Raw genomic sequence first — 144179 nt, forward strand, 5'->3', positions numbered from 1 at the left:
CTTATATCCCAAAAACTCCAAGGAATTATAATCAAAACCACAGTGCCAGACCGCCTTTTCATTAAGACTTAAAAAAAAAACCCAAAAATCAGTACATTTTTTTCTATTAAAACATGTTCGTGAAAGTCTTCATTTTAGTTTTACAGAAATAGAATTAAAGTCAGAAAAATTTTGTAAATGGAATGAAATGATACTCCTTTATCTGAACAACTAATATGGAATTTTGAAGTAAAGGGAACAAACTACTATCAACAGTGACATGGATTGTTTAATTAATATTTGGGGGGTTTTCTGTTTCTTTTGGGTGTTGATTGTTTTGGTTTTGGGTGGTTTTTTAACAAGTCCTGGAAATAGGCTTAACAAATTTTGAACTCTACTGAAAAAACTAAGGTTAAGCTTCAAATTTATCTAAAAACTATTAGCAACAGTAAAAAACATGTAGGGATTTGGTAATCTTAGAGTAGTTCCAACTAAACTATGATTTCTTAGAGAATCTGCAATGATTCCTAGTCCTACTTCGTAATACAGCAGAAGATGGCAAGTTATAGGCAAGCTGGAGTAGCTGTTATCAGCTGCTGAGTCAACCATGCGCCTGATATTACATTATTACAACACCAAAAGAAAAAAATCAGTGTTGCAGATAAGTTAGGGAAGAAAATAAAAACAGATTAAGTTCTTCAATTTTATTTTATCCTGGAGATGGACCCAGGTGCAGAGCCTATTGACTGTCAATAATTGAACAATTTGAGAACACAAATTATGTACAATTCTGCCCAATTCCTACACCCATCAGATGTAATCAGGCATACTTAGAGGGATGTTTATCCCATTCAAATGAGATATGGATTTCTACTATAATGTTGCATTGAGTCACTCTTCTTTCGTCTTTCACAACAGTTCTTTAAATTCTTCTAAATTTTGATTTCATGTAGTTCTGAGTTTTCTGTAATGACTTAGTGAAACCAAATCGTAATCCCAGGCAGAAGAAGCCCATCAGTACAATTGCCTTCCATGTTCATTCAAGGCATTGGTGTTCCTGATTAGACTCTACACAGTGGGCTAATATCACTTCTCACACACTGGCCTTCAAACTACACATAGCAGACCTCCCAGGTGTCAAAGAGCGGATTATAAATGCTCCTTCTTAAAACAAGAAGAAAAGTGGTAAGTCATGTGAAAACTTCTTTTGTCTTCTCTTTCTTCATCTTCACTCCCCTCTACTTGATAGACCATTAATAAGGTAGTTTTGTTTTATTTTTTCCTTGTGAAAAGCAGCTGGGTCTCCACTCTGGAGCTCATAGTCCTACTCCACTGGACAAAGATAGAAACATAGAAAGAAAAGTGTTTCCCCACAGAGCCCTTCTCTGCCACAGGACTCATCAACTCCTACCCAAGGAGATAATTTCAAGAAGGGAAATAAGTTTAATTTAGCCTCTAAGCTTTTTCTTTCCTCATTTCTCTGATGAGATGTTCAATTCACTCCATTTTGTTGTCAGATTTGTGACATAGAGACCTGTCTCTGAGCAATGAGTCCAAAGCCAATATCTCATTTCACATAATCCACTAAGCAGTCATCGCATGGCAATGTTTTCCAGTCACTATGGGTGCAACGGCTGTAAGCTTTCATCTATAAATTCTTTTTTAGTTGCTCATTTCTGTCAAGCTGGTCTAATCTACTTACACCTGGCACATTAATTCTTATCTTTTCCTTGCAACATTGTAATTATATGTTATTTCCAGCAATAATTAATTCTCTCTCAGGCGGGTTTTTTATAGCTTATAAGTCAAAGTGGGCTGCACCATACTAAATAATTAATTCAGACTGTGTTTTATGTCATGACATATACACAGGCCCCCGGGTGTAATGGTTAGAGAATTCTTTTGAGAAGAAAGTCCTTGGCTTCCAGGGGTTGTACAGACCAGAAAGCACCAATTATAATGGTTATTTCTCTCAACCCAACAGTAAGTGTGTTCAGTTCTTTGTACCAACAATCTATTTATGGCAGTTATTTCCAGAAACTCTTGCTATAGTATTAACCTACAAGAACATGCAGCTGCAGACCATATGAATAACTCCAAACAGTACGTAAGTCCCTTCAGAAAAGCCTGTAACAGTTCACATATTTACCTATAACCGCCTTTACTTTTTTGGCTTCTTAATTGTAGAGAAAAGGGATGTTCATGTGAAAAAAATGTGATGTGAAATTGTAGCTATGAGGTATTGACAAGCTATGCACATAGAAAACTCAATCATTAAGTAAAAGTCAATAGCTAGATATGCTATCTTACCTAGAGGAAGTGTAATCTCAAATACCTCACCACTCCAGAAACACAGTAAAGAAGAAAATTAAGAAAAAAAAATAGAGTACTTTAAAACTAGCTGGGAAAACAGATTAGGTAACAGAAGCCTGAAAGTTGCAGTAAGCCTAAATGGATTTACTGGAATCCAATAAGATAATGTTTGAAAAGCGAAAGAACTCTATTAATAGGAAAAAGTATAATTACCAATCATGAGCTATAAAGAATGCAAATATATTAAACACAGAATTATAACACACACCTCCTTATCAGGGGAAGGATTGCAACTGTACAAGGAAGACAAAGATCAGAGAATAATATTATATAGAAAATATGAATAGTAGCAATTTAAATTGCTTGTGTATAATGAAGCATCAAAAGAGAACATGTTTAAGGAATATTATTTCCAGATATCTTAAAGCAATAGATTTCAAATTTGCTTGCAAATTTTTGTGCTCTCTCAGCTACTGGTGTGAGCAGTGGCAGTATAAATACTGGGTCCTAATTTCCCATACAAAGCCTTTGAGTTCTCACTCCAGCAACAGTACATTACCCAGTAGTGCCACATGTCCCATCATCACAGGATCATTCAAAGAGTCAGAGAAAGTTCTGTAAATTTACTCCTTTGGGATCATGTGTTCAGCAAGGAAGAGCAATCCAGAGCAAAGTACTATTTAATTTTACTGATAGGAAAAAACCTCTACTATAAACTATTATGCAAATAGTAAAGGGTTCAAAAACATATATATCCTATTGAAAGACCTAAATAACCTGGGCAAAACCTTGAACAAAATTAACCATAATGTTTTTTTCTTTTAGGTAATACTTTGTCTTATTGGTCTGTCTTATTTTCTGATTCCAGCAGCTTGATAGAAACTTATGATATCAATGGGACTTTAGGTCTTTTCTGAAGGATAATTGTGTGGTATGACATCTCCCTTTCTTTTTGTATGAAAGAAATACAGTTATGAAGCTGAATTAGTAGCAGACCAGTGTGATTCACACAAAGACGATCAACTAAAATGTAGTAAGGTCCTTCATTCAGCAGTTGCTACCGCTAACTCTGTGTTTGGCGCTTTTAAGTGTATGATGATCCAAGCTAAGGCTTTTCTCTGCATCTGTTTTGAAAATAGAAGAGGTTCATGTAAAGGCAATCCCAAATCTGTGTTCCTTAAATAACATCCATGGAGCAGATCTGGCAGTTAAAACCTGAACATCGTATTTGAGAAGGGACTGATGGTTACAGTGCTTTTCCTTTATTTGGCAGGGGAGGCAGAGAGCGAGCTTTGTCTTCTGGCACAATCCAGGACTACTGGACTACTGGACCACTGGACCACAACACAATAGCTGCTGCTCCCCACAGAATAATACAGAGTGAAAGGGAAGATAAGAGTATTTCAGACTGCTTTAAAGTACCTGCACCTAATTCGAATCTCGTTGCAGGAGGAAGGTGCCAGCCAATGGAAGGGAACTGTGTGGAGCCAAGGATATATTTTTCAGTAATGAGGTAAGGGTAGGAGTGCTCTGTGAATGTAATCAGTCATAATGACAGGTTGTCTGTGCACACCATACCAAGGAAAATGCCTTGAGTTTTCAAATTTCATAAGGAAACGTCATGTCCTGCAGTTACCAAGACATTCCTTCACTAGTTCTATTTGCATGATAAAGTTTCAGCCATCAGACATCTATGAGCACCACAAGCATGTTAACAGATTGACAATTAATAATAACCTTCAGCAACATGGCTATAAGGTGGCCTGGAGTAGTCCTGCAGCCCCTCAGTATGAAAAGCACTGGCAATATTTTACTTTAAAGCTGCAGTAGATGTGTGAGAGTTAAACAGTTTGAAAATATTAATCATTTCTGCAGCATACCAGTAATGAAAAAGTGCATGACACACTTTTTTTCTACTGTAGTTCTCAAATAGGGTTTGGAGGATAGGGTTTTACTCTATGTTTTCTCAGGAAAATGACTGGATATCTTGGTCCTAACTGTTGAAATATTTTTTTTTTCATGGTTGAGTTAAAATTTAAAGGGTTATGTTCAGTTAAGAAAAAGGAAAGCCTTTGGATATAAAGAAAAAGCCATATACTTTTCACCTTCTAAATGATAGAATTCTTAAGAACTGGCAAAAAGCCAAAACTATGTCAATTTCTTGTCTAAATATGAAAGTTTCTTGACTGCTTCATTATGCATAATTTTTTACATCCCATGAGGGTCCTGTGCCTATAAAGAACACACTTGCTGTCTTCTTTCCCTCACAAGAGGAAGGTAAGTGCAGTTTCTCAAAAAGACTCACTAAGAAGCAAGCTGAAATTTCTTGCATTTTGCAAGCTGACTCGCAAGGTCATTAGTGCTGTTATAGCTGTTTGTTCATTGTGTTATTTATACCATGGCATCTGACCACATTACAAGCATTAAAATAAAATATCTGTCCATAAGGTAGCTATAATTGTCATCTTTCTATTAACCACCTCTACTTATCATACAGGAAGAAGAAAGCTGCAGCATTTTGGCCTGGCCCTGCTGATCTGAAGGGGCAGGGTGAGACTCATCTCATTTGCTGAGCAGTAAAAAGCCTCTGCCATAAAAAACACCCATAAGTGAAGTCCTTGAAATTCCAAACATTCAGTCAAAAATTTAAATCTGAGGATATCTTTTTTGAGCTGGGCTGTGATCATGGTTACAGTTAGTCCTTGAGGCACAGGTATATATGACATGAGCTTAGCAGAGAAGTGGGCTGAGTATGTGCTGTGGGTTGAGTATGCACTGTCCTTAAGGCAACTTAAGGGTCCTGGACACTATTAATTAAAATTTACAGAAAATGTTTATAAATTACAAAATAGTAAGGTTGTCTTAAAATTTCCCAGGTAGAGAAGTTAGCAAATGGCAGATTTATCAATGTCTTTGAAACACAATATCCATCCTATGAAATGCATGGAGAAGGAAAGAAAATAAGTAAAAAAAAAAAAAAAATCAAAAATTCTAGTGAAGACACTATTATAATGCACATATAGGTTAGTCAAAATAAGGTCCATCTAGAAACCATAACATAGGCATTTTCTAATTTTTGAGGGCAAAGCTCTGAATCCCATTTTTTTTGCTGTCTTAATTCATATCAACTTTTGTAGTTTTACGTGTTTAGATGCAAAACTAACCTTGCTTGAAACCCATTTTCAAGGTGTTGTCTTCTGATATAAAAATAAAACAGAGAAATTTCACCTGCACTTTTAAAACAGTAGCATGGAAATGAAAAATAATTTTCCTAAATGTCAAGATTTCCAAATTTGATTGGGAATATGTTGCACATACATTTTATTTCTGTCTTATTGCAACTATCTGATTTGTTAGTGATATAGATTAGGAGAGTTGAAAGGCAAAAAATATAGCAAGTTCCTTTTATTTTGATGTCTCCAAAGCAGAAAGACAGCCTAGCACTGAATACTGCAGATTCTTCCCATTTTAAGTGTTGCTTGACTTGGTCCTTGTGTGCTGTCATGCATACCCCATTCTGAAGTGTGTCAATGTAAATAAAAATAATTCTACGTTAGAAAAAATGGAGAGGAGTTAAGATTATTCACTCTGTCAGCATGATGCACCTGGCTAAATACAAATGCCTACAATGAAGATATTCACATCAATGACTCCAGTGAATATACTCCTCTCCTACCTGATTGAGAAAAATTGCGCCACCAGAGCTCAGCCAATTTCATCCTTTTGTTGGAAAGGAGATAAAATAAATTTAAAAGAAAAGACTCTAGAAGTGGCTATTTCTCTTATTCCTCTTCACCAGCTAAAGAAGGAGTCTAGACAGCCATTTCAATGTAGATGTCTGCTTTGTAGGTACCTTAAGTTAAGTGAGATGAATCCTACCCCAAGTGGATGTCAACCTTTCCTGTATTTTCACTGTGTTAATTAAGAGCTGGAATGCAGGCTTTATTCATCATACACCAAATGTTCTGGTTTATCTGTCATCATCTGGACTAGTGGAGACTTTTCAACATGACTGTTTACTCTTAGCAATTTGTCTCCGTCACTTAAATTCTATTGTTTCATTCTGCTTCCAGAAGTAATTCAACAGTTTTTCACATAAAGGAATAAAACAAAATATAATTCCTAAATTTTAAGACAATATGATTATCTTGAAGACTATTTTTCTGAATACTTAAATCATTGACTAAATGTGCATTTAACAAGAGATTGTGGGTACAGTTTTTCAATAAACTTTGCATGGCACTGGGAACCCCTGCTTTGGCTGCAGTGGCACAAAACATGGAGCAAAACAACTAAATGTGCTGTGTGAACTTTATAAATAAAAATGAAATGAGTTTAAAGTTTTCCCATTAAAACTTAATTGCAACCTCTGCAGTTTATAGGAATATTTGTCTGGTTTCTTTCAGGAATGGTTCTCTTAAATGGTTCTTACCTGACTTCAAAGCAAATACTGGTAGCCACTGTGGAGCAAGAAATGTGCTAGAGAAAAGGGACATGGTAAATACAGGGAGCTGCATTGATCAGATCAGACTGATTTTCTGGTGAAGAAGTGTAAATATTTAACCCTCATGCACTGAATGAAGAAGAGATTCCACAGTATCCACAAACAGGTTTCAGTTCGAGTAGTTTCCACAGCTTTACTGGTGTCTTCAATACTGACTGTACAAACATGACTATTTTAATACATTCAGTCCAGGGATTTAATCCAAGAAATCTGGATCAAAGATAATTAAGTACCTCTATAAAGGCTCTGGTCTTGGAGGCCCTTGCAGCAACATGGATATTCCCTTGCAGAAGCCTGATTTTCATCAGCCCACCAGCCTAAAGGAGCAATACAGAGACCAAGAGACAAAGGTACACATTATAGACTGGAAGTAGAAGTGCATTCAGAAATGCTGCCTCAGTTAGAGGTGCCTTTCCTCGAATTGGCAATGTTGCCACCAGTCAAACGACATTATACGGTTGATCTATCCAGATGTGACATGCCATTGTAACAAACCTTCAGCCCAGGATACAGATACTGTTTTCTGAAAATTGTGATTATAATAGTTCAAAACAAAAGGACTTTTTAAAAGTTTTTAAACCCATTTACCAAGTGTCAGAGCCCATGAAATAGAATAATACAGGGTGCTCAAGTTAAGATGCTGTAGCAGAAATACAGGAAAAACCTCGGTAATTTCCCATTACCTGTTAGTATCAAATATTGAAATCTGGTTGCTCTGCTTGAATCACAATAAAGCACTTTTTTCCCCTGTAAGAAGCAACAGGATCTTAACCAACTTCATTATTTCCTCTTCTCTGCTGTTTTATTTTTTATATTATTAACTAGTGCATTACTGAAATCTGATATTTCATACCCACACGCAAGCTTAAGAAATAAGTCTGCCAGATTTTCATCATTAGAGCTTTAAAAGTATTAATGCTTTTAAACCTTGCATCCTACTGGATTTTCTTTTCTACTTGTCTTTCTATGACTTCTATTATAGTTGTTTTAATACGTGAGAAAATTCAGGTATAACAAAGTAAGTCATCCCAAATTAGCTGACTATCTTTTGCACAGGCTAAAAAAAAATTTAGCACTCTGCTTTCCTACTGCAAGATCTTTATTCTCTAGAGTATTCAACTGCTCATTTCCCTTTCTGTTAAATTTTGAGAAGTGTTGAAACTGCTTGAAACATTTACCCCTCTGGTCCTTCTAAAAGTCTTATCTATGTCAATAAGGAGATTCAGCCACTTTGTAGGTACATGAGAGGGTACTTGAAAGGGGCCTTCTTGCAGCAATACATGTTATTTAGGTGTCTGTACCTTCTTATCTCTTATTTTAAAAAACTCTGGTCTCATAAGAATATCCTGACAGGAAATAATTGTCTGTCCCAGAAAGCCCAATGACTGGCTCCCTCTTCATCTTGCCTGTTGAAATCTGCAGAAAACTTGTCTATAAACTTTGGAGAGACAGGTAAGATAAGAGAATTTGAGGGACTTGAACTTCCTTACATATATGTCTGTAAATACACAAGGATCCAGACCAGTGTCTCACCAGATAAAAAAATAGTGTGAGACACGAGTGTAAAATCAAACTGAAAACAGTTTTCTTGTCTTGGGTTCATGCTTTCTTGGGGAGTACAAGCTCCCCAAGTTCCTCATCTGAGATGCACATAGGGGTGAGACTCAACACATTTTCCAAATTACCTTTCAGTAAGGGAGTTGAAGGAAATTCTGCCTGATCAGGAAGACTTCTTTGTGACTTTATGTACTTCCAGAATTAGACAGCTGCAGAGTGATGAGTGTTGAATTTGATTTAAACTGATGGAATATTCAGGTATGTGCCAAAGTCCTCCAGAGATGGAATAAGCACTGCAATTCTCCCATGAGGACTTTGCATACTAAAAGAGATGATTTTCTACAGGACTGAGAATGGGAGGCAGGGGAAGACGACTTTTGGTCTGCGAAGAAATTGTCGTGGGGTGCTTAAGGGACTGTGGGAAGCTTCAAAACCTCTTATGGGGCATACAGGCAAAGGACAAAAGGTGGGCAAGTGAGATGTCTTCACCACGAACCTCATGCCTCAGGGATTCAGTTCAGGCATGAGCAGCTGGAGAGCACTGGGGTTTGGGAGTCACTTGCCACTTAGGGAGGCCCACACTGTGTGTGTCTATATCCCACCAGCAGAATTCAACCCTCATTGGCTGAAGAAGATGAGCAGGATGGGGCACTATGAGTGCTGAGCGCCATCATGAGTGTGGCAGTGGATACTCTCTTTCCTCTCTGTGTTGACATGTGTGGCCCATCTTGTTTATATTTTCTGTAGGTGTGTGTACGTGTCCCTCTCTACTTGCGCTACCTGGGGACATGGAACTGTAGAAACCCTGCAACTATCAGGCCAGGAAGGAGGAATGCCCCTGGGGCACATAGCTACCTGATGAAACTGCCTCTAAGAGCCCCACTTGGGCATCCAGAGCCACTAGAGCTGCCAAAGGATATATATCCATCCAGATAAGCAGGGAGAAAGCAGAAAGGATACTCTAGAGCATTTCACATGGCAGCAGATGGGCAGATGGGTAGACTGAGACTCAGATGTTTGAAGAACCTGAATCCTACAGTAGCATTAGATAAAGTTAATCAGAAACCTTGTCATTATGAGTATTAATTGATTTCTGTCTCTTTCAGTTCACTTGCTATGTGTTTACTTGCCCAAAGGAAATCTGATCTCCTTACATGAGAACACAGATCACCATCGTTATTCTTCCCCAAACAACTGCTACCTTAGTACTATATTTCACACAGGAGTGGGTGTTTTTCAGAAAAGGTGCTTTTAACCTTCCCCACAGAGTGCAGCTACTGGGAATACCTGGGGAAGGCAGAAGTGGCAAAATGCTTGCTCAGCACTCAGGACAAGCAAAGTTGTGTCCGGCTCATTTGCTTTTACAATAATTCATTGTGCTACAACAATCTATTCTTTTTAACCTTTTAACTCCTAAATTTATTTTTTTTTAAATGAGACTATATGGCAAAAGGTCATTAAATAGAAGGTCTAATTAAAAAAAACATGACTTTCGCACTCTTTCTCCAGCTGTGATCCAAAAAGAGGCACCAGCCCTTTCTTCACAAATCTTGGCAGTGGGATCTGCTAATCCTTTCACTCAGCAGCAAGACGTCATCTGGTTCCCCAGGGATTTAGCTACCAAAGTTCTTTCCCTTCTTCTGGCTTTTTGCCCCAGTCCCCGCTCTGTCCTTTGAGCTCAGTATTTAGGCAACTGTAAAGCCCAGGTAACACAATAATAAACACCATGAGAAAGACAGGCGAGTTCCACTGAGGGTTGTGAACATATGAAATGACAATGAACCCACTGATCTGGTGAAGCTTTGTTTAATTTGCGTAAGGGAAATGTTGATACAAAAGGAGAGATGACTTGTTGTCCAGTTGCTTGCTCTTAATTTCATTCAATGTAATGATTCTCCTCTCGTGTGCATTGTTTCTTACTGTCCAAATGCCAGTAGTATGAATTAGATGCTTGGTTTATTATTTTTTCCTTTCTTTAATTCAAACAAAGTAAATAAGTATTTTTCTTACATTTTTAGCCGTGACTATGCTTTTGATCCATTTTTAGACTTCCTCTGAACCCTGTCTTTCTCAGCACTATCCATTAGCCAAAGTTTAACATTCTGGAACTTCCAGTCTGACTTGAAAGTTGTATGTTAAATTATGCAGCTGAATTCCATCAGTCAATTTCTCCTTTGCTGTCAACACATCAGCTACATTTTTTACTGTCTGAACCAGCTCATCCCATATAACAGGCTGCAAAAACATCAGAGGGAAAAAAAGAATCAACACAGGACAATACTTCCTAATCAGGCCTACATTAAAAAGAGAAAGACACAAGGATTGCTTTGTATTTCTCTTTTCTTTTGCAAAAACAAAATTTAAAAAAGAAATGTCTTTTGCATATCAGATAAGCCAGAAATTGCTTTATTTAACTTCTGAAAGACTGGGATCATTCAGAGCAAAATTCTGCTGTGAATAAAAAATATGCAAAGCTGCCTGTAGCGGTGTGGTACAGGTTATCTGACCTATCAACTTCATAAAATGAAAGCTAATGAAGTCATGGCAGAAAAAGCCAACTGTTACACATCAAACAATTGTGGAGTCTTTGCAGAAAATGATTGTAAATTGCATGTTAGTATATAGATGATAGTTGTGGATAGCTATGTACTTTTATAATATGCTAAAGATATTGCTACTGCAATTTTTTTCTAGACTAGGTCTACAAGATCTACTATTCATGTAATCTTAATGGTAGCTAAAGTGGGAATAAAATCTTTATGAAAACCACTATGGTTAGCTCACTTTAAGATAGGAATTCAATCAGCAGCCCACTGGAATTACTTATGTTTTGACTAAGGTATTTGGCTCCTTTTATTGAACATTCAGCTTTCAATGCATGCATCCCATGGATATAAAATGATGGATCTTGTTGGATTTTAAACCAGCGGCACTTTATATCATTAATAAATATTCATTTTCCCTCTATCCCTCTAGTGGTATTTCATCATCAATCATGGCTGAAATCACAGCTGTGAGAGCTGTTTATGCTTTACTGTTCCCCTCTACATGATTTGGCAGATACTTGTGAAATTATTGGAGTGTGGAAGTAAAGGAGGGTTGGATAGGAGGGAAGATGGGTATGCTTAAAAAAAATATAATCTTTTTGTTCGTATTTATTCCTGGAGAAGTACTGTTTTGTTTTGCCTTCCAAAGTACACATAAATCACTCCATTGGTCTCAACTGTCCTGTGAAAATAAAAATGATCCCAAACTGCTCAAGAATTACTCAGGGACTATTCAGTGTTCAATATGTCAGAGAAGCAAAGACAGACGCTCAGGAAGAGGAAGATTACAATCAATGAAGAAAAATCAATAGCGTGTAGAAGTTATCCTGCTGCCAGCATTGTCAGGAAAAGGTTTCTCCATTCCCCAGTCTCATTACATGTAGAAGATTATTAGAAACTGAGCAGCCAAAGTGAAGCTGTAATCATCTCCCCTTTGCTTTTTTTATGTTCTTACTGTAAATCAACATTTCACTTTGACTTAATAAACAAAACAACCTGTTCTTCTACCAATGTAGCATTTTATATATTTGCTTTACCTGCCACTGTAAACAAAAAGAGATGAGAATAAAAGTCCTTCTTTAAGGCTTTAAAGTACAGGTTGGAGAAAGCCGAACAATGACTGGAGGAGCCATTGGCTGTTTTGTTTATTTGGTTTTTATTTTTCCATCTGTGATTTTTTCTGTCCCTCTGCCCAAACTAGTGGATCCTGGCTGCTAAGCTCTGCTTGCTAATGAGGTGGTCATTTCTTGATTCTCCCCTGAAAATCAATTAAAAAGCCAATGAGATCACTGGATTTTATAGAAAAATATTTGTGTGACCTCGGGGAAATATGTATGCTTTATTGTATAAACTGATAGAAAGAAATAACTGCAGAGCCAGTGACAGTATCTCTTTGGCCATGATTCAAAAAAAGTTTCCTTGCTTCGGAAAATTATTTAAAATATGCCAAATGAAGTAGTTGAAAGCATGAGAGATAAATAGTTAAATGTCTTACTAAATTAGGACCTGTACAAATAGCAAAATAAAATTCATGTATAATAGTTTATACCTTAATATATTGTACATTTTAATAAAATATATGCACAAACAGTGACATATAGCAGACAGCCTACAGAAAAAACCTCATCTTCAGAAATATGTGTCAAGATTAATTCCATAACCCTTCACTTCCCAAGACCCTCTAAATTATGGTGACAACTGTTAGCAAACACAGATGTCCAAACTCATAAACTTTACATTTCTATGTGCTAGGACTGCTTGTGCATGCAGGTGTTCGTTTCATCTACGAAAAAGCCAACTCTATGTACAAAATAAGAGCAATTTTTTTCAGACAACATTCAGTAGAATTATTTCAAAATGCCATCCTATCCTCATCACCATCTTCATCATCAAGTCTGTTTCTGAACATAGTGCATCACATGTTGGTGGGAGTTAACATGAGATGAGTCAGTCTATAATATTTACGTTTAAGAGAGGGCTGCTGTATAGTCAAAAACGTTAAACCAGGTATTTTTAAGTTAAATCACCAATTGCTTGATTATGAGACATTGTTTAAGTGCTTGACTTTGTTTTTCCCAGGTTTGGGACTTTTTTTTTTTTTAGACACCATTTATGTTAGAATATTTTGTGATTAACTAAACTGAGCAATATATGATATTGGTTTCTTGGTTACTGCTGTGATTGGGTTTGGAGTATCCATCAACACTATAGGAAGTACCTGCAAATACCTGAGAGGACCTTGGTCCTTTCCCTGAAGAACATAGTCTGATTCATTTACCTTTATAAATGTCATCAGGAACTCCAGGGGAATGATACAAAAGAGTTATCCTTTATGTGTCTAATCTAGAACCAATGAAAAGGTAGAGCTAATCCACAAAAACCTCTCCAAGTTCCAATGAGAATGTCTGATGCAACTCTCAGAGCTAATAACGAGCATGTGGTGAATGCTGAACCTGGAACATGAAACAGGGGTTCAGTTCAGCTTCTATGGCAATGAAAAAATCAATTCTTTCCAAGGAGGAAATCATAAATAATGCTAAATTTCACTTTCCCACATGATCTTTCAAGTTACGTATTAAGCAATTTGTCACTTTTGAGAGCTCTGGTAGCCAAAAAGTTAATTCTTCAGAAGTGAAACTCTCCAGCAGTTCTTGAAGTAATTGACTGGAATCTGGAAGTGAGAGATTTTTCTTGCCTGGTAAAGGTACCCCTTAAGTTAAAAGAGAAAATATCAAACACAGTACTTTAGGTCCAAATACTAATGTCTGTTTTTATAAAAGTCTCCGAAATATAATGCCATAATATCTTATCTTTATTCCTAAATTCTCTTTTACTCCTAAAAAAACCCTAAAATTAATAAACTGAGTTCTGTCTCACATCACCAGAAACTTAGTTAAAAGGTGTTTCTACATGTAAATTACCAAAAATCAAACAGTCGAGTCCAGTTTTACTATGGAAGTGGTATGTACCAAACAGGTAAAGAAATTGTAAAATTGTAGCTTCCATGAAGAACTGTTAATTATGCATGTCAGATTGATTTTAACGATATAGCCCACTCCTTTCAGGGGCTGCCATCAGTTATCTTTTCTAGCCCTTTTTCAACCCTTCTCATATGGATGTCACTTTGCAGTCAGTGAAGAGACATAGGCAGAAATTTTCTACAGTCTTTTTTAGATGTCCATTCAGGATTAAAGGAATTATGTCCTCAGTTCTAGTAAGATGTTTTGTCCACATCTCTACTGATTTCAGAGGCAGCAATTGACAGTTGTCAGTGTTTACATGTACTAAGATAAATCCAAATCTTAATGTTATTTATTTCCTAAATTGACCAGATAGAATCTGGCCAGAACTAAAGACTCTTAAATTATTTATAATAAAACCTTAAGACATTTGAACTAATTTTTCCTAATGTTGGTTAAAATTTAAATTCTATTAGCTAAAAATATATCTTTTCCTGTTTTATTTCTGTCTGATCAACTAATAAAACAATGTACAGAGGAAAACTTTCAAATTTTCTACTAAGAGCTATGGATCAAATGTATATCTACTGAATTTCAATGCAAATTGTATATTACCTCATTTAATTAAATGTAGTGGACATTGCACTCTTGGCCCCAGCTATGAAAAAATAAATGTGTATATATTTATATGACCAAATCACATCATTTTCTCATTTGAAGAAAATTATGCAAAATTTTTTATCCAGTGATAGATTTTAAAGAGCATTTAAAAGCACTGGCATGCAATGTGCAGGATTCTTGAAAGAAATTCGGATACCTGCTCCAACTAAAATCAATGGGAGTTAAATATTTACAAGATTTTAAAAATTGTATCAGAGATCTGTCTGAATCCATAGATTCTTCAAAAGGCTAGTCCTTTGTAAAATACTGCTGATTTATCCGGACAAGGCAGTGCCTTGTCCCATATACAAATAGATAACTCTCTTACCTTCAAATGTTATTTTCCATTCCTTTCCTCATAATTGGTCCATTTATCTATTTTGAGAACACCTCAAAATATGTCCATTCAGAACCCCGCACAGGGAAAATGTTTGCCCTTCAATTTACTGTATATTCACACTAAAAATATAAAATATTTCTGATATGCTCTTTGTGTAATTGCTGTCTAGAATCAAGTGTTGCAGTAGAAAAGTCCCTGTTCGTTAGCAGAAAATGTTACACACACATACACATGCACACACATACACACACCTCATTTAAGCATATTAGCAGTAAAGTTAAATCAGGTAAATATCTACAAGCTGTACAGGATTTAAGCCAAACTGAAGATGTGTGTTTCTTGAAATTATGCAGCTTTTAAACCATCTCCTGGGCATTATTTTCATGAATAAAATTTTGAAGAAATGTATATAAGTCACATCTTTCATGAAAACAATTGCTTTTTATTGCTTCTGCCTTAAATATAATAAAGAACTAGAATATATTGAAAAGGAGAAGTCACATAATAAGAAAAACAATTTGCAGTATTTTTAGACTTGATTTTGGTTTTATTTTCAGAATGGACAATTACAGTTAAAAGAATTCTCCATGACATGCATGAATATCATAAATATTGACAAGTTATTTTAGTTTTAAACTAGTAGAATGCTCCATAGAGAAAATTTAAATTATAATTGCATGTGCATTATTTAAGAAATTATTTTTAAAATCTATTGAAACTGACTCAATTGCAGCTTCAACACTGTTAGTGTCATGTTTTTTTTAAATGAGTCCCGGGATGGAAGCGTTACATGAAAGGATTTCCAAGTGATGGGCTGTTTAAATTTCAGTCCAAGCACTGCTACATGACCTTCCTCTGCCGTATTACAGAGTTCAAACACAGTCTTGGACATTGTTGCTCATTGATACTTTTAAAGTTAGGAAAACTTTACTGTTTCTATTTTACAGCTGCATGGAAACTCAGGTTCTGAAACGCTTGCACTTGATCCTAATTGAGATTAATTATGAAGCCACTGCAGAAAATGAAGCAGTTGCTTGACATGCTCTTGTTCCTCTTGGCTCCCTAGCAGGAGGATTGCCACATCTCAATCCAGCTGCAGTTCTCCAGCTATCATCTCCATCATCCTTTACACAACTACTACAACTGCTATTCTCCAATAATTAATGTAACTGAGGCAAAGCCTTTTGGCTGGTTGCTAAATAAAGCAAGGACAACAGAAATCGGAGACAAAAAAGGATACCCTGACGGTTGTGTTCTTGAGAATAAAAAGAAGACTCCCTGTATTGAAGGACATATTGTAAATTTTTCTAGTTCTTTATAGTATTTCCTCCTTCAGACTAATTTTATTTCTGCCTTATCTTGATTCATCTTTGGACAGTTCCTTCAAACATGTTCTCTATTATAACAGGGGAATGGTTTCACTGGCACATAAGGAATATCTATCATTGCATGCATTCAAATTATTTTCTTTTATGATGATGATATCTCATGGTTCCTTCTAATAATTTTACAGTTATGGAGCACGAACTTAATAAACACATCAAGACACTAAGGTACAACAGCTCATGGCCCTCTTCGTTACTCTGAAGAGAAGATGACAGCATGCTGATTAGTGTCAGAACACTGTTCAATTCTTCAGCTCCTTCAATATGTTAATAATGTTCCATAGTGAAATGTGCTCAAAGGTATCACTACTTATGCAACTGCATGAGTACCTTTCTCCCAGGTACTCTACCAGTTCTCTCAGGGAACTACTTCTAGATCACTGCAAAAGGTCTCAGTAATGTATTAATTGATACCTTATTAAGACAGAGGGGCCCTCTGGTGGTCTAGTGGTTAGGATGCGGCGCTTTCACCGCCGCGGCCCGGGTTCGATTCCCGGTCAGAGTAGTCCCCCGGGCAGATGGAGCTCGTTAGCCCTGTAAGGCCATCCATCTAAGAGAAGGTCACTCTAAACAAATCTACGTCCTGAGGACCTCACTGCCACCGTCCAAGCTTGCTCGGCCCCGGCAGATGAACCTTAGGATTAAAGGGTGGGCTCAGCTCAGCGCACACTGTGTCTCACCTAAAAAATCCACTGCGCAGGCTCGAAGGGTAAAGACCTTTCCAAATCTTCATTCGCAAAGACTGGCCATACAATTAAGACAGAAGAAGATGGAACTCTGATGGTTTCAAACTCTGTGTCCAAAATCTATGGAAGAGGATAAAATATTTTTTGCAAAACCATTTGTAGCTGATGATCATTTCTGAAGAGTAGAGTGGACTGATTTAATGTAGCACAGATTGTCTGGTTAAAATACATCTTTCTTAAAGCAGATACCTGTATTCCCCCAGAGCTTTTCTTTTAAAGTTTACCACCATTACTATATAAATGAGTCATACAAAAATTAAGCTGTTGTAAAAGTATCATAATTTTAATGACAGTTCCCTACTTCTGGAATTCAAAGTAAGCTATATGATGTGAAATTGTATCACAATTTTGGCTTAAAGATTTTGAGTGAGCTCTGCTGATATCTCAACATGAGTGAAGGCAAAACAGCTCAATGATCTATAGCTTTCTTATTATATTCTACTGAATATAATTTAAAGTTTTCAACAATAGTGAAGAATATAAATGTTGGGCCATATTTGCAATAACTAAGTAGGCTGAAAATAATTGTGTTACTGCTATTGCAATTAATTATCTACATCTGTTCATGTTTCCACCAACGCCACCCGCTATTGTTCCCATTATGATTCTGTCACTGTCTGACACTGAAAGCTTTCCATGACATAATACGAGGAGTGGTATTTTCCTTGTTCCTTACTACTTCATGCTATCACAGTAGGAAAATATTTATGGAACATAGAAGAAAAAAATCTTTTAAAATAAAATAGTACAACATTGATTATTTCCTGGATCTTCAGGGGTTTTAGGGGTTTTTTGGTGGGTTTTTTTGTTTGTTGGTTTGTTTTTTATTGGAGTAATATTTTACACTTCTTCATAAGAAGTGCATAAAGTCATAATTTAAACATTTTTCAGAACAAAAGAAAATGCATATTTGAAAGAGAAAATGCATATTTGAAAGGGAAATTATGTGAGTATAACTGAAAACAAGAATAGTGGAAGAATTAAAATGCACAACATGATTAGGAATATAAATTCTGAAGAATTACCTGAATTAATCACATTAAGTATAATAAATTAAAAAAAAAAAAACAAAAAACTAAAACCAACCAAACAAAAACATTAAATCCCAGAAGGCTGTAAGAAAGAATATTATTCAAATTAAAACCAGGAAAGCAGGAAAGACCAAAGGGTAAATTTACTCTCTACTTCAGTTTTCCTTTCTTTTTGCTGCTAATGACCATGAAAAATGTAACTTCCTAGAAAATGGATTGTCATCTCACCAAGAGCAATTTTGGGATTCCTATCATTCTTTTTCAGAATTTCACAAAATGTAGGAACAACTCTAATGCGAATTAAAGGTATTTTGGTAATCTAAACATATTGCAGGGAAAAGTAATGTGCATTTCTTGCATATCTGTATCCATTTCTAATATCCATGATACCATTAGACAACTCTACATCTTCTGCTACACGGTATTTCTCAGTTTCCTTACAACTGAAAATTCTAAAAGATGTGGTTTCATTTATTTAATTATGTTACTACTTATTTTATTAAGTATTATCTTGTTTCTATTTTTCACGAACTGTCCAATAAGTGGGGGAGAGGATTTTAAAAGCTACTCAATGTAGCTGTGGTAGATTATGTCAGTTGCTGTTCCCTTATCCACCTACACTGTAAGCCTGTTGCAGAAGATCCTGTGCCTTAGTGTGGTTTCCTGAAGGATCTACCTCATGATCTTGCCTTTTCCCTTTTTAAAAATAGGGTGAACTCAGAGGGAACACTGCTACATGAACGTCCTTATTATTTCAAAAACTCAGGGTAGTATGGCCCAATAAATTGGAAGGTAGAACAATGCAATAGGCAAAAAAAGAAAGATGGAAAAATATGGCAAAGTTCTTCAGGAAGTAAAACAGTATTTAGACAAGGAGTATGGATTAAATAAAGCACCTGTGTGGGTAGTTAACAGTTGAAGAGATGAAAGATCTGGGATTTTTAACCAATAGATACAGAAAACTGGTGGATTCCAAAGAACAAAGTCTGGAATGTTTGTCTTACTTGTCTGGTTTATTTGCTGCTTCTACTCTCTGCAGCCCATGTGCTTTGCTGTCTCATAAAATCCTCTCATGCACTTAAATAAACTGTACTTTATTGTCCTGCAACAGACACTTGGGCTGATGCTATTACTCCAAATGAAATCAATGACAGAGCTACCATCAGCTCGATGGGAAGAGAACTTATCCCACTCCCATAAAGCACGGTGAAAGAATTAGCACTGAGTCTGATCAATGCCTTTCCAAATCAGAACTTAGTGCAACACTCAATAAGTTTCCTGACTTGAGCAGGTCGCTAAGTGCAGCTTCTTTTTCACTCGCAGGAGTAATAACTGGGCATTTCAGTGGCCTCTTTCCCATATAAGGTCTTGCCATTATACATTTTTGTTCCCTTTACTATCTTGCAGGGTAACTTTTTCTCAGCTGAAGAGAGGTATTTTTCACCACTGAAAATACCCTGAGAAGCTAAATAGAAAATAAACTTAATCTTCATTATAGGAAGTACTGCTGTGCCAACAAGAAAAGATTTTTCAATGAAGATATGATTCCAAATAAATCCTCAAGGAACATGCTGAACAGCAAAAGAGAGTCTGACCTTATGATGAGTGGTCAAAGACAAAAGTGACATTCAGGCAATTCCTAGCATTTTACAGTAATTTTGATTTGCTACTACTCCAAAGAAAAAAGGAAGATCAATACTGAGCAGGTAATCTCACCCAATAGCAAAATAGACCCTTTTGAACTTTTGGAAAACTGACTTACTCCATAAGCAGAAGGACTAGAAGAATTTAATATTAGGAGGATTTAACTGATTTTCTTACACTTATTTAATGCATGCATTGCTTTGTACCAGGTACACTGTGTAAATAGCCACTTATCTAGGTAGAATTCTAAATAAATTAATATTTAATTTTATTTAAAATATTTATTGAATAATTGAATTCTTCGTGAACAAAAACACAGCGTATGAGCTCTATATAGAACTATGGAAGAAAATGGGTCCCTTTAGTCCTGAAAATATATTTGTTCATCCATCCATTTTTACACATCAAATTCAAGGGTACCTCTGCTGTACAGAAGTGAGTGGTATGTGGAATGAATGTTTCTTGTTCCTTTCTTATTCCATTTCTGTGGTTATTTCACACTTTTAAAATATTAATAAGTAGCGCAGAAATTTGGGAGTGGCACTGTATATAATACAATTTTTCTTAAATTTCTGAACCTTCAGAAGTTCCTTCCACTTCCATTTAAACTCCCTGTTTATCATCCTCCTTTTCAAATAATCAGACATCCAAACAAAATCATCCATCTTTATTTGGCAGAGATTTAATAATCTGATTGAAAACAAAGAAATGGTAGACTGAAGTTGTTAACATGGCAGATGACGCTCTACTCATAAGAGATTTATTTCTGTAGCTTTTAGCTATCGTCAACATAAAAACTCACTCGTATCTTCATACACACACACACAAAAGCATGGAAAAACATGTGGGAACTAGTATTTCTGGAGTTTCTAATTTGAGAATTCCCATTTGTTTACTGAGCTACTTTAAATAGATTAATTGAGTGGTTTAGTATTTATTAGTAGTATTTATATGTGTATAATAGTGCTAAGCTGTCCTACAAGCATCATTTCATACCTGCATTGGGCTTCCAACAAGTATAAAATCTCTCCAGCAATTATAAAAGTCTGTATTAATAAAAATGCTAAAGAATTATAAATGTCAGAGATCAATATTTTTTCCCACCTGCAGATGTTTTATAAAATATGGTATTCCTACAGGATTCAGTAGCATTCTTCTACCTTCCTTTTGAGAGAACCAATGCATATATTTTTTTAAAGTCCAGTTTAATACAACAAATTCAATTTGGTAAAAATACTGACTTTTTCACCTGAAGATTTCAAGTTAGAAGGGCTGTTTAGCTTTTTTATTTGACAAATTTTTAACTGACTGATTTTTGTTAAGTGAGTTCAGAAAAGTAAGTAATTTCAAAATTTCTTACAGAAGATAATTCCACTGTTCAAATAGTTCAAAAGAAGTCAGGTTGATAAGCTTATATAAGTTAATGGCTTATGTAAAAGTCAAGTTTAACTTAAAAGTGCAATATCATCTCTTTGCATTAGCATTACCTTGTCAAAAAGTAGTAAATCTGTGTATGTATGACTCTGTAAGCACAGTATAGAGTTACAGATTTAATATTTCCTTCCTTTAGCCAGCTTTATACTGACTTCAGTGCTTAAAAGCTTATCTGTTTGGCTTTACTGAAGTTGCTTCTGTATTGCATACATCTGAAGTAGCAATAAAAATCAATCCTGTCCTCTCAGAAAAGGGTAAGAATCACTGAGAGACTAAACTAAGGTTTATTGTTCATCATTAGAACCCTGTGTCCAGATTCACAAACCAGAATATCTAAAGTTTACCCACATGCCTTCACACTTTGTGACTTTCTGCTGATTAGATTCTCCAGCTTTATTCCACTTCCACAGTAGCATCACCGAGATCAAATGACAACAGAGGTGGACTCAAGATATCAATCAGATCTCTCCTCGCATCCCAGCAGCTGTAAGTGTCATGCTGTAATCAAACCGAGCGACACCACAAAGCAATTCCAGCTGCAGACTTTGCCCACAGCACTAATGAGAGAGCTTTCAAGAGAAAAAAGTGCACAAGGATTGTTTTTTCGTCAGGTAGGTGACGGACACAGGATGCAGGACTTGGTTTCTTTAGGCCTGACTCCATCCTGAATACACTGAGCAGTTTGAAATGTACCAGTGGGGTTTTTTATTTCTCTGTCTCTGTTTGGAAAGTTCCGTTGCATGGCAATTCCAATGCTGAGAAGTCCAGAGCAGAGGAAAATAGTCAGTGGATTTATTTACATGTCAGTACCCCCAAAATACCTCTCCAGCTCACAGATTTCTCAGAGCAGCAGTGTTGTGTCTGATCTGGAAACAAACCAAAAGTTACAGTATTTTTCTCTTTTTATAGGAGATGATTCATCATAGCTGTCCAATTGTTTTTTCAGCTAGAACTGAAATTCATTATGGTTGGGTTTGTGTTTTTTTGGCTCACAGCGCTTTGTAAGGGGACATCAATATATTGAATACGTAAACACTGAAGAACATTGATGTATTTGGTCCTTTTTATCTTCATTCTACCGATATAGGTGACTGCCCAAATTCTTGTAGTCTGAAAAGGTCCTGTTGTGCTTTCAGTGTCCAAAAATAGTATGAAAGAAGGAATGGAAGTGATAAAATTACACAAAAATATCATTGTGGCAACAGTAATTCCTTTCTGCTCCTGTCCAAGCCTAAGGTGAAACAGGAGCCATGACAGGCTGGAGCTCACAGGTTATGGCTGAGCCAATCCAAGTTAGATCTCTTGTGCCAGTAGGCAAAAATGAAAATTATTTTCAGAATTGTTGCTCGGTGCTAACTCAAAACCCGCAAAAAAATGGAAATACACGTGATTCAGAGTTTGTATTCTCATATAGCTCAGCAGACTCAGGCAGACACAGAGAATGGTCTGAACAATATATTCAATTTTTATCAAAAAACAAAAATGCTACATTTGACTCAAAACTGTCAAATTTTTTGCCTTGATCTGGATACCTTGGAAAGTCTTTTTACTTCGACCTCCTCATTCCATTAGAGGACTCTATATGTTGTCTTTGCTTCAGAAGAGAAAACATGGAAATACCATGATTTCTCACAAACTGGAAATTCTGAGTTTCAAACTACTGCATAACTGCTGTCTTAAAAAAGGGTAGGGAACACAACACTACCTGAACGTTATGTCAGAAACATATAATCATATAACTAAGATGAGAAATTTTAAATCTCCAATTTTGTTTTAGTTTAGTTTTGTTCTTCATTTTGATCTTGTGTTGTTGTTTTTTTGTCGTTTCTTTTTAAATTGAGGCACTACTCAGGAGTGTTTTCAAAACCAGTGTTGGGAAAAAAATGTTAGGGAGTAGTTATTACAAAGGATTGCTGTCTTCAGGCAGGATTAAAGATGTCATTGCCCTTGTAACAAGAGTGTACTCTCAGTGTCCTGGCCAAATGCCAATTTGAGAAATTGCATTCTGCCTATCTAAATTTTCTCAGCAGTTGGAATGGATATCATATTAAGCAATATCATACACTGCTAGGGATCTGGTAAATAACTTCATCCTTTTCGGGTTTGGAAAGCAATGCTCAGTGTTCCTCATAGTGCCAGCAACTGACTTTTAGGGCTGCTGGAGATAAAGGGGAATGAAATACACTGAACTCATCCCAGGAAAGGTTCACATTTGCAGGATCAGGCCCCTGAAGCAATTATTTTTTTGTGCCAGTGAAGACTGCATGTCATCTTACACAGAGGAAGTTAAATGGTTCTTGTTAACATCAGGCTTTTGTATATACAACTACAGCAAAAACTACAGAGCACTCTGTGGGTCCTCTGTCCTTAGGTCATTAGGGCCCACTAACCAGCAAAAGAAATCAGCAATTTAAACAGCAGTCTTTGCTGGATGATCAACTGGTTGATACCCATAGCAAATGGGAGTTGTATGAACAGAATGTTATGCCCATGGAAGAGTGTGTGCATCACTAACCCATGACATGGAACAGTGTACCACTGACTTGGAATTAATTTGCAGAAATATCAATCAGATGTCACCGTAGTGTTGCATATATATCCATTTAGTATTCAGTCCTCTGTAGCTCATGCACACACATACACACATAAAGACACTGTCTATTTTTCATCCTTATGATTCATGTAAAATCAGTTAATTCCTTTCTTTAGAAAAAAGCACATTGAAATGGTAAAGAGTCAAAATAAAGTTCCTTTCAAGAGATTTTTCATCTCTAAATGCAGGCACCTAAAAGATGCTACACAGGTGGAGACACTGAAGGAATAAAAGAGACTTTTACTGACTTCTTTGGGGTCAAATGAGGGAATTAGTCACCAAACACACTGAGGATATCTGGTGGAAAAAACGGTGACCTTGTGGGAAGGTCTGATGCCTCCACGTGGATTCCTGGGTGCTGGATCACCTGTTAATGTCTGTCAGTATCCATATTTACAGGTTAAGACTGTGTAATTTAGCACATGGTCACAAAACCAAAGAGAGGTCCTTTGGTGACTTTTCAGAGAATCCCTTGCTATGTTTGCCACTGCTCTGTAACTTTACACAGTCCCTTTCTGCCCGTCATTTGCTGACCTGGATCCAACACAATTCCTTGTGCCTTCTTAGGAGCTATCCCAAATCTGTGCATTCTGTCTAAGAGAGGACAGAAACCAAATTCCCTGACCACATTCTGCTCTGTCATACCACAGGTTTATCCATCACCTCCATGTAAGACTGCAGAAGACCTGACATTTTCCAGTTCCTGTAGGGATGGGACGGATTTCATCTCACCTGACTACAGACACCAAATAGATGGATGTTTAATACCTGCCCGTTGTTCTGGACTACTTTACAGTAGGAAACAGTAAGGAAGAAGAAACCCACTGAATAAATGATACCACTTTAATCACAATGCACAAAAAAGGAGTGAGATGGAAAAATAAATTTACAGTCTCGATGTACTTTTAAAAAGTTGAAAAACTGTCATTTTTATTCAGAATCAAACCAAAAGTTTGAAATTTTACATAAACTGAAACATCCATAGGAGGTCAATTTGTAGAAAACTGAAATAGTTTATGCTAATATTAAAGTGAAATAGATTTATTTTTAAAGAGTATTCTAAATTGAAAGATACAGTACAAGAAACTAATTAAGCCAAAGATAGTAAACCAAAGAAAAATAAACATCTCATTTAAAATATTTAGAAAGGTGGGGAAAAACCATCAAGTATTCAAATGTTTTTAAAAGTGACATCCTTTCTTTTAAAATAGTATTTAAATTAAATTCAGTGAAGTTTGATCTTGAATTATTCTCCTACAGGGAGATAGTGTTAGTTCAATAGTTTTCAAATTTACTTTCTCCATTTTAGAAATTATTCAATGAATTCTTACACCTAAATATGGACAGATGTCATGATGTAAGATGACATGATAAGAAAACATGATTTATCAATTTAGACTTTTGTACATCTTGCTGATATGATAAAAATCTTATATTTTATGTCACATTAGTACCATTTCCAGTAGAAGGATGGCATGTTGAGCTTGCAACCAAATAAGAGTAGTGTAACTTCAATAGCTCAAAAAGCACAGAGGAAAGCTTAGGTCTGGGAAGAAAATGAGGAAAGAATATTTGTAACCCGAGATGGTATTTAACATTGAATTGACAACCTTCACCCTCTTGCAGTATACTGTTACAGATGCAATAAAACAGAGCTTCGCACCTAATCTCAAGGAATCTGGAGAATCAGAAAATTAATGAATAGTTTTAAGAGAAATGAAAAAGGACAGAAACATATAATACTCTGAAGCAGAAGCTCTCAGTGCACGGCTGCTACGTATATGAAATGGAGCTTGCTCTCTTGCCTCAGATTGGGTTTTAGGAAGATGAAATGTGATATCCTAGTTTCTCCTAGTGGGCAGAAAAGTAATTTAAAATAAAAACACAAATCCTGTGCTAACATACGTGGATACATGTGAGTGATAGTCACCCGAACTAAACCTGACTTTCTGAGATCAGTAAAACACTTCATTGACGCCGTTAGAATATTTCTCAGGTTGAAATCTTTATATAGCCAGTTTCAATAAAAAAAGTGTTAACCATGATTTTCTGATAAACTTTATTGCATAACTTTATGAATTCTTGGTGTGCATAATTCTTTATTGGCTGTTCACAGTCTACTCAATCATGAAGATTTTCCCGTGCTGTCAGAAGCCAAATGCTGAAGTTCATGGAAGAGATTTGCTCAGCATGCGGACAATGAGTATGAGACTGTAAATCAGAAACTATATACCACAATAGGCCAGATAAGAAAGAAAATCTCTACTCTCTATGGCAAAAATGGACCCAAAAATTAGTAATTTCAGTGCCAAAAATGCAGTAGATGAAAATCAGAAATAATAGCAATTAATGTTTAGTTATCTTATGCATATTTGAGACCACTGGAAGTGATAGAGTTCAGAAGACATATCCCCAAAAGCATGCATAATAATCCCAAGAGAATCTTCTGAATTTTAGAAATAAAACCCCAACTTCAAAAATTCAATTCTATTTCATAATAGTTTCCCCACCCACCAGGAACTTGAATCCTGAAAGTGTATGGCATTAAAAGGATATAAAAGATTTTTAGTTCAGTGACTGCTCTCCTTTCATCTTTGTTATTCCACTCATGGCTGGAGGGACTGGATAACAGAGTGGACCAACCCTATCGAAACAAGTAAGTTTCAGTCATTAAAAACAGCAGCCACATATTTGCCAAATACAAATGCTTTGCAGCATGTGAGATAGAATTAGTCATTCACGCAGGAAAGTGTGAGGTTAAATAATTGCTATATTATAATATATAGGTCTTCACTGTGGCATGACAGCCTATGTGGAGTCTCAACCACACAGAAGGACTAATTAAGAAGGCAGATGAAGACTGGTGTAAGCAAAATTTGTAATAAAGACTTCACTTTTTTCCCACTCTTCCCATTGCCAATGGAAAAGAAAAAAAACATCACAGTATGGTCCACATTAGCCCATACGTGCATGTTAAAAGAAAATTCACTCCCATTACTGCATGGCAGGTGTGCATCCATGGCTACATGTTGGGATTTGAGCACTCGCTGTTAATTATATAATTCTCATCCCACAGCTGTGTGGAGCTGTCTAATCAAGATTTCATCCACAAAGTGAAATATTCACCCCTGTAGAAAAAGCTGGAACACAGACCATAGAACAAAAGTACCCTACTTACACCTTCAGAATTTATATTCAATATTTGTATTATTACCACATCATTATGTGCCTATTCTGTAGTCAGTGTAATTTGTGGTCTTGTATCTGCATTTTTTCCGCACCAAGCTCAACCATTTGAGATGTATGCTCAAATAAAGGAAAGTTTTTTCTCTGAAGAACACTATATCTAGGATTCTTTTCACTTAACTTTCAAGGTTTTTAAAAGTTAAGGATCTAGGGTGGGATTTATTGCTTCATGTCATCTAGACAATAAAAAGTAGGTAAAACCAATCTCTTCTTAAGAATGCCCATTTCTCTTTAATGGTGATTTATGGACCCTGGAGTGACCAGCTCAGATGAACATGTCTGGTACTGGAGATGACTGAGGTTGAGGTGACAATGAATGTAAGGCTGTCTCCTATCAACAGTAAAGACAAATACCTGCAGATAATAATTCCCCCTATTTTGGACTCCACTCAGGATGGCATGAGAAAATTATCTTACAAGTACCCTATTTCTGTCCATTATTCATTGAAAGAGCTTAACTAAATACTCCAGAGTAGACAGTAAATTTTCACACAGAGTTCAATTTACTTGTTTAAACAAGAACATTCAAAGACATTTGAATCCTTCAGCAGTATCTGAGACGTCTACACGGAGACATCTATCCTATCCTGGCAGACAGAATACAGGACTTGTAGGAGATCTGTGTAGATGTGGAAATGCAGCTGGAATTCAGGAGAAGGATCTTTAGGTGTCTCAACTACCACTAGGTGCCCATGTTTAAGGGACAGGCTGCACAGGCAAGTGGCTGAGTCACCAACCCTGGAGCTGTTTAGCACACATCTAGATATGGCACTTAGGATATTTTAGGAGTGGACTTGACAGTGTAAGGTTTAGAGTAGGACTCAGTGATCTTAAAGCACTCAGTTACAAAGTCTTTCTTAAGGTAAAACTCATTTAAAGAATTGCAATCTGAAACTTGCATGCAAGCCAGTAAAATATTTCCACTGGTATTAAAAATGTGGTCTATTTTTATGATGTTTAACCTGCCAAAAGTATGATCGTAAAGGCTAGAACAACAAATACAGCTAGGTAATGAACCTATCTGATGAAAAGAATCTGGAAAGGCAGGACCCTCTGTTTTGTTTATGTCCAGTCCTGTCCAGATTGTTTCTAGGTTTGGGAGTAATCATCCAGGTGGCTCCTTGTAGATCAGCGAGAATGGTATGGAAAGTTCTATGTGCTCCACCCTGCATATTCCTGTTCCCAGTTGCCTACCTGCACAGTTATTTCATGATGCTGGGTTATTTCTCTTCTATCTCCTAGCAGAACTTTCTCTGCAGGCTTGCTCTTTTTTTTTTTCCATCTGGTGTCTGGGCAAAAGGAAGAGTTTTGGAACTACTGCAGTCTGCAAAAGGCTCTATCACATAGCATCCAACATTAAAAGAATTTTCAAAGGACAAAATAAGATCTCGAAAATGGGATATATAATGATAAGCCTCAAAAGGTATTCTAAGAAAAAATACTTAGGAAAAGGTATCATTTACTAGGTACAGTTCTACTCATCTGAAGACAATGAGGCTGTATCACCTATTTTTCTCTGAAGATCTTGACACCTTCAATTAATCTTCAGTTGTTCACTAGGTGAATCTGAGATACACTAAGCCACACTTAAGCAAAGCCACTTACACATATGGGCATAAAAGGACAAAAACTCTTCTAAGAGCCTTTTACTTTCAGCTAGTCACTCTCACCTCCCATTGATTGGTAACTGAGGGCTTTCAACAACCTAAACGAGTTCAAAAGCTTTAAAATGTTTCAGGCCTTTTCAAGGTAAAATGTCACATCTATTTATCATTAAAAGAAGAAAATTTTAGCTGTTGGTGAGATCAATCCCCTGACAACAGCTGGAACTCAGGAAGCAGAAAAAAAAAAGACCTTGGTAAACAAGAGAGATAAACTATAAATACAAGGTACATTAATATGAACAAATAAATAAGGCCAAAATACATTTATCTCAAGAAAAGACAACTGAGTAACCTTAAGAAGCATATTTGGCTCATTTTGTCTTCTTGTATTTCATTAAAATTTAAAATCTTTATAAAAATGTAAAATATGAATATAAAATATTACATCTTATAAAAAATGAAGCAAAAAGGAGTATATCCAGGCGGGTCAGTCTTGACACTGAATGTAACTTATTAAAACTCTCATAAACATTGCCTGTCTTGTTAGAATCTTTGATTATTTTGTTCATTATAATACTGTATTAGTGATTAATCTTAGCAACTATTTAACAAATAGATACTGAAAATTGAGAAAACGGTGTATCTGATTAAATTGGGTTCTGTTCCATATAAATTTGATTAAATTAATGAACAGATATACATAGTGTACACATAACAAAGACATTTCTTATTTACAGATGGACTGAATACATTCATACTCAAAAATCTTTTTTTCAAGAATCAGAAGATTTTTTTCTCTAGCTACCTGTGGTGGGTTGACCCTGGCTGTATGCCAGGTGCCCACCAAAGCTGTTCTCTCCCTGCCCTCCTCAGCTGGACAGGCCAGAGAAAATATAATGAAAGTGACTCGAGATAAGGACGGGGAGAGAAGATCCCTCACCAGTGCCCATCATGGGCAAAGCAGAATCTGTTGGGAGAAATTAGTTTAATTTACCACCAATCAAATCAGAGTAGGGCAATGAGAAATGAAGCTATATCTTATCTTCCCCGTATCTCTTCCTTCTTCCAAGACTCAACTTCACTCCCAGTTTTCTCCCCCTATTTCCCCTAGAGGCACAGGGGCATGGGAAACAGAGCTGTGGTCAGTTCATCACATGTTATGTCTGCCACTCCTTCCTCCAGAGGGGGAGGACTTCTCACACTCTTCTTCTGCCCTGGTGTGGGTCCCTCCCACAGGAGACAGTCCTTCAAGAATAGACTGCTCCAGTGTGGGTCCTCCACAGGGTCACAAGTTCTGCCAGCAAACCTGCTCCAGTGTGGGTCCTCCACAGGGTCACAAGTTCTGCCAGCAAACCTGCTCCAGCGTGGACTCCTCTCTCCATGGACCCACAGGTCCTGCCAGGAGCCTACTCCAGCACAGGCTTCCCACAGAGTCACAGCCTCCTTCAGGCATCCCCCTCCATGGGCTTCTCTGTGGGCCGCAGGTGGATATTTGCTCCCCTGTGGACCTCCATGGGCATCTCATGGGAATCTCAGCTCCTGTGACTGGAACACCTCCTTCTCTTCTTCACTGACCTGGGTGTCTACAGGGCTGTTTCTCCCACACATTCACACTCCTCTCTCTTCTGGCTGCAATTGCTCCTGTGCAATAACTTTTTTCTCTTCTTAAACCTGTTATCCCAAATGGACTACTACTGTCACTGATGGGCTTGGCCTTGGTCAATGACGTCCCTCTTGGAGCTGGCTGGCATTGGCTCTGTTGGACATGGGGGAAGCTTTCAGCAGCTTCTCACAGAGGCCACCTTATATCCTCTCCGCTATCAAAATCTTGCCCGGAAAACCAACACATTGCCAAATTAACACTCCTTTAACTTCATCAAAACAGAGCAATCATGAACTAATTATGAATTAACAATATTATAAATTTCAATTTATGTATTTCAGAAATATGTTTCATGAAAGAAGATGAAGGCGAGTGTCATTGTTATGTAGAGAACAGCAAAACGTGAGGCTGTGGACCCTCTCTATTAGCAACTGTATTTCTAAAAATTCTAAAATATTCCCTTTTGTTTGATTGTCAGAAATATTCTTGCCAATAACCTTTTATGTTTGGTCAGATTGTATATTTTTAACCCTGAGAAAAATTAATTTGTGGAAATATTCAGCATATTTGTGTATATAATGATAGCATACAGATCTGTAAGATGCTCTAAAGGAAGCTGGTAAATATGAGGAAGGTCCAGGTACATCTCAGACTGATCCTGAAGAGATTAGACACTTGGTGTCCCAGCAATGTCACCACTTTTAAGCCAGGATCAAATATACCTGAAAGGTAGAAAGTTCAGGGTATATTAGTCTGCAAAAATCGCTTATGCTTCCCAAGAAATCCCAGATTTCCTCACTGTCAGGTCTGGAGGGTCTTAAATCACTGTAAAGTCATGTAAAGTCATTCAGGTTGTATCCATGACTTATTTTAACACATTTGCACTCCACCTATTTCACACAGTTATTATAAAGTTAACTTAAAAGTTCTAATGAGATTCCTGGAAAATGTTGTGTGATGTACAGTATTTCCAAGCTCCTACACTGTATAAGCATAGTTATCAGGATACTTTGGTGAGAATAATGGTACAATTAGTACTCTGCTTGAGGAAATAGAGAGTTTCCAAGAGTTTGTGTTTTTCCCTGTCACCCTTTTATTGAGACAAAAGCAGAAGACAAAATACTGGTGCTCAAACCTGCAGCAATTCAAACTCCATAGTAGCAAAGATAAGCAAATGAAATGCAATTGGACACATTTTTTTCATTCCTTACTAAAGGAGGGGAAATTTTTTTTAACACAATTATTTTATACCACTAAAAATTTTTTGTGCCAAAACAGAATCTCAGCCTTGCTCAGCAGTGCAGATCCGGTGGAAGACTTCCAGAAAGTTTTCAAGAGTCAGACATTGTAAATTCAACACATTTGAGCCAAGACTGTGGCAGTGAGAGTTCCTCAAAAACAGTGCAGTGCATCTCTGCCAAATGCCAGAAACTCATGTCTAGGGAGGAAAAAGGGGAGAGCAACAGCGGCAATTACTGTATGCCAGCACTCGACTTGCTATTGTGCCCAGGATTGTGGAGGAAAACTTTGGAAGCCTGAGTTTTGGATCAAGAGGAAGGCTGGAAGGTAGACAGCAGGGTTAGTCCTGGCTTGGGCTCCCGCAGTTCAAGAAGACTGTAAAAAACTAGAGAAAGTCTGTGCAGGGCTGACAAGTAGTTAGGACTTTATGGTACTTACAGGAAGAAGTTGGTGACATGGGCTTGTTAAGCCTTATGAGGAGGAGGGCAAGGCTTGTAAATGGTCTTGCCCTCTGAATCCATTTCTGATTTCTGCATAAGGTCTCAAGCAAGTTACAGAAGAAAGGAACACCCACAGAACGTTAACAGGATATTACCCTGAGCTCACAGCCTGCCCAGGGTAATCAGCCTAAGCCAATTTTTGATCAAAATTTTCAAATCAGTATTTTTAAGAAGTAACATCCAAAGTCATATTTTCAGAAGAAAAAAGGGGGTCTTTTTGGGTACCATTTGCCATCATCTTCCTTTGCTGATGGACTGTGTGCTTCTGAATACCAGGACACTACAGATTTATGTACTTCAAACTTTGAGAAATATGTTTTACAAAGTTCCTAGAAGATACTTGCAATCACTAAAAGAGCTGGGAGGGGTTTGCTCCCCCAATTAAGTACATTCTATAAGCATATATGTATTCTGCCTCCCTTACCCTTTGCAGACTATCTATTTGCTCATCATTATTTTTTTATTAGGACATTTTGGTGTTTATCACAAAAAGGGCAGTGTGATAAGCACAGGACACACATTCTGCTTAAGCATTATGTAGATTCAAGTAGCTTCAGCAATTCAGGATATGACAGTATTACCAGTATTCCAATTTATTACATAATGAAGAGTCAATATTTGAGAGTGACACTCAAAATTTGCAGATGTTACCTGTGGACAACAGTGACAAAGCAAAGATACTGTCTGCAAGACAACCACAAAAATGTGCCGCTTTTTTAATCCAACTAGTTTAAGACTCAATTTTGCAGCTGACTCATCATCAGCATCTGTGCATTTCTCTTGGGGCACATTATTGTAAAGAAATATCAGTGTGAATATGTGCTTCAGATTCACCAAACAACTCTAGCATTCAAGTATCTTATTTAAAACCCAAGAGTCAGCCCGCAGTGAATTTGAGTTTAGGAATCTTCACTAACTTTTATTACACATTTGAAGAAACATGTGGCTGGTGAGAAAAGAAGAAAATTGATGTAAGGTCAATTAATCATTTAGAGAATATACACAAGATTGCATCTTTTATTGTGGTGCACAAAGTTCAAAGCTTCATTTTTTTTTATAAGTCTTCTCTTCAGGTATATTTTGTTCTGACCAAATTGATAAAGTGAAGTAGTGACATTACATTATTTGCATTGTTTTATTTACAGTTCCAGATACAAAGATTCTTTCAAGGATATGACTTGTGAAACTATTCATCATCCTTTAAAACCTAAAAATATTTCTTGTTGGGACTTGCAATGAAAGTGAAAAAGACCATCTTCTACCCAAAGTAGAGAAAATTTGGCCATCCAATTTTAAAAAGTTCTACTGTCAATAACAGCCCAGAATATTGGCTTGTTGAGATTCCTCTGCCCAAAGTGTGTATGCTTTTTATGAGAGTTTGCTCAGCCATTAAAAAAAAACAACAAAACACATGCTCAGCCATTAAAAAAAAAAATCCCACTCCCCAGAACAAGGGAGAGTGATTTTTAATAAAATATCCATTAAAGCTCTTAAAGAGAAGACAGCCAATGCAAAAAAAACCAACCAACCAAACAAACAAACAAACAAACAAGCAGGTGCAATGCTGGTCCTCAGGAGAATGAGCAGATAAACCCACAGAAGTAGCTAATGTGTATCCGATGAAGATAAGTGTCTGCCTGTGAAAGAAAAGCAAAGTGATTTGTATCAGGGCATCATTGTGAGAATCTGAGCATTAGATGTAAAAGGGAGAAGAAACAGTCTTGCTTAGCCTTTTTCTCTTGTTTCTGGCAAGATAAAAATTAGATTGGTGAATCAAACTTTCCAGTCACTATAAACAGAAATCACTTCACCTGAATTTATCTACCTGGAAGTTAAGTGACCAATTTAAAGTAGCTATTTGTTTCCTTTCCAGGTCAATAGGGCAAGATAGGCAGTACCAGAGAATTACTCTCTTGTCCTTAACAAAGTGCTAAGGTAGGATAAATCTGGAGAACCATGTCTAGTGGCGGTCTGAAAAATAAAAGCTAAACACGATCCCAGTATGGGGGAACTGGAATAGTTTATTGAACACGAGAACACGATTTTAAAGGTATCTGAGGTTGGACATGTTAATGAAGGGGACGAGTTATGTTAATTATGGAATTACACAAGTTTTTACTGCAATTTCTAAATAGTTAATTTTTCTTCTAGTAGGATTACATGGGGGATAGAGGAATTACAGGGGTTTAGACATGGTCTGATACAATCATCTCAAAAGTCTTTTCTGATTTCTGCTGGAGCCAGGCTTGATCCATAAGGTAGAACTTTAACAGGTCTTGTGAGAAGGGTCCAGCTCCTTCAGATCACGAGGTTTTTGTCAGCCCTTGTTTTCCTTTGCTGAAAGCTGGGTTTGGGCTCCCACAATGTCTTCCCCTTTTAAGCAAACAATCCAGAAGAGTAGTGTAGACTACACCATTTTAGATGATTCATATTAACTTGAAAAGACAAGCAAACCGTAGAGAGGCCACAAAACACATGCAATAACACCTACCCAAAATTCTCCTGGCCTCCAGTGATTTGGAGCTCAGAGAACTCATGAGACAGAGACGGTGCTTTTGTATTTAGTTGCTCACAATGTATTACTTTTCCATGAAGGTGGGTATGACAAACACTGCTGTGGGTTCACACAAGGGAAAGCACCACTTCCTCCTAGGTATTACTAGGAAAGATACCCACCAGATATGTCTTTTTTGCTTCTTTCCTTCTTGTGATATTAAAAACTTCGAAGCCTGTGTTTAGCCTGACTGCAACCCACTCCATTTCACAGATCTAAAGGCATGTCGTTCAGTAGTATAAAAGTACAGGTGCAAGTAATTTATTCTTATTTTTTTTTCTGATAAGACAAAACTGTTCTCCATCTCACTTTTCTCACTTAGAATATTCTTTCTTATCCTCCTGGACTGGATGCCCTAACCTCTGAATTACCACCTAATCTCTGTCATGGTTTGGTTTGGGGTTTTTTTCTACAAATCACCTGTATCTCTCTTCATACCTTCCACTATCAAAATAATCTTAAATTGATTTTAAGCACATTAGTTATAGAGAACAGTTCTTGCTCATTTACTGTCAGAGATAACCTGGCTCTAGTGGTACTTAACCAGCTATATTAGATTATATCTTCCACAAGACATCTAAACCTCAACCTCTTTCTCCAGTTTGAGCTGTAGTGGTGCCTGTGTTGTAATGCAGCTTAAAGGTACTACCTAATCCTGCACAAACTATTCTTAATACATCAACAGAGCACTGAGTTCAACTCAAAATCAGCCAAGCAAAGACTCTTCCATGTAATTTTCTGATGATTAAAGCATTCAACAACATATAAGAGCTAAACTCTAGTCCTTTCTCAGCCTCTGGGGGCTCTTATCTCCCAAAAGAATAACGATCTCAAACACAGGTTTGCCCTCTTGCTAAAAATGGGTCATGGGGAATAAATGAATGTAAGAAAAAGGAGCAGCAATGGTGGATCATTATTCTATAAAACAGTGGAAAGGAGGCTTAGATCAAACAAAATTTCTGGTACAACACTTAAATTGGGCAGCTACAGAAGATAGTTTGAATATGATTTATCAATCCCACCATGCTATCTAAATGAATAAGCTATTCATTCAAAGTACAGAGAAACTTAATATTTCTCCACAATCTCCTAAATTGTCTAAGATATGCCTTATCTTATTTGCCCTTTGATACACTCTACACGTGTGTTCAAGTATGTGCATGAGTAAAAGAAGACTGGACTAACAGTATGCCAAGGATACAAAGCCAAATATCCTAGCAATATGAAACTGTATTTCTAAAGTTGTTGGTACAACTTAATTATGATTTTTGTCATTGATGTTGATTTATTTGTCACAGAATCACTTTCATTGTGCAAGGTGGATGGAAACAGATGAAAGAATGGAGAGTGAAATGGTTGAAGAACAACTCCAGTAGACGTAGTGGACATGGCTTCTTCCAGAGAAGCCTCAAACACCTGATAAAATCATGATTCAAGATTATAAAATACCGTGATTTCTATTACATATCCAATGTTCCAGGCATATCTTACATATCATAAATAAAAACAGATATTACATATACCAGCTTCTCAGAGGGCAGACCTGGATTTCATGGATGGATAGTCTAAAAGTCAAACATACGTATTTTCTCCAAAACATCAATTTTTCCCATCAGGAAGGAAATAATATTGTGTGGAAATAATTTTCAAATGTATTGTGAGTTATGAATATAGCTCCAAGACCATGACATAAGCAAAAATTCAAGGTATCCTGTTGTGCAGCATCTTGAGTGAGAAACTTATGAACATTCTAGCTTTCCAAGTAAAAAGTGTAAAAAGGGAAAGTTGGGGACATCTAGATATCAAAAGATATAGATTACTACCAGCACCAGCCAACAGAGTCTGACTGTACACAGCATCCTGGGGTCTTCATTTATCTAGAGCTTTTTATTTGTCCATTTTCCATTGAGAAAGCTGTCTGTTTAAGTTGAAAATTCAGCCAAATGCCTATAGTAAGTAATTGATGAAGCACTCGAAGAGTCTGTCAGAACACGTTGTAAGAAACCACTTGAAATTTTTTCTATATTATTTGTATATTTAGATTAATGGTTCATTGATTTTAAAAGTATTTTGATGAATCTTTCTGAAGTTCATAGTGTTTTCTTGGTTGCCAAGACATACTGTGAAGGAAATCTGTCTAATACGGTACATTCTCTCTCTAAGTAAGGCAAAGAAGGGTTATCTGCTGGTGACTGGTGAGATACAGGATTGTTTTTCTTTCCAGCCAGACACATTCTGAGTTTACTTCCTTATTTCTTCCTTAATAAATAATTAAATAAATTCTGAATGTATTTAGTTGATAAATGTCTCTCTGTAGAGAGACAGATATAGACAGCTGGATGTATATAGATCCCTCTATGTAAAAGACACTACCAACCGAACTCTCTTCTGGCAGACAATAACATGAGCAAAGATGTGTCAAAACTGATTCCCCCAAAACTTAGAGTCTTAGTTAGGCAGCAGATACATTCTGATCATTTACTAGTCCATCTTCCACAGTTGTATGTAATATGATAGGTGTTCTCTTCTGTTAGAAGAACAGAATAAGGCTGTTAGAGGCTACTGCAATTCAGCAAAATAAAGAGTTGTTCTTCTATTCCTTTGATTTGCATTTAATATTATGCCACTTTTCTCACTGGTATTCCTAACAATGCAGTAAGTAACATAAGTATGCATATTTTTTTCTGTCTTTTCATTATCTCCCAAAGGAGAAGTTTAGAAAATACTTAGGTTGCTTTTCTGTTTCTTATATCAGATACTGATGGGTTTGTCATCCCTAGTTCTTAAGGAAGGAGTTTTTTCTATTTGTTACTTCCTTATTTATTTCCCTCCCCAGAATTTGACAGCAGAATTTACATATTGCAAGGTGATCCATTGCAGTAGAGGATCAAATCTCTTATAGAATGGTTCCCATTCACAACTTCAAAGCAATCTTAAAATACACATAGAACTAACCAAAACTGAGAACTTAAACTTCCCTTGAGCTGAAGGGAAGCCACAGATAGACTGCAGCACTGGTAACTGTGCAAAGTCTTTTAAATGTTGGAGGCTCTATGTCCAGTTATATCACATTATTATGGTCAAGATGAAAAGTAAATAAAGATATGAACAGCCAATAACAGGTACCACAGATGAAGAGACACAGGAGTTACCTAGCAACTGGAGAGAAAATTTTGCTTGTGCTAGGCTGGAACTTCGCTAGAGCACTCAGAGATTATGGGGCAAACTGACAAGCTGATGAATTGCTGATAAGTACCTGCGAACGAAAATCTGAAAAAGGCCAAGGAGTTGCAAAGTTTCCTGAATATTTTCTTCTCTCTAGTAGCATCAGTGCCATCTTACTTGAGTTTTTAGTATTTATTACTTGCTGGTGGCTTTTAAGCAAGAGTCTGTTTTGGAGGTTAGGAACATTGCTACAGTGAAGGACAAGTAGTTAGATGCATCAACTGCATATTATTCCATACCTTTGAACAGTCCATTCAACATCTGCATACTTATCTAGGGGCTATTGAGGGGAATAGATAATTATAACACTCCTAGACTGGTCAAATTAGTATCCAGCCTTGGCAAATTGAGGGGATAGGCTGGTTCACATGCACACCTGCAGCATATTGTAAGCCACTGCTTTTGATTTCCTTTTTTTCTCCAGGAGAAATAGGCCTGGAAGGGATGTAGATAATTGCATCTTGCCAGTCTTATCTTGTAACCTCATCACATAATCCTGTTATCTAGTTCCCTCTGAAAATGGTTTCTCGCTTCAACTACTTTTATGAGATGGCTGCTCAGGCATTGCATTGGTGGTTGAGAACACTTTAATATGCAACTTAATTTGCTCATGGCAAGTTTATACAATTTTGTTGTTGTGACAATATCAGTTTATACAGACATTTCACCTCTTTATATCTACTATAACCCTGTGTTTAACAATCAGTGCCTTTATCTTTGTCTTCAATCTGAACACATACCTTCTTTTGAGAGGCCAACTGTTCACTGCTGTTGCTCAGTCATTGCTCAGTTATTTTTCCTCTCCTTCAAAAGCTCCTTGTATCTCAGCCCCTGAGACATTTCCTTGGCTCATTGGCACAGCCCTTCTCAATTTTCTCAGTGCATTTCTCCCATCCTGTACCTCCATCCCTCAGAAAAGGAGTCACTGCCTTCTGGTGACTGCCGCTGCCCTACCATTCTCCTCCAAGTCATGCAATAAGGCGTAGGTTCAGAAGGATTAGAAGTAAGTGAGTAGGACTAACTAAGTGAGCAGGATTAGACCCTAATTGGTTTTGTTTAGTTGGACCCCACAGAAGACACATCCTTTTGGCAGTCTACCACATAACAAAATTCTGTAGGGAGTGAAATTTTGGTGAAATTTTATCATTCATGCTGTGAATTTAACATTTTGAATACAAATGCCCAGAGAAAACCATTCCATTTAAGTCTTAGTCAAGCACCATAGAACATACTGAGTTTTTCTAACACTGAAGTAAATCTGTTAATTTCCCAAAAGCCAGCAGACCTACATCGTTTCATTGCTGTTGCTAAAAAATGATGTAACTGCAGATAAACAAGTCTTTGGATGTTAGAGCAGATTGAGGATTTCTGTTACAATATTCCATGATTTGTGACAAGAATAGATGTAATATTCTAGATAAGGTTTCCCCTACTGATATGATGATATTGATATAAAGACACTGATGATAAACCTGGAACTAAAATTTGCTGTGCCCAAAGACTTCACACTGAGGCACCACAGGTTCAGAACCAGAATATGGGTCCATGGTAGACAACCAACACCCAGGACTCCTCCCCCGCCACAAATAGTAGAAGGGAACCTTTTCATCAGTGGAATATTTACGATTATCTAAACCTTATCTTTTTTTACACCAGCAGGTGTCCCTGGCTCCAGTATTTTCTGGTGCCATAGAAACTAATGCTCTGCATAGAAGAAGTGGGGCAACCTGCTAACCAGAGCAGCCCCTCAAGGCATCTGCCACCTGCTGCCTCCTCCAAGGAGCTCTTCTGATTAATTTACTAATGTATTCACCTCCTGCATATGCATAAAGACTGAAGCTAATGGCACTACTTTCCACAGGCATGAGAGGCAGAATTTGGCGCAGAACTACCACATTAGTCTTATTGCGGGTGTCATATTAGCACATACTGACTGCCTTGTCTAAACTGATTAGCTGGATTTGCACTAGTCTAGAGTAAGTATTTTTTAACCTCACTGACCTAAAAGTCACTCATGCCATGGTAATAGGTCTGCTAGGCTTGCTGCTACTGCTGCGTGGCTTTCTCATAGTTCTTTCCTTGAAAACATAGATATTCCGTATAATCAGGTCTGCATTGTGGATATAAAATTACCTGCTTACTATTCTTACCTATTTATTAAACAAATTAGTCCATCTCTGCATGCTTAGCATGGTAGAAAAATTATAAATTATAATAGCTAATGCATGTTGGACAACTATTAGTTAGACTGTATTTTTTAAGAAACATGAAGGAAAAGTTTTACTCTTTGTAATTTTTTTCCAGACTATAATGGCCTATTTATAGGCCAGTGCTGTAAGCAAAGTATAAGTGGGAAAATATGCTGTCAGAATATTTCTCTGTCTAAATAACATTATTGGGAGCCAGAGGAGTAATAATGTAGGAAATCAATTGGGAAATTTTGTAAAAAAGTGATTCTCATAAAAATTCTCCAGAAAATGTATGAGCCTACTGTATTCCTCTCTTTTACAAGCATTCAGCCTCAACAGTTATCACATTTTCAGCAGAGGGACTTTGGGCAATTCACTTGGAGAGAAAACAGTCATTTAAATAAATAAAATAAAATAAATCTTTACCAACTCACCGTGCTCAGAGACAGAGGTAGCTCTTCCTCTCCCATGGTGCCAGACATTTCTTCCTCATGCCATTAATGAAGAAATGAAAAGTTAAAGTATAAAAAAGAAAGAAATTATAAACTAAAATGAGAACTACTGGAACCAAAGTCAAACTTGATGAAAACAAAATATTATTCTCTTGGATATGGCATAGCAACACACATTATTCACTTTGTTCTTTAAATAAGCAAAGGAAAATACAGAAGTATAATTGGTAGTGTTCAACACTCTCTGTAGTCATGATCTTTTGGACATAAGGGAATACTCCTCTCCTTATCACTCTCACAGTTGACATTAACTGCAGAACAGGGTTTTTTTCTAACTTTATCACTTTGTTTGGCATAATAACAAATGTTATTAAACTAAAATTAAAGCTGTCCACCACCCAAGTGAAAAAGAAAAAAAAGAAAAGGAAAAAGGTTTTCCTAATGGGAATAGCAGCTGGGCATAGAAGAGTGAGAACAACAACAATAAATGTTCCCCAACTGCAAAGCAAGGTATGCTGACAGGAACGAAAGAGAGAAAAGGGAGAAGTGGAGAAAACAGATACATATGAAGATGTAAAGTCAAGTCAGTTCACCCTGATGATAGCTGATACCAGATTACAGCAGCTTTGCCAGCATCCAGACTGTATTGACTTTGCTCCAGATAGAATATGTTTTAATATGGCACAACTTATGTCAGATCTTCCCTTCACATGACAGAAAATGGTTTCTCAACAAAGCTATTGGCATAGAAATTAGATTTTTGAATAAACATTGAAGGCTTTTTCATGCAGCTGTTTTCTATATCAAAGGCCTAATTGTCAAAAAGAGATAAACCAAAACTTGGATTTTTTACTTGGACTTTTTTTTTGATTTTTAATTAAATCTTCCTTTTGCTCTGGGGATTAAAAAGGGGGGAGGGGCAATTTTGAAACTTACTTTTAATTCATAAGTGTAAGAGAATAAACAATTCAAACAAATATATTGACATGTTCCACCATACACTGTAGTACACAAACATGTTGCCAACTCTTTCACAATATCTAATATTTTTATATTTTTCTTATGAAATTCAACATGAATATGAGGCAACATATGATAATCTCACCTTTCATTTTCATTTTCATATATGTTTTAAACCTTAATCCTGCCACAAAAAGCTAAAAACATACAAAGCAACACACATATGGGCTTCATACCTTTCACATTATTTTCTTTTTTTTCTAACCTTACAGTTCTTTAAAACTCACCTCATAACTACCGGATCTGGGCTTCTGGTTTGATGTGTTTTGCTGGTGGACAATATTGAAATAATGATGTTTCAGACAGAAAGAAAACTTCTCAATAATTTTTTTCTACAGGTCACAATATAAGCCATTATAGGAACTGAAGAGCGGTAGATGTTGTATTTTTCTTCACATAGGGAAATTTTCATCAAAGATTACAATAGTAATAATTTAGGCCATCTTGGTCATCTTTTTAACATGACCATGAGGAACATAAAAGAATGGGAACAGTGAAAATCACATAGAGATCTGAGGACAAAGCCGAATTGCTCAGCCAAAGTGAGAAATATGAAGGAGGAAAAGTCCCCTTTGTATTTTCCTCCTTCTCCTAATGACCATCCTGGGGTGCTACTTACATGAGCCATGGCTCTCAGGTGGAGCAGCAGTGTTAGGATGCTGCAGCTGTGTGCACCAAGGATGGCTGCTTTGGCTCATCTCCTCTCTGTTTCTTTGCTATTCTACAGACACCAGATGTGTTTCTGTCTCCACGGGAGGAGGGTAATCACCAGCAGCTGTTTCAAGCACAAGGAGACAGAGATTTGTTTATTGGTGCTAGTCCATAGGCAATATGATAACTTGCTGGATGTATTATTCTTTTCTGCAGGAACAGAGTTACCAGAGTAGAGAGTAAACTTAACATTTCTATAATGAGCAACAAAGTTTCTAAAGCAGAAGCCTACATGCTGGGTGTCACACACTCTCAAGGAGAAAATTCTTTCAGGCTGTGTCAAGAGTAATGTGTCTCAGCTAATCGAGTCCCCTCTTGATAGTCATATGAAACAAAAGGAAAGAGATCTCAGAAGCAAAATTCAGTGAGTTTGAGCCCTGAAGTTCAGGCAGGAACACAGGTGACAGGCTGCAGTTTAACTAAAATGTTTTTACCAGTCTTCCTTTCCCTAATTCACCTTCATAATGGCTGGACTCAATGATCTTGGAGGTCTTTTCTGACCTTAGTAATTCTATAATTCAGTACATTTCAGAGATGCTTTCACATGGTTCTCTGACATATTGGTATTCATGGGCTAAATTTTTAGATCTTAGCTAAGTGGAGAGGTTTGGTTTCTACAAATTTGTTTCAGGAACATACTGAGTCTTCCTAACTTTTATATTCAAGACTCCATGATATTTTCAGATATTCCTAGTAAAAAGAAACACAGAACACAAGGACTTATGTAGAAATACAACTGTCTCCATCAGAACCCCTCAGTTCAGTGAAGGAGCTGGTGAGGTTTTTCTTTTCTATCACTTAGACTCTTTTGAAGAACATATTCAAAATGTGAATTTTGAACCCTATTTCCAAATATCTCGTTGAGAGAAAAAGACTTTTACTGGGGTGATGTGGGAAACATTTCTTAGAAATCATCACCACCTGTTCCACCTGAATTAACAATCCTAAACAAAGAGCAGATAAAGTAGAAGAATACATAATAATAATGATGATAATAATAATAATAATAATAATAATAATAACAAGTTATTATTATTGTTGTTGTTATTTTGGAGGAAACAGCTGAAGAGTAAGATAGGAGAAACTTCAAAATAAGATGAGAAATAAGGTCCTCTTTTAGCCTTTGACAAAAGCAAGTCTTTAAAGTCAGTTCATAATTGCACTGGCAACCAGTGGAAAATCTTGCATATGTCAATACCAATGAGCGATTGTCAATATCTCTGATCAGCAACATTTTGCATCATTTGTAACTTGTATACTGGGAGTCTAAAGGGAGACTTCTAAATAAATCATTACAGCACATTGTAAATGCAGGAACCAGTTTCTCTTAAAATGCTTTAGTAACACTTCATTAATTATATTGAATCTGTAGACTGAAATTCTTCTCTCCTATATTCATCACCTACCACGACCAGTAGTCTATATATTGTCTAAGACACTACTATATCAAGCCAAGCAGCCAAACTATGCCCAATAGATCTTAGTAGAGGGATAGAAACTGTTCTCGCTGGTGTCAGCAGTTCAGGCACAGCTGAGTGTGGCATCTGACAGAAAGAGAAACAAAGCAAGGCATGTTAGCAAATACTTTGGCAGCTAAAGGCACCCACTTTGTCTTTGCAGGCATTTCCCACAGGCTGACTTAGAATCTCCTGTATTTGCTCTTCACAGTTATTCATCAAGCAGTTCTCTGTCTGCACGTAGTGTCACTAGACTTTTTGTGAGCTGAGTCCTTTGTTCAGATGGTGAGGGTAGATCACACGCTCCCTACCTTTGTTTTCTTTGAGGAGAATTAAGTTACTGGTCTTCAGATACTCAGGGTTACAGTATCCTGTTTGCTTCTGCTGAAGATGCTTGGAAAGCACTTAAAAATACAAATGAGCAGATCAACAGATTTTACTGTGGAGGAAAAGAGCCTCCAAAGAATATTGAAAGAAGCTCTTTGCTTATAGAGAATTATTTTGACAAACATTTGCACAGAAGTTAGACATCCTGTATGGTTCCTGCATCCACTTCAGTTTCTTTTCTGCAGACAGCCAAGCAAAGTGGATCTGTTAGAGTAAAAGCATTGCAAAAGGAAGGCAGCAGGACATTGTTGCGGTTTTCTACCAGAATCTGTCGTGACTTTCAGCAGCAATTTTGTGCTGGCCATTAGAGATGATGTTTTCTAACTGGACCCAGCCTCATTTTCCCCTTCCTCTATGCTTGAATATTCCTCCATGGTAAGCCAGTTGGCTCCTTGCAGAGCTTAACATGATTGCTCCACACACTGACATGATGGGGAACCATCAGGGGACTTTACCTGGATTTTTTCTCTGTGTACCATGAGAACATTACATCTCCTCAGACCTGGACTCATTGCATCTCAAACTGGGCAGTAGGAAAAGATTCCAGACTGAAAACACAGGAAATCATAAAATCATAGAATCATTTAGGCTGGAAAGGACCTTTATGATAACTGAGTCCAACTATTAACCCAGCACTGCCAAGGCTACCACTAAAACATAGAATCATAGAATGGCTTGGGTTGGAAGGGACCTTAAAGATCATCTCATTCTACTCCCCCCGCCAAGGACATGGGCACCTTCCACTAGACCAGGTTGCTTAAAGCCTGATACAAACTGGCCTTGAACACTTCCAGGGATGGGGTAGTCACAGCTTCTCTGGGATACCTGTGGCAGTGCCTTACCACCCTCACAATAAAGAATTTCTTCCTAATATGTAGTCTAAGCCTGCTCTCTTTACATTTGAAGCCATTCCCTAAGGACTATATCTATACATCATTTAAATACCCCCAGGTATGGTGACTCCACTACTGTCCTGGACAGCCTGTTCCAATACTTGACAACCCTTTCCTAATATCCAATCTAAACATAAAATCTAAATGCAGGGCTGCTCTAACCAGATACAGTGCTTCAGCCACAAGAAACAGCTTCAAGGATCACAGTCTAATTATCTGAAATAGAATGACAGAACACGTTATCATTTTTATTACACCCACATTATATATTATTCTTCATACAGTAGTATGAGTAGAGCTTTCAAACCACTTTTCTTTTAATCTCCAGTCTTCTCTCTTCATCATCACGTTGGCCTGTGTTTTCCTAATACCTACACCAACATTAGTCACAACTGGCAGGAACCCATAGAGAGCTTTAGAGAACATTATTTTTTGCCCTCTGTGCATACATTAGTGTTGCCCTTTAAAGATGCAGCCCTTTGTCCTCTTAATGAAGAATAAAACTCATTTCCAAGCACCCAAATAAGATTATCTCAAATAATAGAAATCCAATTAGCTCAGGCAGTTTGAAGTCTCACTTAGGCTCCCGGGTGGTATCTCCCATCATTAAATATACTGCTTTAAAATACTTTCAAATACCTGTGTAGCATTCAGAGCCAAAGATCTTTCTAAGAATGCAGGTAACATCCAGCCCCTAATATCAACATCATTTAAAGGAGGAAAGAGGGATGAGGAATATCTACACTTCACACACTTTGCCTCTCAGCTGGGGAGCACCTCAGTCTGGTCAGTTCACTCAGGTCCCCTCTGCCACCTTAACACAAGGTTTTGAGCCTGCCTGCACTAAGATATGAAAATTGAAGCAAAGAATGTTCAGTTTTTCAGTGAATTACAGAGCCCTTTCATCAGTCAGGTCTTGCTGTCCCCGTGCCACTGCCAGTGCCTTTTCTTCCTTTACTTCTTAATGCAGGGCTTCTATTGAGATGAGCTGTAATTACTTAGGCAGCTGCCCCTATCCTGCTGTGGCCTTCAGGCATCCTTCCTGGCTACCTCAGCTATCTCTTTTAGTTCCCACTGCTAAATTCCCTTTAGAAACTGTTTTCTCTAGCTGTCTTAAAATATAACTAACTTCTTTCATGCTCTAAATGCTCAAAAACTACTGTTCTTGCCTCCAGCTTCCAACTTTATTTTCCCTTACACTTTTGTAACCTCTTGGGGAATTTTACTGGTTCCAAAAATCATGAATTTCAATTTACCATATTTTTAAGCTTTCTTTCAAACCCACTCACCTCCCTAAAAAAAAAAACTTGAGTATTACACTATGTTATCACTCACTTGTATGAGAGAATTGAGGGAAGAATTAGTTGAACTGGAAGTCAGGCTCTTAATACATGTCAAAAAAGCTCAAACTTTTCCTGTCTCTCAGCCTTAGACAAAAGGAGATTTAAAGAGGGCACAGAAAGCACCAACCTGTTTTGCCTTGCATCTCTCTTTTTCGGGTCAACTGTGCAGTCTGAAAACGTGTTCAGACCCTGAGAGAACATTCAAAACACGAAGAAGCCTCTATAAAAGTACTATTTTCCAGTGTTGGTATTCCCATAATTTTCAAGTCAGTCAAATCTGAAGATATATGGAAAAATCCCAGCAGACCTCTAGTTTTCTACAGTTTAGCCCTTGTTTAATTGAAAATATCTTCTGCAAAGGACAAATTAAAAAAAGTCTTAATAGAGTATATATGACATAATTTCTCCAAATTGACTGCTCTATTTTCACTCTAATTTGAAAAAGTAAATCTGATTAAATGTGGACTATTTCAGCCAAAACCATTAAAGAACACAAACGTTACCAGTTAATTAAAAAAAAAAGAATGTTAAGAACCTTTAATAAAAACCCAAAAAAACCAATACTTTGTGACACAGTAAAAAGTGCACAAAAATACCAAGCCTTAGAACCTCATTTGCTCCCTTGGAGGTATAGAAAAATAATGAAAAAAAAGTGTTCAAATTCAGCAAGATCTGGATGGTTTAGATGACTGGACCTGTAGGGGACAAAAGTACCATAGAGGTATATGGAGAAATAATTATTCTTGAGCCAAAGAAAAAGTCTGTAGGATATTGGAAGAAATGGCTCACTTGTTCAGTGCAATGACAAAAATGGTATCTGGGGTGAATGGAGCAAAGAAAGACTTCAAAATCAGCAAAAGTTAGATATTACATTTGGTTTTACTACCAAAGAATAATTAAAAAAAAAAAAAAAAAGTGCGGGTAAAGTTAATGCTGATCAGTCCTAGCCTGAAATACTGTTTTCAGTGCCCATTGAAGATTAAAATAGTTATACCACAGGAAGAGTGCAGGAAAGGTTGGTATTTGGTCTAAAATAGTTTGACTTATTTGCTTGGTTGGGAGGAAGAAATAGGGAAATGGAAAGTTTCATGTAACATGGCAAATTAGAAAATTTGAAAGAGTGATATTTTATAGAAAATCATATTGTCCATGGTCATATGTATGCAGGAGAGAATGCAGCACTAAAATGGCAATAAAAGTTGTACATTTACATCAGAAAGAAAATAGTCCTTTTCTTCTTTTCTGTCTAGGTGGTTTTATTCTCAGACAATTTCAAAAAAATGAATTAGCTTTTAGGGCTTAAATAAATCATTTCCAAGCAGATATAGTTAAAAAAAAAAAAAAGAAACACAAAACCATCATAACTTAACATCTTCTTGGGTCAGTTTAATTGGCTATATATCGGGAACAAATCAGAGCTTCTCTGTAACTGGACTGTTGGAAATCATCCAATCTCTGCTGAAGTCAGTGGGATGATGCCTTTTACCATTTCCACTGCAGAATTGTCTCTCCTTCTTTCGGTGCTATGGTTGTTTATGATGCTGACATGCCACAGTACATGTGCCATAATCTTCTGAGATGTGGCCAAGGGTCACTGTTTCTTGCTCACAGGATATGGGACACAGTGGTGTCCACTGCCTTGCTCCGGCTGCTTACACTTCCTGTGATCCCACTGCATACACCCTTTGCCCCTTTGATTCAGGCATTTGTCTTCGGACTCACAAACCAATCCAGTGCAGAACATAACTTTGTAAATTGATAAGAGGCTCTCAAAGAACTGTACCTCTTAATCATCTTCGTCAACAGGCCTTTAGATCTGTGGCTGCACTTTCTGAAGTGTGCTTGCTATTGCTTTGTCATTTATACTGAAATGCACAGGCTTACAGAAGCTGCTTTTTATTTATGAATCCTCACTCCTTGTGCTGGACACCTCAACATCATGCTGTGATTGCTTTCTTTTCATGGCAAATAAATCTAGACTCTGCCACTTGTTTACTCTTGTACTCTCTTTTTATAACTTGGTATACAGTTTTTAATTAGATCATTGCTAGCTAGTACTATCATTTGGACAGCACAGCTTTGATATGACCTTGAGATAACCACTGCCAATTTATTGTGACCACCTTATTTTGAACTGTTTATCCACAGCTTCACAAATCATTCACTCAGTCTTTAATTAGTTCGTATATATAATCATTCAAATACATTCAAGTTAACTATATTTTACAGGTGGGTGATGGGATGATGTGGTTTCACCAGCCAGCCTTTTTCTCGTTACACCAGGCTCAGTAAATGACTGACTGTGCACACATAAATATGAGACCAAATGATGCCAGTAACTGACACTCAGAAATACGTAGGTTTTATAGGAGCAGTAAAACTTCATTATGTGCCAAATATTACTTCTAGTTTTAGTCAGAGAAATGCTACTTTGTGAGACAAGTGGCTGCATGAGAGGAATGGCTGTAGAGACATACAAAAGCTTCACTCGTAGCAGACAAGTTTTTCAGGGATAAGACATAGGACAGGGGGTGAGTTGACTTGGGAATTTCTGCAGTGCAGCTGGTAGGAAATGTTCACCCCCTGGTTTGAACATCATGACTCTATTTCTCCCTCAATCTCCAGCCCCATGCACTTCCACAGCAGAATCCCAGGACAGAAAAGAGAGTAATGCTAACACATGAGGTTGTCTGGTAAGCCAGAAGTCTGAGCTTTCTCTTCACTTCCTGCAATTTCAAAAGGTCTGAGATTCCTCTATATAATAGAAGTTCAAGTGACCTTATTTCCACAGTTATTTAATTTACTTCTAATTGAATACGATTTTGCATGTGTGAGAAGTGTGCAACTAATTATCTTCCTTGGATATGATTGACTTAATTTAGTTTCCCTGTCATGACAGAATTCTTTACTAGGAACACTGTACAATTAGAGCTGTGGTTAAAGTTAATTTTTCATCTTGATGGCAAAGGAAAAGCTTCACAACCTTACATTGTATCAAAATTAAACAAGAGTTTCTGTTGCCATGCCAAATCAAAAAATCCTAAAGAAATATTTGAGGGGAAATTTTTATTTACATCAGTAGCTGAGTCACTCTCTTTTTTTTTAATTTTAATGTAACTTTGTGCCTCATTCATCACTCATGTGATAAAGATACTAGTTTTCTCGTCCGTACTGAGGATGGTCTCTGGTATAACTCCTAAAGCATGTTTAGGCAGAGTACTGGTCAAAAATTCTTCAGGTACCATGTCAACAGTTGAATTCTCTGGTGATCATGAGACAGTCCCTTACCCTGGCCTTGTTTAATTTGCTCATATGTAGAGAGACTCTGTAAATACATCCTCTGAAGGTAACGTGTTATTCAGCTGTAAATAGACAGGCTGAAAAGATAAATGTTTCCCTGCTAAGCAAATATGAAGAACGCAGATTTATTCAGAGAAAAGTCTGAGTATTTGGTTCATATATAACCTTCTCAAGCATTTAAGAAAAAGCTTTTCCTAAGTAGTGTTGTCTGCCTTCAATCTTTTGTGCTGCTGCCGAGAAGTGGATCTATTCTAAAAAGCAACTCCAGATGCTTACTATATAGGTGAGGAAGGATCTTCAATCTTGTTCTTAATTACTGTGGCTCAGAATTGATTTGATCTGAACTCTCTCTGCCTTTCAAGTAGAACAGGATCCACAGGCAAGCTCCCTAGCTTTTTGAACTAACATGCTGACTGACAAATAAGTAATTGTAAGGAGCTGATTTATTGCCCAGCCAGACACAGCTGGATGTAAAATATTAATTTTTAATGTAAGAAACAATTCCCATTTCTTTTACCCATAAAATCCAATAAATTAATCCAAGCACTTACAAATAATTGATATTTCACAATGGAGAGGGTTTTTTTACCACTTACAAATGCGCTCCTTTTAAACCCAAATGCTTTAAAGAGAGGATGGTTTTGAGTTTCAAGGCTACATAAATATCTCAGGGCTCTACTGACATCAAAATAAGCCATAAAAGCAAAAAGCAAGAGTATTTTATGATGCCACTAGGACCCCAAAATATATCCTTGTCCAAGTTTTATTTTTATCTTATATAATACACGTTTCTACAACAAATTACAAGCTGCCATCCTTCCAATTCCTTCTTTTAACTCTTTTTCACTTTCCAGTTACCTTATTCTTCTGAAATCTTGCCATGGTAAGAAGGAGCAATAATGAAGGGATCCTGGTTGCACACATGACTGGCAGTAGAGTCCTGACCTTTTTAACTCCAAGAACTTTCTTCTTCACATGAAGAATGAGAAAGATTATCAACTGCTAATTACAAGAAAAAATGTCCATCTCAAAGGTTAATTCAGCTCTAGCATAGGTTACTCAGGAAGTCTGTGCTTTCTTCACCATTGAAGACATTTTAAAATATCTGGCAGCACCTAAGGAAACGTCCGTCTAGACAAGTTTCACTTTACTTGATTTTGATTAAGAAGTGGAACTATGTCTCTTCCACAGCTACGGTTTATGATTCTATTAAACAAATATTTAATCTGACTTCATTACCGGTTGACAGATTCTCAGATGACAAAACCCCCAACCGAAATCTCTCAGGAGCTTCTTCTCCTCAAACACTAGAGAACAACTTCTTGTTTCTGTACTAGCGAACAAAACAGACTAAGGACAGTGCTCTAACACTGAGATATAGTGTGGCGCAGCTCACCTTCAAACAGCTAGACTTTCCAATCCTGACCAAAAAGGAAGGGATTACCCTAAAGTAGATACTTGGAACGACTCTTGGCTTGTGCTAAACCCTCACTGTACTTACGCAAACCTCTCACGGTTTGCTGTCGAGCTACCAGACATCGTCTGAATCCATGTCTTGGAGTTTAGAATCACAGAATCATTAAGGTTAGAAAAGATCTCTAAGATCATGAGTCCAACCATTAACCCAGCACTGCCATGTTCACCACTAAACCATGTCCATAAGTGTCACATCTACACACTTTTTGAACACTTCCAGGGATGGTAATTCTATCACTTCTCTGAGCAGCCTGTTCCAATGCCTGACCAGCATTTCAGTGCTTTCAGTTGGCTCAGAATTTAGCAGGGTGGCTGTTCATACACAAGCTCTCAAGTTTGTGACTTGTTCGGTTTAACTTGCCAGTAAAGATATAGTCCATGATTTTTTTTCCCTGCCTAGAAATGGAGGCAGAGCTCTAGAAGAGAGATAGGGATAGGAAAACTGGAAACCTTACTCCATAGTAAATAGACACACAAGGCCAAACACAAGTAAGACAGGGAAGATTTTTATGTGAAGGCTGTGGATCATACCTATATGACTAGATATTACCACAGTGGCAATCTGAAAAGATAAAATTTGATTTTCCTTGTATAAAAAGCTTGCAAAGTTCTAACACAGGCTTTCAAAGCTGCACATTATTTCCCTTGTAATCATTAGCACTCAATAAAATCAGAAAGCAAATAATTTCTTAGAAGCCTGAAAACATCAGCTCACCTTGTATTGTGAAAAACCCTTTTACCTTTGGCCATGATTTCACTTCTATATTTAGAAAAGAAGTCCAGACACAGGAGCAAAACTCTCTGCTTTTGGACTGAATGGATATAACATAGGTAGTAGAAAAAAAATCCTTCATTGATATTCTATTATTCTATCATTTTAATTTTCATATGATGATTTGTGTTACAGCAATCAGTGAAGATTGATGTTAAATGCATACCCCTTTCTGTTTGTGGCCCAAACCTGCAGGACAGGCAAAGGCTTATCATTAGCATTCTTATTCTCACATGAGCAAAACAGGTTATTTTCCAAGATCAAAGAGGAAGTCTATGATGAACTAGGAACGAAGTGCAAATCTTTTGAGCCTCAGCTCAGTGCCTTCACAAAAGACCTTTTCCCCACAGAGAGAAAACTGACAAAACCTTTAAGAATATTACTAGCACATCTGAAATCTCTTTAGCCCTGACTTCATTACTCCTCTGTAAGTCCCTGAAATCTATTGGACTGATAGTGGCTAGGGAGCCTGCGGAGCAAAGACTATATTAATGGTTATAGAAACATGCTCAATTTTTCATTTACTTGTCCGCACCTCACACCACTGCTTGGGGCTTGTTGTAAGTATAGAATCTTAATTGGTTTAAACTATCCCAGTTCCATTAATTTACATGGTACTGTACCCCACCAAGGATCTGTCTGCCACATCTTAGGTCAAAGCACTGATCCTTGATTAGTTTCCCTTAGCACCAAAGACAATCAAATAAGTAATAGTAATAATAATAATGCACCCAAATCATCTGCTGATTCCAAAGGAATTTCCTCACTTTCTTTATTAAATCTTTACTGAACGGTACCATGTGAATATTAGCTGGGTAAACAAGGAATCCTATCTAAAGGGATTCAAGAGTAGAAAGGATGCACAGTGGCGGTCTTGCTGTTATTAGCAAAGTGATCGGGATTCAGAAGTGTTGTGAGAATTCTTTTGCCATGTCAACCATCAAAGAGAGACACCAGAGAGATAAAAGTTACAGAGTGTTAAACCCTGCCTGTCGCCTTCGGCATGTTTTTGTTTGGTTCAATTCATCTCAACATTTGATTTTTAATAGTTCACTTTTGTTGTTATGAGTGAAAAATAAAAAGGACTATTAAAGAACAAGTTGTGTGCAGGCAAAACACAGTTGCTGACACTTACCACCATCCAGAACACAATGCTGTCTGTCAATTTGACTTTTTTTTATTTCATGTTCAATTACAAAACAGGTACAGGAGAGAGAGAGGCCCAACTTTCCCTTTTCTATTTATTTTTTTACTTACTGTGTTTAAAAAATACATCATGCCAAGCTAAAGCATAGGCAAAAGCAGCCACTGCAACCCTAAGGAGTAGAAAGCTATTTTTAACTTCCTCCAGGAAAATAGCAACTATCCATTGCAACAAAACCTGAATTTAATAAACCCCAATATCATCACTGAAAACAAAGCTATTTAATTTGAAGTCTAGGCTATGGACTTGAATTTAACAGAGAGACATGATATGGAGAAATAAATAGGAAAGGTAAATAAATATAGCAACCATGTCTTTCCACCTTTTTTCTTTCCCTGAGGTATTTTCCAGCCAGCAGCATTCCCCTCATCCCATCAGCCTTGATGGCAGCAGCAGCAGCAGCAAGTGAAGGTTAAACTTGTATATTCATTAGAGACTCTTCTCAAAGGATCTTTCTTACCCCGGAATGTATAGTTCTGCAACATTTTAAAACATCTGCTATTCTCTGCATCTCCCACATTTGTAGGGCAGAAAGGTACTTTCTGTATCTGTCATTTAAATTTATTTGTGTGGCATTTTTTTCCCCTATAAAATTATTTCTTCAGCTCTTATCCTGAAGTTGGTTGTTTTATCCCAGTATTCTATTCTGTATATGTCCCAGTCTCTTTTTTTTTTTTTTTTGTTTTCACATTACAAACCATGGATGGTTTTTCTGTTTATCAATACTACAGTTCATTTATTATACTTAGGCTAATCCAATTCAGCTAAGTCTACTTCCATGTCCCATCTCATTTATCTGTGTAAGGACACTCCCTTGTAGCACATCCTTGTGACAATAAGCACTTACTCCATTCGGAGAGGCATACAAGTTTTTCAGTTTTAAGATTTCTATAAAACAATGCAATGTTGTGCTAACCCTCACAGCATCTTTGTTCTCTTGAGAACTCCACAGTTTATTTTCTGCTCCAGTAGCATTCATCCTTCCAGTTCACTCTTTATCACTTGTGCTAATTTGTTTCATCTGAAAGCTCAGTGTTATCTTTCTGGTCTGTCCAGCCTAGAGAAGAGGAGACTGAGGGGAGACCTCATTGCAGGTACAACTTCCTCATGAGGGGAAGAAGAGGGACAGGCACTGATCTCTTCTCTGTGGTGACCAATGACAGGACCTGTGGGAATGGCCTGAATTTGTGCCAGGGGAGGTTAAGGTTGGATATTAGAAAAAGGTTTTTCAGCCAGAGGATGGTTGGGCACTGGAAAAGACTCCTCGGGGCACTGGTCACAGCACCAAGCCCAACAGCGTTCGAGAAGCATTTGGACAATGCTCTTGGGCGTATGGTGTGATTCTTGGGCAGGGCTAAGGGTAGGAATCAACGACCCCTGTGGGTCCCTTCAAACTCAGCATATTCTCTGATTCTGTGATTTCTGCAAGATAATAGGAGCAAACATGCTTACAGCAGACTGTTGTGTCAAGTGTTAGGCTTGATGACCCAGATATCTGGGCACAGGTAATGTGATACTTGCCCACCTTTCTACTGCCATTAGTCCTCAGGAATCACAAGGAATTATCAAATACCTTTGTCATGTTACATTATCCTAATCTCACCAAAATTTTCAAATGTCTCAAAGTCAGTTTTTTAGTCTAGGCTGGTCAAGAGGTCTCTTACCTTGAATGTTTCCAGGAATGGGGCATCCACCATCTCTCTGGGCAACCTGTGCTAGTGTTTCACCACCATTATTTTAAAAAACTTCTTCCTTATATCTAGACTGAATCTATGTTCTTTTAGTTTAAAACCATCACCCCTTATCCTATTGCTACAGACCCTACTCAGAAGCATGTCCCTATCTTTCTTATAGGTCCCCTCTAAGTATAAAAAGGCCACAATAAGGTCTCCCCTGATCAATTTAAATTAGATGTGTTAAATCACCTGCAATCTGTTTTTCAACACTGACTTTAGGGAGCACCTAGGACTGTCTTCTTCCATTCCCAACCTCTGAACAGCCAACCTTAGGTGAGATGGACATGATCTCTGATACTGTGTGGATTCACCCTTGTACAGAATGAAGGATGCACTTTGTGGCCCTCTCTGATCACAGAGAGCTGGGACACTCACATCTGGTAGCTAAGTGCCTATAGCTGGGACAGGTAAAGGGTAGAGATTTTTACTGACCTCTGAAAAACAGAATAACAAAAGTGCTGCTGATTTTATTTTTTTTTCTGTAGCTTTTCTTGTTGTTGGAGTTATCTTGAAGATGTCTTATTTCTCCTCATCAGTCCATCCTTTAATATATATTTCAGATTTCTGAGGCTAGATCCCCAAAGCACAATGTACAATATAGTGCATGGATGGGAAGCAGTGCTGGATCATTCCAGGCCATTACAACCTGTGTCTCAGCAGAGCTAATTAGTCCTTCTGTGACTGGAGCACCATGTCCCAGTGGTTTTGCTGCTGGTATCCTTACTAGACTAGTTTTAGTGTCCCTCCACGGAAATACATTGTGCCATGTGCACCTGGCTGTCAATGCCAGCGTCTAATAGGATTCAGCCAGTCCAGCAGGTCAACAGAAAGACTACAGCTGGTTCTAAAATATCAAAAATGTAATTGCCCAACCATAAAGTCAGCATTTCATTTTTTTAAGCTAACTTCATCTCCGTCCAGGGCCTCCCACCTCTAACAGCAGGATAAATCAGCAGAACAGAATTGCATTTTCATCTTATAGTGGCAACCTACTGTAGTGTATGCGCAACATAACATAGTTCCATGCAAAAAACTTAGTTCATGAGACTTCTCACTGAGAACACACAAGGGGTCAAAAGCTTCAGCAGAGAAAAGTACTGTAGCACACTCTGAAGCAGCAATACAGATTTCAAAGTAATATCATTTGATGTGTATTCAGCCCTTTTTGTAAAACTTCTTTCTTTTGAAATCCCCTGAAGTGGCTTAATACAGTTTGATACATGTTCTTTTTGAATAGTCTGGTGCTTTTTCTGCTGCTATAATAGATTATTTTTATCATCATAATCAACCACAACAATTACAACAAAGGCAAAGTAAAAGGTATTTGTCTGGATTACCTTTCAAATTTATGAACAAATAATTTCTCAGCGAACTATTTCAGATACCCTCCACTTACAAGTTCAGACTTCCAATTAAGATCATACTAGGAATGCAATCAAGGATCTCAGCATTCAGAAGTTAATTATCTCCTCAGGCTAAGTCATAAACATACTTGTTTTGTTTTTGTCCACTTCATCTAATGATATAACGTATTTGGAAGACACAGATTTTGTCAGTTGTTATCGAGAGGGCCTATGGTGAGGCTGTGGGAGCTTTTGTCACTGCTGAAATACAGCGAAAGCTAAACCATTTCCGTGAAATAACAGCACTGGGTACTCTCTGTCCAAAATTACCCACAGTCTGCCACACCACATAAAGCTCTAAGATTGCTACAGATCTTCTCTGCATGCTCAGCCAATTTACTCATCCCCAAAATTGGCTGGATTTGAGCCATGCATATACACTTGCTCTATATATGTGCTCTAAGAGAGATGATTTAGACTGACCTCATGGAAAGCTGAACAGGGCTGAAGATAAATAAATGAATAATCCTTTCTGTCCCCGATTAAATGGTTGTCTTATTCACAAGGGCCAAAAACATCTCTGACTATCAAAAAGCAATGACAGTGTTTGAAACTTCCAAGTTAATCCAGCTCAAAGTTGGATTGTCTGCCCCAGAGACTTCTAATTGCCAGATGATTCTGCTAATACCCACCTGGGAAATTGTGTGATTTGGGTGGCTCACACAGATAATCTGATCCGCTGCCAAAAGGCAGTGGCTGAAGGAAATGTATCCACTGTCAACATTTCTAGGTTTTAGATGTGTTTGTGGACTGATAACAGCCATTACCTTCCAACTCCACTGTAATTCTTGAAATTCATCAAAGAGAAACTATTACAAATGAGGTACATTTTCAGGAGGGATATTTAGCCTTGTTCAGCTTCCACTTTCCAAAAGTGTGCACAAGTTCTACTTGGTCTTTTAATAGATAGATCTACATTTTCAGCTTGATGTTGTTCAGAGCATGATCAGACCCACACACCATAGGTATCACAAAATTTCACATAAACTTTAAGCAGCATGAAGCGTGGAGCTTCCCCATGGGAGAGTTGTACTATCCAATCTACTTACACAGTCAAATCTAGGTCCACAGATCGGGTCAAATCTAGGTCCACAAATCAGGTCAAAACTGCACTTGTTCTTCATTCACAGTAAGAGTGTGTGGTGGGGGGAAAGAGTTTTCCCCCTGCAGTTATAAAATGGTAAAACCCCAGGGGGTGGTGACCCATGAAGTTTTGAAGTTTTAGCCAATGAGCGCTTCTGCAAAATATAAACATATCACAAGCAGAAAGAAAGAGAAAGTAGTTGTAGTTTTGTTGTAGAAGAAGTAGCCGTGTTGTGAAAGCCACGAGCAGAAGGGGTAAGAGCCCCTCTGGGGGGCCACGGCCCCCCAGCCCCCAGTTGGGGTCATAGAAACTCGGAAACAGGGTTAAACTGAACTGAGCTCTGTGACTGAGAGGCTGGAAGTTTTTCTCCCCTCCACCGTGACCAGCAGAAGAGGTGGCAGCATCCAGAGATTGTGGCTAAGAGCCAAGAGAGAACTGAAGCAACAGTAAACAGCATGCAGCCAAGGAAGATTCAGAGTTGCTCGAGCCAAGATAGAGAGCCAGTAGCAGAGAGAGAGAACTGAGTTCTTCAGAGAAAGTTTGGGTAAGAACTGAAACTAAAACCCCAAACTCCTTGGAGACCCCTCACCTCCTGGAAGGGAAGGGTGAAGTGCAACATGCACTGCAGAGAACAGCTGAGAAGCTCAAAGTGTCCTGGAAAGCTGGACCGGGACAGAGAAGGAATGCAGAAGGGGTGACCTTGGCTTCCCCCCACCATCACCACCACCGCCATTACTGCCAAGCTGGCAGCCTGAGACAGAGCACAGGAGCTCTGGTAGAACTCTTGAGGCAAAGGCTTTCAACTGAAAGCTGCCCGAGATGTTCTGACTCAGGGGTGAATCTCCTGAGGAAGGGACCTTCACGGGGGTCTTACGCCCCATGATATGATGTGGTGACGTGAGTTTTGTCCCTGCTACGCAGTCCACAGAAGAGAAGACCCTCACTTGAAGACAACGGGCTGAGGGGCTTGGATACCCCCTTGTGTGTACTGGCAGAGATCCAGATCCAGATGCTGCATGAGAAGAAGAGAACCTGTTGCCTTAGAAACTGCTGCTTTGAGAGTGGAGAAGGATCTATTCCTTCTTCCCTCCTGGACTTTTATTTGGAGGGGAGAAGAGATTTGATCCATTGTAAATACTTATGTCATGGTAGAGATAATTAAGATATAATACAATAATTAAGATATAATACAATATAATGTATTGTAGTATTTGTTTGTACAGTTATTGTAATATATTCTCTTTCCCCCATTTTGAGTCGTGTGGTTGTCTGGAAAACTCATATCACACCAGGTTGATATGTAGGAGGGGGTTTGGACTAGGGAATTAGATTTTGGGGATCTCAAACCATGACAGAGTGGAATAGATGCATCCTGGTAAGACGACATCCAACCAGCAGGAACTGAGCTCCATTCTTCCACAATACAGCATTAATTATTTGAGCTTTAGCTACAGCTGGTTTTGTAGACAGGCTATAGGCAGAAATATGGACCAATGATATCAGACAGCAAACTCATGATTGCTCTCTTAACGTTGTCTTGCAGACACATCAAAGAATCATAGAATCATACAAAGGTTTGGTTGAAAGCAGCCTTTTAAATATCATTTCGTCCACTGCCCCTGCCGTTGGCAAGGGCATCTTTCACTAGATCAGGTTACGCAAAAACCCATTCAACCTGACCTTGTACACTTCCAGCTCTGGGGCATTCACAACTAATATGCTATTGGTCTTGAGGAGTAATGCCACAACAAATAATCAATTTCAACAGTGAGACAAATAATAAACTCTGTTCAAGAGGAATATTACCAGCCAATAAAACATAGACTGTAATGTTATCTGAAAAAACTTTAGGTAAACACAGCAGGCTCATGTCAAGCAGCTAGTGAATATTCTCCCAGCGAGCGGCACCCATAAAGGAGAGAACTGATGACAAATAAGTAATCATTATTTCCTGTTTTCTGCCAATGACTCTGAAAGCATTGCTTTGCCACACTGCTTGCTCACCAATGCAGTCTGCCAGTGCCACAGGTGATCATTGTTTTATTATGTACAGTGTAATGGGAATCTTACTTGTTATTCACTGTTTTGCATGGCAAGTTTTCTATGGGGAGAAAATCATCCCTTAAAAAGAAATAGTGAGAATTCAAATTTCACATTCACTATTTCATATGCTCTTTATGGTTTGGCACTTTACATCCTGAATATCTGCCAGAAAAGATTCCACTTGTTTTTGTAACTTGAACTGACATAGACAACCACTCAGTACCAGTGAATAAAATACAATATACGGGAACACGACATAGCAATAGACTATACAGCAGCTCCAAAATCAACAGAGTCATCTGGGAAGAGCTGAAAAGGTCTTCACTCTATTCTAAATGCTAATCCCTGTTGTCCTATTCAGTGCACAGAGCAGGACGAATACACTTCTGGTATAAACAGGCACGATCATACTGAGAAGCTGCTCTCACAAATACCAGCACTGAATTTGAGAAAATTTTCCTCTATGCCTTGTGTTCCTGCTTTCAGACTTACTTTTTGCAGCTGTCAATGAGATCCATGGAATCATCCTATTTTGCTACTGTTTGTTTTCTGGACACTTAAGAGGTATGGTCCAGATAGTTAAAGTTTCATGTCTTGTGGTGGAGCTGGCTGTGCTGAAGCAAGTCTGTTTTCTGTGCATGGTGGAGGGCTTTGCTCCTACACAGCAGCTCAGAGCTGGCAGCTCTGGGAAGTGCCAAAGCAAAAGGGTGGCTGAAAATTTTTTTCTAAGTTAGGTGTGGAGGTTACGAAAAGGCATCTTGTGAAATATAGCTCAAGGCTACCGTTTTCTCAAAGGAAGATGGGACAAAATTCACAAGAAAACTCCTTTTGCTTGTCATGGGTAAGACACACCTGAGCAGGAAGGGGAAAACTGCATGTTGGAGACATTCTGAACCTACCATTTCCAAAGTCCAGGAGACTGCTATAATTGTGACAAATAATGAAGAAGAGCCACTCTACCTGTCTGGTAGGAGAAGAGACACTTTGCAAGAAAGAAATTAAAATCAGAGCATTATAAAGCAGGCTGACAAAAAATCTTGTTTGATAGTCTCAAGGGTATTTACACATTCTGTCAGTAAATGTTAGAAATAATCTAGAACTAAAAGTTTGAATCTTGAGATTCCCACTTCTCTGAAAACCTCATGATCCATTAGTCTATTATAACAAGGCACATTGTAATATCACCTCCCCAATCTCAGTTGAATTCAGTGTAGTCCAATGAGCATAGGAAAAATTAGCATAAAAAAGGATGCCTTTTTTTTCTTAATCCAAAAAATCTGATGAAGAAACTTCCAGCTGCCATTCAGGATCACTTGACTCACTTTCCTAAATGTCAGTGCCTGTATGTTATTCAAAAGGCACTTGAGGCTCCTATTTTTTTGGCTTGATTTTTCTGATCCCCTATCAAATTATCTTAAATGAGTGAAGCTTTCTGGATATTAATAAGCACTTTTCTAACTGAGCATGGAAACATTTTTTTTCTTATTTTTTCCATGTGCTTACTGCCAGAACAGTCATTCAGTTTACAAACCACAGGCAGTGTTGCCCAACTCTTCCATGATAAACTACTTAAAATCTCTCATGATTCCTTTTAAAATTTTTTTTTTAGAGAATAAATTTCTCATCCATACCTGTTGTTGTGCCCCACAGCATGTCCAAGGCAAGAGCAAAGAGGATCTGGATCTCAAAATATGTCACAACTCTCTCTATGTAAATGACTAAACTCTTTCTGTCAGTAAAAGTGTTGTCTATGAAGTCTCAATGAGAACAGAAAAAATAACTCCAATGTGTAATTAGGTTTTATTTTGGACTAAAATATATTTATACAATTAATTTGGCTGTCTCAGTAAAAATTTCTGAAGCACACAGGAACTCTGTAAAAATGCAAAAGTGGCTGTCATGTTTGCAGTTGCTGCCAACAGGCAGAAGAAATGTAAGCAATTACACTGCTTTCTGAAATCTTTTGTTCCTTTTCTGTACTCTCAAGGGTGTCCCAAGTATACTCCAAAAGCCTTTCACTCACAGCATTGGACTATTTACCACCATCCAACTACTTGATTTAAAGAAGGGTATCTCTTAACTAGTAGCAAACCTAACTGTGCCATTGTTTTTTTTTCCACAAGACAACAAGCCCATTACACATTGCACAGCACTTTAACAAAGCACTTGATTCTGCATATCTAAACTCAAACAGCAACACCAAAATAATGTGTATTTTTAGAAAGTGCTCACAGGTACAGAAAAACACGTCGATGCCTGGCACACTAAGTCAGGTAGAACAAATTATTTACAGCATTTATAACACATTGTTCACAGATGTTTTTGTCAATGAACAGAAAGAAGATATAACTGCAAGAAGTTTTGTTGATAATATAAAGAGCTGAGTATTGACTAGTAGTAGTATTCAGCCATCAGTACTGAGTCAATGATGTTATAAGTCTACTGTGATCAAAGAACCTGTACTGTATTACAGCAAAGCACAATCCATCTGGGATTCAAAAGCGAGGACTGCACATGTGAACTGTGGGACCACATCTTAAAAGAGTGGTGATTTCCAAAAACATCATGACAGGTATATGGAGATAACAAACTGACAATAATCCAAAGAAGTGCCAAGACCTGCCAGCTGCTCTAATGTGTCCAAAATTCTCTCCTAGGGCCTGAAAAAATAATCTAATGAGAATCTGAAAAAAATCCAGTCTACATTTACCTAGTTACAGATAGTGTAGAGAAGCAATAGGATCTTGATATAGGAGTACTGACCTAAGAAGATACCAAGAACATGCATGTCTTTTTAATGCTGTATCATTAAAGACAGAAGAAAATTCCAAGTCTGAAGGCTGAAGCAAACAACAATCAATGAAAAGCAAGCTGTTCATTTTTAGTAATAGAAGAATTAAAAACTAGGGCAATTTTACCAATGAACTTTTCGTATTTAGGAGTCCTTTGAAGAAGACAAGTTATCTTTTTAGAGGTTATGAACTTGGTATAAAGTTATTGGTTCTAATAAAAAGTGAAATGTGTGTCTGCCTGCTGTGTAATGTCAGTGATCAGAAAGGTCTCTTTCCTTAAAATTGATTAATGCATCACTTGGAGGCTAGATCTTAACTAGCTTGGGTCTTTTAATGAAATTCTTCTGATCTTGGAACAGGATTCATGTGAAAGAAAACACATGGAGATTTGGAATTCCTTACATTAGCCCTAAGCAGTCACTGCTATCTGCATCTATTTTTCCAGACATTCAATGATTATCATTGGATTTTTCAAAACCATGTCAATTTTAGGCACCCAGATTCTTTTGCCTTTCAGCTTACAGTCTGTGTACTGACTACAGACCTCATCAACACGAAATGAACCTCTAGCTGGACCATGGCTGTTCTTTTGAAGTGTTAACTGCAGCAAATTGGTTACATAATTAGAGTTACAACTTGCCTCATTACAAACAAGCAATGAAAACTTTAATCCTCCTTCATCCAAAGAATCAAAGTGTGGAAGCTCTAAATCTTGTCTGAAATGGCAGATAAGAACAAACCTTGACAATGCTAAATGGAGACAGGGAACTATTTTGGAAGACTTGTAAGACAAATTGATCATGCATGACTCCGTTTCTGCCTTAGGGGCAACGTTGATGAACATTGGAAATGCTGCTGTACAAAAAAAAAAAAAAAAAGAGAGAAAGACAAATGGATATTTCTCTGCTTTAATTTATTCTAGACTTCCTGTAATTAGAAGAAATTATTGTTGTGTGATAATCGTTCATCTCATTAGGCAGTTTAGGAAGAAACAAATTCATCCTTTCTGAAGAGAATGATGCTTTTCTAGAAGTGGCAAGAAATTCTCAGCCTCCATTTTAAGAATTAAACCAAGAGTTTATAATCTCTTTTTTCTTGAAGCTGCTAGTAAGTCTATAGCTGCTAGTCAGTCTATAAAACCACACCTAAAGAATATATAAGATGCAATTGTGGGGCTTTTTGCTCTTTCAGTCCTCTTTCTACACAAAAGACTTATTTCTCAATGATGATTGCTTAGCAAAATACATGGAGTTTGCCCCTACGCAGCCTGCCTAGTAACTAGGAGGGATAAAAATGAACCTTACTCCCTACTCACTCATGTTACTGAGGATGCCACTACCATTCCATGTGGCATATCATGTCATGTCATGTCATGTCATGTCATGTCATGGCTAGGCTTCGCGAACGAAGATTTGGGAAGGCACTATCCACATTTGCTGCAGGCACGCTGGTGGCTTATGAGGCCAATACGTGATAGACATATCCGATTGCAAAAGGCGCAGCAGAAAGACTCCTTAGATGGTGTATTTTGCAAGACACGGTTCTTTCTGCGTTGCCTTTTTTCCTCGAGAGTGATCCTGCGTGAGTTCTCAAAGGAGACAGCTGCGTTGTAGATGGTGTGTCTCCAGGCCTCCCGATTGGAGGCCAGAGTAGACCAGTTATGGTGATCAATATGGCCAAGGCTGAGATGTTGTTTCAGGGAGTCCTTGAATCTTTTCTTCGGGGCTCCTCTCATGCGGCAGCCAGTGGCAAGTTCACCATAGAGCAGGATCTTAGGGAGGCGGTGGTCCTTCATCCTTGAGACGTGCCCTGCCCATCGCAGCTGCGTTCTCAGTAACATGGCCTCAATACTTGTGACAGCTGCTTGCTCTAGTACAGATGTATTGGTCACAAAATCTGACCAGTAGATGTTAAGGATTGTACGGAGGCAGCGCTGATGGAAGCGTTCTAGGAGACGCAGGTGGTGGCGGTAGATGACCCATGATTCGGAGCCGTATAGGAGAGTAGACAAGACTATGGCTTTGTAAACACTGATCTTGGTGCTTTTCTTTAAGTGTTTATTACGCCATACTCTCTTGTGGAGTTTTCCAAAAGCATTATAACCATGTGGCATATACTGCTAAAAGAAAAATATGAATGGTTAATTCAAAGATCTCAGTCTACAGATAAAATTATTCTGTCTGAAAGAGAAGTTGTCCCTCAGATGTCAGTTCCTGTGGTCTTAGATGTCCACCTACTGCAAAAGAGAGATGTCTGCAAATGAAGTCAAGCTAAGCCAGAATTGCAGACCACTATACACACTGTTGGGGTTTGCAGTCACTGATTTGAGGAAGGGTAGGTGTCCTCTGGAGATGTGTATCCAAGGCAGTAAATAACCAATCACTCAAAGGAAGGTTCTGTACTTCTTGAGGCTTGGGACAGCTCCAAGCAGGTGAGAAACAGAAGACCTTCATCAGGATAGATGACTGTATCCTTCAGCTGTTCCTGGGGAGATATCTCTGTTTGGACAGCTCATCTCCTCTGGAGGAGGTGTATGGAGCAGTCGGATCCTTTCCATCCATCCTGCAAGAGAAAAGCCTGGAAATTTCTGTCTGTTCAGACTGGGCTCTGTTTCAGTCAGCTGGTTTGCAGTGCTTTACAATAAGGTAGGATTCAACACCTTTCCAAGTCTCTAAATGCGTCATACAACCAGTGAAAACAGTGTTGTGTTTTGCTATGGTTTGGTTTGAGGCTTTTTCCTCTGAATAAACAGGAAAGCAAGGATTACGTTTCAGATGAGTTGTAAAGAACATTTTGATAATCCAGAAGCAGAGAAAACAAATAAACAAAAAACCACCTGCAGTACAGGCAGCATTTAATGGCTAAGGGGTACCCAAGCCATTCAAAACTCTGTGTGTGTGTGTGTGTGTGTGTGTGTGTGTGTGTGTGTGTGTGTCTTACAATTAGAGTTGAAGCAGGCTGTTCTCCCAGGTGTGAATCCCTTATATGTTACTGTCCTCTGTTTGGCTGACTTCTCATCTCAAGCCAGAATTGAACTGCATGGCTTGGGATAAAGGGTGCTTAGATAGATGTGAAAAAAACTGCCTCTCTGATATTATGAAACAGTCTTTTTTGTAGAGAAAGAACCAGAATAAAATCAGATTAGTGTACTGTTATGATCCCCCTGTCTTTTGTTCTCTTGCTCTGATGTGAACCTAAAGCCAGGCTGATGATTGTTTACAAAGCGTGGGCCTTCTGCCTTATAACAAGTATTTCATTCATTTTCTGTGCATGCATGTTCTGTATGTGTGTCAGTGTCTGCTCAAATATCTATTTTTTCCTTCTTGGCTGTTCCAATACAAACCATATGTGGCATACAAAACCTATTTTAAACTAGTTTTAAACCTCAATTATATGCAAAATATCTGGCAGAAAGCAACAAAGACGCTTACATACACTTAAAGAATCACTTTTTGAACAGAGATTCAACAATTTCATAGGCAAATTAGGGAGTCATCATACCCTGTAAATCTATAACTGGTCATGGGGCAGTGCTATGACCCCTATTCCTAGTTCTGATCTATGATGAAGCTTACATCTGAGGCAGTCCCAGTTTTGCTGCTATTCCCAGCAAAAACTTATCTCTTTTTCAATTCAACAACCTTATGATTAATACTTATCTACTCTGTTCCATCTTTCCTTTTCCCCTTTTTCCTTAATCCAAAGGTATTCCTACCTCACGATGAAACCTACTAAGCCTTCTTATTTGCCTGGTTTTGAGAGCATTTCTTTCAGTAGATCTAGAAAACTTGAGAATTTCTGAAAAAGGAAGCTTAACAAAACAGGTGATGAAAAAGAAACCAAACGGGACAGTTCTAAATATCTTTGCTCACAACCTTGTATTACTGTTCTGTAATTGAGACATTTAACTGCTTTTGGTCAAAATCAAAGTAAGTCATTATAGGTCTCTTTTAGAGCCAACAGAAAGAAATATTTCCTATCCTAAAATTACTCTCTAAGAGAATTGAGATTAATCAGCTTCCAGTAATGCTGATTCCCCTCCATTAGCTATAAAAAATGTCTTGCCTAGACCCAAACAACCTATTTTTTTTGTCATCTGATATTAGAGAAGCCAAAACCTATCCTAACTATACTCCACTAATACCCTTTGATTGCAGATCAATATTGTCCATACCAATAGCCTCATGCCTACTGCATCTGTATTTTAACATGGTTAAAGGCCCATGGACCACCTGTGCACAGCCAGGCTGCAGATGACACCTGGCCACATGCAGGTGCCTGCTCATTCCCTGCAACCAAATATCCTGGCAAATGGCCTGAGCAACAACCCCTGTTAAGATGAAAATGCAAAAGCAGACAGATAAAACACACAGCAATCTCTGGAGTGTGTTTGCCAAAACCCATCACAGTAAATAAATAGGCATTGGCTGGACATTGAGTAGGGAATTTCAAAGTTACTTTTGAAATATAGCAGCCGACCTGAAAGAGCACATTGATGTAGCATAAAATTTTTTAACAGTAGAGAGCAATATTGGAGCAAGAGAGGCAGCAGTTTGAGTCTGGTTTGGGGCTGCCAGAAGCTGCCTCATGGCATCACTACTCTGCCCAGTCTGGGCTGAACATCCCCTGGAATGCTGCAGGGAAATGGCAGCCAGCCAGCAAGGGACAGCCAGGACAGCATTCAGGGACCCTGGAATGAGCATGGGTGCATGTGTTTGAGGGTTTTTTTCTTTTTTATTTTAATATGGTTACAAGTTTCTTTCAATTTCTTTTACTCTTGGCTTACTTTTTACCTTCACTTTCTCACTCTTTTTTTAAATTGTGTTATTGTCTTCAGCTGTAGACACTGTGAAAAATTGTCACCAAGACATCTGGTTTTGCCTTCAAGCTATATCATATTTCATCCATGTATATCAAAAAGGGGAGAATGTTTACAAGAGAAGATAACTTCCAAATCTAGCTGAGAGGTTTAATCTCACCAACAGGTATAATCAGAACCAGGGACTGGAAGACAGACAACAGGAATATCAAAGTGGAAAAAAAGGTGCTTGTTTTTAATGATTCCAGCAAACAAATGCCAAATCATATGCTATAGACCTCCTGTCTCTGGAAACCTTAAAAAATCAATATTTTTCTGTGACATGTAGTTTAGTTCATCTTCAAGTTTGAGACAGCAATTAGGAAGCCAAATTAATGGTTCAGTACTTTGGAGGCTGTTAGACTAAGTGGTCACAGTTGCTTTTTAAGACCTATGAAACATCAGAGCTTGTTTAAAAATAGTTAAAATCTGGTTATGATGAAAATATTTTGTTTTTCTTTTCCTTTTTTTTTTACATTACTATATTTCAGTTTTTCATGAAGTTCCACTTTATTAATAATATTTTAAAAAGAAGCTGCCACACTAAAATCAGGAGAGAGTGTTTATTTGTATTTTTATTTGAATTTTGAAAATTTCAATTGAATTTCCTCAGATTCTGTACTGTAATTTCTGTTTTTTCATTTAAAAAAACTGCCCAAAATTTATTAATTTTAACGTGCATTTTATCCAAGTGTTCCTCTATCGTGACAGAAACAGAAGTACTCTTTGTTCTGGAGTGAGTACAAGCTAAAGGATGAAGAAGGAAGTTTGGGATTTCGCAAAGCAAATCCTGGGTTGGTTTCTATCTCGGTTTCATTTCATCTCAAAGCAGTAAATCCTTGTGTATTAGTCAGTGGGAAATACAAACTGTTGGACTCCACCGTGTGTCTGTGCTGATGCTGTTCATGAGTCCAATAAACTATAGCATACAGTGGGCAAGACATAAAATAAGGACAGGATAAAGACACTAATGCAGAAATATGATGAGATACGGAAAACAGTGCTACATCAGAATAAAATTCCAGAGTTAAAATAAATGGAAAAGATTAGTTATTTATTTTTAGAACTGACTGATTTTCAGTCTATAGTTAAACATGAATAATCAGACAGGTCAGCTGCCTGATGCTCTATTTATTTCAGAAACAGTAGTCTAGAAGTTAGAGAAAGATAACTGGTATTGAGTAGCTGTTTGCCAGAAATATTAGATGCATCTATAAAGCACTATTAACCCAAGAGGAGATTTTTGAGTTGTGTGCATGTGTCTGCACACATGCAGGTTACCCATTTGTTTCCCCTGTTACTCTGGGGTTTTGTGAGATTTTATAAATCTCCCTGACTTTTCCTTCCATAGGTTGGTTTCATATTCTGGAGGTTTTTTGTCTCTGAATCTATATTTCCTTCTTTCTTTCATTCTGTTTTAAATGATGTGATCGCTACTATCAGACATAGCATTATAGGTGTTTAATTTAAAGTTTGCTTTATATCCCTAGAAAAAAAAAACCTGTGATGAGTGAGAATGTGTATGTGAGACAGAATGCAGACTAGCTGGGGATGTGACAAGTTAGATAATTAATTAGTCCCTTTCATGTCAACAGGGGGGTGCACGTATTTTGATTTTGTGCATATATTCTCATTCACACATCTCTTTTTTTGATGCCTAGAAAAGTGAAGCCTTTAGCTTCATCCTGGTTTCAATAATGTGTCTGGTCTGATTACATGGATCTGAATGACACGTGTTAGCACCCTGCTTATTAACCACTCTTCATCTGCAGCAGGTCTGTGGTAGACACCTGTCTCAATTTCCCCATCACATGCCTTCTGTGCAGCACTGTCGTAGGAACAGCAGACAGACATCAACCCATATTTTTCAGGGATATTTATTAAAGGAGCCAAACATAGACAAAAGACACTGTATTGGCTTTTATTCTTACCCTCATCGTTCTTTCCCCTGTTAATGAAGGTGTATATGAATTTCCTAAAATCCAACTTTGACTTTTAGATCAGTTCTAAATATTTTGAGAATGCTTCTAAGGTGATCAGCCATTGATAATACTCTGGTGCCCATTCCTTGATTCTATGAAGCCTCAGTAGGCAAGGAAAGTGACTTGTTCACTACATTTCCATTGTGAAAATGCCTGTTGTGATCTCTGTTTAGAAAGCACTTCTTCTAAAGTTATACCATCAAATAGCATGCTTAGAAACATCATTTGAGGTCATGATGATAAAAGCAGGAGGAATTTATAAATATGTAAAAGGACATTATATCTTAATGGACAGATATAGATTTTAGGCTTAAGAGATTTGAGCATGGTACTTTGCTGTCCTATCTCATAGGTAAGATTCAATTCACTGAATTTTGTTGTCTAAAAGTAGTTTTGGAAAAAAGGTAAGTACCTGCAGGGTACTATTTACCATCTCTTAAAATAAAATCCTATCACCTTCAATGTTTCTGTCTTGTTCTTCCAACAGAGATTTGACTAAATCACATGACTAATTACTTTTTTATTTTTGTCATCTCATTTCTCTGTTTTCCAATGATACATCTAAGATTTATAAAGTCATTGCCATGCATGAATCATTTCCAAAACCTTTATCGTGTCTGTTTTCAGTCTTTCCCAACAAGCCTTTTAATACTCATTGCTCTTGCTTGGGACAAAAACAGTAATGAACACCACCGCAGTGTGGGCCACAAAAAAATTTTTACCTTGTTATTTTTTCCTGATGTTTTGCATTAAACCATATTCCTATTCATTCTTCTGTTGGACTTCAATTACTAACCCTACTGGGGCGTGGCTCTGTGTACAACAGCAGCAATGAAACCAAGCAGCAAGTCTGCTGGAGCCCACCTGCTCCTCACAGCACCAGAGACAGGAACGTTTTTCAGATTTTTTTGCTACCTCCCTACCTTTGTATGGCTCTCACCCACATTATGTTTTCTGAGTTCTCATGAATTCTATTTGTCTCTCTCTGTGTTCTTTTTCCTAACAGCAAAGTTGAGAAATTATGTATTTATTTATATTTGGTTTAACCCTCTTTCTCTCAGGATGGTCCAGACAAAAGCTGACGGAAAAAAGACTGAGACTCAATCTCTCACAAAAAGTGTATTCACCTTCACTCACAGACTCTCCACAAGATTTCCACAATTACCCTGATTTTCCAGGCACTTTATAATGTGCTGAGCATGTAAAGGACAGAGAGACCAAGTTTAGGGGTCATATCTCCTTTCCCTCTATCTGGTAACCGACAGGATGCCTGAGTGTCATGAGCGGTGAGAAGTCCTCCTGTCTGTGCAAATCATTTGTAGCAGAGTTTAAAGATTTCTATTCCCAGAACTGTGTTGTAAAATACAGAAGGAGTGCATCCATTTCAGAAAGGATATATGGAGGGACAAATGAGACTTACCGACTTGTCCGGTATTATACAGTTTGTGAATGTGCCAAGAATTGAGTGTAGCTCCTCAGCTCTACCCTAGTTCTTCAGAGTATCACCAGGATTATTGGCTCAGCTCTCTGTCAGCTGAAGTACTGAATCACTGAACAGGAGTTATTCCTTTGTTCAGCCCTCTTTTTCCACCGATTTATAATTGCAACAAGCTGAACTTGGATATTTTTTTTTCAGTGTTAAAAAACACTCTGTGGTAGGTTGATTTTAAATTCCATAGAGTCCACAAAACCTTCAGGCTACCACAGTTCTGAAGTATTTATAACATGGTATTGATGTTGTGAAGTACTTCACCTCCACCCCTGTCCGCCTTGAGACATCTTGTTTTCAGAGGGAAGTGAATACAAGTTCAAGGTTACAGGAGAACATTTCCCTGGCTTGTCAGCTCCCTCTCTTTCAGCTTGACCAGAGAGGTGCTTCACACTCTCATACTTTATTCCTGTGATCAGGCTGCAGGAGGCAAATGAGAGCTACGGTTGTGGCATTTGTGGTTTATTTTAACAGTGGTTTATTCTTACGAAAAAAAAAAAGCACTGTGAAAATCTCATGTGGAAAAATGATCAGGGCTGTGTCATGCTGGGTAGCTTTAGAGGTGGGTTGTAGCTATTCGCCCTTTCCTCCTCTGGCAGGTTTGTGCTTATGTTTGGCAACAAGCGACATTACTAGTGCTGATAGCCAGGCCTTGAACTCACTGTGTTGATTGCCTGAATGCTTCTGTTTCTCAGTGTAATGAAAGACCAATCAGTGCCTCTGTGATATCCTCATGCGGCACTAACTGCTATTAGAATTTATTATCATTTGTTTTTAAGTATATATTATATGTTCTGACAAGGGGCTCTACAGGCTCCAACTGAAGTGACATTATATAAGGCATTGTGTAGATTCATCAGAACATGTTAAGAACTTAGAACCTATATAAATGAGAAGGAATGGAGAAAAGGGACATGAAGTAGAAAATTGCTTTCCCTAGCAGTCATTTCAGCAGCTACCATGCAGCGCCTCAGTCCCTACGCATTCCATCATGCTTCCCATCTCATTAGAAGAGTCAAAAATTACTGTCCTTCATTCCAAGGTTTCAGCTAGGAGCATAATAACATGTAACTTTGGACAACAACAGCACTCTGAATACAAAAAAATCACTAGAAAGTGCAAAGAGAAGGAAAGGAATGTATAATTAGTTTGCATGCCGTGTCACTCCCCATCCCCCATATAAACAATGCCCCTACCAAGAATAAGAATATAAATTTTCCTATAACAAGAAATATTGAGATCAGGTTGCTGTTTCTTTTATTTTCTACAGAAGACTTTGCTCCCTGAAAACTATCCCAATGAGAGAACTAACAGGAATATTTTGAGGAGAATAAACATATGATACCAGGACAACACTTAGAGAAAGAAAATCAGTTATCTAAATGGGTGACTTTGTTCTCTCTTGGTCTAGGGATGGTGCTGGAGAGACCTGCACCAGGCTGGCTGACATGACATAGCACCATGGGGAGTTCTGTAACCTCCTGGCACAAGAGTCAGAATCCAGGTGGAATACATTATGGCCAAAAAAATGACACCTGAACCCTGTGTCGGAAAGTCAGAATAAACAAACAAATAAAATTTTAAAAATAGTCAGGCAAAAAGCACTGGATGTGCCTCTACAGTGTCACACCTGGAGCTTCTCAGGATGAAAAAAGGCATCACAAGTGGTAGCAGGGACCCAACCTCAGCATCCTGGGATGCTGACTGATATCACACCAGACATCACCATCCTTGGACAGAGCAGCACCAAAATGCTCTTTCCTGCCTGGTGCAATTACTTCTGAGAATGGAGAAGCAGTTGCAGACAGGGCCTGAGGTTGCTTCAAGCATTTATCTTAAAATATTTGCTTCATCTTTTACTCCTGTGTTTCAGCGGAGCAGCAGAAAGATAATCCCTCCTTAGAGGAATCTGGACATATTTTTCTAGGAGTAAAACAAGAGAGGTTGTTTTGTTTGTTTGTTTGTTTTAAAAAAAAAAAGCAAAACAAAACAGAGACATATTAATTCAAACGGAAAAAGTGGTTCTTTTGCTATTCAGCCTAACGAATAGTAGGAGACAAATTTCTGCCAGGGAATGTGGTCTACACCTCTAAGTTAATTAGTAGTAAATGCATATTTAGTTAGTGGGAGGGGTGGAAATAAAGAACCTTGTTATTTCTATTTCTCAGTTCCTTTGCATTTAAATTCACAGTTACGCTTCTAGAGGAAGCTGCCTCTCCAGCAGAGAGGTCTGTGCTGATCAAGGGAGCTGCCTGTTTCAGATACACTTAAGAAGGTATCTGTTGCCAAGGGGCCTCAGAGTTGTAACTGTTCACTGTTCTCATTTTCTCTTCTGCCAATTATCCAAACACTTTTCCCATTCACTTCATAATAATGATAATAATACCTTCATTAGATAATCTCAAGGCAATTTCTTCTATAAAGCAAATTGAGGTTATTTCACCCTATCAACAAGAAGCAGGAGAGGTCACTTAGCCTTTGGCTGAAGCTAAATGCCCAAGCAAAATAGCCAGATTTCACCAGTTTCTTTACTGTGAAAAATACTGGAAAAAAATCTGCTGTTACTACCACTGCAAGGAAGCCAGTTGCTTGAATATCTGTGGCCTTTTTTTGTGCCTAAAGAAATCCAAGATTATTCCAGACTGATGGACATCCCTGGCTAACTCCTCATTGTTTGTGCCTTTGGCTAAGTCATGAGGATGAGGAACCTTAAACAGAGCAGTGTTACAAGGGCACAACCTCACAAAGAGAGTTTGATCCTTCTCTTTCATCACTTCTCAGCTGCAGAGCTACAGTTCATTTTTTGAGGAAGGCATCAGCCTGTCCTTAATGCATCACTGAATTCATCAATGTCTTCTCTTCTGAGAACCCTTTAATATTCCCAAAGCTTGAGATTGGGATGCTGTGACTGAAGGTGGCTGAAGCAACAATGAACCTCTGCTGCCAGCAGGGAAGACTTTGCTGGTAACTGTTGTATCAAATTCCAGGTAGATTGGTGAAATTGGTAGATTGCTAAAATAACCTGTGCTAAGCTAGCAATCATGCACAGCTTGTGGCTGTTCATGACAGTGCTGTAAAATATGCAAAACAGAATTCCACCTTACTGTGATTGTAGATGAGCTCAAGAAACAAAATTCTCTTCCAAATGTAGTCTTGCAAAAATGCACAAAGAAAACAGCCATTGGTCTAAGCTCGTCTCTAGTAATGACACTTGGTGTATTTTTATGTAAAACTAGATGTTTACAGCATTATGAAAATGACAATGTGACCTCAGTTCTTTTCACAAAGACCCTTATTACTGAAACCATAATGATCTGAAGGTATAGGACTAGAAAATTTTGGAAAGGGAGGCCTTATTAAGGCTATTAATACAAACACGGGAAAAAATAGTCAAGTTTTGGCAGCAAAATCCGTGCTCCTGACAACTCCTCTACTTTCTCCAACAGTTGGTTTAATAAAAGCTGTTACCTATCCCTGCAAACCTTGGCTTGCTACAGGCTTCGGATCAGGAACCAGTCACAGTATCCAGAGACATCCACCTCCCAGTGTCAGAACATGGTCCATAGTAATAAGCCAATGAGTCCTTGAGATAAAAAGCCACATTTTAATTTGTGCCTCTAATTTGTGCTGCAGATTGCTAGACATATGGAGCTCATTAAAGGCTTTCAAAGATAACAGAGCCATTGTCATTGGACTCTTGTTTCAAGTGCATATGGTTGCTTATGTACATAACAGTAGCAAAATACACAGCTTATCTCACAGTCTCTTCCAGTACCTGAACAACAAAAATTGTTATAAACAGAGGTACTGAAGGATTCCTCTACAGCTGTGCCCTGCCATCACTGCCCTCAGGTCAGAGATCGAGAGAATCCACAAAGAACTGGAGAAAAGATCTGGCAGAAGAGCTGTGTTCCATAGGGTATATTAACCCCTAGTTACACAAGGAAAGCACATCACGTTGCAAACCTGTCAGATAAGGGGGAAGCAGGGCAGTGAACGTAACTTGGACAGTGTAGGACAGTTGTTTAAAACTTCATGAGTTCTTCTTAATCTGCCCTGCATAAATTCATGTTTTAAAAAGTAATCAGCTTTTAGGAAAAATTAAGAGACTTTGAAAAATATTTATGAAGGCAAGGATATAATGAGCCAATCTCAAAAATCTTTATAGTTATTATCATTATATTTTTTTATACTTTGACCTTATGAGTGCCTGGAAGCCAATCATCCTGAGCTACCCTTAAATGGGCACTCTAAGGACTAGTGGCAGAAGTGACAGATGTGACAGACTCTTATGAGACTTTCTATGGCACGGTTAATTGTTGACTAATGACACTAACTCTAGTTTTGACTGCCCTGAATACTGTCATGACAGTTCAATGAATTCTACATCAGGAAAACATAAAGAGAGAGAGTGCTCGCCTGCCTTCCTTCCTTTTCCTTCATTCGTTCCTTCTTTCCTTCCTTCCTCACTTCCTTCCTTCCTTCCTTCTCTTTAACCATCCCTCTGCTGACTGTTGTTAAATTTATTCTATTTTTAGAAGAACTTGGCCAATAAATCTGAAAGGAACAGGGTGTGGGAAGTAAAATTAAACCAATCTAGCAGAGAGTAATAACAGGAATCAGTGGATGGGAGTTAAACCCAGATGAATTCAAATGAGAAATAAAGCACAGAGAGTGTGATTAGTCATTGGAACAGACTATGAAGGGTACCAGATTTACGCCTCTTGTTTCCTTTGTGGAAAATATGCTTTGAAGGTGGTTTAAACTGGTAGCTCCTGGATTCAATTGTGAAATACTTGACTGAAATGCAACTGTAATACAGAAGTCAGACCAATGTCATTTACCCTTAAAATATACAAAGAAATGTTAACAGCTGTTGATCTCCATTCTCTATTCATTCTCCTTTCTCTGGATTGCTGAAATTTTGCTTTGATTTCACTATCCAGTGGGCACCAGAAAGAGTGGTACCAGCACACAAAGCCAGACAGAATAAGCTCCCAGCTCCGTGTTTATAGCCAAGACCCAAATAATTCAAGTTTATTTTTCCGCCAGGCTCTCTCTTCCTCTGTGTGTCCAGAAACTCAAGCCACCAAAGACAGACAGACACGTTCATCATGTGAGGCTTTACTCTGTACCATTCTGCAAGTCGTAAAATCATTATTAGATGAATGAAAACCCACTCCTATTCAAAAGCTGGAGGAGAAACTGGCTGCATTACAACAGTCTAATTAATGAACAGACATAAATAAATGTGTTCTGTTTGCATCATGCTTGGATAGCATTATGCTGCTTTCTTGTTCTGTTCTGCAAGGAGTAGTGGCAGAAATATTAAATCTCATTAAATCTAGTGAGTACAGATAGTCAGGGAGGAAGGAGGATAAAGGTTACTTTGCTGTATTTGGGGCACTTTTTCAAGAATGATTATGACAATTTCAGTGTGAAGGGGTGGTTGGTGATTTTCCATTTTACAAGCTGCAACAGCAGCAAGAGGAGCAACTCAGTACAGACCACACAAGGAGTACAAGCCATCTCCTAGGCTGCATGTGCAATACTGACTCAAAACCATGTTCCCACCTGCAATGGGACATACGGTCTGTTGAAAGTGGAGGACAGCATTTCAAGACTTCATAAGTGAAGACAGCAATAAACTGTAGTTATGCAAGATACAACTCACCTGAAATCCCAGACTCTGTAAGGAAACAATCTGTGCCAGTATCTGCAGGGTCCAAGTACAGCCTTACTGACAGTGTGCCATTGATGAGGCATTCACCCCACCTTCTGCCTTCCCACATCAACTTTCCTAATCAGTTCTGTGCTTCATTACTACAATTCACTTACCTTTTCTTTCCATTTAAACTACTATGTGGTGTGATAATGCACTGATGGTTATCAAATGATAACCATTAACAACCGCTGAGGTACTGCTCAAACTTGAAAAGCCTTGCAGAACACAGAAAGGCTCTAATGAAGAGGTGAAACAATAGTAAAGGCTGGTTTAGTGGTAAATGCAGATAGAGTGTAGGTTATTCTAGCTGTCAGTGTCTCATAGATGCTTGACTAATGCCAAGCACCAAGTTATCCAATTCCTGCTCAGCCACTGGATAGACTGATTTCTTTTTTCTGTACTCTTGTAAGTCTGCCTCTTCTGCCATGCCCACTCCATTGCTGCTGCAGTGGCCCTGTTATTAATTGTCTTGGACATGACTTTTGTCTCATCAGCAGGAGCTGCTGAAATATCACTGACAGGTGCCACGAATGGTGAGCATAATCCCAGCCATTACAAGAGTATTCTACTGAAGAAATCTTTGGCAATGACAATACACATAGTAGGAGCCCTGATTATGTCTTGGACATACATATATCACTACAGAGCAGTTTTATTAGGACCGCAGTGCAGCAGCTGCTGTGGCAGGAAAGGAACTGATGATTAAGTAAGTCTCAGCACTATTTCAGGGGCTAGTCATGACAAAGGGGTCACCTGCAATGCTCATAGACCAAGGTGACACCAGGAGAAATTACCAAAAACAGTGTAAATCACACCATGGCAGCAATTGCTTCCATTGCCAGTTAGTACTTTAGCACCACACCAGCAAGGAATATCTTCCCTGCAGGTTCCATGCCTCCTGCCAAGAGCAATGGTGAAGCAACTAGTGGAAGCACGAGGACGAGAAAGGAGGATTTCATCTAGCTATGGGTGGAACCAAGAGCTGACTCCTACCAGCAAAGAGACAAATCCCTTTGAGTACTTTTGAACCTGAGCCTCTGAAAAATGACTGCCAAAGGACCTGGCTGAAGAGCCCCCTAATGACTGTATGGAGGAAGAGTGACCATCGGCAGATGCTGACCACACCTCTTGCCATTTTGAGGGCAGCAACAGTGAGAAGTCACGAAGTCACATATCTCTCATCTTCCACCTGAAAATGTCATTAGATAGTTCAGGTTTTAACAGGGAAGGAGTTCACATGCATACTAGAAAACAGGCTGAAAGAAATACTGATATGGCAGCACAGAGCTCAGAGGATGCACCTGAAATGCTGCAGAAACTTTTATGTTTTAGGCAAACAGACCAAAATTACCTTCCATCTTCCCTTTGGGAGGATGGCATCCTCCTCCACACAACGCACATAATGGATTATACTTTACTGTCTCATGTGCTCTCACTCCATGGAAAGGCACAGTGAATGAGGCCAAGAAACCTTCCTCTCCATTCTGTGCCTAAGGTTACCTGAAGCAGAGTATGTACAGAACAGCTCCTGTGCTATGCTGAGTTGTGACAGACCATGACAGATAAGAGGTCTCTCTGATTTTCCCTGACCTATTGCAGCCTAGCATCCCCATCACCTCTGCTGTGGTCAGGTGAGTCTTCATAGACCAGAACAGCATGAAGTCTTTTCCCACTCCTTTGCCACAGAACTTTCCTAGTATATCTGCTTTGCTTCCTGGTTTTTTTTAATGAAAATAATTGTTTTTCCCTATACTCCAAAGAGCTACCTAAAAGGTGTATTAGTTTTCAGCTGTGGAAAAAGTTATTTCCTCTCCCCCTTTTGCTTCTAAACTATAGCCTGAAAAATACATCCCTTCTCTGATATGTAGAAGTCAATTGTTCCCTTTGGGATCTTAAGCCATGCACAGCTGCCTATAAAATATTTTTTTCTCCTTTGCTTTGCAAAATGTATTTTCCCCATTGGAGCTCTTAAATACTGGTTCTAGGAATCAGGTAGATGTATCTTTCAAAACTCTATTGTTTGTGGCCCAACCATAACCTCATTTTTACCCCCTCTCCCCCGGCACTGCGGGGCAGCGGGCAGTTGCACAAGAAAGTTCTTTCACTGGGCTGCAAATATGCCAAAGGAACTGTTTTCACAAGATTTCAGGCTGTGAGGGAAGAAGCACCAGTTTTTTGTAATTTGGTAATGACAGAGTCTCCAGGACTGGAGATGCTCAGCATCAGTGTGAGGAAAAGGATATTCTCTACTCCAGCAGCCGGACAGGCAGATCCTGCAGTTTTCTCCGTCTTCTAACTCCCACGCTAATTAACAGAAACTGGCACCCCACAGGATCTCCATAAATCCTGCCCTGAATGGATTATCCATGGCACAGACATTTTCAAATTAAGGCTTCAGACTTGGAGGGAAGAGAGTCACATAGCAAAGTATATATAAGCAGCACCTGCTTCCAAAGCAATGGGTGGATCTGACGTTATTAGTAGCATAGCACCACTTTCTAAAATTATGAATAATGAAATAAGCTGTCAAACAAAGTAGTGGATCCTACACTGTCTGATGTCTCCAAATAAATTCAAGATGTATTTCTGGAACCTTTACCTTAGTCCAGCACAGGTTACTGGTACCTTTAGATGGATAACACTGTGTCCTGAACTTTGCAGGAGGTCAAAATAGATGGTCAAAATCACCCCTCACAGATTTGAAATCTCTTTTCTGAATCTGAAAAAAGGTTTCCCATTTTTTCACTCTTTTTAATATTTAATTCCAGTTTGCTTCTATGAAAAGAAAAAGGCACTCTGAGGAAAAATGAGGGGAAAGGGAAATTAAAGGACTTTTATCAAGGCATTCTTGCTTTTCTGCTGTGTGTGTGCTTCTAGGAGGAATCACAGCAGTTATTCACAGAGACATATAGAACAGACTGTAAATTCTCTCTGATGCTTTCTATAAGCAATGTAATTTTAAAGGAGTAAAAAGAAAGGAATATTTTAGAAATGCATTCTCCCCCTATTATGCATTTCTGCCCTAAGCTTGCAATGACTTGCTGGGATCGCTGTTGAATGTCACAGGAGATCTGCATGCATTAGAGAGAGCTCTACTCACATCAGTAGCAGCCCTCCCATTGAGTTTAGTAGGATGGGAGCTTGCCTACCCATCCCTCTGCAGAGCTGGTTTTCACCTTCTGTCCTTGCCCCCGGCCCGATAAAGAAGAGAGAGAAAAGTAAATAAGGACTCGTGGCAAAAAAATTTTCTAACATCTAGTATTTCAAAAACATCAGTAGGTAAATTTAGGATGTATGCTTTGTTCAGGGCTCAAAAATTGTTGCTACAGAGATTAAAGTGAAAAAGACCCAACTTCTTTAAAGGCACATACATGAAATTTCCATCTCTCTAAAGCACAGTGACACTATTACACCAATCATCAAATGCTTGGAAAACAACAATGCCAATAGTAATGATAAAATTTAATTTGTAGGCGATCAAAAGTCTACATACACTTAATTCTACAGTTATGTCTCTAAGGCAATGGGCATGCCAAAAAAAAAAAATCTCACAAGAGCTAAATCCTTAATGAATCAAACTGAATTACTCCAGGAATTAATTTGGCTGAGATAACACTATCCACACGCAGATTTTCAAAAAGATCTGTCAGAAATTACAATTCTGAGATCTTGCTTAAGCACCCTTAAAAAAAGCCTGAAAATTCAAAAACATGTGTTGATTCCTAGGCAGGATTTCAGCATTTAATTAAAAATAATAGTCATTTAAAGAGAATGCCTACTGCAAGATAGATATTTGAAGTTATAAAACTTAAAGAACTAGAACTTTAAAGCAAGAAAGCATCAACAGTAAAACTTTGCCTTAAAGACTGCCCAGGAAACATATGCATTTGGTAACATTTCTTTTTAGGTTTATATTCAGTTCATCTTTATATTCAGTTCATCTACAATAATTGCTTACAATTAAGGTTTCTGGCCATTAGGGACTGTTACGATGTCTATTGAAAAAGATGTAAGGAAGTTGTCCCTTTTTAGTCCAAAGTAAGAAAGGAGGAGTAGATGGCAGTACCACCAAGGAGAAAAAGTGAAAGAGCTTAAAGGTGACAGAGACATTTTCCAGAAGTTTCTTCAACATTTAGCAGGTTCTCCACACTTGCCTGAAACTCCTTTCAGCAAGTTTTAAATCATTTCAGCCAGTAATCTTCTGTCCAGCTCATTCTCAGATATTTCTGAGACACTAACATTTATCCACACCAGACATCCTCATACCCTCTGTATATCCTTTCCTCTGCTCAGAACAGTCTCCACATTACTCATTGACCACCTTCTGTGCATTTCCATGGTTATTCCTTGCCTCCACTGGCTGCATTGGCCAGTGTTTCCAGCTTTCAGTATGCATGAGTGTGAATATGTGTGTTCATTTGGTAAACAGCATACTTCACCCCAGGCAAGACACAGAACTTGGCATGCCTGCTTCTAGCAGATCCAATGCTACGCTGTATTGACTATACAATTAGGCATATGGCTGCTCCTGAGATTAAAAGAAGCAATCCTGCTCCTTGCAGTACCTCACTGCTGTGACTTAAATCTGGCAGCCTGCTACAGCTAATTCCTTGCTTGCTTACCTTGTTTTGTCTTTGATTTTTGCTTTTAGTCATTGTTTCAAAAGTAGACTGCTGAACAGTTCTGCCTCAAACCGTTCAAGAACAAATATTTATTTCCTTTAGATACATCAAAGCAGATGACTCAATAGGGGCTGGTGCCTATCAAGATCTTTCTTCCTATCTGTCAGGTCACTGAGGGTGCCAAAATGAGTTTCTGGATTTTGTAAGGAACTGTTTACCTAGGTGTCCTTGGCTTTTACCAAGGTTCTTTTCCCATAAAAATAGAGAACGAGCCTAAAACTTCTCAACATCTCTGAACAGGTGTATTCAGCATGATATCTCCAAGTCGTCAGTGAAAGTCATGTGGTCTTTAATTAGCTTTCCTAACTAAGTTGCTTTGTCAAAAGTATAACTCATAGGAATTTAAGACCAGAGCAGACAATACAGAACCGTGCCACCAACAAACTTCTAATAGTAGAGATCTATTGATGGGCACCAGGCCAGCTTACACCAACTAAAAATATGTCCTGCAGCTTTAACTGAACAACTGAATAATCTCATTGAACAGCAACATATTATCAGTAACATCGCATTTGGAAGCAGCAATACCCATGCATTTTATGAGTAGCATAACAGTCTGGCCCATACTGGTGACATTGTGCCTTCTGTCTCCTAACCCTGGATAGCCAACAGAGTCATAGTCATATCTATTGTGCTATATTCACACATCCCCTGGAAGTTCAGAGATTCTTGTGTGCATCCTTAATATCAGTCTTCCTGATGCAATAGTTGTAGCAGTGTTACCAAAAGAGATTATCGCTGTTCCACTCTGCTAGTGACTATCATGCAAAAGAAAAGAGATGATTTCACTGCAACTTGAGCTTCCATGCTTTTACTCTTCAACTGAGGATTTCTTGGGCAGGTAGTATTTAAGTCTGTCCCTCTGGAAACCAAAGACACTTTAGTAATTCAGTCATGGAGTTCACAGGTTTGGTTTAACAGCCAACAGCAGAACAGAGATAGTCAAGCATCCTCAAGTGTGTACAGCAACAAGCCATATTCAGAATAAGTAATTTTGCAAGTTATTTTTTAGACAAATGTTATTTTTGTCAGTACAATTTAAGAGCACACACTTGTATATGCATTGTCTGCTGGACAATGAACTGATAACACAATTGTTATATGACCAAATGGCTTCAAGAGAAGGATAAAGCTGTTCTATGTGAGCATCTAAGCCTCTCCTACCAATAAGATAAGATTTCTAAAGTTCCCCTCATGAATTACATAGATTAGGGAACCTTTCTATTTTAAACTCCTATTAAAAACAAACAAACAAACAAACAACAACAAACCGTGAAAGGTTTCTGCATGTGTTCATCACCTCCTTGCTAAAGTCACTAGGCTGTGGGCTCACGTATACAAAGAGTAGTTAAAAACTATCTTACCCTGAAGAGCCTATGATCTGTAGCACATAAAAAGGAAACCAAGTCTTCTCATATGGGATTTGTTCTGCACAACTGTTGATTTTACTGAGAAATAATTTCCATCAAAAATGTGCTAAAAAGCAATCTGCAGATACATGTTAATGAGGGAATATTGAGACAATCAAAACAATGTTTTGTTTCATTGGCTTAAACCAGGAGTGAGCATCATGTGGCTCTTGAGCCATATGCATCTCTTGAGCTGTTGGAGTAAGGTTTCCATGCCAGGGCTAAAACACATCACAGGAAGAGGAGTAATGGGCCATGCTGGCACAGGGACCGTGGGTATAATCAGACTCTCCTGCTAACAGCAAGCACCAAGCCAGAAGGGGCTAATGAAGCTGATATCACTGGGTGACCTTGAAAGACTATATGAATAACCCCACCAATTCCCAAAATAGGATCCATGATGAGCCATTGTCATCTCCCGTCTGTGAATTCCTCTTCAATCATCTCTCCCATTGATTCACCATGTGTCCTATGGTTTCCAGACATATGAAAGTACACAGGATTGGCCACCCCTCTGCTACCCTGAAACTAGTATTTGATATTTTAAGTTGAGAAGAGGTTTTAAAAATCCATCTGTAACAAAGATAGATAATTATGTAAAATGCAAAATCAAGGAAATCCTTCTTTACTTCCCAGGGCCAGAGTTTTAGAACATGATGTTTGATTGTCTTAGATAATTATTAACTGAAATTGAGTTATAATTGCTTGCTAAATGCTTTTAATTTTAATTTCAAAAGGAATTTAACTTTTTATGCCATTTGAAACTGTATTTTTAAATGATCATGGAGGTTCCTTAGATCAAATGATTCTTACAGTGAGATTGGAAGAGTGGTACACAGGGAATTAGGCAAATTATGACATTTATCATTACAAGCAATATTCCTGAAGAACTGTATTCACCCATGAGTCATTATCTCTTTTCCTTCATTAAAACAAACCTCATCAGAGTGTAGTGTGTATATAGACCCAACTGATGGTGAATTCTCTGAAAACAAGTGAAAGACAAGGAGTGTGGAAAAGTTTTCACAACTCTCTTCATTTTAAAACAGAAGACAGGCAAACTTCAGCTACTAACAGCAGATGACAAATACCCCAGTGCTGCACCTCTTCTCTTAGAAAATATCCGTTCTTTGGAATCAAGCTTTTTTTTTTTAATTTTTTGGTTTTAATTTCAAAAAAAAAAAAATCTCAATTTCCAAGCATCAAAAAACCTGCAAAACATCAGGGACATATTTTCCAGAAAGTGTGCCTGTAATTTGTCTTTCATGCAGCGGGGAGTTGCCATTATCATGCTGGGTTCTCAGGTGTTCATGTGGTTCTGTGCAGGCAGTTACTTTTTGTGCTGTTGATCAAAATGCTTCCGTTGTGATGGCCCTCATCTTACCTACTCAGAGGAATTTATTACATGTAGGATATAGTAAGGCCCTGATCCTGCAGTATAGTAGTGTACAAGCTGTTGAGGCCACCCAGACCCCTGACAAATTTCCTGCTCTTGTGTAAAGTTCTGTCACAGTCAGTGTACCCTTTCATGAGATTATACGTGCAGATCACACTCTGTCCAGTTGCTCTCAGTTACCAAATCAAAACTCTGTTATTGGTTCCTCCATGCTTTAATTGGAGGAATGACTCTGAAAATATTATCTTGAAGTGCAAAAGGCACCAAGAATGTGGTATCAATATGTTTTTTTCAAAAGAAAATATCACATTTCAAAAAAACATTGTTTGAAGCCCTACTGGACCCAACAAAGATAAAAATTTGCCAGAATTTCATCCAGGGAAAAATAATATGCATTTACCCTGAAAGAAGTACCAGAACTGTTGTTTGTGATGCCCTTCATCCAGCACTGTAATTTGTAAGTGAATCAGCCTAAAATTTGGGAGGTCATTGGAATTTTCTAGCTATATTATTACTCTAGAAATGTAATATACTGTATGATATGTTAGTATCACTAGATAGCGTAGGTAGACCAACCTGGCCCAGGTTTCATTGATTTTAATAACATTGTGCCATTTTATATTAGCTGAGCAACCGAGCCAGAGGCTGTGATTTTTCTTTCTTCTTAAAAACAACTGAAATGGTGTTATTCTAGTTCTTCACACTGAAGAGCTAAGCTGAGAGCTGTTAAGCATATTTGCTACAGAACCATGTGATAAAAGACCATGTGATAAAAAAAGTGGTTGTTCCTTACACATTTAGTAATGACATATTTTATCATAACAGACATATTATCATTTAAACATTGAAAAGCTATGATAATATTTATACTATGCTCAAGGTGCAGCAAGGAACAATAAAGCCATGATTAAAATGCAACAGAAAACATAATTATAAAGGACTCTTGATAAAATTCATACAAATAAAATCAGTAACCAAAAGGGAAAAGAGAAAAAAAAAGATCAGCTGAGGTTGGAACAGGTGATAATTATGAAGTGTCTCAGAGACCAGTATATTCAAGGGAAAGAAAAAACAAAGCAACCTATCTTGACACTGAAGAGGAGGAAAAAAAAATCTCTCCTTGTACTCTCCTGACTAAAGTGGGTAGAGAGAGAGTTTAATAGGATAATTAAAAGCAGTGATGCCAGGGGCACAGATGTGAAGCTTTTAAAAGGCAAATGCAGCCAGACTGCCAGTGCCCTCAGTGAGCACCCACCATCCCCAGGGGTGGCTCTCACCTTTCTGCCTGTACAAACCCTACTGTGCTGTAAGGAGGGGCGAGAGCTAGTTTTCCTCAGCATCAGTGGACATGCCCAGGCCCATACACAGCTATGTTTGCACTGCAGTGCAGGCATGAGACTAATAAAGCATCTCTCCAGGTCTTCAGGTGCTTTCTAGGTAACACAGCCAAGTCACAGATTTCCTCTTCAGCCTCCTAAGATACTCCTATTCTAAAATACAGCTCCTACAAAGTCCGCCTTTTCTCTTGCTGTAAACATCTTTGTCCCATATCAAACAGTTGTTAAGGCTGATGTAAACATCATTTTCACAGCCCCTGGGATTTATCCATGCATCATTCACTCCCTTCTTTTTCATCCCACTTTTCTTTTTAACTCCTTCAATATTGCATCCAATAACACCTAATTGTTTCCATTTTCAAAGTACACTTGTCTCCTGACCATCATCTTGAAGTGACAAAATGTTTATTTCGATCAATTCATCAAACCAACTTCCGTCATCTCCTGGAGCTGGATTTTAAGCATGATTTCTATTATTTTCATGTTTAAAAGGAATTCCCCATAAACAGAGCTATTTCGTTACCTTCCTCTAAATCTATGCTTATAACTCTACCTCTCTCTGATCTCTATGAAAACAGTTGCAATAATTAAGATTTTGATTTACCAAGATCCTATGATGTTAGCCAGAAATTTTTAATATATTTTTCTGCTCACTCGTCCTTTACAGTTCTCATCTGATATATGGCCTGTAAGCTTAGAGACAAAGACTTAATTTTGTTCTTTGTTTGTACAGCTCATAGTACAATAACTGCTAGGTCTTTTTCTGGTCCATGTCTAGATCTTCTAGGTATTGCTGTAGCTGAAATCGTAATAACAGCAGCAGTACAATATAAAGGAAATCTACCTGGAGGTCAAAATTCAGCCAAAATTTGTGCGACTGCATCTTCTGCCCTGTGTTCAAAGAACTGTTTGCAAAAAGCATAGTTTCTGGAAAGTAATTTCAAAACTACCTGGAAATTCACTATCAGAAAACTGTAGCCATTGGGGAAGTTTGTCCTGTAAACCTATGACTACAAAACACCCTCCGTGAAGTAGAAAAAAAAAAGCAAACTAACTAGTGAGATCAATCAGAGAGAGAAAGAAGACTTCTTGCATTACTATTATTCATAAGCCTCAAACAAGTCATCTGTGATTTGAAGTTTGGGGATGCTTCCCATATAATCAACCCAATCAAACAATCCATAAAATCCTGCAGTATCTGAATATCAAAAAGTAGTTGATCCTGCAGCATGTTAAATCTCTAAACACAATCCCATGGCTATAAAACCATGCTAAAAAGTATTAACTGGCTTACTGAATTCAGTGTTAATGAAACATCCCAGTTTTCTCCGTCAGAAAAAAAAAAAATATCATTGTGAGTTTTGAAATTTACAGTGGGATATATCCTAGGCTGCAGGTAGGCAGAGTTTTTGTATACTTTTTGCTATGATATAGCTGGTCTTTAATTATATGTATATGTTTTGATTGCGTATATATGTTTATATATATGGCAGTGGGGGCTTTGAACATGAGTGTTTTAGGGTCAGGACATCAACATCTCATTATTTATTCTTCTAGACACTGTGAAGATCAGGTGATGCCTGTGACACAGCTCTGTGGAGTCAGTAAAAAGACAAATCATTCTAGCTTTGATTTGTATTTGAACTATTTCATACAATTCTCTCACTCATAACATCCCTGTTTATCCTCAGCACACACTGCAGAGCGTGAAGCTAGATCCATAGATTAAACATGCTATCCATCAGCTGCCTGTAGTTGTGGATAATTATTTCAACTGCCACTTAAAAAAAAAAAAATCAGAATGGTGCCAAATTGAAAAATCTGTTCCTCACTTCTCCTGGTGCATGAGGTCCCTTGTTGGGTTATTGAAATTGCTAGGCTGTTCTCGTAGCCAAGGATAAGAGAGAAGACAGATGGAGCCATGCATTTTTGTAAAAACTCTTAAGAACTGTCCTCGTGACAGCCCCTTCTCTGTCTCCAAGGCAGTGGGTAAATCTTGTTATATGTCCTGCTCTGTACTAAAGATATTCCAAGCAACGCCTGACAATTCTGGCATGTTTTCTGTGGGGATTTACTTGTACTGCATTGTTAAGGAAAGCTATTTTTCATATAATCAGCTCAGTACCCCTCGTCAAAACAAAAACAAAAATCCAAATATTTATATACATATATGTTATAGATATAAAAATGCTAATGTCCTGATGGAAGATTAAACTAAGCATTTATTTGAGAAAGGATGCTTGCATTTTAACTGTTGTGGTAATATACTTAAATTGTGCATGGGCTAAAAATCCCAAGGCAAGGCATATCACTTTCTACTATGTCCCAGGTGTTAGAAATGCAATGTATTTAATTTCATACAGAACCAAATCCCATTCAGAAGTTCTATAAAAGAAGCAAGGCTGTTTCAACACTGCATTTTAAATCATCTAAGTATTCTCTCTTGCTTTACCTCTCCTCAAAAGAAAAAAGGTACCCAGTGTAAAGGTATTTCAGCACTGTCCTTCCTATTTTCGAGTTCATTTATTTTACTTTACCTTTCTGACTTCTTATTAACCTATTCTCTGTTTTCTCCCCAGTGTCGCAAAATCTTCGTTTCCTCTGTATATGACATTGATACCTCTAAATATTTTGTGTGTACAGATAAGAGTACATGAAGAGGAGAAAAGAAAAGCAGCCTTTTTCACAGGCACTGTCTCCATATCTAGAAAGATATCTCTCCGTCTCTCCACTTCTCTCCCCCTCTCTCTCTCCCTCTCTCTCTCACACACACACACATACACACACAGAGTGCTTTCAAGTCAATGCAAATGATGTATTGCTATATTTTCAATTTCTACAACACCTCCCATCAAGAGCCTTACAAATATCAGTGAATTCATAACACCGATGAGAGGTAGGGAAATATAAATAACCTTACTGAAAGATGGTAAAGGTTGTTCAAGATGGCCTTATTTTTAGATGTATTGAATATGCACAGCTGTCTTTAACTTCAAGAAGAAAATGGAAGATGTTCATCACTTTGGCAAAGAGGATTCAAATCCTTGGCTCCTTCTGCCTGAGATTTAAGTGCCTAATTTTCTCCAGCTCAAGTACAATATAGGCTTGAAGTAGAAATCCCTGAAAAAGTTATTTGCCTATGTTATATAGAAGATTGGATGAGATGATCATAAAAGTGATCCAAACTTAATGTCTACGAACTTTGAAGATAGTGGCTTAGGTAATATTCCTGCAGTAAATCTTCAGTAGGATCATAAATAGAGCCCAGGTCCTCTAACTGACATTATTTTTGATATTTTATCGCAAATGTTTGATTGTTCTTTTAAAGTATGCTAAAAAGTCTTGAATTAATAAAACAGGGAATTCATAGAACAAGCAGATGTGTTACATTGTCAACATTATCCCCCTTAAGGTTTACAAAGCCTATATAGTAGCATATGACACATGGTTCAATAATATCCTGTCTTGAAAATAGACTATTTCTAGCAAAGTCCTTTATTTTTTACCAGTTTATTGTGCTATATCACAGCACAATGCTCTGCTTATGAGAGAGGGAGGCCAAAATTTATTATTAGGACTTGCATTAAGACACATTGTCCCTTGGAATCAAATTTGCTGAATAAGTAATAAATATGAATTTCTCTTCTTTTGCCTGCTGTCTGAGAGAGAACCAAAAGAAAAGAAAAGAAAAGAAGAAAAAATAGGACAAAAAAACCCCACAAACAAACAAAATAAAACTAAATTTAAAAAAACAAACAAACAAACAAACAACAAAAAACCAACCAAACAAACAAACAAACAAACAAAACCCTCCCAACCTTAGGTTTTTGTCTCGGGGCATTTAAACAAAAATCAAAACTTATTTTTCAGGCTTCTATTGGTTTTTTAGTGTATGATTTAGGTTTAAATATATACCACTACTTAATAAAATAAAATTTAAAAAGAACCAATGTTAAAGCTATTAAACAAAGAACACATTAAAGTGAAATAATTTAGAGATATTTGTTATCTATGCACAACAAAGCACAAAAAAATGAGTATCATGGGAAAAACAACTGTGCTCCTCCTTTCATCTCAAAATCTCTATGGTCACTTGGTTAGGAATGGTTTATGATTTCTCCTTTGCTTTGATTTATAAGTAAGTCATTGTTCAAACTAATTGTGTCCAATATATCACCAGAACACATTGCATTCTGGCATTTCACCATTTATAGCTTCATAGAAAAATTGATACTAAAAAAAAGCCTCTCTTTACCCCCCTCTCTCCCTCCCCACAAGGAAGTCTAAGAAATCACATCATTCTGTGTACATCAGTAAATCAATAAAGGCAATAAATCTATGTAGCTGATTAAAAGTTACAATGTACTGGACTATACATATGTTTAGCCAAGTGAGATCTTATCACCTTAGGTCTGCTTGTAAAAAGACACTTGGATTCCCTAAAAGCAGAAGTCCAATAACTAATTTTAAAGGGTATTAAAAATCTGAAGTTAGAAGGCTTCGGTACAATTTATGATCCAGTTGGTAAAAAGTATAATACTGGCATAATGTAGTCTAGACCATCCCCTGAGGACTACGTTGTGGCAAGAAACATCATGTAACACCATAGGAAGACAAAGAGGACAAAGGAAATTGGACTTTCTTGACCAGTGAGACAACAAAAGTTTCAATTTTGTCTGTTGCTACTCTGATCCAAGTCTTATCAGTAGATGAAACCTTCTCCCAAGTAACAAGTGGCAGCACAAGAGGAAATGGCTTCGAGTTTCACCAGTGAAGGTTTAAATTGGCTGTTAGGAAAAACTTCTTCACTGAAAGAGTGTTGAGGCGCTGGAACAGGCTGCCCAGGGAAGTGGTGGAATCACTATCCCTGGAACTGTTGAAAAAATATCTAGATGTAGCACGTGGGGACGTGATTTAGTGGTGAAGGTGGCAGTGTTGGGTTAATGGTTGGTCTCAATGATCTTAAAGGTCTTTTCCAACCTTAATGATTCTATGATTCTATGAATTGCATAAATGTAAATTATTCTACTGATAGTGGTTTTGCTCAGTTGTGAACCTTCTCTGAGAAGTAGGAAGTATTGACACTGTGGCACTATGGACTCATGCATCCTCTCTCATTTGTTACTGTGAGAGGTTTCCAGAGAAATATAATTTCCCCTTGCCCCTTCTCCCCTCCCCCAAAAAATGGAGATAGCAGAAAGGAGCAGGATGTGAGGTTGACATCACACCAAGGCTGTAGCAGTCTTCCTGTTCCCTCATTTCCCATCCATTTGGACATCAGACCACACTGTGAGAAAGATCACTGTCTTAGCTCACATGCTCAAGGCAGAGCCTGTTTCAGGGTACACACTGACCAGGTGTTTGGCTTCCACTGTGTTTGCAGAGTAGTCTCAGAAAGTGTTGGCTCAACTGTAGAACACGTGGCTCAGGCAAGTGAGGATCTTCATGCTTTGCATTTCAGGGATGGTGGGCAGTCACCCCATTCAGTTGCCGAATCTGAGTTCAAATAGGGAGAACATCCATCTGTGTCTCTTTCCACTACTCATGGGAATTTTAATCTACTTCTATGAATTCCCTAATATTTATAATCCATTCATTGAAGATTTACTGGGTGGGATTTGCCTGCTGTGGGAGGTGAAAGAAAGACCAAGGAAATGATTCAGTACCCTCTCAGCATCATAACCCTTCAGACTAGGACGTGGTTGAATTTCTGAACGACCTATTTATCAGTAAAGTGTCAGTAGGAATTGATGAAACCTTAAAAGCCACAGTTAAGCAGCATGCAGCCTAAGGATGGAGAGAAGAAGAAGCTGTGTGCATTGTGCTATTAAGAAGAAAGCACACTACTAGCAGTAGTCATCCCTTTTAATTCAGATAACACCTGTGAGGAATATTTAAATCACATTTAGTCTGAGATTAAAAAAAGAAAAAAAATTGACTTAATAAGAAGGCACCATGAGACACCATGGTGAGAACAGACCAAAATAGACTTGTGACACAAAACCCTTTTTGAAGCATCGCTCTATGCAGTGGTATATTATCAACAGAGCAGATGAATAACTAAAATCCAATCTTGCTGGGTTGATTTTGTTACATTAAGAACTATTATTATGGCAGCAAAGGTCTAATTTTTACTTCACTATTAAAATTCATTGTAATAATTACTATGGCCCCATCAATGATAAAGAATGTTGTCTGCATGTGTGCACTCATGCACACCCAAAGTGATATGCAATTTTCAACACACACTGTGGAGTCCTACCCCTCGCCCCTGCGCTCTATAACTATTAGCTTTTTACTTCCCACACCTCCTTGTTTTGAGATTACTTGAACTTCCTCACTGTTTATTCTGAATACAGTTAAGTAAAAAATATAGTAAAGATATCTTATATAGACCTCACAACAACAAGCTCAGTAAATCCACACCAAAAAAATTATTAAAAAAAAAAAGAAAAAAAAAAGCATAAATGTACAGAGAATTGAGTCTTATCTGTGTCTTATTTCATGTATCATCAGGTAACGAATGTGCAATCTGCTGTACTATGTAAGTACAGGGTGTTAAAAGAATTTACTGTATATGAAGCAAGGTTTAGAGTTGTTATCAGAAAGTGCTCCATCTGAAACAACACTTTGTAACACCATCTACAACAATGGATATGTACATAAGACATACACAGACAAAAGTGCATACATATGTTATAAATCATAGAATCATAGAGTCATAGAATTGTTTGGGCTGGAAGAGACCTGAAAGCTCATCAAGTTCCAATGCCCCCTGCCATGGGCAGGAACACCTTCCACTAGACCATATTGCTTGAAGACCCACCCAACCTGTCCTCGAACACTTCCAGGGACAGGGCATCCACAACTTCTCTGGGCAGCCTGTTCTAGTGATGTCCACATACACACAGAGTTATACACAGAAATTTGCATCAATGACATTTAAATACCTTTCCCTTTTTCAGAGCTCCCTCTCAAGAAGAGTGACTTTCCTATGTATATTATTAATGAGTTTAATCCTGTAATTACTTCAGTTGCATGCAGAGCTCTGAGAAATTGGGAAGAACTGTTTGGCAAGTAAGATCCCAGAAAAAAAAAAAAATCAGCTCTCCAGATTGAATGAACTCCATGAGCCCAGGGTGGTGAGCATCACTGGAGAAATGCAGGGGGAAATTGTAGATAACAGGAAAGAGGAGAAACTGTTCACTTAGGAAAAGAAGATAAAAATCAGACTAATGAGAACTAAAACAAACCATGTTGTGTCTTAATTCTGTTCCTGGCTTTCTCCCTGGTAGGCCCCCTTGCCCCTGTCCTTAGTCAAGCTAGCTGTGTGTGGCTGGAGCACTGCAGATGGAACAGCAATAGCACATATGCAGCATTCTCAGCTTAAAATGAGAGAACAGCCAACGGGGCTGAACTGTTCTCACACGATGGAAAAAAACTTGTGAAATAGTTATTGAAATAAACACAATACTCCTGAGATCCTTGCAGGAACGATTCATTTTTCAGTGAGTGATGCAGCACAATGGCAGATGTTTCATATTGATGGTTTACCTCACAGAAGTTTGTGATGTAGCCATGCCAGGTATTTGGCAGGTAGTGGCAATCACTATGGATTTAAAACAAAAACTGCAACAAAAGACAAACACACACAGGATAATAGAACAGGAGAATTAAGGCAAATTGCTGGTTTTGGAACCATTGCATGATTATGTATAGCTCAGTGTGTAACCTCTGAGTCAGGGAATGTAACTGACTGAAGATTTGCTTTTAGTAGTTATCTTTTAAGACGTCTCAGAAAAGCCACAGACACATGAAGTCAGAGATCATTGTAGAAAATCATTGTTTTTTCTTGCATGAATCTACATGACATAGCTTACTATACTCAGTATGACCTAGATCAGAGCTTCCCCATCTTTTTTTAAACTAAAACATCATGTATTATTAAAAAAAATACTATTACATCATCTTTTATGGTTTTCTATTAGTCTAATTTTTAGTTGACTAGTTTCTGAATCCTTGTTTGTATTTTCCTTTTTTTTTCTTTTTTAATTATTATTTTGTTTGTGTTTTTGTTTGCTTGCTCACCCAGTTATGTAGGACTACTTTTATATAGGGTAAAAATGTAAGATTCTAATGCCATTTTTTAGCCTTCATCTCAGGTATTACAAACTAATGACAGACTACAGAACACACATTGAGAAACACTGATAAATGGCAGCTGCTTAAGAAGAGGATTCTCTTATTTTCATAAAGTGGATCAATCCAAGCCAGAAAGAACTTCAGGAACAATTTGATGTGTACATAGCATGGAACACAGTGTGGAAAACTTGTGATATCTTCTAATAATAAAAGAGGTCCTAAGAGATGGCAAGTGCCCAATAGCAAGCACGATCGGTTCATGACTTGGGTCACAGTGTCAGGTAAGACAGAATATTTCTGTTCTGTCTTATCTGACATTGTGGCCTGAGTCATGAAATGTTTTAGCACCAGAAATGTTTTATCAGAGTAGAAAAAGTCATCTTCTACCCAGAACACCACCTCAGCACGTGACAGGTCCATGCAGTGGCCCCAGAGGACTTGCTTGCAGAACATAGTTCAAGAAATCTATCGGCTTATGGTGCTGTTCAAACACAAGGAGTAAAGAGGTGAGGCGGTTATAAGCAAAATAAAGAAGGAAGACAATCTTTGGTAAACAGAGAGATAGGAATTGCACTCTCTAGAAGTGGTTATGTTTTATTCTGAAAATATGGTTCATCCTTGACTCAGTATTCTATTTGTGTGGGAAAGAGAAGATGGTCCACAAAAACCTTTTGAAGTTATCTCAGGCTTTCTTCCCAATAGGCTATTTTCTTAAAAAACTTTCTGCTTATCACTATCTAGTCTATTATAAAGTATATATTTCTTTCTCAGAGCAATTTTATGAGCTCCAGAAATGGGGGGAAAAGACATTGTTTTGAATTTCTCCTTTTACAGTTTTCAGATGTTCAATACTCAAAAGAGCTGTTTTGTACCTCCACATCTTTAGCTCTTCTGGGACAACACAAAACATCATGACACTCATTCCTCTGAATTTTTTGTGCTGAAAATGTGGAGAATCTAATCCTCACAACTAGAGCAGTATCTGAAGGAGGGAGATTGTCTGTACTCCACTGAAAATGTCTATTCTTTCCCCATTCTAGAGGAATGCTTACAAGATCTTATGCTAATAGTGCAATATCTTTGATACCCTCAAACATGGATGGCTTTGCCTAATTCTGTGTCAGTCATTGTTTGAGACACATATCCATATTACACATTTAGGTCATGGCTTTCAACATTTGATTTCATTTCAAGACATACCCCTGAAGAGTGTCATTACATGTGAGCTTGCTAAATCTTTCTCGTGAATACTTACCAGAAATTTGCTGAGACTTTTGACACAAAAAACCACCTTACTCAGGAGTATCCACTTCTCACAATAACTATTCTTGCTATGCTGTTAAAATTAAGTACTCAAGGTAAATAATCTTCTGGAGAGATAAATTGCCTTGAGTTGTCTTACATTAACCACACAGTAAGAGAACATGCAGCAGCTGTGACCACAGTATTCAAAATGACTGCCATCAACCCAGCTTCTTCAGTCCTATCACACTCTCTAAAATCCTATTCAAAACACAAGTCTTGTGTTTTGCACACGTTCTACATGTGCAATTTTGCAGCATGTTCTACAGTAAAATACTTGTTCCATAAAGACATAAAGAATGAGAAAGCACATAGCATTCAAAAAAAAAATGCCTTAAAGAACATGACATCCATATGTTTGGCTTTATTATTTTCCTGTAAGTCTGGGGTTCTTTGTGTGTGTGAAGATAAACTCTGTTACATAACTTCAACTGTATAATGCTTTGAACTCAATGACTTTAGAGGTCTTTCCCAACCTTAACAATTTTGTGATTCAATTCTATTACAAAGATTTCATTGATGAAGGACAATCAATATGGTACCAATAACTCTTGAAACTTTAATTTCAGACGGTGTTATTTTAATGGCAGAGTCTTAGATATTATGTAGGAGTGACATCTGAATTAGTGATGAAGGATGTGTGATATCCCATTTTCATCCCTCAGCAACAAGCTGTGTTGGCATGCAACTGGATCACAACATGAGGACAGACAATATTCCAGTACCATCCAAGAGCCCTGGGTTAGAAAGAAAATGTTAGTAGAAAATGTTTAATTTTAGTGGAAGCAACTATCAAAGCACACAGCATAGCTTGGAAATGTGGTCTTCTAAATACTACTTGAATTTTTACTTTACTCTGTAGTCCAGAAATATCCCTCAGAGATGTTCCATTTCTTTTAGTGTGGTAACTTTAAAAAGCCCTCAAACTGAATCAGCATTTCAGTATTGTACATGGACTGAAAACCAAGAAAGGAGTGTTTCCTCCAGAAGCAGCTATCCTTTCTTTCACTTCTCTCTTTTTGGATTTGATATACCAGAAAAGTCCCTTCAATATGTTTCTATCAATTTTCCCATGCATGCAACCACTTAGCTGAAGATCTCCTCTCTCATACACTTGTATATATATATATATATATATATATATATATATATATATATATATATATTCATTTTCATTCATTCATTCATTCATGGTTAGACATCCTGAATGAAGATTTGGGAAGGGCTCTACCCACATTTGCTACAAGCGCGCTGGTGGCTAAAAAGGTCAATGCGAGACAGACAAGTCCAGTTGCAAAAGGCTCAGCAGAAAGACTCCTAGGTGGTATCGGCAAGACACGATTCTTTCTGCATTGTCTTTTCTCCTCAAGAGTGATCCTGTGTGCGTTCTCAAAAGCATCAGCAGAGTTATAGATGGTGTGTCTCCAGGCCTCCCGATTGGAGGCCAGAGTAGACCAGTTATGATGATCAATATGGCCAAGGCTGAGATGTTGTTTCAGGGAGTTCTTGTATCTTCTCTTCGGGGCTCCTCTCTTGTGGCAGCCAGTGGCAAGTTCACCATAAAGCAAGATCTTAGGGAGACGGTGGTCCTTCATCCTTGAGACATGTCCTGCCCAGTGCAGGTATGTTCTCAACAGCATGGCCTCAATACTTGTGACTGCTGCTTGTTCTAGAACAAATGTATTGGTCACATAATCTGACCAGTGGATGTATATATATATAGATGTATAAATAAATTAATGCATTATGCATAAACAAAACTTTTTCTAGACATAATTATCCTTTAAGGTCTCTGTGAGGCTTCACTGGGACTTCATGACTCTATAATGAATCTAACGTTGAATTGTTCTGAAGAGTTTTTCACTTAGTTATGGTCAGTAGAAACACTCAGAGGTAAATAAATCTCTTTTGCTACCTCATAGACAAGGGTTTACTGCATCATAAGTCTAGATAGTGCAAAAAATATGCTGTTAAACTTAGTTCCAGTGACCACTCCAGTGGAAGAAAAATATATTTGTTGGAGGCAAGATATTGAAAAGGAGTGGCAGATGACAGCAAAACCACCAGTCTCACAACCCACCATGTATAATTACAGGACCTACAAAAGGAGATGGATCATCAGGCGCTATGGGACACCATCCTTTCCCTAACCTTAATAAAGCTGATCAACAACAGCGGTGAATCTGACTCAAGATGACAAAATATGATTGACTGTATGTCAATTGATGAATTTTCAGGGAAAACAGGTCTAGGTACATGGATAGTTATTTTGGCATGCAATGTGCTCTATATACTCCTTATTAAATGTGAGAGACAAATTTTGATCATTTTCTAATTCAGAAATTATCTCTAGTTACAGAAAGAGACTACAATCTTGATTATTCCCTTTTGGAAAAAGTCTCTTTTTAATTGTTTCCTTTAGCCTTGTTATGTGTGAGAGCAACTTCATTTGCTAGAGTGCTTTGTATCATTACAGATTTTGCTTTCTTTACAAATATTAGATTCAAACATATATCTAGCATTTCAAACCTACGTCTAGTTCATTATTCTGGTTCATATAGTGGCCTATGGCACATGCACTGGAGCAAGTATCCAAATTCAAAATTGGCAATTTTTTAAAACCATGGAAACCAGAAAACTCCTCCTCTTCCAAGAAGTTACTTGTTATCCTTTTTCTTCTTTTCTTCAAAGCAAATGTGCAGATAATTCATAAGTTCTGTCATGGTTACTATTCTCATCAATAATATAGACTGCTTAATAAGAAAAATACATAATTAGTCTTTACTGCATCATAATTATTAGAATACAAACTGTCAGATTCATTCCTAATGAATGTCAGTGACTGGAAAAGTAGATTTACAGAGATCATGGGTATTGTTCAACTGTCACAGTTATAAACAGTGCAAAAGGACCTAAGCAGTTTGAGTGTAAAAGACCTTTATTATAACCAGAAAATTTTCACTTTGATCAGAGCTCATGGTATTGACTTCCACCATTTAATTTATCATACCTTGCTGAACGAGTGATATAACGGAAGTTCATTGGAACTCACATCCTCTCAGAGGTAGCTCTCAATATCTATTTATTATTATGTAAACAGAAACTCAGCTCTCCTAATTAATGATGACAGTACCTGAAAAGGTTGAAGTTTGATTGAGATTAGGATCCAAAATCAGGTGTTAATCCAAACTGCTTGAAACTTCAAACTGGGAGGAAATATAACGTGAAAGATTGCTGCTGGTGAGATTTTTCACGCTTCTTTTTCTGTCCATGGCCAAAATTAACAATAAAACAGCTTTTTCATAGTATTTTAGCACTTTCAGCTCTGATCACAGGCAAAATACTGAAAGTAAAAAGCAATTTTTAAAACATTACAGAATCTTAAATAGCATTTGGCTCTAACAACAAAATAGAAATGTAAGGTTTTCTCTTTCTTTTTCCTTTTTTTCTTTTTCCTTACTTCCATCTTTCTCTTTCATGTTGTTTCTTGGTTTTTTCTCTTGCCCTCTGTCTTTTGCCACCCCAAGTTTCCTTAACCCTTTTAATGGTTTTTTAAATGTTGCTATTATCATAAATCTCAGTTTAGTAAGGTGTGTAAGCAAGTACATGAGATTGAATATGTAAATGATCTCATTGACCTTAAAGAAATATTCATATCTCTAAAGAAAAAATGTGTACTCTACTGAACTGAGCCTTATTTTGTCTCTGGAATGAATTCTGTTTAGTAGCAATAATTCTTTTTTAAGTGCTAATGTCACTTGGCTAGCCTAGCACTTGCCTAAGTTTCTTTTTTTGCCCTAAAGATCTAAAAAGGTTTCTTTTGCCTCCAGTATGGAAAAACTTTCTCTTTTGGTCACATATTTATCAGAAGAGGAATTAAGGCCTCATCGTTACACACTACAAGAATTTGCTGAGCTCGTATAAACGCTGGTGAAAGCATATATGAAATTTCTCCAACTGCCTTCAGGCAAAATTTGCAAGGCTACTTCTAGTAGAATAATTGGGTGGTCTGAAAGAGTTAGTCTGATTTTCCCTGGAGCAACATGGGGGACATTCATATAACCTGCTCTTCCAGAGCAGCAGTGGAGTCAATAACTTCTCAGAGAAGGGCAGCAGAGGACAGAGATTTCTACAAACCAGCGCATTTGGAATTGGAAGAAGATATCTGTCCACATCCCTTATTTCACTTTTCTAAAATGACAAGACTAGGTGTTCTAGCCTCAAAAGGATGCAGCAAGAATACATTAAGAAGATAAAATTCAGTGACACTGTAGAAGCCACATGGATACCTAAGATAGTACATGATTTTAATTATGTTCCCCAAAATTATTAACAACATACAAGTGCACAATATAGGAAGTCCTAATACACTCTAAACACCTTTGTTGAAACGTAGTATTTAAAAGTAAAACAAAATAAGCCTATTGCAACTCTCTGTAAAAAATTTTTGACAAAAATATTTTTTATTCAGGTATAGTAACTTGTGGAAAAAAAGTACCAGATTGACAGTTCTGGAAATGTCTCTGTCTGTCCACAAAAAAAGGTACTGCACAGGGAGCAGGAATAAAAGCTTCAACAGCAATGTTCCTAAGCTCTGATCAGAAGGGACTACCATCAGCCCATTAGAGTCCTTGGCTGGTGACAAGGGTGCCAATTAGTACTGCCAAGTGCAATGATGGCTCTTCTGATGTGGATACCTCACTGCTGGAAACTGGAACCATGAAACTCATTTCCTATAGCCCATTGAAGAGCCATCAGATGGTAACAACTTTTAGTCACAGACATAGACTGATATTGTACTGACAATGCAGAAATAAAAGACCCTACATCATATTACCAATCCCAGAGCAATCCAGCTACCCCTCCATTGTATTTCTAGAGAAGACAGACCTTGCAGAGATTCACTGAGAAATCATAAAAAAGAATGTGAATGAAACTCTTTCTTTTTTTCTCAGATCACTCAGTTCAATGCTCATTTTAATTAGCTTTAAATACTTACAAATACTGTGTAGAAGTAAGGAAGAGTAAAGAATGGTAGAGATGTGCTGAAATATGAAATCTTTCATTTCCATCTTAGTAATTATTTTCACGTGATTTAAAGGTATTATGCTAACAACTTTCTGAATGGGCAATAACAGGAAAAAAGCTGATGATTTTAATCCGATTTCTAAACAAATAATCACAGCCCCCAAACTACATAATCAACATGCAATTTCCTCCTTGATAGGCTAGCCAGGGACACTAAGGAGGACAAACTATTCACCAGACACAGGAATAATTGGAATGAAAAACTGCCAAGGGCCACCAACCTTGCACTGTTGTATCATATAATTTATAACCATATTTTACCATATTTCTTAATAGAAAAAGTACTGAAAAAGTTTTCGTGAAAGGTAAATTATCTTCTGTAGGAAGCCCTGTATGCATGTATATCTAAGTTTATGCATTGGTGTGTTTTATAGGCACATGAGATAGAGAGATACTATATGTCTTCTGTATCATTCATATACATACATATAGGTAAACCTTAGAGGTATCCAAATTGTGATTTTTTATGTGTTTTTCCCTTTAGTTCAGATGAAGGTGACCATTCATGTATTTCAACAGGAATATAACTTCAACACTAGGATGGTAGGCAGAATAACACTTGAAGCATCTTTAGTTTAGTTTGTTTTAAACATATCTCAGTCACATAAACTCACATAATGAGCAATAGTGAAAAATGTTGTATGTGTAATTGTTATTTTAATTCTTCCCTGATGACTTTTAGTCAGAGGAATTTATTTTTTTCTTAGAAGATAAGCTGTATTACATGAAACCATTCAGCATTTACAAAGATTGCTTTTTCCCTGAAGTATGAAGAATATCTGTTTATCACTGTACATCACTTTCAGATGTCTCAAGTAAATAAATATTCAAAATGTACGCACCTACAGTAACAAAAGGTTTCTAGGTCACTGAGATTTAGGGACATAAATCTTAGAATTGTTTAGGTTGGAAGAGACCTTTAGGATCACCAAACTCAACAATTAATCCAACACTGCCAAGTCCACCACTAAACATTGTCCCACATCAACACATCTTTTAAATACCTCCAGGGATGGTGACAACCACTTGTCTCAGCAGACTGTTCCAGTGCCTGACAAATTTTTTTCTAATGTCCAATCTAAACCTCCCCTGCCACAACTTGAGGCTATTTCCCCTCATCCTATAGCTTGTTACTTTGGAAAAGAGACCATGCCCCACCTCACTACAATATCTTTTCAGGTAGTTGTAAAGAGTGATAAGGTGTCCCTTGAGATACAGAGGACAATCACTGCCCTAGCCCTACTGGTCATGATACAGGCCAGGATGCCTTTGGCATTCTCAGCCACTTGGGCACACTCTGACTCATGTTCAGCCACTGTTGACCAGCACCCCCGGGTCCTTTTCCCCCAAGCTGCTTTCCAGCTGCTCCTCCCCAAGCCTGTAGCACTTCAGGGGGCTGTTGTGATGAAAGAGCAGGACCCAGCACTTTACCTTGTTGAAACTCACCCAACTGGCCTTGGCCCATCCATGCAGCCTGTCCAGATCTCTCTGCAGAGCAGAGCACTACCGGTGACCAGCCACCAGCTGCATGGAACTCCATTCACCACCACCCTCTGGGCCCAACCATCCAGACAATTTTTTACCCAGTGTACAGTGCATGAACAGCCAGTTTCTTGAGGAGACTGCTGTGGGAAGTGGTGTAAAAGACTTCACTAAAGTTCAGGTAGACAACATGCACAGCCTGTCTCTCAGGCACCAAGAGGGTCACCTTGTAATAGAAGATCAGGCTAGTTAAGTAGGACTTGTCTTTCAGAAACCCATGCTGTCTGGGCCTGATCTCCTGATAGTCCTGTACATGTCACATGATGACAGGATGATCTGCTCCATGACCTTCCCCAGCACCAAGGTCAGGCTGACAGGCCTGTAGTCCCTTCTTGTAGATGGGCATCACATTGGCCAAACTCCAGTCAACTGAGACCTCCCTGGTTAACCAGGACTGCTGGTAAATGATGCAGAGATGATTGGCAAGCTCTTTCACCAGCTCCCTCAGTGCCCTTGGGTGAATCTCATCTGGGACCATACACTTGTTTGTGTCTAAGTGGTGGAGCAGGTCCTTGACCATTTCTGCTTGGATTATGAAGCTTCATACTGCTCCCTATCCCTCTCTTCCAACTCAGAGGCTGGGTACCTGAAGAACAACACTTTTAGGCCGAAGCAAAGCAGACATTAAGTATCTTAGCCTTTCTTCAGCCTTTGTCAAACAAGCAGTTAAAAAGAAAAAAGGTATTTGTGAGCAGGAATTTGGAAATAAAAGAGGAAAGAGCACATTTTCAAACGGCTCAGTCTGTGAGACAGTTTCTGGAAGTCAGACAATTACCATTTGGTTGTACAATAAAGCCCACAGCTGAATGAGTATATTTATTAGAACAATTTCACTGCTGCCCTGGCACGCAACCTGATCCTGAGATTCTCATAGCTGATAGGACAAATACTGTTAAATTACACTCTACTCAAAGACTCTAAGCCATCAAAGCCCTTTTTTTTTTCAACAAACAAGCACAAAAAAGATCAAAAAGTGTTTGTACTTGCTGAAAAATGCACCATTCCCTTTTTTGACCAAATATGTCCTTTATCAAAGAATGAATCAACTCGGCATGCAGGTTTACAGTCACTGTCAAATGCACTCTTTTCAGTATTAGCTCCTGCACAACAAACTCACACAATGAAGTTTTGAGCCTACAAAGATCTCTGCTGAGAAATTTTGTTCATGTGGAGTTCAAATGCAAAACTAAAGCCCAAGTAGAAGGTACCAGTGGAAAGTCAAACAGAGAAAGGTGGAAGAAAGGATGATCTGTGGGGACAAATCTACAGCTCTGCCTTAAGCAGAACAGCTATCTGAATTCTAACACCATATCAATTCAGGTTTTGGGTTGGCACCACTGGTGAGGCATGTTCTAATCTGTTCTGTGGTACTCTATTATTCTGAGTGATTTTCTTTGGTTTTGGAGAATGAATCATATTGGCCATCAGAATTCCACCCCCAATCAATCCAAGCTGTAAAGGAAATGGGATATTTAATATTTATACCTCTATTACTTTACAGGTGGTTTAAGAGAATCAAAATCAGAAGAATATCACAGCACTCATTCCAAAAAACATTTCTCGTGCAGAATTGATCGTTAAAATAGGTTGACCTTTTAAAGAAGCAGACACATTAATAACGGTCTAGACTACAGGGCAACTTTTCCCATCTCCTTGAGTGTCTATATGCTATAAAGCAGAGTTATATACACCACTAATATTTCTCTAGTTGCCACAGAAAAATATGCAGTAAAAAGCAGCAGACCACCAACCTTTTCAGAGCAGAAAAAGCAAATGCTACTCAGAAAAATGCCTCCTTGTGCTCACAGAGACCTCTTGGCCCAGAACTAGAAGCCACAGTCAGCTTCATGACTCAGTGGAGTTCTTTCTTTGATATCAGTTTTCAGCTGCTTGAAAAATCTTGGGACTTGCTCTAATTTTTATAAAAACTTTGAAAAAATATATAAAACTATGTGCAGTTTGTGTCCAGATAAAGAGAGGTCACTCTTACTGTGTTTTGGCCATTGGCATCACTACAGCAGAATATCACACCAGAGAGACCAAGGTTCCAATCTGATAATAAATATTCACATATGGATTTATACATCTATTTTAGAATCAGCATTCATTATAGCATCAGGATTTTCAGACATTACAGTGATTTGTAAAAATGTATCAGATAAATAAAGAGATACCACTGGAATCGTCTGTGGTTATTCAAAATACAAGTCACCACAGACAAGGTTTTTTAAGATTAAGCCACAACATTGTTCAAATTTGAAGATGTGACTTAAAAGGAGCTGATCCACTTCTTGTACTCTCAAGTTTAGGGATTTTATATTTTTGGAAATGGCACTATTTTTATCTGGATAAGCAAATGCATGATTTTTTTATTTTTCCCCTCAGCAAAAGTCACAGCCTGCAAAGAGCTGGTTTTGAAGCAGATTTTTTTTCTCTGTCTGATATTTTGTCACACTGGTTTCTTCCTGTAGAGAGGTGTGACTGTTGCTCACCTCTAGGCACATACTTTTAGAGTGCTGTGTGTCAGGGGAACAAATAATTAAGTCATTAAGGACAGACTTTGAAGTACACATGATTTGTGCAGACAAATTGAGGGTGGTGACTGCAGCTTTTCTCACCTTACCTTACTGCAAATAGACCAATATGCAAAGGAACACAGTGCAATGTTTTGGGTGCAGGATAAACAATCTGAAATGTGTCCCCATATGTATTAGAAGTTCTTTGCAGATGTCTGTATCTTTTCTATTTACATCACAGATTGCAGAGACTCTGAAAAAGATGTTACTCTCCTTTTCATGCAATCTTTGCAACTTCCCTCTTTTTTTTCTTTTCTATTTTATTACCTACTTTAAAATTCCTGCATTGACATTGTTGGTTCTTCTAAGTTGTATCTGTATGCTGCTGTGAGAAGACCCCACACAGGGCTGAGGTTGTGGTTGAGGCCAGGTGGGGTTAAGAATTCTGAGTAGATTCTTTCAGTGGTGTCTCTAACTGCAATGACTTATTTCTGCTGTTGGGTTTATCCTTTTCCAGCACCTCTCTGAGCAAGAGATGCATTATTCCCATTTTGTGGGAGGGGAATTGAATCATGGGATTGCTTCCTTGTAGTTACGTGGAAAGTAGGTATCTAAAGAACTATTTCACTTCAGGGCTCCTGAAACTCTTTCCCAATGGACATCTCTGCCAATAAAAATGCGAATCAGTTCATTGATTCCAACCTCTCTCCTTTAGCCTTCTACCCCAAAAGAGGAGACCTACAGCAGTACCTAAAAGAAAATGAGGAAAAAAAGCTATGAACTCCTGGAATGGGTCAGTACTTGTGCTAGGTCCACCTATTTAACTGTACAGTGCTCTCTCTGTCTTGTCTACTCAGGCAACCATTCTGTCTTTCCCTTTTTGTGTGTTCCCCCATTTTCTATTAAACAATATTGCTGTTAAGCTTGCTACCTCCGATACATGAACAGGCTCCTGCAACGAATAGATTTTTCAACTTGAAAGAAAAAGTTTCATTCAATTTAAAGTTTCACTTCATTCCCAAGTATTTCTTGACTTTTTGGGGAAAAAAAAAATAATAGGTGTGGGGTTTTTTTCATTCTCAAGCATTTGATACCAAAGCCAAACGGAAAAAAAATCAAAACACTTTACAGGATGTGGTGTGTGTGTTGAGGAGGGGGCATTTGCTTTTTAAAATATATCAGCTGCATTTTATTTGAAGATAGTCAGCAAATTAAACCATAAGATGTTTCATTCAATGAATGAACATCAGAGTAATGTTGCCCAGTTCTTTCATTTCTAGCTTCCCTACTCTTGTTTAGCTTTCAAATCCAAATCCAAATTGCATTTTTCTCCCAGTAGCCATCCCTTAGGAGAACTCCCCTAATGCCTTCCTTTTAGAGATCCTTAATGTGTAATAAGAAGGCCCTGCTCTGCCTTCTCGCCATTTAAGCAACCCTCAGTAATGCCCCAAATAAAAAGCAGAAAGAGAGCATAAGGTTAAACTGTAAATTAATAGATCAAAGGATAAGAACCCTAATTCTGAAATAAACTGACTATGGAAAAAGATTAAAACAGAGAGAGAGGATTATAGTACAATAATTGTGACAGAAGACAGTGAAGTGGATGGAAAACAGGGGGTAGGCTTTATTCTGTATTTCTGAGCAGGCAAAATGAAAAGCAGATCTGAAAGATAATTAAAAATCCGAGTGGACTTAAGGAGGAGAGGAGGCTGAAAACTCACAGGGAGATCCTCCAATGAATTCCCTGCTGTGCCTGCCCAAGACCCATATCAGCTTCCTTTAAGGTATATATCTACTCTTGCTTTGCATTCCAGGGAGGAAGATAATCATTGGAAGAGTGCAAATTTTCAGCTAATTTCAACTTTACCACCATCTGCCACTGAGTCTCCAGAGGAGATCAAGACTCTGAGCTATCAAGGAGGAGAGGACATGAAGAATTACTTCTATGAAGTTGCCTATTCAGCCACTGTCAACCCTACAATGTAATAGCCCAGTGCTACATATTTTGAAAGTAACAGGTATTTCCCTAGGCTCCTCTGGGAGGCAGAGAAAGACTTGGGATATAAACATTAACATGGCATAATAGAAGGAGTTTATAGGCAATCTATAAAGCCAAATTGAGTGGTGTGTTAATAATGAAAAAGTTGATAATGGATTCCAAAGGAGTGGAGATGTGGGGATAGTCTTGAAAGTGGACCAATATTAATTGCTGCAAAGCTTATTTATGTGTTTACACAACGTAAGAGGAGCTCCTGCCAGCAACATCCCTGGTGAAAACCAGAATGTGCAAATAAGACAGCTTTTAGGGAAAAACATGAACTGAGCATCTCTTCTATCTGAATCTTCATTTGAGGAACTCAGAACCGAGCATGTGTCAGGGTACACTGCTGAGCAGTGTCATGGGATATAGCTAATGAAATCTTGGCCATACTGAAGCCAGAGGTGTTAAGAAAGACTCTAGTAGGGCCAGAAGCTCTATCTGTGCTTCATTGATTTAATATGCCATGTTGCACTACTGCAGCTTTATATAGTTTATATCTTTATAATCCTACAGGAAGTTCTGGTAAAGAGAGAAGGCTGCTTCCTTCTGTAGTGGTTTGAACCAGGTTTTCCCCCTGAAGCTAAGAAAGTGGTAACCCCCAGGGGGTGGTGACACTTGAGATTTGAACCAATCGGCGCTCCTGCGAAATATAAACGTACCACAAGCAGACTGGAAGAGAAAGTTGTAGTTTGGGGTTGTAGAAGAAGGTAGCCATGTTGTGAAAGCCATGAGCAGAAAAGGGCAAGAGCCCCTGGGGGTAGCTGCAGAAACTTGTAACAGTGTTAGACTGGGCTAAGTGTCTGTAGTTGAGCTGAGAGATGTTTTTCTACTGTGAGCAGCTACAAGAGATCCTGAAAGCAGCGGCAGACCCGCACTGACCGGAGAAAAAGCGGTGGCACAGAGCCAAAAGATAAGAGAGCAGCAACGAAGGCATGCAGCACCACAGAGAGAACTCCTGGAAGGAGAGTCAAGAGAAAACCAGCAGAGAGCAGAACTAAGTTTTACAGAGAGAAGGTTTGGGGGTAAGAACTGCAAAACTCCCCTAAACTTTCTTTGAGATTCCTCCAAGATGGAGGAGGTGGACTCTTACTGATTAGAAGTCCTAAATGGGTAAAGGAGCTAAGAAGCTCGGTTGTCCTGAGAGCTCAGCCAGGACGGTGTGTAGGAGGTTGACCTTGGAGCCCTCCCTTGCTGCAAGCTACAAAGCTCACAGCCATCTTGAGGCAGGGCACAGAAGCTCTACAAGGGGCTTTAATCTCCTGAAGATACCAGACCGTCACGGAGACTCCTGTGCTTCGTTGATATGACCGTGGCGACCTTTGTCTGGGGTGAACACAGCCCACGGAAGACCCCTCGCTTGGAAGACGAGTGGCCGAGGGGCTTGGATATCCCCTCATGTGTGCTGGCAGAGATCCAGCAACAGCTGCATGCATGAGAGATAGACTGCTACTCTGAAGAAGCTGCTGCCCTGAGAGTTGGAAGGGATCTTTCCTTCTTCCCTCCTGGACTTTTATTGGGAAGGGAGAAGAGATTTGATCCATTGTAAATACTATTATGTCATGGTAGAGATAGCTAAAGTTGTATATAATGTATTGCAGTATTTATTTGTGCAGTCATTGTAATATATTCCCTTTCCCCCCATTTTGAGTCTCTTGTGATTGTCTGGAAAACACATCTCACACTGGGTTGAGATGTGGGAGGGGGGATGGAGCTAGGGAATTAGATTTTGGAGTTCTCAAACCATAACACCTTCTTTGTTTAGTTAGTAAGAGCTATAACTGACATTTTCACAGGCCATCATCACACAAATGAAAAAGAAAAAAAAAAAAGCAAAGAAACAAAACCCCAAACACAGCACAATACCCCCCTCCCACCCCCAAACCCTTCACTACTTTCTTGCTGTTTATTCCTTACAAAAACTGTAATCCTCTGGTGTGTTTGTCTGCTCACTATGGGCATGATGATGATGACCCTGGCAGGGAGTTGTCACTTTAGGTGATGCAGGCATTGATGAAAGAACTTATATAATATTGTCCTTTGATGTAAACTTTGCTAGTAGTAAAAAAAAAAGAGGAAAAAATAACATTCCTAATATGTCTGTTAAATACAGGTAGACTTTCTAGCAACTTATGCGACTTTGAAAAGGGAAAACATTGTGTTATACTTTAATTTTCAAGTCTCATATTATTTAATCAGTAACTATAATTTTCATTCACATAATGTGTATATAAAAAACCATGATTTCCCATTTCTTATCGTCTTTAATAAATGGAAAAACCGTTTGCTTGCCCCCAAAGAGTAATCAACACTGTGTTAATAAGCTCAGGCCCGGGAACACTTTTTCAATAAGAAAAACATTACACATTATAAAATCAATAATACTGCCTGACAAATGAGGCTGTGCATAAATTTTTGACATGAAATCATAGAGTGAAGTCTAAATTTAAATTTGGCAATGCTTTCAAAGTCTCACACTTTATGATAGCTATTCTGGAGAGTGAGCTGTACTGAAACTAATCACATAATTTAAAGGATACATTTGCTCTACTACAGCAATAAAAATACATTACATCATGATAAAAGCCATCCTGATTCAACCTGCACTGGAAATTTGTGAACATGGTGATGGGCTGAACCCCATGTGGGACCAACAGGCAGCTGTTTATAAACCGTGTAAATAAAATATTTAGCACCATTCTAGCAGTCTTCATCTTCACAGTGCTCCATAAATATTAACTAATTAATCCTCAAGACAGCTGGGATATAGTTGAGAATTGGAGCTGAGTGAGAAATTGGTAGAAAATCACCAATTTGACAAATGTAGTCCTTTCCTCTGTTTATAACTTACCTTCTGGCAAACTCTGCTTATCGTGAATTTGCCTGAATTTGAAAATGGGCTGGGAAGTGCTTAAATGCAAAACCAACTTCACTCCATGGATGCCTCACTGAGCTATTCACTGCCACAAACCCAAGAGCTTGTTGGGCCTTCTCAGGTAAGGCAGTAGTCACATTTACAACCCACCACAGGTACCTCCAGAAGCAGAGGCCACCCAGGTATGTGGGCTCAGAGCAGTGCCCAGGCTGAGAAGCAGGTCCATGTACCACAGTGCAGTGTTTCTGCTGCATCCAGAGCAAGACTCTCTCTGGCCCAGGCAGGTATACAGGCTGTACTTAGCACCTGGAGCTGTGTCCATGACAGTCAACCAGCATAGTCTGGGCACAGCCCAAGAATTACACAGCAGTTGATATTATTTCATTGCCAGCACAGTCCCTGGTGTGTTTTCCCTCCAGAAGGACGATATCTAAGCACTGTGCAAGGGCTCGTGGAGCCCAGGGAACATCCCCAAAACGAAGTGTGGCTGCAGCCACCCTATCAAAGGGGTTCACAGAATTTATCTGTGCATGTGCAAACTGTCTGGTGGTTGGTGATCTTTAGCCTGTTTTACTTACAGTGTAGATGCATCCCGTGTTGCCAGAGCAAGGCTGCATTCAGCTGGGCTGACATCATCTGCACCAAGAAGCAACATAAATGTTTGCCAGCTGAGGACTGGACCATTCAGGCTGTTCCTTAGCAAGAGTTAGAGAAACCATATCAACGTCACTTGATCTCTCATCCGTCCTTCCACATCTGCACAATGAAAGCCTCTTACAACCCCCTAGCAGATTATTTCTGTTGTCCTCCTCTGTTGGGTTTCCATAGCAAAGTTTTTACATCTTGCATTTGTAATTGGGGTGGATTTTCTCGTACCCGATACTTTTTTTTTGATGGTCCTCACTTGACAAATCACATTTTCCAACCCACAGATGAAATATTTTTCTACCAATATTCCTGCTCCAGCATAAGGACAAATATACCTCACAGTTTGCACCTTTAGTTCAAAGTTCTTGACCCCATGGAAACTTTGGCTGCTCCATAGGAGCATGTAAAAGAAAATCCTCATGACACAGGATTTCTACATTACACCATTGGATTTTTAGTATTTTGTCACTCTAGCAGCCTGAAAGACCTAGATTGCTACACATCAGGGTATTAGTCATTTACAGAGTAGGATAAAAACAAAAATCCTAATCTAACAAATAAAATTTATATTAGCCTTCACTGAAAACTCAGAACACAGGGGACATCTTCAAAACTGCATCTCTTCCATTAATTCCTTACAGTAGAAAAGTAAGTGATTTCTACAACAAGCCAAAATTGTAAGAAGGAAGGAAAAAAAGGATATGTGCTTCATTTTAAGCAATTATTATTAAAGAAAGGAACACAGTCAACCAACGTGGTTCAGCACTGATTATTTGTTTTCTCATTTCTTTAAAGGCTGAATAATTTTATCATTATTAAAATAATTTGATGATGAGTTAGCTAGAATGGGAAAAATCAAATAGCATGTTTAAGGACTACGACCTATTATTGTAGAAATAAAAGTACAATATTTTCTTCACTAAAATATTTCTTAAAGAACCTAAGTCCTTCACAGATTAATAACAAGGTATAGAAATAAATGGTCTGTGATTAATGATTTGCCAGAGGAGTTTTACAAGTATCACTGCAGAGATTTGATACCAGACCCCATGTGTATAACCTAACCCCGAAAGCAGTGTCTGTACCCATTTCCCAGGGTCTTGATTAACCTCATTAGTAAAATATAGGCCTGTGACCTGCTCTATCAGGACAGGGATACGTGAAAGTAATTGCAACAGTGTCAGATAAGCGGTCCCCTAATTTTTGCTTTACATTAGCATAGCTCTGGTTTAACTTCTAGCAAACTTTGTTCTGGCCTGATCCAGTCATCATCATGGATGATGCCTCTTAGTATGGATCTTTTAGGATGTTTTCTCTCTAGACAGATAGTGCTTTGCAACACACACACACAAAAGAAAAGGCAAAGCTCTTTAAAACATTAGATGTTGGCTACTACAGAACTGTGAAAGTACAGCTTGCTGAGTAGAAGTTCTTATCATTATTATAACTCCTATACTATGGGATGGATACAGAAGAAATCATGTTACTAAAAACATTACTTTTAATTCAACACAAAATAGAAGTGTTAATTCGGTTCTAAAGAGTCCTTAAGCGCAGGAAAGGCAAAAATCACTTCTTTGCTTAAGTAGGCAAATCACCCATAGCTACTTTCACTCAATTGAACTTGGATATCTCAAGCACATCTGCAGTACCTGCACAAGCTTCATCACCCTCATTGCTCTGTAGCAGGTAATAGATATTTGAATCTGATAGTCATTACCATTCCCAGTCAGGAGTATTCTTTAGTGTGCCCTAAAATGGCTGATTAAAGCAGTATTTCTATCTACTATTTCTCAGGTGGACTGAATAAGCAGACAGGAATATAGAATGCGAAGTGGGGTGGAGAAAACAGATCCCAGTCTGGGATTTTGATGTTAAAAGTGATAAATATTAATTATTTCCAATTAAGTTAAAAGACAAAAAAAATTTTGGATTGTAGAACCTCTGGGACACAAGCAATTATTATCTATTCATTTACACAACACCAATCTGGTTTTTATCACTTTGGCCTTTGGGCACAATTATAGTACTTAGACACAATTTATATGATATTACTCTTAGTTATGAAAGCTTGATATCCGACACACACTGATGTTCTGTACTTCATGATGAAAACTTGCTCCATGGGGCAATTTTAACAAGAAAAATTTTGAGTTCATAACTAGTCCACGTGCAGCAAAAGAGAACTAACTCCAGTCCATAAGCTTCAAAAGCAAATTAGCCCCAAGGAAGTGTAGACAACGATGAGCATGAGAATAAACTGTCAGAGGAACTTCGGATACACAAATGAGAGGAGGTAAAATAGTATCCACTACTCTGTGGAAAGTCCCCCCAAAAGGAGGTCTTGAAGGACATGAAAACTCAGTGTAACAGAAAACTGGGAAATTCTTCTAGGGGAAATATGTTTATAACAGGAAATGAATGCCTAGATGGCATAAAGCAGGAGCTCACTGGATGTCAATGGCAACAGCTCCTAAAGAAGCAAAAGGGACTTAGAGCATAATCGAAAGTATTTCTTGGAGCACTTGCTGTTTACTGTAGGACAAATTTACTCAAAAAAAAAAAAAAAAAAAACAGTGGCTGTGCAGTAACCTTCAGAGGGACTGGCAGACAAGGTGGAAGTGAGGAGGAGTAGGCACAGAGTAGGTCCTGCTTAAGTTTGGACTTTGAAGAAGGAAAAGTGCTTTTTACTTACGAAATTATACAGAAATTATTTTATTGCTGCAAAACAACACAGGTGCTGAAATGCCTTCTCGATTTTTTTCAGATGCAAAAGAGGAAACTTTCTGGATGATTTTACTAAATAAGAGCAGATCACTGTTTTTCCAGCAGAAGAGTATGTGAATTTACTCAGGAGTAGTTGTTTCATTTTAAATTCACAGCCCACCTTCACTTGAATTAACTTGCAACTGCTGACAAGTCCTAAGAGAAACATTGATAAAATGCCAAAGTAATAGAAATATCCTGTAGTCAATTGATTCATTCAGGTCTTTAAATGGAGATTTTTTTTTAAATGTTTCTTCAAAGTTTGTCACATTGGGACACACATGTGGTAGTGTCTATTACAATCAGACATTGCAATTTATTCTGATTACTTCATTGTCATGCTGCATAAATGCCAGTTTATGCTCCAAGAGTCATGTCACGTCAGGTTACAAGACGGCTATGAAGGGTTTCAGGTGCTACAGGTAAAACCTTAGTGAAAGATGAAGGGATGTAGTGAGGGGGAGACAAAATACTATGATAGAGACTACCAAACAGCATGTACTTTTGAGGAGGAAAGGGGAGAATGTGCTACTCAGGGATGGTTTTGATGGAAATCACAGTACAAAGCTTTGGGAGAGTGGGTAAAAAAAAGAAGGAAGAAAACGTAATACCAGTATTACCTGTAACATTCCCTCCTGGGAAAGGATGGAAAACAGTTTGAGATATTGGGATTTCATGAAGGCTGAGAAGGGTTTGTAAGCAGGTGTGCGGTGAGAGAAGAAGTCCGTAACTGCCCTAAGTGAGTTTCTGCATTGTTTCTCAGGGATCTGTTTTAGAAAATCATCCAGTGTTGGCTGAAAAACTGTTGTCCTAGCCCCAGTTGTTCCTGCACCTTTTTTCTCCCTAAATTTCCAACATATTTTTAAAACCAATAAAAATTAACTGCTGAAATGGCATCACGAGTCCCTTGCTTATATACTTGAGAATTAGATTAACTCACTTAACCAGACTGTGATAGATTAATTAACCACAGATTAACTACTGATTAACCTCCTGGCTTTTTCAAAGATAATGTGCTCCAAGATAATCTTCAACCTTGTATGGCCAGCATTCTTTTCAAGGAAAGGTTTAGAGTTAAAGCAAATTTCATTATTAAAATGGATGATATAGATGGAGAAATGAAGTCACACACATAGCCAGGAAGATAGTCCACATTTTTAACTGCAGTCTTCGACCTACTAAAGGATATTACTTCTACCTTTTTCTTTCTCTAAAGCCTTTGACCGTTAATCATACAAAAATAGTATTACTGTAAACTCTTTCTTCTTAGCTGTAGGACTTCGCTGTTGGTCTTAGATGGGATTTGTGTTTAGCTCATCAAACATTCACAGACTCACTGGAAAAGTGAACTATGCCCCTCACCAGTAAATTCTGCTTTGATCATCTGTAAACTTCATCAGTGATAATCTTGTACTCCTTCCTAGATGTTGAAAAAGTGTTAAATTGCATGTGACTGAGGAATAAATATTCCGAAAAATTTTACCATAGGATGACAGTGCATTTACAATTAGATCATATCATCCATCAGTAAGAAAAGGTTAGAATCCATTTAATGTGTGTCGTGTGCATTTTATGTCTTTCTAGTTTCTTAATGAAACTGTTATGCACTATCAAGTCAAATAGTTTGCAGGGTAGGGTACATCAATACTATTACTTTAAAAAATAGCTTGCAATCTGAAAAAAAAAGATATCAGGTTAGTTTGACAGGATCTATTTTCCATAAACTCATGTTGATTGGCATTAATTCCATCCTTCAGCTCTTTACTAACTGAGCCCTATATCAGATGTTCCCTTATTTCACCAAGGATCGATGTCAGCCTGACAAGACTATAATTACCTGGGTTGTCCCATTTACCATTTTTAAATATTACCACAATATTAGTTTTCCACTGGTCTCAATTAAATGCCTTTACTTCTGCATATGTGTATCTATCTCTCTCAATATATGGCTTCCATCACAATGATCTGACATTCTAGCAGATAATGCAAAATCAGAAACTCACACTGAAAGTGACAGCACTAGATCAAAAGAAAGAGATTTCTCAAATAAAAAATGCCATCTCTCATTCAAATAAAAGAGTCTCATCTCTCACAAACCAAATTCATCCTCTCTCCCAGTGCTCCCTCCTTCCTGCAACTGGAAAAGGCTGAGAAAAGCAGTACTCCTTGTAAGGTGTCCAGGCAGTAGCCTTTGAGGAGAAGCTGACTAAAACAACAAAAACGCCAGAGACAGCTCTGAGTCATATTGATTAATGTACTCCTGGAAGGCATCCAGTGAGGAGTAAGGCACACAAACCCAACTAGAATAGAAAAATCTGGCTCTGGCTGATTTATGTGACAGGAGACAAAGTGCTTGGTATTTAGCAGGAAGGTGGAAAGTTGCAGCTGAGTATGACAGAGTCAAAAGTCTGGATTCAGGTGCCCTACATTTCAAACAAGGACCAGCCCCTGCTGTTCCCTATTGACAGTGTGCCTCTAAAGGTCTGCAGTCAGACAATAGCAAATACTGTGAATGGGGACAGAGATAGAATTTAGGCCACATTAATTTCCATCAAAGAGCTGATGTGTATATGAGATAGTCAGGCCAAAGAGTAAATATATTAAATTTTTATTTTTAAAATTCCAAAAAGGGAGTGGTCAGTCACTGGCTATGGGACCTCCATCCTTGCAAATATTCAGCCCTCGGCTGGATGCAGGCCTGAGAAACCAGATATAACATTGAAACCATGTTTTGAGCAGGAGGTTGGGTTAAACAACTTCCTGAAGACTTTTCAGGAAAGGCTAAGAAAATTGGCACTGTTCAGCCTGGTAAATAGAAGGCTCCAAGGGAGAACTTAATGAAGGCTTTCAGTATCTGAAGGGAGCTACAAAAAGGTTGGAGAGGGACATTTTATAAAGGCATATAGTGACAAGACATGGGTAATGGCTTTAAACTGGAAAAAAAGTAGGTTAAACTGGATATTAGGAAGAAAATCTTTACTGTGAGGGCAGTGAGGCACTGGAACAGGTTGCCCAGAGAAGCTGTGGATGTCCCATCCCTGGAAGTGTTCAAGGCCAGGTTGGATGGGGCTTTGAGCAACTTGGTCTAGTGGAAGGTGTCCCTGTCTGTTGTAGGGGGTTTGGAACTTGATGATCTTTAAGGGTCCTTTGCAATCCAAGCCATTCCATGATTCTGTGATTAAAAAACTAAATTACTCTTCTGTTCTAATTTTAGAAGCTGCATTATAGACGGAGCAGAGTGCAGAAGTGTGAGTAAAACTACAGTAAGATAGAACAAGCTTACTAATACTGGGACAAAATTGTAAGGTTAGACATAAATTTTTTCACTATCTGATTATTATTCTTTTCTAAAGAAATCTAGGGGAAGAGCCAATGACAACAGCATTGATTTGAAGCAGCAAACCCATCAGATCTGTGTCAACTATTTTGGATGCAAGTAAGCACAGGAAAAGTCCAGACAAGCAGAGCAAAAGACCTTCGGTGGCATTTCAGAGAGCTTTGAAAGTGAAGCAGATGAAGGCATTTATAAGGATTCTTTATTCTTAAAATATTTGCAAGATTTTCAAAATCTTTATGATTTAGCTCAAAAGCTAAATTCTAACTAAGCAGGACAAATACAATAAAAATGCATAGAGAAAAAATTTCTATAATTTTGTAGAAGATTCCTTCTGTGCTTCTCTCAGGAAGATGATACAGTCCAGTATCAGAAACAGGACATGAAACTAAACCACTTTAATCCCATGTGCCAGTCTTTGTAATTCTAAATACCCAGTCTCAGAGAAATGCTGGTTATTAGACAGAATTTGAATGAAAAGGAAAATGGGTACATAAGACATATTATAATGTCATTTTAGGGTCCTCATGATTTTCTTCCATTTACCGTTAGAAATTAGGAGTCCACCTTGCAATACAAATAATCCTCAGCTGTAATCAACCTGCTTTTAAGTACATACATGTCTTGAAGGTTATATTGCAAGGTTCCAAAATGTGAAACTATTTTTGATGCAAAATACAATTTGATGAGCACAAGACACTACATTTTTACCATTTTTTTTCATTAGCTCTACCATTTTTCAGCTTTTGATTAAAAAGGGGCAACTTATCTTGCTTAAGAACTTGATCATAGAATCATTTAGGTTGGAAAAGGCCCTTAAAATCATCATGTCCAAACACTAACCCAGCACTGCCAAGTCCACTACTAAATCATGTTCCTAAGAGCTCATCTTCAAAACTCTGCTTCAGAAAATAATTACCAGGCTCTGGTAAGTTAAATTTTGAATTTTCTAAGATTTTTCAAGATTTATTTTCCTTGGTGCAAGATTCACAGAAAATAAAGTTAAAAAGAAAGAAAATCACACCGAAGGCTGAAATCAAACAGAATGTATATATGAAAGCTGGACATTTGTTCTGGCATAACAGAATGCTCAAGGAAAGAAACTAAGGAGTTATTTCTTTTTCACTCAGTTGGAGCTTTGGATTCTAAAGTTGATTGCAATCAGAAGGTAAATCAGAAATTATTGAATATTCCAAAGTATGTAATAATTTAAAAGAAACAACATGTCACCTTACAGGCACTACCAGGCATGAGAAGTCTTGACGCCACCCAAGGTGATGATGACACAGGTGCTGGAAAACTTTCCAGGTTCTGGATCCAGGTTTCATACCCTAGTAAACAGAGGAAGAAATTAAGAAATTAAATTCCACCCCTCCCTGTGCCGGTTGCTGGGAATGCAAATTAGAGACCTCATCTCTCCGTTCAACTGTGTTGAACTCAAGTTAGTATCATAATTTCCATTCCCACAACTGGAAATCTAAATTTTAGGCATCTCAGTATTTATGTCCCTGTGCCAAAGTCCGTTCCTGTATCCTGCCTTCACAGTATACTTCACAGTTACCTGGCTGTATTTTGAAAGCAATGATTGATGGTAACAATCCAGCTCAATGCCTGAGACAGAAGCAAAGGGGTGGCCCCTTCAATTTGTCACAAAATCCAGTGGTAACCACCTGATCGACATTTCTAACTGTTGTTTTATTTGGTCTTGAAAATAACATCAAAATATATACTTTGATGTTGCACTGTTTATATTCCAAGTATTTTGATGTGAATCCAGTTATTCTAAGCCAATTCTGACAACTCATATTTGAGTCAGGGATGTTCAGCATAACATCAAAGTTGGTAGACTTACTGCATCACTGAAGTTCTTCAACTTTACTCTCAATAATTGGGACAAAACAACCCAGGTAATCTTCCTGTAACATCAAAGCCGCAGATATAATAACTTCCTAGATGAATGAAACAATAGAAGCTTCATTTTTTTCTCCCAATTGTGAAGTTTCCTAGGTGTTTGTTGTTCTTCAGTTACTTCTGTTTTGTTCTAAAAAAATGAACTAAAAGTCGCCTATTAGTTCTAACTTTCGTTAGTAGATTATTCTGCCTTATCTTCATCATAACAAGCATAATAATGGAAAAGGGATGTCTTCCAGAGAAATGCTGAATAAAAAAATCATGCTGTGAACTGACTGGGAAAAAGATTTAGGGGCCTCGTAAGAAATCCTGAAAGTATAAGTTATCTGTAGACAGGCAGTTGGAAAGAGAGAAAGAGGGAAAGAAAAGAAAGATGTGTCAGTGTGAATGAACTTGAGAATCCAAAAAGCATTAACGGTTTACTGCATGGGGATATCAGGATTTTGGAGTAGCAGTCAAAAGAAATGAAAATGTTGTCAGACAAGAGATCGTCATCCATTCACTTAGTCACTTAGTATTCTCATTTTCCATCTGGCATTACTTCCCTTTTCTTTTCTTGTCTTTTCTTTTTTTATTTTTCTGCCCTAGAGCAGCAAATTGTTCATACGTGAAACCAAGGTGAACCAAAGTCTCCAGAGGAAAGCTTGAAGAGCTTCATCAGGTTTTGTGCTGCAGAGAGAACTCTCAGACTAACCTCAGGGATAATATTGAGGACATGCTAAGCAGAGAAGGACAGGATGTGTTGTGTGTAGAAAGTGGAATTCACCCATCCTAAATAAATTCAGAAAAATAAGTACTTAAAATCCACACCAGCATTAAAAGTAAAATTACCCAAAATTTCACATTAAAATTCTCTTTTCAAATCTATATAAATATCAGCTGTCATGGTGTCATCATCTATGCTGTTCTACATGCATATTAATTTTTACTCAAATTTAAATTAATAGTGAGAATGAGACTAGTATAAGTACATATATCTTTTATCAACATATCAACACGCATGGCAACTCTTCTTTGAAACGCTCATCATCCTCTGGGGTGGAGGTAAATAATTTAAACAGGAAAAGGCTGTCTCTCATGTCTGACATGCTTCTTGACACTTCTGTGGAAAAGCTGCTGGAATTTGCTCAAAGTAGATGTCAAAACTATATTTAAAAAAAATTAAAATAAATAACTTAGTTTTCATAACAATATAAAGGATTTCTGCAATTTTAACAGCAAAAGGCTCTATTCACTCTTTGCCTTTTTCCAGTTTTCCATATCATAGATACCTTGATGTCATGAAATGGCTGAATACTCTCAAGTTTCCAGGAAATCATAGTTTTCCCTCTGGAGACTGCATAAAGCTGAATAGGATTGAAAAGAACAGAAAACATGGTTTCCTTAGTCTCCTTCCAACTGGAACCCAAGGAAGTGCTCTGTGAGCACTCAGGGATCTGTTTTCAAATCAAGAAGGAAAGGATGGAGGGCAGAGGGAAAGAAAGAGATGGTTGGGATTTGGGGACAGGTCACTGGGATTTGGGGACAGGATGGACCAGCCATGCAAGGAAGTGGAAATAAGAAGGATAGAAGACAACTCCTGGCCAAGAGTGATTGTGTAAGGAGACAAGCATTGAATATCAGTGTAGAAAAGAGACAGACCAGAATTGGATGAAGGAATAGCAGGCTTGGGATAGACTTCACTAGAGGGATTAGAGTCCTTTGGATTAAGAGCTGGTGCAAAAAGCAGAGAGATTGAAGAATAAGACTCCTAAGGAAAGAGTCCTTGCCTAGAAAATAATGTTGAAAGCTGCATAATTGGAACAAGAAAAAGAATAAATGGAAAACAGAAAAAGGAACAAGACTTTCTAAGAAAAGTTTAGGAGCAATCGGGGAGGTATGCTAGCCTGGGGCAGGTAGTTGCTGCTGTGCACCTGAAAGTCACAGTTCTGGTTGCCCACACCAGAAACCTGGCTTGAATATTGGCTCAGGTTGGCTCTCAGGGTAGGGCACTGCCCACCACCAAATTCCACTGACAAAGTGGGAAAAATAGTTCCCTAATGCGGTTCAGAGGCCGCATGTGATTTAACAGATCAATACTGTACACAAGTGAGGGTTCGGGACAGCAGAGTTAAACAGAGAGGGATGGAGCTTCGGAGGACAAACAGAAAAGCTGGTTTTGCTATTGGTTCCACTTAGGAAGCAGAGAAAGCCTGCAGGGTCCAGCCCTGCCATAAAGCAGATGTGTAAAGCATGATGCCTGCTTGCCTCATTCCCTCCTGCTCTCAGGTACACTGTAACCTTTGCTTTGCTCAAGGAAGAGAATAGACAGTGCCCATATCATGCCTTTTTGATCTCTGGTCATTGCCTGTGGCAATCACTTCTGGGGTCTCAACTTCACAAACAAAGCAGTGATCTTTCAGAATAGTTCAGGATATTCTTCTGTAATATGAAATGAGATACCAAGATACACCATTAAAGCTTCCAATTTATCGTTTTTATCCTTCCACGAAAAGATTGTCATAAAAATAAACAAATAGGGGCGGGAAAGATCCACTGCAAACTACATAAAATTCTCTCACTGTAGATACAGTAAGGTCAGTCTAACAGGCATTAATCTGCCTTGAGGATTAGTATAATGTAAGCAGTAAGGTTCACTGACAGCATTTTGTGATTGAGTCAGGCCTTAAGGATTTTGCATCTTTACCTTCCCAAAAGATAAAACCTAAGCTTAAAGTAAGTACATATAAATATTTGCAGTATGCAAATGTTATTATCATGGACAGAAATGACCATTATCTCTCTCTTATTCATGCATATTCTGCAGACTTCTCAGGAAAGATGTAAAAGAAGTAAGTAAAACTACATGAGATAGTCTTCTGTCCATACCATGCAAAAATATGAATTCTCTGATACTGAGAAGCATCTGATACAGTCTTCAATGTCTAATATCCCCTCCCAATAATTTAGTAAGTAGAAGAATTAAAAAAAAGCAATTAAAACACCAAAGCAGAATCCTTTTTTTAAATCATACCCTATTAAGGAAATACTATGAATTAAGTACTATCAAAAATTGTTAAAAACAAATGCACCATTTTCCCCTCTATCCCATAATTTCCCTTCCACAGTGTGTCAAATAAGGTAAACAAAAATTATGTCCAGGGCACTGCATATTTTTTTGTGTACACTTCTCAATATTTTAGAGAAATATTGGAATATTTTATGCTTTATTGTGTCTCAGTTTGCATTTCCTTAACTAATCCTAGCATTCACACATGTACTTATAATAAATCAGTTTATATATCCCTAGTTAATATTTGCTTAGGGCTTATGTTGATTTCACAATACATGCAATTTTCTGGCTCCATCTTTATCTTCAAGGATTAGATTGAATTGAGCAGCCATGTAGTAATTTAGTTTTATCTTGTGCCTTACAGTTTTATGTTCTTGTAATAGCACTTCTCTACTTTATTTAATTAAATATATCTTATTTCACAATGACAACATTTTTATTTTTGAGTTTATTTGCTAAACAGCTGCCATTGTGGCAAGAATTTGTGGTGAGAGAACACTTAGAGACATTTAGAACAGAAATTGTCAAATGTAGAGGAGAGAAAAGGATTTGAATTTGGCGTAAGTGCACTCTCAGATTAAATTTGAATTGTTTTGCATTCAGTGATTGGAAATTAGAGCTAAATAGCTATATTTGGATTACCTTTCCTCCGTCAGTTTTTTTGGGAAAGGTAGGGGTTTTTGTTTTGGTTTGGGGTCTTTTTGTTTGGTTTTTTTTGGTTTGTGGTGGGGGTTTTTTGACAGAGGAAGTGCTTTCTGAAAAGAAATCTAGCTAAACCTTTGCCAAGTTACACTGAAAGATTTGTGACGATGATTTTTTGTCTTTGGCTTCACTTACATGAAAATGGCAGGCAAATGCCAATTATTTTTTCGACTCGATCATTTTAGCACTACCTGGTTAATTTTGATGCTGATGAGGGCAAGGCTAATTGACAGCGTATCCATAATAAAAAGCAATGAACCTCAACACCAGGTATCAGAGTTTTTCCCACCTTCTTAGCTTAAATGGGCTAAATAGTTCTGATAAAACCAAATGTTGTGCAGGTGCATTGAGTCCCTGTCGCAGAGGATGTTAAATGGGTTTGATCCTAAATTGACTAGTATGTGCAAAGTGGATGTATTTTACTCACAGTGTTGGCAGCTTCTCCAGTAAATAGTCTGGCACAGCACAGAGTAAGCATGTCTAGCTTCAAGTCTTTTTTTGATCTGCAGCTGTGTGTGCTTATCTCCATTCTTAACAGAAACCACCAAGTAAAACGGATATTAAATTTCTAAAAGAGTAGCTTGGGTTTGCCTCACCGCTTTGTCATCATGAAGTGACTTTCCTTCTTGGGTAGATTCTTCTGAAATCATGATAAATGTGGAACTTCTTTTAAATAAAAGGCTTCTTATAGCTGGGAACCCCTTTTGATAACTCCTCCTCTTGACAAACCTCATTTTGTCTTTTCCTTTTGCTCTCTTCATACACCAGGCACCCTCTCACTGCCTTCCAATCTCTGCCAATGGCTTTCAAGGATAATACCTTTTCTCAGAACCAAGCATCTGCACCTGTGTGTTCTTATCAATTCCCTCACATATCCCACCAGTGTAAATTAAGCTCACAGATTTTAGAAGGGAACTGACTTTTGCAGGTTTTGTAAGTTGTCTCTGATTCCAGTCAGAAGTAGGTTAACTCAGCTTCTCTGTGCTTTTTGATTGGCACAAAGTAACTGTAATCCCTGATTTCACAGCATCATCTACACTCAGACACCACTGCCCAGGTGGTGTAAAAGCCTATCCCAGTACAGCTCAGCCCAGCTGTCATGCAGGTAAGGAGTCTGACCATCCAGCACATCCCTTTGTTCCAACACAGTTCAGTTACCCTTAAACTCATCCCTGACCGAAAGATCTCTGATTTAATAAGAAATGCTTTTTACCCAGAAACATTAACACATGGTTATGGAGATACATTTCAGAGGTGTACAAATACATAAAAATTATGAAAAAGGTGAGCAAGAAACAGTATTTCACTATGTGTTCTTGACATGAGCCAGGGAATTCTAACTGACTCTCAGAGGTCTCAGGTTTAGTTATTTCTGCCTTAAGTACACCGTTAAGTTGTAAGCCACTTTGTTATAGCAAGACATTACTTTCTCACAGTGTTTTCAGAAAAAAACCCTATCATTTATACTAGAACTGACTACAGGAAATGTGCAAATAATTTTGGAAATTGCAAACATGTTTGCTGCTGGGTCATACCTTATCCAAATTTCTTTTCTACCACATAAAGAAGAAATAAAAATGAGAAATGTGTGATGCAGGTAACATTATTTGTTCTCATGTAAGAGGCAATGCAAATACTATGAGGATGAATACCATGTATTTCCTCACATACAGTGCAGACTGGGACATGTCCTGAAGAGAATGATTAAAGTCCAGGGATGGGAATAGTGGAAAAGATACAAAATATAATGCAGAATATATGCTTGCCATAGTTTCCTACTTTAAAAATATACTAGGTTGACTCTAATGCTCTTAAAGATGTTTGTAATCCTGGCTGCTTGCTTTTTAACAGTTCGGTATTTTTTCACTGATGCACCATTGTAAGCCATTACTTGGCTCATGATTTGGCCTTGGTTTTAGGAATAAAATATTTGTGAGAAGAATATGTTTTCTTTTGGGCTTCCATTCTTTCAAAGCAATGCCCAGCAGCAGTACAATCACAATAATATGTCTAACAATAATCTTAGGCAGTCATTTCCAATCACAGTGGCTACAAGTAGAAGCAGCTACAGACTGTTGGAAATGCGAGGAAATGTCAAACCATATTAAGCTGTCTGGGAAGAAAAAGGAAGAGGTTCACAGCTTGATGAGGAAAATTAAAACCTTGCTGAACCATGCTGAACACCTGAAAATATCAAAGAACAGAAGATAAATGGGAAAAAGCATGAAAAAGTTATGAAATGTAAAAAGGAATAAGGTTCAGTAGAGTAATAAATTATATGTAATATCAAAGAAAGATAAACAATCTATAACTAGCAAAACCTCATGGCCTACAGAAAGCTGACAAAATGGTTCTAATAACTGGAATCTAGAATGTTGTGCTCACCTTTAAATAACTTGAGTCTGACCTAGACAAAGACAGGCCAAAGGCATTTAGGGATGCGGTCCCATCCCTACAATAAATTTCTATGCTATGGTATTCAGGTTCAAGAGGGAAGTTTAGACAGTCCATTATTCCATTTGTAGTGAAGAACTGGTATGTAGGTAGCAAATTATGGCTGTTTGTGTCAGATATTACAATGGGTGGTCTCTATGTCAGAAGCCTGTTCCTGGCAGCCTCAGGTACTGGGAAATCTGAGCCAGTCACCCCATTCATAGAGAAGGTGCCATAACTCAGGCACAAGTTCTGTTGTGATTGTCTGGGATAGTTTGTGTTCATCCCTTTTGCAGAAAGAAAGCAATTTCCTTCTGGCTCATGGGTGAGCTCTCTATTGCTCTGCGTTGGGTATCTGCCCATTGCTGCACACCAGGAGCCACAATACTGGGACAGATAAATACAAAATCTATGCCAACTGATATCCACATAACCTTATAGTTCAGGCCTTTGGAAGAAGGATTGGAATGTGATGTAAAACACATTGCCTGGCTCAGGACTGATGTAGCAGACTGTGTTCAGTGAGGTTCATGCTGTCTGTAGGAAGCAGGGAACACCTACAGTGCAGGATATTCTAAATGCACTCATGGTGCCTTCACACAGGCTGGAAATGGCATACCACTCAAGAAAGAGTTTCAACCTATTCTAGGATCTTTTAAATCATTGTCATCTTTATATCACTATAAGTCTATGAGAAATTCAGGCTCCAGAGGGCTAGTATGAAGGTAAGGTTAAAATGTCTCCCCAAAAGAGGAGGGTCATCTATATCTGTCTGAGATACTAAAAAACATGAAGCAAAAGACAAACAGGAAAAAAAAATGTAAGTGAAACAAGACCATTTAATTTAGACAAGATTCTTAACATTAGGGAAGAGGGAACAGCTAACCATCAGGGAAAACTTTCTGCTTGTGAGAGACATTAAAGTGACTCCAAAAGAAACATTTGGGATGTTAAAAAAATGATTGAACAAAAAAGTGAGAAATATATTTCACGGAACAATCCTCCAGTGGCAGGGCAATGAACTAGATGACCTAATAGCTCTTTTCCATTCCTTACATCCATGATTCTGTGATTCTAAATACATATTCAGAATTCAACAAGAGGCAGTGAGACAGTAAAGACATTGAAGAACGTAAGTGGTAAGTTAGTGACAGATGGGCTTGATTCTGCTGCAGGCCTAAATGAATTCTTACCTCATTATTCATTGTGGGGAGGTGGGGAGAAAAATTTTAAAAAATAGGAAGGTAGCATCACCATGACTGAGAGACATTCTCCTGGAGGGGAAAGTAAAATGTTAAAAGGCTTTGCTATTGCACTGGAGAAGATAATAAGGCAATTAGGACTGTTACATTTGACAAAGCACCAGGCTCAGATGAATTGTGTCCCAGAATCCTGAAGGAAGTAACAAAGGAAATAAGAAAGCCTTCAGCAAAGGTTTTTGACAGGCCACTAAGGAGTTCAGTCATACCAAGGACTTAAAGGGTACTAAAGCTATTCCCAGATTCAAGAAAGAATCAAGGGAAGATTCAGGGGACAAGTCCTCTAAGTCTCATTTCAGTTGAGAAAAAGATATTGAAAATATTGCTAAGGGACCATGTTGAAGTAATTTTAATGTAAAATTTAATACAGGTAATGGGAAAAATCATGAGAAATCTGCACAACACTTTAGCATGTTGTGGGAGTTATAGACTGCAGTGGATAGATTGATCTTGTTCATACAGTTGTCAAGGTGGTAAAAAAGGCAAGAGAATACCCTGTATAAACTATGGTATGAAGAGATGGGAGTAAATATTTTCAATTCAGCTGGACATTGCCTTAAAGGTTGCCAAAGTAGATCTATTTTAGAAGTGCAACATTGCAGAAAAAACATATAAAGGCTAAAAGGGAAAGATGCAGTAATTTATCCCTGCGGTTAAAGACATTTGAAGAGTTTGGCTACTGTAGTTACATCTACATTACAATCTCGTGTAAATAGATCAAACCATAATAGCTCTAAACTAGCTAAGCTATTTACCAGTGCAGTCAGGCAGCACCAAGCTGGACTCAGGTTGACTGACATCCAGGTCAACAGTTCAGCCTGATCCTGCCTACAATCAACTGCATTACCCCAACCAGGATTAACTAGTATAAAGAGAGCTGAGGTGAGCCTGTAAAAGCAGTGGTATCTGCAGACACGTTCCTAGACCATGGGTCCTCAGTCTTTTCAATTTGGTGAATTCCTTTGAAGCTTAAAAAGAAATCCAACTGTACTTAAATCCTCTTTTGTCTGTAAACGTAAACTTGTAAAACAGAAATCATGAGAACTGTATTCCCAAAACTGAAATAAGGCATTGAGACATGCTGAATCCTGAGTCTACCAGCTCTAGACTGTCATTATCTACAGGTTGTGACTGTGTTCACACTTCTTCAGGAAACTCTCTCCTCTTTCTGTTCAGCCTTTAAGACCATTATTTGTCTCTCACCTCTTCCCTTTTTCCTTCCGACTTCTAGTTTTCCCTTCCGAAATCCCTTGGAAACCTGTAGCCATGGATAAGTTATAAAATCTCAGACATTTGGACATCCAAATCTGCTACTCCTTTGTTTCAGGGTGTTAAAACATTCCTAATATGGAACATAATATTATTTTTCTCTTACTTGGATTCTGTGGTTTATGTCATCAAGTATCATGTAGTCTTTTAACAATCAGCAAGAGGAATGGTCAAGAAAATAGTGTTTAAGTTAGTTTAAAGAGACCAGCTTAAAGAGTTTGATCCACTGAAGGCAATAGGAGCTTTCCAAAAATACAGGTTGTTAGGTCAGGCAAAACTGGAAAAAAATAATTTCTTCTGATCTAAGTCTTTATTCTAACCTCCTTTGCCCCCACAACAAATTTTTACCTGCCCAAAATAGGGATATCCCACTTCTGTGGCTTATCTTGTGGGGGATAACTTCACGTTCAGTTTAAGAATTGTACTTACTGCCATGAGGTAAAAATTTGTAGGAAAGTTAGAAGTAATAATGCTATTAACATAAATTTTCTAATAAGTCTCATGAGGATATTTTTCCCCCTTTGTATCTTTGAAGGTCTTTTCATTTCATTTCTCAGTACTACCTTCCTTCCCTCAATCTCTTCCTCTTCTCATTTTTTCAGGTTGGTTGTCAGGTTGTTTCTTGCTGTTTGCTTGGTTTTCAAGTAGGTGCCAGACATTTTAGTACAGGGCTGACTATACATCTGCAAAGAAACCAATTTTATTTCATTTATATGACTGTAAACACCTGTTCCAGATGGACAATTTGGGGGATTGTCTGGGATTTATCTTTTGTGGCACTTTGCCCTCAACAGAGCAGAATATTTCTAAGAACTTTCTGAGCTGTGTCTTTTCATCCAGCACACACAAAAGGCCACCACCTGAAGGTAAAACTGAAGTCAACAGGGTCCCACTGGTGTGACTAAAAGCTTCATTTGGCCCAGAGCCTCCTTCATATTCAGAGAGAGAGGTTCTGCCTGTGGATGCATATTTGCCAATGTCAATGAAACCAGCTGAGGTTGTGCAGAAAAGAAGGAAAAGGGAAAATAAAACAAAAACAGAGAGACATATACCTTAGTGCTCTTATGAGTTTTCATCTTTGTAGCGCAACCCGTGCCTTAGGATTAAAAAAATATACTATGTAGCATGCAGAGGAATGACTAGGGGGCACGAAACCATCTGCAAACATTTGAAAGATTTTTGCGGTCCCCTTAGGCATGAAAGAAATTACTTCCTATGTTACCAGAGAAATTTACAAGAAATAGTGGGTCAAAGTTAAAAAAAAGGAAACTTAAAATAAATTTCAGGAAACTGTTTCTGACAGTGAGATTCTATATAATTTTTAAAGCAAGAGTAAAATCCCAGGCAGCAGGCAATGCGATGCTTAAAACTTTTGTTGTCTGTTTTGTTGCCTCAACAGTGTAACTCTGACTTCTTATTTATCTGGGAAGAGAATTGTGAACCTTAGAAGAAAGGGTTTGGGGTTCAGTCTTCCTGGGAGTGGTCTAATGCAAAATGAGCATCCTAGAAAACCAGGTGGAGGGGAGTGGAGGGGAGTGGAGTGTGCAGGTAGTGGAGGGGAGATGCTTACACCCAAAAAGTCAATAAGTTAACAAGATCAGATGCGAAATAAGGTAGTGAGACCAAACCACACCCCAGAAATCACAAGACAGAATTTCTCTGCTCAGATAAGGAGATTGCCAGACCTGTAGTATTGGCTGCATTAGTTTGATAGCAAAGACCAAGAGATTCCACTGAGGAGACAAAAAAAAAAAACCACAAACAAACAAACCCCAAAACAAACACAAACCAAAACAAAACAAAAATAAAACCAATCCTAAACAGATAAACAAACAAAATCCCATAGAAAAACAATCCAAAACTCCCATGTTACTGGAAGACTACATTTGCAATAATCATAAACAACAGCTTTCTGGAGCCAGAAACCCAGATGACAGTAAGTATCCCCATGTGTTTTCAGGACCTGCTTCAAAATAACACTACAGAAAAAAATCAGTCAGTAATAAAAATCAACAACAAAAAGTAATGGAAAAAAAGAAGAGAAAAATCTACAACAGTCATATTTACTTTAAAAGGGAATTAAAAAAAAAGAATTAGTTGGAAAAACATTAGAAGTATGTAACAACATAAATTGTTTGCAAGTGGCACTAAGGAGTATTTAAAAACAATATACTAGAAGCTCAAGATAAACAAACAAAAAATCCAACTCCAAAGGGATCAGAAAAAAACCTTTGTATGGATAAACAGTAAAGGAGTTTATTGGAAGTAAAAATCCCTCAGAAAAATTGGATTTGTATCTACTTAAGAAAAATAGAAAAGCATGTAAACCTTGGGAAGCTGAATATAGAATTGTAATAAGACAGGCAGAAAAGATTTTTGAAGAACAACTTGTTAAAGGCATAGAAGCTAATCATAAGACACATCAGAAGTGGGAAGTTTACTAGTGATTGCAAGTGGGTGATCAATGTGCATCAAATACCATTCAGGAAGCACAGGGTCAGATGGTCTGTATGAGAAATCAGCTTAAAGAACTGCCTCCGACTGGACAATGTTTCAGAGAAAAAAAAAACAAAACAAAACAAAAACAAAAACAAACAAAAATAATAAATTGAAAATCAACAGTTTGCTAGGGTCCTCAATGTGGATTTACTGAACTAATAGCAGTTCTATCCTATCCATTAATTGTTTCCATAGCAGAGAAACAGGAGGTGGCTCAGCCTTTAACAGAGGTTTCAGAGTGATCAGGTGAACAACTGACAAGTAACAAGTATCCTGGAGTTTTGGAAAAACTAAAAAGAAAAACAAAAATCATGACAATGATAAATATGACATGCCTGGGAAATGTCAACATAATTCCTCTGTAGAGAAGCTGTGTTTCAGAAGGAGTTCTTTGTGGATGCCTAAAAGAACATGGAAAACAATGATCCAATATGTGCAGCACTCTTCGATTTCCAAAAGCTATTAGTGGGATCCTTCACAAAAGCCTCTTAGAGAAACTGAGCTGTCTGAGTTAGAGGGAAGGTCCTCTTACGAATTAATATCCAGCATAAGACAAGAAACAAAAGGTAGGAATAAATGGTTAGTCCTCACAATGGAGAAAGATTACTAGAGAACCTGTGCTGTTCAGCATATTAAAAAATTATCTGGAAAAGGAGGTAAACAAGGAGGAAAAAAGGCTGCGGATGATACAAAATTATGTAGGATACTTAAATCTAAAGCTGACTGCAAGGACTTGCAGAACACACTGAGTAAATAAGCAATAAAATGGAAGATGAAATTCAATGCTGATAAGTGCCCATAGGAAAAAATAGTCCTAACTATACATACACAATGATGGGCTGTAAATAAGCCATTACCACTCAGGAAAGAGATCTTAGAGTTACTGTGGATAGTTCTCTGAAAACATCAACTCAGTGCTCAGCAGCAGTCAAAAATGCAATAGAATAGTAGGAGTTATTGGGAAAAGAGGACAAAACAGAAATCATTTTTATGTTTCTATGCAAATACTTGCCATGCTTACGTCTCAAATGCTGTGCACAGTTTCAGCCACCCAACTAAAAAAGATTACATCAGGGCTTGAAAAGATACAGAAAAAGGCAAAAAGAAAGTCAATTACAAGTATGGTCTGTCTCTTCCACAAGAACAGACTGAGATGACTTAGATGTGGATAAGAAATTAGACAGTTATTGAGGGGTGAACAGGGTAACATACATATTACAGAGGCACCAGTGAAATGAATAAGCAACAAGTTTAAGCAAAAAAAGTTGCTTTTTTATATATGACATGCAAATAAACATTGGCCTCTTTGTCACAAGATGAGGTTGAGAAGCAATTAATATAAATACATATTTTTTTAAATAGATTTGAAACATTAACAAGTCCAGTGGTCTGAAAGAAAACTCCACTTCAGAAATCCCATTACACATATTGCTGTACAGGCAGGTGATATATTAGGGAATGAACTGCTTCGCAGAGGTGTTGAGTTCCTATGGTCATCCCTGAGCAGTCACTACAGGGTAATGTTGCAAATAAGAAAAACAGCTTAATGGATCATTGATCTGAGTCTGAATCACTCTTACATAAGAAGAGACAGAAAATGCTTCCCCCAAGGCTTGGTCTGCAATGTGGTGGTTAAGACACTGTGCTGGAAATTAGAAATTGCGGGTTGAAAACCCACAAAGGAGAAAAAGGTCCAGACTGCAGGTTCTCAAGTACAGGACCAAACCCATCCACCTTTGCCAGAAGGGACATCAACAGAACTGAGCACTGTTTGGCCTCCTTTGTGCAGAAGTGGAAATTAATGATGCTCCTCAATCTGGGCTACAACTCAACACAGATAATAAAGTGGTGCCTTTTCTCCACTGTCCATAAAGGATGTTTACAAGGAACCCACTGAGTCTTAGAAGCGTAGAAATTGCTGAAGAAAAGGCAGCCCACATTGCTACCTGGGGTTTGGATACCATCTCTGCCAGCAGGCTATCTGCATTTTACCTTTCATTTTTGGGGACAGTGTTGCAATCCATAGATAAATGAAACACACCAGAGCACAGACATCCTTCTTTTGATTTAATCCAGGCAGCAGAAGTGGGCTGCTGTCCTATATGTACCTCAGCTAATAGACAACACAACATCCATCTCCCTGCCCTGTTTTCTAACAGCAAAGCAGAGGAATGTCAGGAAGCAGAGCCCTCTGTTTTTTCTGGATAAAATTATGTTGTGCTCCCAGACCCCTTCACACCTTCTCTCCCTGCCCTCTCTCTGCCCCATCTGACTCCCTGCCTTCAACTTAACCTTCCTCAATACGTGGAAAATTGTCCCCTTCTGTACTAGCTCAGCCAAATCCTCATCCTCCAGATCTAAGAGGGGAAAAAAGTCAACTTGAACAAAACCAAACAAACAAAAAGAAACCTAAACAGGCTACACATTTTTCACAATGTCAGAGCATAAGAAGAATCAGCATTGAGATCATAGGAGGCCACATTAACAAGAACTGTGTTTTACCATCATATCTCCCACTCATCTTCACATTTAAACAGATCAGAACTTTTCTTAGCATAAAATCCTGTCTCTAACCTCAGCAGCAGCATGATCAGAAAGACGTAGATGTGCATTGCCTGAACCTTCCCTTTCAAGATTTCATCTGTTCTCCTTAACCTGTTGAACCTCCTGCCAAAACTGCACATGAAGCTGCACCAGAGACAAAATCTGCATACAATTTCTCTGCAGAGCTGGCAGGGAAAGTCTCAGGATACAAATAAGCAGCATTAAAAAAAACCAACACAAACAGAGAGTGTGGATTTCCCTTTGCATGCTCCTGCAAGGCTGCATGCAGGCTCAGCTACTGTTTTGCAAGAATAGCTTTCATATATAATATAAGATCAGAGATCTCTGGGGATAAGTTACGCCTCATTACATTTCCAATACCATGATCCCTCTGAGACACTACCTTGTAGTGTCTTGAGTAGCCTTTGTGTTTAAGTTCAACAGTGTTGCCTGGTAGGCCACTTCACACATTTATGTTCTTTTAAATAAAAAAGTGTTGCCTTAAATCTCCTCCAAATGTTGAGGTTTTTTTCCTTTTTAATTTCCATTTTTACTTCCTTAGCTCCGTTATCTGTGCATGACCGAAAATATTAACTTGGCTTGATATAGTCTGAACCATTTAGAATTTAAACTCCCCCCACACTCTCCCTAATTCTAGGCTACCGTAGGTTTATGGGGTTTTTATCCTGCATTCATACAGTAGTTCATTTCTCAGTAGTAATAGAATTGGTCTCCTTATACTTGTTTTGAAGTATACAAAATTCTTATACTATAGTGGCCAAAACCACAAAATAATAGGACAGCAGCAAGCACACTAGAATCATAGTATTTCACTGAAATATTTTCTTTTTTCCTATACTATTCCTATCCCTTCATGAAGCTGGAAACAAGCTTGTTTCCTATGGATGTAATTTAAAAACAAATAAAAATTTTATGTTGGGAAATATAGTTTTGCACTGTTATGCAAAAAAAAAAAAAAAAGCCTAACATCTAGGAACATACATTTATTTTATGATTTTATAATCACATCCTACACCTATGTAGTGCTTTGGAACTAATACAGACCATAAAAGGTTCATAATGGCTTATTTTCTACTCTGTCGAGGCCAATGATTGATGAGGTACCACACTTTTAATAGTGGTCTCAGAAAGAGAGAGAAGCACATTGAGCTCCCTATTCCATCTTCTGCCTGTACTGGGGGGCCCCACACACTGTGGGGAGCCCCCAGTGCAGCCCCCACTCCTGATCCGCTGGCATGACTCACTGCCCTCTTCTCTGTCCGTCCCTGCAGCTGGAGAGACAACAAATCTGGCTTAGTCATAGCCAGGGAATGTGGACATCAGAGTCACAGCCTTGTCTTTGACCAGAGCTGTGGGACATCTACAGGGTAATTTTGCTGAGGCCTTTAAAAGTCACCTCTGCTGGGATATGTTCTGACATGTGGAAAAACCTCCTGTGCTTTAATCACTGCTTACTACACTAATGTTAATCACATTCTGTTGCCTTCTTATTCCTTATCTCTCTGTTGTATCTATCTTGTTCCTCAACTCACAGATAAAATCATAAGGTCCTTTGGGGAAGACATCACCTTTCCCACGCATATTGGCTAGAATTACACATTCCTAATTCCTTGATTTGGATCATTGGTGAGTAAGAGTGCATTAACGACATAAGCAATCAACAGTGCTAGACTGAGTTAAGAAAAAATGTTTCTCCCTTACACTTGCAAAAATGTCTGGGCAGTAGTTTGGGTAGATTAGTCATAAAAATTGCAGTTTTGGACTATACTGAAACTAAAGATTAATTTAGCAAACAGTTCCAACTCAACTGAAAACAAGCACTGTTTTCTGAAAATGTCAATATGATTTATTTTAATGTTCTCTAAACATTTTGCTTTTTCAGGCCAGATTAGCCATAGGCTTTAGATGCCTTTCACAAGGCCAGTAAGGACTGGATAAGTCTATATGCTCTACTATACTATTAAGGTACTCATTTAAGCTGCCTCCTAACTCGAATCAATGAGCTTTTCCTTTTACCACCTTTGTGGTTAAATGCAAGTCAAAATAGAGATTGGGATTTTCTCTATCTCTCCAATTCTATTTACTGTAAAGTATTTATTCAGTGAAGCAAGGAATGAAGCAATTCTCCCCTTTTCACTGTTCCTTTTCCCATATAATCAATTCAGGTCAATGCAAACATTAAAATGTATTGTTTTGGTTTGTTTTAAGCACTGAACTGAAATACAGTTCGTTTCATTGTAGAATACTACCTATGTTTTAAAGGAGTAATATATCCCCCTCAAAATTAGAGCCATATGCCAAAAAGTTATCAATCTACAGGTTTTATAAATTATATATGTATGTGTATATATGTATATACATACACAGATTCAGAATGGGTGTGAGATAGTGAATTTATAGCTAGTAGGTCAAATGGAATGGATGAGGTTTTAATCAATGTTATGAAAGGAGAGAGAGAATTAACAATAACAGGACTGAGTCTCTGTTGAGATCATATAAAATTCAGTGCTTCTACAACTTGCTAAACTGCTTTGCTCCACCGACAATCACTTAGAAAGCAAAAGGTAAAAAAAAAAGTTGTATTTGGACTTTAAAAAAATCTCAAAGCCTTGCCTGTAATATGCTTCATAATTCGTTTGCTGCATTACATGACAGTTGCATGTTCCAACGAAATTGCACTTACACAGTAGGTCTCATCTCTTCTCCAAAAGCCCTGTAAACACAATACATTTCAGAAACAGTTTGCCTCTAGAGGGTCAGAGTCAGAAAGATGATTCTGTCAATGAAGTAAGCGTGAAGCTGCTTTTGACCTTAATCTGAGAGCAGTAAAATGCATTTTTATTCTTTATAAAGTGGTACATGGGAACAGTTTAGGCAAAATAAAGGAAAAAAGAAAAAAAAGAAAAAATTTAGGTATGGTTTGCAAGAAGTGGGTTTTTTTGTTGATGTGTTAAATTTATCAACTAACTGCAGTAGTTGGAAAAAAGAAACATGTTTTAAGTACACTTTTCCAGTTTTGAACCAGAGACACCAGCCTTCCAGCTAAATACAGGTAAAGAACAACTGCTTTGCATTTAATTTGATTTTATTAACCAGTTAAAACCACTGAGAGAAAAACAGTTGGTACCTGTGGAGCAGAAAAAGGAGGCATAATAGCTACTGAACACTACATATTCAGAAGAGTGGTTCCTGAATTTGCATTTAGCTTGAAAGTTTCTCCTAACAAACAGTGTTATCTTTCTTAATTGATTATAGCCTTAAATCATCATGCCTATGATGACACTGTTATTTTAACCAAGTGAATGACTGAGGTCTATGTATCTGCACAGCAGGTTCAGCAGAAAATATTTCCCCAAGCATCCATATGTGCAGTGAAGGAGGCATTTCACAAGTGAGGTGATTTAACATTTCCAAACTCCAGACAAGCCCTTATGGAAAACTCAGAAATTTAAAGAATACTCTTATCATTAGGTACATTTTAAAGCATGTATTACTGATGATATCCTTTCTACAGAATTCTAGACAGAACTGTAATAATATCTTTTTTCACTCCAACCCGTAGAAGCTTAATTTTCTTACCTAAAGACATTAGATTTTGTCCTCTTAAGTGAGGTTGCACCTGGAATTAAAAGTGATTGTGATAGCGCTTGTGATTCTGGTTTTCAGGAGCTTCTGTAGTGATGTCATATACCATAATGGATATAGAGTATTCGCTCAGCCCCATTTCTTGAAACTGTTTTACCTGGAATGGTAGAACGTGGGATTCCCTGGAACAACATAAATGAAGGTGACTCTAAGACTCAATGTGGATATCATTTTCTGTGAGAGATGTATAGTTTCCTGCCTCTTCTTTATTAGCATATCAATATTTTTATACAAATGGAGCCAATTGTATAAAAATAAGGTCCTCCCTGCAGCTGGAATCAGAAAGCTGGAGTCTTGCAGTCCCTGATAATAGGTGGTCTTTCTGCACCGTGAATTGTTTTCACGGCACACTAAGCCTAAACCTCCAGTATTAGCATGTAGATGGAGATACCTGTGAACTGAATAGTTGGACTCATGCCACCATCTCATTTTACATAAGCCACTGAACTGTTTTCTTATTTTAATGTGTTCAGTCACAACTGATGGCCTCTAGGGAAAACTCTTTAATCGCATTAGCTATCCAAGTCCCAGTGGAAGCCACTATCCTTGAAGAAATTACTTCATGTTACTTCAGCTGTGTAACTCCTGCAGCATCTTCAGATACCACTACCAGCTTGTGACCAAAATTCAGTGAGTAACAGTAAAGGGCTAATTTTGATATAATGACTGATATCTATGATTGTCCGAGCAAAAAGTGTTTATTCTCAGTCACCTGCTGTGGATAACTCGCTTGTTCTTCCTCTGCTTCCTTATTTTCCCCATCTCAATTAAATAACCAACAAGGTGCAGAAAGCAATTTTGATTTTTTTTTTCCACTGACTAAATGAAAATGAGTTTAATTAGAGCATCCAGTACATGCCATAAACAGGGCAGGCACATCTGAGACAGCTGCAGCAATAACTCCGTGTATTAATATTTCAGAATTCTCTAAGAGTGGGCAAATACACTGCCCTTCACTACAACAATTATTAAATAATAGCTTACTTCATCAGATGAAAATGTAAAGGGTAAATGGGAAAATATATATTGTAGCGTGAGGGATTAGTGTTCGTCAGTCACAAAAATTGACTTAAATCCCCCAATTCAGCTGACAAAACAATTCACATGGCCCTGCTTCAGAGTTTGAAAGGAAGCCATTAAAGAAACTGCAATGTTCCCTCAAATTTACATCCCAGCACACATCTCAGCATGTTTTGCAGGTAACATTATCTCTACTTTAAATACGGGGAAACAGTGTCTATAACAAATTATGGAAAGCAGTGCAGAGCTTCTCAAACTGCTGTCAGCTCAAGCCAAGAAGGAATTCATGATCAGGTTGCCTTACTTGAGAAAAGCACCATGCACTGCAGGTTGCAGGTGGAAGCTCTGGGCAAAGAAAGCTTGAATTTTTCTGCACCATTTTCCTTAGCATTAGATGTCTCTCGTTAGCTCATGCAGAACCAGCTCACGTTGATGAGGCTTCATCTACCAGCTAACCACCAGCCGCACCAGAGGGCAACCACAACCTCATGGGAAATATCAGACCTGAACTCGAAACTTCTGAATCCCAATAAATCACTGAATACTTTTGAATCCTCAAGAAAAATCTGAGTTTCTTCTTGGTTCAGACTAAACTAAAGTCTGCAGGCTCTAAAACCTTGATATCTTCCCATGACATAGCTGTGAAAAGATGGTTGGTGCTGGCTGATTCTGATGCCTCCAGGGAAGTATGGGGGTGATGAACATGAGGGAGAGGGTATTCGTGAAACAGGCAACAGCTGCAGAGAGAGAGACAGGAGCTCAGCATGGAGCAGGCGTGGGAGACGAAATGTATTTAAACTAAACTACTGAATCTTCTGAGAGCTGTTTCTTCTTTTCCTGAAACTGCCACCACTGCTGAGCAAATTCATCAGCCGAGTGACTAATGGGAGACACCCTGAGAGGCAGAGGTACAACTGAGCCAAAACTGCTTCCCATAAAGCCCTATTCAGTGCCTGTTTGTCTCATTTATTACCGCATAAAATATCCTTCATGGGAAAGTGACTGACAATTATACTTTCTCCATATATCTTCGCACTCTACACTGTCTTGACAAAAATAGGTAGCCTCTGTCTCCAGCCCCCTTCCTTCAAAACCATCTCCTTTCTTTTTTCAATTACTTAGTGAAAGAAAACGTCATTCTTCTGAATTTTTCATATCACTTTTTCCAAGGGAGTCACTTCTTATTTTTCCCCTGCAAATCCAAAACACCACCTCATATTAGCTACTTTGAAGAAAATTAACTCTGTCCCAACCAATACCAGCACACACTGGAAGCGAAGTTAGCATCAACTGGAGTATAAAATCCCCAGTGAGAAGTTTCAGTTCCCAGAAAAAAAAACAGAAGAAGCAGGAGGAGCAGATGAGAGACTGAAGTGCCTTTTGTTGCCATAGAAATCATGTAACGAGTGACCTCATCTCCTGATTTTGGTCCCCAAGAAGGGAGTCACAATTTCCAGGCCTGTAAAGGGAGGACTAGGCCAGCCCATCACGATACAGCCAGTGAAATTGGCTTAATGGTGCCTTCTGTTACTTGAGGTTTTAAACCTCTGAGAGGGCACAGTGAGCAAACAGGTATTTTGTTCTCAGGATAGGAAACCTGCACACTATTTTCTCTTTACAGTATCTTTCCCTTTTCTTTCTGGTGCTGCTTGTGACCTTCTGTATTTCCACCGTGCTCCCTCTTTTGAACTTAAGTTTCCAATGGCTTTTGCCTCTCTCTGATCTCCTCGTTTTAGAGACTATCTTATCTACATTACTTGGTTTTGTACATTTTATTTTGCTTTTTAGTAAGAATAGGAGGCAAGGTGATGCACTAAACAAGTCACTGCATGGAGGTTTGGAAGACTAGAATTAACTCTAGCTCAGGACCTGAACAACAGTAAGTTATTTCATCCCCCTGAGGTCTCCCTGTCTGTTCAATTGGTATTGTAAGCTGTACCAAGCAGGGACACACATCCATTGCCTGTGTCTATAGCATCACTAGAAAAAAGGTCTCAATTGCACTTACTGTCTATATGCAATCAAATCAGACATGCCATCAAAAGACACCCAAACAAGACAAGACTCTCCCTGTAGTAGCAACGTTTCCTCAGAAAATGCACATTTTTTGAACTTCAAGGAATATTATACATTCTTTAAGGTTGCAACGTGACCCCAAAAAGCCCTCTCCCCCATTTGCTTTTTTCCTCTGGTCATGTCTACATCTCACCGGAAACCCAAGCTGTGCCCATGGAGGAAGTAAAATAGGCATCCAATTTAATAGACCATGACTGCAAGCTTCAAAATTAAAAGCTCAAAGATTCATAGTAACCTGTAGTAAACAAACTCCTTATTGCAGATGCCTACAAGCAGTGCTGGGTGCTTCTTTTTTTTTCTTCGGTGTGTTATTGAAGCCACACCCGTGATTAGCCAGGCAGGACACACCAGTGAGCAGCTCTTCATACACCCAGTGACTCAGCAAGGCTTATTAGCTGCGACTTGGCCCAAAACTTTATTCATATAAGTTTCAGTTGGTTTTGAATGCAAGGAGAGCTTGTTTGCTTCCTCCTGCAAAATACACTGTTAATAAATTTCTGGTACTACAGAAGGAGTTCCTGAGTTGGTCCCTGGTGAGTTAATATGAGAGTACATTAGCTTCAAGCAACAAAATGGTGGGCCACTTGAAATTTTGGAAAGAAAAAAAAAAGAGCTGAAAGAAAACTTCCAATTAAATTATGCAAATGTGAAAGGAAGTTAAATATTTAGATTTTTAAGGATATCTTCAAAATACTTCCCCTGAGGATAGTAGAATCTCTACTAAGGGGCCTAGCAAATATATTAATTTAACAGAAGATTTCTTGGATTGTATGCAATACATATTTAAATGGGCTGTGACAAGTAATTCAGGAGTTTCAGTGTACCATATGACATATTTTATTTTTTTTATTACCACTGACATGTCAACAGATCTGAGGAAAACATTTTTTTAGTAAGCACAGCTGCTATCAATTTGGATAATGATAGTCCATCACCATTTTTTGTGTGTACAAACAAAGGGAGTGAATGTTCATGCAAAACAGGGAGTCTGTATAATTCCCATTCATAAACCATTTGCAGACTGCAGAGGGTCAAGGCAAATTATTATTTCACTTGCTGGCCTCAGCAGTACAGATGCAGAAATAGAATATATTTTCTGGTCTTGGTAAATTTAATTTCTGTGAACTCTGTCCGCAAGATATCATATACAAATAACAAATAGACACCCCTAGAGTTGCTATCACAGTAACAGCATATCCTGCTGGTGACGCCATTTGCTGTATATTTCCACTGCTCTACTTTTTATATCACTCTATTTCTGACTTTCTTGGTCTGTCCACCCAAGATCAATGATGTTCCGGCACAATTGTTGCTACTGGCTGCTTACTAAAAATGTAGCTGGGTAAGCTAATTTTCTTTCTTTCCTTCTTCATTATTCTGCAGTGAAGGTTTAAGTGTGAGATTCTTCATCTATCTCCATACCTGTAGGTAGTAAATTATAAGGCTAATGGTAAGAAAATGTGAATATTTATGACACCTCCTCATTAGCACAAAACTTGGACTGGATTTCCCATGGCTCAATTGAATTACTTAAGCCTTATTTTAAAAGGCAATTGTTTATTTATGCAATTGTCTTGTGGAACTTCTGGCTAGTTGAAACTCTTATAGAGGAAAATACTTGCGAGAAATACTGTTTTCCTTCTTTTCCTTTTCACATGCAGAAAACCTGCAACACTTAAGTTACTGAGGATAAGGGCTTGGCCTCTTATGCTTGATTACAAACAATAAATTTTTTTCTGTATTTTAGAGAAAATCCATCCAAGATTTCTATCAGAATAAATTCCCAACCTTCCAGCAGTTGTATTAAGTCTCCTTGACCTTCCCGCCACAGTTTACAAGAGGAGACTGTAGGTGGAGGAAAATCTCTTCCCTTTCAAACTCTGGGATTTTAAAATTTAGTTCAAAAGTCATCACACGTAGCATGCTAAAACGCTAATACAATTGAGTAGAAAAGAAGAAAAAATCAACTTAAACCACTATGCAACTCACACCTCTGGGGTTTTTTTCCTAAACCAAAATATTTCTTCCCAATTACTTTTTTTTTCCTTGGAGTGCTTCTTTCCACAGAAGTCAGAAATGACCTATCTGACAAACACCTATTTTTAACCATGCTGAGCTCAGTTTGCTTGTCAAACAGACCCAGGAGAGAAATCTCCAATGTATCCTTCCTACATGGGGAAAGAAGACTACGACATTTTAAATATTGCCATTTCTTCTAATGAAGCATAACTTCACCTATGACAGGCATCTAGGGATATAAATATACAGAAGTGGAAGAGATCTCTTAAGTTTTGAAGCATCTTCCTCTTCAGGTGACCATGTCATAGAATCTCATTAAAAATGTAAAAAATTCCATTATGAAATTATTTAGCATTTTTGTTCTCACTGCTCCTGTGGGAAGGCTACTTCAGAACTACACATCTCTGGTGGTTAAAATCTATCTGTTAATATCCAGATTAAATTTATCTAGGCCCCATGAGAACTTATTTGTCTTTTAAGCAACTTTGGACTTCAGTTTTAGTTTCTTTTGAGTGTAGTTGTAACCTTTACTTTGAACAGCTACAGAACTGAGTAAAATTCCAGATGGAGAGCCATTGTGGAAATTTCCAGTGTCAAAATACTTCTCTGCAATATTTGGAAATGTTTTTCCTGATTCATGCAATGAATGTTTTGATGGATTTCTCTCACACTCATCGTCAGTCAGTCATTCTAAAATAATCTTGTGCTCCTAGGATCTTCCATTGCTTTGCCGATTCTTGCTGCTGGCCCTCTAGTTTTCCCCAAAAAATTCTTTATACAAGTTCCAGTAGACTTATAACTTTATGTTGTACACTTATAATCAGATTGTTTGTAGTATACAAAATGTCCCAAGGTCAGCCTGTTCTTTCTGAGAGATTTTTGTCTTCCTATATATTACCACAGCTCTTTTTTGTCATCATCCCATTTTTAAACACCTCCACATTTTTCCACAGACATTAGTTAAAATATTAAGTAAAATTCATCCAAAAACCAGTCCACGAGAAACAGCACAACCAAAAGCCGTTTTATTTGAATGCCTCAGAAATTACTCTGATATCTTTTATTCAGTTTAACTAATAATTTTCAAGCAGTGCTTTTATCCAAACAAATTTTAACTGCCTGCGGGTACCTCTTTGACTACAATGGCAACAGAGAGAGGCCACACAATTACTTTTGAATAGACATCTAATTTCTGGATGGAAGAAGTTAAGTGAGATGAAGATAATCCTATTGTGTGAAACTCTGTTATCCCATTCAGATAGACCAGTTAGATTGTATCCTTTTTGTCTATAAAAGTATATGTTCTTCTTATCTATACAATAGGACCTGTTTATGAAAGTGATTTTTGCCACAGAATGAGAAATAGTAAACTAGCTTATCCAGTGCCATGTAAAATTCCAGCCATTGGTAGCTCAGTAAAGGAAGTATTCATAGTATTAAATTGAATAACAAAAATTGAGGGAACCATAATTTTTTATGAACATTATTTTAAATTTACTCATATTTTTTCATTAAATTGGTTACAAAAATATAATTTTTTGCTTTTTTGAAAAATATTGAGGAATGCATGCTTTCCTTGAAACCATTACGAAAATTATTATTTTATGTACAAATTTCGTGTTTGGGGAGGGTGTGGTTACTATTATTATTATTATTTGGGTAACAATCAGTTTGGGTCAAAAGTCAAATCAGTCTTTTATACTTGCTTCTAAGCCAAACAGCTATCATATCTTAAGAGATTTTTGTCATTAAATCCATATCTTTACAAACATTGCTATAATTTAACATTGAGAGAGGGACTTCATACCTTTCAAATTAGAACCTAGAGGAAAATATGCCATGTAGACACTAAAGTGACACAAGAATTTAGATATTTAGAGACATTGAAATTGCATCTAAGCAAAAATATTTGACATATTATGGCCATTTAAAAGTTTTGACAATCAATTTACTGTGAGAACCAAGCTATTATGCATTTCCTGTGCCACAAGATCTGTCCGTATACATGCACTTAGTCAGTAGTAAGGGACATTTTTTTCACTCAGAAATGCAGCCCAAAAAGTGCAAGGGAGCAGCAGGAAACCTTTTTCCTTCAAGAGACATCACATCATATCTATGCTACATACTTCATATCTAATGAACCCAGTCATATTATCTAACTTAGAAACACCAGCTGTGATCCCAGGGTTTAATTTTTTTCATGTATTCTTATTTTTGAAGGAATGTTTTCTTTAATGTCACAAATAAATAATTGAAGAGCAGCTGTTGAATATGATTCAGGAAAAAAGAATTAATCAGGACTTCTTAAATTCACTTTATTTCAATTAAGGAAACATGATGTTTTTAAAGAAATTGAGTTCAATTAATTTACACTGACCTTAAGATTTGCCCAAACACAGAGGTACAGATACAAGCATATAAGCCTTGATTATGTAAGCAGATAAATGTGGATTAGTAATTTCCAGCTTGAAGTTTCAAAATGCTGGTCTAAATTCAAGGGCATTATTGTAAAAGGATCCCAAAGGTATTAATCCCCAAAGCTCAGAATAATTTCTACTACTATGACTAATATTAAAATAGATACTATTGCTGCTTTTACTACTACTATAAATAACTGAAGACAGAAAAACAGAGTCTAAGCTTCAGCATTAGTGTTTGATTGTCCAGAGTATTTAACTCTCATCACGTTTTTGTCAGGTAGCCCTCTTCCAAACAGCATGCAAGCATTGATCAGAGATGAACACATGAGAGAGAGAATTTATTTATAGGCAATAAGAACAAAACTGCACCAAGTTTGACTCCTTTTCCTTTCAGAATTTACCACTTGTCCCCTGCATACCCTGCATCCACAGATATTTCCACACGACCTCATGCTACAAACTAGGGCATGCAATACTTATTTTTCTGTTATGAAAATATCACTCTGATTGTTTGCAACACAACTCTTCTATAGTTTCAGACACTTTCAAGCTGCAGTGACTTTTGTGTTTTCTACTTGTTTTGGTCTCAGTGGAAAATATTCTGGTGGACTTGGAGGCAGGGGAGGGCAGTGAAAAACACCAGGGAGGGTTAAGAGAAAGGTAGCACGCGAAAAAAAAAAAGAACATTACATGTTATTTGTTATTTTTTTTCAAGGAAATAGTAACAAGAGAAGTTGTTACTGGAAAACAGAAAACTGTTCATTACCTTGCAAAGGACCTTGAAGTTTTCTCCTACATAGCACCTTTCACACTCAGCCTGAGTTGTCATGTACCTGTCTCTGCAAGTTTAGGGAGAACCAGCAAAATCTGCAAGAGCTACACAAATGCACAACAACTCTGTAGCACATTTACTGAACCCTTTTTTTAAAACTATAATTCTATTTCCACCAATGTTATCATAAAAAATAGGGCTGAAGTACACACACAATGAGATCTCACCATTCACATCTGGAACATCTCAGAATATAGACTTTTGGGACCTTCTAACATGCTTTTAAACCTGTTTTTTACACTCACCTCAAGTAATCTCATGCCCATTGCTTCAAGGTTGAGGGTAGTTAGAGAAATGCCTTCTTAGAGCTGCTATGTAGGTATGTCTGGCATATACCTACCAAACTGGCTTGGTGCTGCTGTGCTCACCTTCCACACTTAGTAGAAGAGAAAAATAAGACTTGAAAAATCTTACCAAAACATATACAACTCTGGTAGCAGTGACCCCACTGACTCATAAGAGATGTCTCTTCAGTATTCTATGACTCCATTAACTTGAATTTCATTGTATTCTTGTAAATAGCTGCCAAAATTTCTAACGGAGCCTAAAGAGTCCACAGTTTTAACAAAGCTCGATGATTCCTAGGCTGTATCAAAAACACTGAACAATATAGGGCCAGGGCCCTCTGCTTTGAGGTCCATTGGCAGATTGGCTGTACCTACACTGCTGAAGAATTGGCCCTGGGTTGTCTCTGGTCCCTTTATGTTGCCCAAATGGCTGTAGGACATAAACAGAAACTTTAATTGAGGGGTAAAAGAAACACCCTCTTCTTGACTCCTAGTTCTCTGTGTTATGCTAACATGCTCCTTTTATATAGCGGAAATCCTATGCAGGGACTCAAATTGTGTCTCTGTGGCTATCCAGGATAGAATGGCCGACCTCAGCATATCTTCTGTGATATTTACTCCTGTAGAGTTCCCAGAAGAAAGTAATATAATCTTTTGCAATCATCAGCAGCGAGGTGTTACATTTCTGTGGCATGTTTTTGAAAAAATATGGAAGAGGTGTTTGTAAAGCAGAGACCAGATAACTTTCAGTGGTTGAAAGTACAGCCATCCTAATCATCACAGTTCATCTGCACTAAAATATGAGATGTGCATCCTTTTGAAACACTGCACAAACAGTTTCTCTAAAAAAAGTATTTTCTGTTTATTAGGAAAGTTCAGGATTCACATTTTCTTTTAAAATTATAATGAGAACAAAACATAAAAGAAAATCAGCAACCTAGCCCAGACTCCCTGCTTAGGTGTTATGATGTGCAACTGTTGAAATTATGACCATGTGGTTTGGAGTTGTATCTTGTGTGCTGACTTTACCTAATAGAGATGTTCATTCTCCTGGAACATCTGTATTAGATGCTTTTTATTGATCATCACATGTTTATACACATAAGTTCTTTTGGAGGCTACAGGTTACTTTTACA

The sequence above is a fragment of the Chiroxiphia lanceolata genome, chromosome 3, assembly GCF_009829145.1.
Source record: "Chiroxiphia lanceolata isolate bChiLan1 chromosome 3, bChiLan1.pri, whole genome shotgun sequence".
Lineage (NCBI taxonomy): Eukaryota > Metazoa > Chordata > Aves > Passeriformes > Pipridae > Chiroxiphia > Chiroxiphia lanceolata.